At 41.8% G+C, this 144,179-nt stretch overlaps 2 protein-coding genes across 2 annotated transcripts in view; one reads left to right on the top strand and one right to left on the bottom strand.

Annotated features, from left to right (window-relative positions):
• The window catches only part of LOC139762956 (uncharacterized), a 405,421-nt gene extending 395,884 nt beyond the window's left edge, over positions 1-9,537 (bottom strand). The window contains exons 1-2 of the mRNA XM_071688281.1: positions 9,532-9,537; positions 9,355-9,452 (exon numbers count right to left, since the gene is read on the bottom strand). Of these exons, the coding sequence (XP_071544382.1) occupies positions 9,355-9,452; positions 9,532-9,537 (104 nt within the window). The remainder of the gene's footprint in view (positions 1-9,354; positions 9,453-9,531) is intronic.
• A 52,772-nt stretch (positions 9,538-62,309) lies between these two features.
• Positions 62,310-120,520, top strand: mRpS18B (mitochondrial ribosomal protein S18B). Its single transcript, XM_071688262.1, has 5 exons — positions 62,310-62,824; positions 67,300-67,459; positions 102,711-102,808; positions 107,297-107,427; positions 120,073-120,520. Exons 1-5 carry the CDS (start codon positions 62,744-62,746, stop codon positions 120,227-120,229), a joined length of 627 nt encoding a protein of 208 aa, XP_071544363.1. The 5' UTR covers positions 62,310-62,743; the 3' UTR covers positions 120,230-120,520.
• Positions 120,521-144,179: the final 23,659 nt, after the last annotated feature.

Raw genomic sequence — 144,179 nt, forward strand, 5'->3', positions numbered from 1 at the left:
TTAACCAGGGCATGTGAAGCGTCTAGTGTAAACCATGGAAAGTTCTGCGGGGCCTGGATGTGGAAATAAAGCTGTGGTTTCTGTGCATTATACATGACAGATAGAGACTGAGTGTAAACGAATGTGACCTTAGTTGCCTTTTCCAAGCGCTATCTCGCACATGTGCGAGGGGAGGAGGTGTCACGAGTGGAGAGGTGGCGACGGGAATGAATAAAGGCAACAAGTATGAGTTATGTACAAGTGTATATGTCTGTGTATGTATATACATATATGTAAACGTTGAAATGTATAGGTATGTATATGTGCATGTGTGGGTGGGTATGTATATATATTTGTATGTGGGTGGGTTGGGCCATTCATTCACCTGTTTCCTTGCGCTACCTCGCTAATGCAGGAGACAGACAAAGTATAATAAATAAATATAAATAAAAGGGGAAACAGAAGGAGTCACGTGGGAGTGTTCATCCCATTCGAAGGCTCAGATTGGGGTGTCTAAATGTGTGTGGATGTAATCAAGATGAGAAAAAAAGGAGAGAAAGGTACTATGTTTGTGGAAAGGAACCTGGATGTTTTGGCTCTGAGTGAAACGAAGCTCAAGGGTAAAGGTGAAGAGTGGTTTGGGAATATTTTGGGGGTAAAGTTGGGTTGGTGAAAGGACAACAGCAAAGGAAGGAGTAGCACTACTATTGAAACAGGAGTTGTGGGAGTATGTGACAGAGAGTAAGAAAGTAAACTCTAGATTGGGTTGGATTAAACTTAAAGTGGATGGAGAGAGATGGGTGATTACTGGTGCCTATACACCTGGGCATGAGAAAAAAGAACATGAGAGGAAAGTGTTTTAGGAGCAGCTGAGTGAGTATGTTAGTAGTTTTGATGCACGAAACTGGGTTATAGTGTTGGGTGATTTGAATGCAAAGGTGAGTAATGTGGGAGTTGAGGGAATAATTGGTGTATATGGGGTGTTCAGTGTTATAAATGGAAATGATGAAGAGCTTGTAGATTTGTGTGCTGAAAAAGGACTGGTGATTGAGAATACCTGGTTTAAAAAGAGAGAGATACATAAGTATATGTATGTAAGTAGGAGAGATGGCTAGAGAGCGTTATTGGATTATGCGTTAAATGATAGGGGCGCAAAAGAGACTTTTGGATGTTTATGTGCTGAGAGGTGCAACTGATCATTATCTTGTGGAGGCGAAGGTGAAGATTTGTGGAGGTTTTCAGAAAAGAAGAGAGAATGTTTGGGTGAAGAGAATGGTGAGAGTAAGTGAGCTTGGGAAGGAGACTTGTGTGAGGAAGTACCAGGAGAGACTGAGTACAGAATGGAAAAAGGTGAGAGCAAAGGACGCAAGGGGAGTGGGGGAAGAATGGGATGTATGTAGGGAAGCAGTGGTGGCTTGCGCAAAAGATGCTTGTGGCATGAGAAGCATGGAAGGTGATCAGATTAGAAAGGGTAGTGAGTGGTTGGATGAAGAAGTAAGATTGTAAGATTATTAGTGAAAGAGAGGAGACACGCTTTTGGACAAGTCTTGCAGGTAAATAGAGCAGGTGACTGGGAGATGTATAAAAGAAAGAGGCTGGAGGTCAAGACAAAGGTGCAAGACATGAAAAAGAAGACAAATGAGAGTTGGGGTGAAAAAATTTCTTTAAATCTTTGGGAGAAGAAAAAGATGTTTTGGAAGGAGGTAAATAAAAGGAGTAAGACAGGAGAACAAATGGGAACATCGGTGAAAGGGGATAATGGGGATGTGATAAGTAGTAGTGATGTGAGGAGGAGATGGAGTGAGTATTTTGAAGGTTTGTTGAATGTGTTAGATGATAGAGCGGCAGATAAAGGGTATTTGGTCAAGGTGGTGTGTGAAGTGAGAGGGTCAGGGGGAATGATTTGGTAAACAGAGAAGAGGTAGTGAAAGCTTTGCGGGAAGATGAAAGCTTGCAAGGCAGTGGGTTTGGATGGTATGCAGTGAAATTTATCATAAAAGGGGGTGACTGTGCTGTTGACTGGTTGGTGAGGATATTCAATTATGTATGGCTCATGGTGAAGTGCCTAAGGATTGGCGGAATGCATGCATAGTGCCATTGTACAAAGGCAAAGGGGATAAAAGTGAGTGTTCAAATTACTGAGGTATAAGTTTGTTAGTATTCCTGGGAAATTATATATGGGAGGGTATTGATTGAGAGGGTGAAGGAATGTGCAGAACATCAGATTGGGGAAGAGCAGTGTGGTTTCAGAAGTGGTAGATATGTGGTTCAGGTGTTTGCTTTGAAGAATGCATGTGAGAAATACTTAGAAAAGCAAATGGATTTGTATGTAGCATTTATGGATCTGGAGAAGGCATATGATAGAGTTTATAGAGATGCTCTGTGGAAGGTATTAAGAGTATTTGGTGTGGGAGGCAAGTTGCTGTTAGCAGTGAAAAGTTTTTATTGAGGATGTAAGGAATGTGTACGAGTAGGAAGAGAGGAAAGTGATTGGTTCTCAGTGAATGTCGGTTTGTGGCAGGGGTGCGTGATGGTTGTTTAATTTGTTTATGGATGGGGTTGTTAGGGAGGTGAATGCAAGAGTTTTGGAAAGAGGGGAAGTATGCAGTCTCTTGTGGATAAGAGCTTGAGAAGTGAGTTGGTTGTTGTTTGCTGATGATACTGTGCTCGTGGCTGATTCAGATGAGAAACTGCAGAAGCTGATGACTGAGTTTGGTAGTGTGTGAAAGAAGAAAGTTGAGAGTAAATGTGAATAAGAGCAAGGTTTTTAGGTACAGTAGGGTTGAGGGACAAGTCAATTGGGAGGTAAGTTTGAATGGAGAAAAACTGGAGGAATTGAAGTGTTTTAGATATCTGGGAGTGGATCTGGCAGCGGATGGAACCATGGAAGCGGAAGTGAGTCACAGGGTGGGGGAGGGGGCAAAAGTTCTAGGGTCCTTGAAAAATGTGTGGAAGGCGAGAACATTATGTTGGTAAGCAAAAATGGGTATGTTTGAAGGAATAGTGGTTCCAACAATGTTGTATGGTTGCGAGGTGTGGGCTATAAATAGGGTTGTGCAGAGGAGGGTGGATGTGTTGGTAATGAGATGTTTGTGGATAATATGTGGTGTGAAGTGGTTTGATCGAGCAAGTAATGAATGGGTAAGAGAAATGTGTGGTAATAAAAACACTGTGGTTGAGAGAGAAGAAGAGGGTGTATTGAAATGGTTTGGTCAAGTGGAGAGAATGAATGAGGAAAGACTGACAAAGAGGATAATGTGTCAGAGGTGGAGGGGACAAGGAGAAGTGGGAGACCAAATTGGAGGTGGAAGGATGGAGTGAAAAAGATTTTGAGCGATCAGGGCTGAACATGCTGGAGGGGCAAAGGCATGCAAGGAGTAGAGTGAATTGCAAAGATGTGGTATAACAGGGTTGACGTGATATCAATGGATTAAACTAGGGCATGTGAAGCGTCTGGGGTAAACCATGGAAGGTTGAAGGTTTTGTGGGGCCTGGATGTGGCAAGGGAGTTGTGGTTTTGTTGCATTAGACATGACAGCTAGAGACTGAGTATGAACGAATGTGGCCTTTGTTGTCTTTTCCTAGCACTACCTCGCCCGCGTGCAAGGGGGAGGGGGTTGTCATTTCATGTGTGGCATGTTGGTGACGGGAATGAATAAAGGCAGCAAGAATGAATTATGTACATGTGTATACATGTATAGGTCTGTGTATGTATATATATGTATACGTTGAAATGTATAGACATGTATATTTGCGTGTGTGGACATGTATGTATATACATGTGTATGTAGGTGGATTGGGCCATTCTTTCGTCTATTTCCTTGCGCTATCTCACTAATGCGGGAGAGAGCAACAAAGTATAATACAATAAATATAGATATATATATTCATATTTCCATTTGTTAAACTCTGTCGCTGTCTCCCACGTTAGCGAGGTAGCGCAAGGAAACAGATGAAAGAATGGCCCAACCCACCTACATACACATGTATATACATAAACACCCACACATGCACATACACATACCTATACATAGACAGACATATACATATACACACATGTACATATTCATACATGCTGCCTTCATCCATACCCACCGCCACCCTGCTACACATGAAATGACACCTCCCTTCCCCCGCATGCATGTGAGGTAGCACTAGAAAAAGAGAACAAAGGCAACATTCATTCAAACTCAGTCTCTAGCTGTAATGTGTAATGAATAAAAACGACAGCTCCCTTTCCACAGCAAGGCCCCACAAAACTTTCCATGGTTTACCCCAGACGCTTCACATGCATTGATTCAATCCACTGCCAGCATGTCCACCACAGTATACCACATCATTCCAATTCACTCTATTCCTTGCATGCCTTTCACCTTTCTGTATGCTCAGGCCCCGATCCATCAAAATCTTTTTCACTCCATCCTTCCACCTCCAATTTGGTCTCCTGCTTCTCCTTCTTCCCTCCACCTCTGACACATATATTCTCTTTGTCAATCTGCCCTCACTCATTCTCTCCATGTGTCCAAACCATTTCAATGCACCCTCTTCTGCTCACTCAACCACACTCCCTTTATTACCACACATTTCCCCCACCTTTTTACAACCCACCCGATCAAACCACCGCACACCACACACCAACCCAAAATATTTCACGCCCAACACATCCACCCTCCCTTGCACAACCCCATGTATAGCTCATGCTCGCAACCATATAACACTTGGAACAACTATTCCTTCAAACATACCCATTTTTGCTCTCCAAGATAACGTTCTCGCCTTCTACACATTCTTTAACACTCCCAGACCCTTTCTTTCCCCCCCCACCCTGTGACTCACTTCCACTTCCATGGTTCCATCCACTGCTAAGTCCACTTCCAGATATCTAAAGCACTTCAATTTCTCCTGTTTTTCTCCATTCAAACTTACCTCCCAATCAACTTGTCCCTCAACCCTACTAAACCTAATAACCTTGCACTTATTCACATTTACTCCCAACCTTCTTCATACACACACTTTAACAAACTCAGTCACCAACCTGTGCAGTTTCTCACCAAAATCAGCCACCAGCACTGAATCATCAGCGAACAACTGACTCATCCCAAGTCCTTTCATCCACAACAGACTGCATACATGCCCCTCTTTCCAAAACTCTTGCACTCACATACCCAACCACCCAATCCACAAACAAATTAAACAACAACGGAGACATAAGACACCCCAGCTGCAAAACGACATTCACTGGAAACCAATCAATTTCCTCTCTTCCCACTCATACACATGCCTTACATCTTTGGTAAAAACCTTTCTGCTTCCGGCAACTTACCTCCCACACCATATACTTTTAAAACCTTCCAAAAAGCATCTCTAGCCACCCTTTCATATGCATTTTCCAGATCCATAAATGCTACATAAAAATCCATCTGTTTTTCTAAGTATTTCTCACATACATTCTTCACATGATGGGTGATTTGAATGCAAAGGTGAGTAATGTGGCAGTTGAGGGAATAATTGGTATACATGGGGTGTTCAGTGTTGTAAATGGAAATGGTGAAGAGCTTGTAGATTTATGTGCTGAAAAAGGACTGGTGATTGGGAATACCTGGTTTAAAAAGCGAGATATACATAAGTATACGTATGTAAGAAGGAGAGATGGCCAGAAAGCGTTATTGGATTACGTGTCAATTGACAGGCGCGCAAAAGAGAGACTTTTGGATGTTAATGTGCTGAGAGGTGCAACTGGAGGGATGTCTGATCATTATCTTGTGGAGGCTAAGGTGAAGATTTGTATGGGTTTTCAGAAAAGAAGAGTGAATCTTGGGGTGAAGAGGGCGGTGAGAGTAAGTGAGCTTGGGAAGGAGACTTGTGTGAGGAACTACCAGGAGAGACTGAGTACAGAATGGAAAAAGGTGAGAACAATGGAAGTAAGGGGAGTGGGGGAGGAATGGGATGTATTTAGGGAATCAGTGATGGATTGCACAAAAGATGCTTGTGGCATGAGAAGAGTGGGAGGTGGGTTGATTAGAAAGGGTAGTGAATGGTGGGATGAAGAAGTAAGATTATTAGTGAAAGAGAAGAGAGAGGCATTTGGATGATTTTTGCAGGGAAAAAATGCAATTGAGTGGGAGATGTATAAAAAAGAGACAGGAGGTCAAGAGAAAGGTGCAAGAGGTGAAAAAGAGGGCAAATGACAGTTGGGGTGAGAGAGTATCATTAAATTTCAGGGAGAATAAAAAGAGGTTCTGGAAGGAGGTAAATAAAGTGCGTAAGACAAGGGAACAAATGGGAACTTCAGTGAAGGGCGCAAATGGGGAGATGATAACAAGTAGTGGTGATGTGAGAAGGAGATGGAGTGAGTATTTTGAAGGTTTGTTGAATGTGTTTGATGATAGAGTGGCAGATATAGGGTGTTTTGGTCAAGGTGGTGTGCAAAGTGAGAGGGTTAGGGAAAATGATTTGGTAAACAGAGAAGAGGTAGTAAAAGCTTTGCGGAAGATGAAAGCCGGCAAGGCAGCAGGTTTGGATGGTATTGCAGTGGAATTTATTAAAAAAGGGGGTGACTGTATTGTTGACTGGTTGGTAAGGTTATTTAATGTATGTATGACTCATGGTGAGGTGCCTGAGGATTGGCGGAATGTGTGCATAGTGCCATTGTACAAAGGCAAAGGGGATAAGAGTGAGTGCTCAAATTACAGAGGTATAAGTTTGTTGAGTATTCCTGGTAAATTATATGGGAGGGTATTGATTGAGAGGGTGAAGGCATGTACAGAGCATCAGATTGGGGAAGAGCAGTGTGGTTTCACAAGTGGTAGAGGATGCGTGGATCAGGTGTTTGCTTTGAAGAATGTATGTGAGAAATACTTAGAACTTAGAAAAGCAAATGGATTTGTATGTAGCATTTATGGATCTGGAGAAGGCATATGATAGAGTTGATAGAGATGCTCTGTGGAAGGTATTAAGAATATATGGTGTGGGAGGCAAGTTGTTAGAAGCAGTGAAAAGTTTTTATCGAGGATGTAAGGCATGTGTACGTGTAGGAAGAGAAGAAAGTGATTGGTTCTCAGTGAATGTAGGTTTGCGGCAGGGGTGCGTGATGTCTCCATGGTTGTTTAATTTGTTTATGGATGGGGTTGTTAGGGAGGTGAATGCAAGAGTTTTGGAAAGAGGGGCAAGTATGAAGTCTGTTGTGGATGAGAGAGCTTGGGAAGTGAGTCAGTTGTTGTTCGCTGATGATACAACGCTGGTTGCTGATTCATGTGAGAAACTGCAGGAGCTGGTGACTGAGTTTGGTAAAGTGTGTGAAAGAAGAAAGTTAAGAGTAAATGTGAATAACAGCAAGGTTATTAGGTACAGTAGGGTTGAGGGTCAAGTCAATTGGGAGGTAAGTTTGAATGGAGAAAAACTGGAGGAAGTAAAGTGTTTTAGATATCTGGGAGTGGATCTTGCAGCGGATGGAACCATGGAAGTGGAGGTGAATCATAGGGTGGGGGAGGGGCGAAAATCCTGGGAGCTTTGAAGAATGTGTGGAAGTCAAGAACATTATCTCGGAAAGCAAAAATGGGTATGTTTGAAGGAATAGTGGTTCCAACAATGTTGTATGGTTGCGAGACGTGGGCTATGGATAGTGTTGTGCGCAGGAGGGTGGATGTGCTGGAAATGAGATGTTTGAGGACAATGTATGGTGTGAGGTGGTTTGATCGAGTAAGTAATGTAAGGGTAAGAGAGATGTGTGGAAATAAAAAGAGCGTGGTTGAGAGAGCAGAAGAGGGTGTTTTGAAATGGTTTGGTCACATGGAGAGAATGAGTGAGGAAAGATTGACCAAGAGGATATATGTGTTGGAGGTGGAGAGAATGAGGAGAAGTGGGAGACCAAACTGGAGGTGGAAAGATGGAGTGAAAAAGATTTTGTGTGATCGGGGCCTGAACATGCAGGAGGGTGAAAGGAGGGCAAGGAATAGAGTGAATTGGATCGATGTGGTATACCGGGGTTGACGTGCTGTCAGTGGATTGAATCAGGGCATGTGAAGCATCTGGGGTAAACCATGGAAAGTTGTGTGGGGCCTGGATGTGGAAAGTGAGCTGTGGTTTCGGGCATTATTGCATGACAGCTAGAGGCTGAGTGTGAACGAATGGGGCCTTTGTTGTCTTTTCCTAGTGCTACCTCGCACACATGAGGGGGGAGGGGGATGGTATTCCATGTGTGGCGAGGTGGCGATGGGAATGAATAAAGGCAGACAGTGTGAATTGTGTGCATGGGTATATATGTATGTGTCTGTGTGTGTATATATATGTGTACATTGAGATGTATAGGTATGTATATTTGCGTGTGTGGATGTGTATGTACATACATTGTGTATGGGGTGGGTTGGGCCATTTCTTTCGTCTGTTTCCCTGCGCTATCTCGCAAACGCGGGAGACAGCGACAAAGCAAAATAAAATAAATAATAATTCTTCAAAGCAAACACTTGATCCACACATCCTCTATCACTTCTGAAACCAAACTGCTCTTCCCCAATCTGATGCTTTGTATATGCCTTCACCCTCTCAATCCACACCCTCCATATAACTTCCAGGAATACTTAATAAACTTATGCCTCTATAATTTGAACACTCACCTTTATCCCATTTCCCTTTGTACAATGGCACTATGCATGCATTCTGCCAACCCTTAGGCACTTAACCATGATCAATACATACAACGAATATCATTACCAACCAATCAACAACACAGGCACCCCCTTTTTTTATTCATGATGTGTAAATTACAAGCCAAATGACAGACCTATGAAATCTGAAATTTGGCATGACTCAGGTCCCATGAATTTGTGCTATGGGATTCATAACATGTTCTTTATAAAATTTTACATGTGGGTTGCCTTAATAATAATAACGAAAATAATCATCAATATTTCTTGTCATTAATAAATAAAATGCTTTAAATAAAAATGACAATACCTTGATTTATTTGTGGTTTTCTGCAAGGCATAATCAGACATTTATGTCTAATATTCACTTCCATGGCAGGTATCAAACATAATAAGGTATCCACTTTATCCTTTTTACATGATCATTATGTCTAGAACACTTGAATGAGCAACCACGAAATCAACACCACAATATCAATGCACTCCCTGGTCACAATAATATGTTTTCAAAGTTTTCCTTCACTGGTAGACTGCCATGAATGCCATTTAAGCAATACAAGAATAAGTTGGTTTAAGAAGACAAGAAAAATGAGAGACAGAGAATGAAACTGTGTGAGGAAAAAACTCAGGAAAAAATGAAGAATCTGAAGATTTTCAATTAATTAACTAACTATATCAGAGCTAACAGTGTACAAGAAACAGGTGACATAATTTACACAGATACAATACTCACCCTTTCACACGCTGAACCTCGGTTATGCCTCGTATGCCCCCCCGAGGGTTCAGCAAAATACTGAGGCATTTCAGCAATTGCAAGGGGTCTATCTTTGGCTGGAAAGAGAAATACAAAAGTTACCACTGAAAAAATGGTGCAACCTTGAAAAACAAAGACAGCAATAAATACATTTACATCCATTATGATGTATGAAGTCTGTTGGGGATGAAAGAGCTTGGGAAGTGAGTCAGTTGTTGTTCGCTGATGATACATCGCTGGTGGCTGATTCATGTGAGAAACTGCAGAAGCTGGTGACTGAGTTTGGTAAAGTGTGTGAAAGAAGAAAATTAAGAGTAAATGTGAATAACAGCAAGGTTATTAGGTACAGTAGGGTTGAGGGTCAAGTCAATTGGGAGGTAAGTTTGAATGGAGCAAAACTGGAGGAAGTAAAGTGTTTTAGATATCTGGGAGTGGATCTGGCAGCGGATGGAAACATGGAAGCGGATGTGGATCATAGGGTGGGGGAGGGGGCGAAAATCCTGGGAGCCTTGAAGAATGTGTGGAAGTCGAGAACATTATCTCGGAAAGCAAAAATGGGTATGTTTGAAGGAATAGTGGTTCCAACAATGTTGTACGGTTGCGAGGCGTGGGATATGGATAGAGTTGTGCGCAGGAGGATGGATGTGCTGGAAATGAGATGTTCGAGGACAATTGTGTGGTGTGAGGTGGTTTGATCGAGTAAGTAACATAAGGGTAAGAGAGATGTGTGGAAATAAAAAGAGCGTGGTTGAGAGAGCAGAAGAGGGTGTTTTGAAATGGTTTGGGCACATGGAGAGAATGAGTGAGGAAAGATTGACCAAAAGGATATAAGTGTCGGAGGTGGAGGAACGAGAAGTGGGAGACCAAATTGGAGGTGGAAAGATGGAGTGAAAAGATTTTGTGTGATCGGGGCCTGAACATGCAGGAGGGTGAAAGGAGGGCAAGGAATAGAGTGAATTGGATCGATGTGGTATACCGGGGTTGACGTGCTGTCAGTGGATTGAATCAGGGCATGTGAAGCGTCTGGGGTAAACCATGGAAAGCTGTGTAGGTATGTATATTTGCGTGTGTGGACGTATGTATATACATGTGTATGGGGGTGGGTTGGGCCATTTCTTTCGTCTGTTTCCTTGCGCTACCTCGCAAACGCAGGAGACAGCGGAAAAAAAAAAAAAACATCCATTATGAGATGCTGAAGTCCTGCATCTACACGAACCTCTTATCTTCATCAAAATGGTATTATCTACCTTGTGTCCACTCCCCTGCTCAAAACATTCTCTAATTCAGGTACTCTGGTCATAATATTTGTAATGCTGACACATACACAGATAGGTGAGGAAAAAAGATAAGAGTAATTATTCATTTATATTTATTTTGCTTATTTTGCTTTGTCGCTGTCTCCTGCGTTAGAGAGGTAATGCAAGGAAACAGACGAAAGAATGGCCCAACCACCCAGATACACATGTATATATGTACACGTCCACACATGCAAATATACATACCTATACATCTCAACGTATACATATATATACACACACACACAGACATATACATATATACACATGTACATAATTTATACCATCTGCCTTTATTCATTCCCATCGCCACCCCGCCACACATGAAATAGCAACCCCCTCCCTAAATGTGTGCGAGGTAGTGCTAGGAAAAGACAACAAAGGCCACATTTGTTCACAGTCTCTAGCTGTCATGTAATAATGCACCAAAACCACAGCTCCCTTTCCATGTCCAGGCCCCACGAAACTTTCCATGTTTACTCCTGACGCTTCACATGCCCTAGTTCAATCCATTGACAGCACGTGACCCCGGTATACGACATCATTCCAATTCACTCTATTCCTTGCATGCCTTTCATCCTCCTGCATGTTCAGGCCCCAATCACTCAAAATCTTTTTCACGCCATCTTTCCACCTCCAATTTGGTCTCCCACTTCTTGTTCCCACCACCTCTGACATATACATCCTCTTGGTTAATCTTTCCTCTCTCATTCTCTCCATGTCACCAAACCATTTCAAAACACCCTCTTTTGCTCTCTCAACCACACTCTTTTTATTACCACACATCTCTCTTACCCTTACATTACTTACTCGATCAAACCACCTCACACCATATATTGTCCTCAAACATCTCATTTCCAGAACATCCACCCTCCTCCTCACAACTCTATCCATACCCCTCGCCTCGCAACTATATAACATTGTTGGAACCACTATTCCTTCAAACATACCCATTTTTGCTTTCTGAGATAATGTTCTCGACTTCCACACATTCTTCAATGCTCCCAGAACTTTCGCCCCCTCCCCCACCCTATGATTCACTTCCATGGTTCCACCCGCTGCCAAATCCACTCCCAGATGGCTAAAACACCTACCTTCCTCCAGTTTTTCTCCATTCAAACTCACCTCCCAATTGACTTGTCCCTCAACCCTACTGTACCTAATATCCTTGCTCTTATTTATGTTTACTCTTAGCTTTCTTCTTTCACACACTTTACCAAACTCAGTAACCAGCTTATGCAGTTTCTCACACGAATCAGCCACCAGCGCTCTACCATCAGTGAACAACAACTGACTCACTTCCCAAGCTCTCTCATCCACAACAGACAGCATACTTGCCCCTCTTTCCAAAACTCTTGTATTCATCTCCCTAACAACCCCATCCATAAACAAATTAAATAGCCATGGAGGCATCACACACCCCTGCCGCAAACCTACATTTACTAAGAACCAATTACTTTCCTCTCTTCCTACACGTACACATGCCTTACATCCTCGATAAAAACTTTTCACCACTTCTAACAACTTGCCTCCCACAACATATATTCTTAATACCTTCCACAGAGCATCTCTATCAACTCTATCATATGCCTTCTCCAGATCCATAAATGCTACATACAAATCCATTTGCTTTTCTATGTATTTCTCACATACATTCTTCAAAGCAAACACCTGATCCACACATCCTCTATCACTTCTGAAACCCACACTGCTCTTCCCCAATCTGATGCTCTGTACATGCCTTCACCCTCTCAATTAATACCCTCCCACATAATTTCCCAGGAATACTCAACAAACTTATAACTCTGTAATTTGAGCAATCACTTATATCCCCTTTGCCTTTGTACAATGGCACTATGCACGCATTCCGCCAATCCTCATGTACCTCACCATGAGTCATACATACATTAAATAACCTTCCCAACCAGTCAACAATACAGTCACCCCCTTTTTAATAAATTCCACTGCTATACCATCCAAACCCGCTGCCCTGCTGGCTTTCATCTTCCGCAAAGCTTTTACTACCTCTTCTCTGTTTACCAAATCATTCTCCCTAACCCTCTCACTTTGCACACCACCTCGACCAAAACACCCTATATCTGCCACTCTATCATCAAACACATTCAACAAACCTTCAAAATACTCACGCCATCTCCTTCTCACATCACCAATACCTGTTATCACCTCCCCATTAGCCCCCTTCACTGAAGTTCCCATTGATTTCATTGTCTTACGCACTTTATTTACCTCCTTCCAAAACATCTTTTTATTCTCCCTAAAATTTAATGATACTCTCTCACCCCAACTTTCATTTCCCCTCTTTTTCACCTCTTGCACCTTTCTCTTGACCTCTTGCCTCTTTCTTTTATATATCTCCCATTCATTTGCATTATTTCCCTGCATAAATCATCCAAATGCCTCTCTTCTCTTTCACTAACAATCTTACTTCTTCATCTTACCACTCGCTACCCTTCCTAATCTGCCCACCTTCCACTCTTCTCATACCACAAGCATCTTTTGCACAAGCCATCACTGCATCCCTAAATACATCCCATGAAAAAATTACAATTATCCATAAACATTTTGCTAAGCTGCTCATGTAGTGTGTAGAGCTATGTTTATCATTATTTTTAACAATACTTCTATTCTCTTGTATCAAGCACACTGCAGAGGTGGCCATGAAATACTATTCACCAGGTATTCAACAGCCATTTGATTTAAAGATCCTCTTACTCCCATTTTGATTCATTCAGCTGAATTCCAGCAATTTCTCAACAGGTACAGTCCTTCCATAATGTTAAGTCATTTATTAACCATGCACAGTTTTTAAAACATTCAAGATGTTCGTTAAAAACTTCTTCATGCACCTTTCACTCTAACATGAAAACCACAGTCTGCTTCCCTTTCTAGGTTGGGGTGTTGCATAGACATAGTAATCATTTTTCATGAGCAGCTATCTTATATTTACAGGGGTTTTAATGGAATACTGCTCACATCTCATGAGGTTCTTTCTCCACATTTCTATAAACAGAAATGGATTCAGAATAGTTGTCTAATTAATTCACCTGGAATCACCTTTAAGGAACCCTCTCTCTGTTTTCCAACTATTATTTTGGCCACTGTTCACTCAAGCTGTCTTCATGTGTCCCTGCTCCCAAGGACGGGACCCAAAGCATGCATCTGGATGCTGCTTCCCACAGTTTCTGTGTGGAGACCGGGCATTTCAAAACTAGTCATTATGAAACCTCCTCCCAGTGAAACTGTGGAATTCTCTTCCCCTTTTGCTTTTCCTTCTTCCTTCAGCCTGTGCAAATAAACTTCAGTATATCAGAAATATTTGGAGCCTTTGTACCATATGGTATTAAATGGACATTTCTGTATGTTTGAAACATTACAAGTTTAGCCCACTAAGCTAAGGCCCCATCGAAAGGATTTGGAATAAAACAAAACACAGCAATCTTTTAGTTCCTGGCCTCAGTCTGGGACACTCTACATCACACCAACATCTGTCATCCATCACCCTAGTGCATTTATTCCTTACAGGTACCTCTTGATTTATGCATATTTAATTTGCTCCATTTTTTGAAGAATTCAAATGGCACACTTAAATCCTCTTTTAATTTGAGGGCTTAAGATTGGAATGATGCAATCATTCCAATCATCCCGAAATGTGGCACTGCCTGCACCATGCAAGAAACATGTTAAAGCAAAGCATGAATACCAGTCTACTGGCACAGGGTGCTACAGTATTTTGTGCTGCAGCATAATGTACATCAAATGTGTTTTACCACTTACATCATGCCATCAAAAGAGTCATTTAAGTTCTTGTAACAGTGGGGCTAAGAAGCACAAGGCCATCACTAATGAGGTTAAGATGGATATGCTCAAATGTTATGAGAGGTAAACAAACAGCTGATTTAAACTTCACCTTTAGACTTAGTCGATCTAATTTAAAGACTAGACACAATAGTGTAAAGAGGATCTATGAGAATGCTAAGAATGGAACATTAATCAGTGCATCTAAGACCTAGTATTCCCAAAGTTTGATCATGGGTCACTAGATTTATATTTTTTATATTTATTTTGCTTTGTCGCTGTCTCCCGCGTTAGCGAGGTAGCACAAGGAAACAGACGAAAGAATGGCCCAACCCGCCCACATACACATGTATATACATATACGTCCACACACGCAAATATACATACCTATACATCTCAATATACACACACATATACACACACAGACATATATACACATGTACATAATTCATAGTCTGCCTTTATTTGTTCCCATTGCCACCTCGTCACACATGGAATAACAACCCCCTCCCACTAAATGTGTGCGAGGTAGTGTTAGGAAAAGACACCAAAGGCCCCATTCATTCACACTCAGTCTCGAGCTGTCATGTAATAATGCACCGAAACCACAGCTCCCTTTCCACATCCAGGCCCCACACAACTTTCCATGGTTTACCCAACATGCTTCACATGCCCTGGTTCAGTCCATTGACAGCACGTCGACCCCGGTATACCAAATCGTTCCAATTCACTCTATTCCTTGCACGCCTTTCACCCTCCTGCATGTTCAGGCCCCGATCACACAAAATCTTTTTCACTCCATCTTTCCACCTCCAATTTGGTCTCCCACTTCTCCTCGTTCCCTCCACCTCTGACATATATCCTCATGGTCAATCTTTCCTCACTCATTCTCTCCATGTGACCAAACCATTTCAAAACACACTCTTCTGCTCTCTCAACCACACTCTTTTTATTTCCACACATCTCTCTTACCCTTACATTACTTACTCGATCAAACCACCTCACACCACATATTGTCCTCAAACATCTCATTTCCAGCACAACCACCCTCCTCCGCACAACTCTATCCATAGCCCATGCCTCGCAACCATACAACATTGTTGGAACCACTATTCCTTCAAACATACCCATTCTTGCTTTCCGAGATAATGTTCTCGACTTCCACACATTCTTCAAGGCTCCCAGAATTATCGCCACCTCCCCCAACCAATGATTCCCTTACGCTTCCATGGTTCCATCCGCTGCCTAATCCACACACACAGATATGTAAAACACTTTACTTCCTCCAGTTTTTCTCCATTCAAACTTACCTCCCAATTGACTTGACCCTCAACCCTACTGTACCTAATAACCTTGCTCTTATTCACATTTACTCTTAACTTTCTTCTTTCACACACTTTACCAAACTCAGTCACCAGCCTCTGCAGTTTCTCACATGAATCAGCCACCAGCGCTGTATTATCAGCGAACAACAACTGACTCACTTCCCAAGCTCTCTCATCCACAACAGACTTCATACTTGCCCCTCTTTCCAAAACTCTTGCATTCACCTCCCTAACAACCCCATCCATAAACAAATTAAACAACCATGGAGACATCACACACCCCTGCCGCAAACCTACATTCACTGAGAACCAATCACTTTCCTCTCTTCCTACACGTACACATGACTTACATCCTCAATAAAAACTTTTCACTGCTTCTAGCAACTTGCCTCCCACACCATATATTCTTAAAACCTTCCACAGAGCATCTCTATCAACTCTATCATATGCCTTCTCCAGATCCATATATGCTACATACAAATCCATTTGTTTTTCTAAGTATTTCTCACATACATTCTTCAAAGCAAACACCTGATCCACACATCCTCTACCACTTCTGAAACCACACTGCTCCTCCCCAATCTGATGCTCTGTACATGCCTTCACCCTCTCAATCAATACCCTCCCATATAATTTACCAGGAATAGTCAACAAACTTATAACTATGTAATTTGAGCACTCACGCTTATCCCCTTTGCCTTCGTACACTGGCACTAAGCAAGCATTCCGCCAATCCTCAGGCACCCCACCATGAATCATACATACATTAAATAACTTTACCAACCAGTCAACAATACAGTCACACTCCTTTTTTAATAAATTCCACAGCAGTACCATCCAAACCTGTTGCCTTGCCGGCTTTCATCTTCTGTAAAGCTTTTACTACCTCTTCTCTATTTACCAAATCATTTTCCCTAACCCTCTCACTTTGTACACCACCTCGACCAAAACACCCTACATCTGCCACTCTATCATCAAACACATTCAACAAACCTTCAAAATACTCACTCCACCTCCTTCTCACATCACCACTACTTGTTATCACCTCCCCATTAGCCCCCTTCACTGAAGTTCCCACATGCTCCCTTGTCTTGCGCACTTTATTTACCTCCTTCCAAAACCTCTTTTTACTCTCCCTGAAATTTAATGATACTCTCTCACCCCAACTCTCATTTGACCTCTTTTTCACCTCTTGCACCTTTCTCTTGACCTCCTTCTTTCTTTTATACCTCTCCCACTCATTTGCATTTTTTCCCTGCAAAAATCGTCCAAATACCTCTCTCTTCTCTTTCACTAATAATCTTACTTCTTCATCCCACCACTCACTACCTTTTCTAATCAACCCACCTCCCACGCTTCTCATGCCACAAGCACCTTTTGCGCAAGCCATCACTGCTTCCTTAAATACATTCCTTTCCTCCCCCCCCCCCTCCCTTTACCTCCTTTATTCTCACCTTTTTCCATTCTGTACTCAGTCTCTCCTGGTACTTCCTCACACAAGTCTCCTTCCCAAGCTCACTTACTCTCACCACTCTCTTCACCCCAACATTCTCTCTTCTTTTATGAAAACCCCCACAAATCTTCACCTTCGCCTCCACAAGATAATGATCAGACATCTCTCCAGTTGCACCTCTATGCACATTAACATCCAAAAGTCTCTCTTTCGTGCGTCTATCAATTAACACGTAATCCAATAACACTCTCTGGCCATCTCTCCTACTTACATACGTATAATTATGTATATCTCGCTTTTTAAACCAGGTATTCCCAATCACCAGTCCTTTTTCAGCACACAAATGTACAAGCTCTTCACCATTTCCATTTACAACACTGAACACCCCCCATGTAAACCAATCATTCCCTCAACTGCCACATTACTCACCTTTGCATTCAAATCACCCATCACTATAACCTGGTCTTGTGCATCAAAACCACTTACACACTCGTTTAGCTGCTCCTAAAACACTTGCCTCTCATGATCTTTCTTCGCATGCCCAGGTGCATATGGACCAATAATCACCCATCTCTCTCCATCAACGTTCAGTTTTACCCATATCAATCTAGAATTTACTTTCTTACACTCTATCACATACTCCCACAACTCCTGATTCAGGAGTAGTGCTACTCCTTCCCTTGCTCTTGTCCTCTCACTAACCCCTGACTTTACTCCCAAGACATTCCCAAACCACTCTTCCCCTTTACCCTTGAGCTCCGTTTAACACAGAGCCAAAACATCCAGGTTCCTTTCCTCAAACATACTAACTATCTCTCCTTTTTTCTCATCTTGGGTACATCCACACACATTTAGACATCCCAATCTGAGCCTTCGAGGAGGATGAGCACTCCTCGCGTGACTCCTTCTGTTTCCCCTTTTAGAAAGTTAAAATACAAGGAGGGGAGGGTTTCTGGCCCCACGCTCCCGTCCCCTTTAGTCGCCTTCTACGACACGTGAGGAATGCGTAGGAAGTATTCTTTCTCCCCTATCCACAGGGATTTATATTTATCTATTATACTTTGCCACTGTCTCCCACATTAGCGAGGTAGCGCAAGGAAACAGACGAATGAATGGCCCAAACCCACCTACATACACATGCATATACATACACGTCCAAACACACACATATGCATAACTATACATCTCAATGGATATATATATATATATTTTTTTTTTTTTTTTTTTTTTTATACTTTGTCGCTGTCTCCCGCGTCTGCGAGGTAGCGCAAGGAAACAGACGAAAGAAATGGCCCAACCCCCCCCCCCATACACATGTACATACACACGTCCACACACGCAAATATACATACCTACACAGCTTTCCATGGTTTACCCCAGACGCTTCACATGCCTTGCTTCAATCCACTGACAGCACGTCAACCCCTGTATACCACATGACTCCAATTCACTCTATTTCTTGCCCTCCTTTCACCCTCCTGCATGTTCAGGCCCCGATCACACAAAATCTTTTTCACTCCATCTTTCCACCTCCAATTTGGTCTCCCTCTTCTCCTCGTTCCCTCCACCTCCGACACATATATCCTCTTGGTCAATCTCTCCTCACTCATTCTCTCCATGTGCCCAAACCATTTCAAAACACCCTCTTCTGCTCTCTCAACCACGCTCTTTTTATTTCCACACATCTCTCTTACCCTTACGTTACTTACTCGATCAAACCACCTCACACCACACATTGTCCTCAAACATCTCATTTCCAGCACATCCATCCTCCTGCGCACATCTCTATCCATAGCCCACGCCTCGCAACCATACAACATTGTTGGAACCACTATTCCCTCAAACATACCCATTTTTGCTTTCCGATATAATGTTCTCGACTTCCACACATTTTTCAAGGCTCCCAAAATTTTCGCCCCCTCCCCCACCCTATGATCCACTTCCGCTTCCATGGTTCCATCCGCTGACAGATCCACTCCCAGATATCTAAAACACTTCACTTCCTCCAGTTTTTCTCCATTCAAACTCACCTCCCAATTGACTTGACCCTCACCCCTACTGTACCTAATAACCTTGCTCTTATTCACATTTACTCTCAACTTTCTTCTTCCACACACTTTACCAAACTCAGTCACCAGCTTCTGCAGTTTCTCACATGAATCAGCCACCAGCGCTGTATCATCAGCGAACAACAACTGACTCACTTCCCAAGCTCTCTCATCCCCAACAGACTTCATACTTGCCCCTCTTCCCAAAACTCTTGCATTCACCTCCCTAACAACCCCATCCATAAACAAATTAAACAACCATGGAGACATCACACACCCCTGCCGCAAACCTACATTCACTGAGAACCAATCACTTTCCTCTCTTCCTACACGTACACATGCCTTACATCCTCGATAAAAACTTTTCACTGCTTCTAACAACTTGCCTCCCACACCATATATTCTTAATACCTTCCACAGAGCATCTCTATCAACTATATCATATGCCTTCTCCAGATCCATAAATGCTACATACAAATCCATTTGCTTTTCTAAGTATTTCTCACATACATTCTTCAAAGCAAACACCTGATCCACACATCCTCTACCACTTCTGAAACCACATTGCTCTTCCCCAATCTGATGCTCTGTACATGCCTTCACCCTCTCAATCAATACCCTCCCATATAATTTACCAGGAATACTCAACAAACTTATACCTCTGTAATTTGAGCACTCACTCTTATCCCCTTTGCCTTTGTACAATGGCACTATGCACGCATTCCGCCAATCCTCAGGCACCTCACCATGAGTCATACATACATTAAATAACCTTACCAACCAGTCAACAATACAGTCACCCCCTTTTTTAATAAATTCCACTGCAATACCGTCCAGACCTGCTGCCTTGCCGGCTTTCATCTTCCGCAAAGCTTTTACTACCTCTTCTCTGTTTACCAAATCATTTTCCCTAACCCTCTCACTTTGCACACCACCTCGACCAAAACACCCTATATCTGCCACTCTATCATCAAACACATTCAACAAACCTTCAAAATACTCACTCCATCTCCTTCTCACATCACCACTATTTGTTATCACCTCCTCACTTGCGCCCTTCACTGAAGTACCCATTTGCTCCCTTGTCTTACGCACTTTATTTACCTCCTTCCAGAACATCTTTTTATTCCCCCCAAAATTTAATGATACTCTCTCACCCCAACTCTCATTTGCCCTTTTTTTCACCTCTTGCACCTTTCTCTTGACCTCCTGTCTCTTTCTTTTATACATCTCCCGCTCAATTGCATTTTTTCCCTGCAAAAATCATCCAAATGCCTCTCTCTTCTCTTTCACTAATACTCTTACTTCTTCATCCCACCACTCACTACCCTTTCTAATCAACCCACCTCCCACTCTTCTCATGCCACAAGCATCTTTTGCGCAATCCATCACTGATTCCCTAAATACATCCCATTCCTGCCCCACTCCCCTTACTTCCATTGTTCTCACCTTTTTCCATTCTGTACTCAGTCTCTCCTGGTACTTCCTCACACAAGTCTTCTTCCCAAGCTCACTTACTCTCACCACCCTCTTCACCCCAAGATTCACTCTTCTTTTCTGAAAACCCATACAAATCTTCACCTTAGCCTCCACAAGATAATGATCAGACATCCCTCCAGTTGCACCTCTCAGCACATTAACATCCAAAAGTCTCTCTTTCGCGCGCCTGTCAATTAACACGTAATCCAATAACGCTCTCTGGCCATCTCTCCTACTTACATAAGTATACTTATGTATATCTCGCTTTTTAAACCAGGTATTCCCAATCATCAGTCCTTTTTCAGCACATAAATCTACAAGCTCTTCACCATTTCCAACACTGAACACCCCATGTATCCCTCAACTGCCACATTACTCACCTTTGCATTCAAATCACCCATCACTATAACCCGGTCTCGTGCATCAAAACCACTAACACACTCATTCAGCTGCTCCCAAAACACTTGCCTCTCATGATCTTTCTTCTCATGCCCAGGTGCATATGCACCAGTAATCACCCATCTCTCTCCATCAACTTTCAGTTTTACCCATATTAATCGAGAATTTACTTTCTTACATTCTATCACATACTCCCACAACTCCTGTTTCAGGAGTACTACTACTCCTTCCCTTGCTCTTGTCCTTTCACTAACCCCTGACTTTGCTCCCAAGACATTCCCAAACCACTCTTCCCCTTTACCCTTGAGCTTTGTTTCACTCAGAGCCAAAACATCCAGGTTCCTTTCCTCAAACATACTACCTATCTCTCCTTTTTTCACATCTTGGTTACATCCACACACATTTAGGCACCCCAATCTGAGCCTTCGAGGAGGATGAGCACTCCCCGCGTGACTCCTTCTGTTTCCCATTTTAGAAAGTTAAAAAATACAAGGAGGGGAGGATTTCTGGCCCCCCGCTCCCGTCCCGTCTAGTCGCTTTCTACAACACGCGAGGAATGCGTGGGAAGTATTTTTTCACCCCTATCCCCAGGGATAATATACATATATATATATATACACATACACACAAATACACATACATACGCACATACACACACACACACACACACATACATATATATACATATGAAAAATGTAAGAAACAATTTAGAAAACTGAAACTTCTATATTTTTTTTTTTTTTTTTATACCTCGTCGCTGTCTCCCGCGGTTGCGAGGTAGCGCAAGGAAACAGACGAAAGAAATGGCCCAACCCCCCCCATACACATGTACATACACACGTCCACACACGCAAATATACATACCTACACAGCTTTCCATGGTTTACCCTGTACGCTTCACATGCCTTGATTCAATCCACTGACAGCACGTCAACCCCTGTATACCACATCGCTCCAATTCATTCTATTCCTTGCCCTCCTTTCACCCTCCTGCATGTTCAGGCCCCGATCACACAAAATCCTTTTCACTCCATCTTTCCACCTCCAATTTGGTCTCCCTCTTCTCCTCATTCCCTCCACCTCCGACACATATATCCTCTTGGTCAATCTTTCCTCACTCATTCTCTCCATGTGCCCAAACCATTTCAAAACACCCTCTTCTGCTCTCTCAACCACGCTCTTTTTATTTCCACACATCTCTCTTACCCTTACGTTACTCACTCGATCAAACCACCTCACACCACACATTGTCCTCAAACATCTCATTTCCAGCACATCCATCCTCCTGCGCACAACTCTATCCATAGCCCACGCCTCGCAACCATACAACATTGTTGGAACAACTATTCCTTCAAACATACCCATTTTTGCTTTCCGAGATAATGCTCTCGACTTCCACACATTCTTCAAGGCCCCCAGGATTTTCGCCCCCTCCCCCACCCTATGATCCACTTCCGCTTCCATGGTTCCATCCGCTGCCAAATCCACTCCCAGATATCTAAAACACTTCACTTCCTCCAGTTTTTCTCCATTCAAACTCACCTCCCAATTGACTTGACCCTCAACCCTACTGTACCTAATAACCTTGCTCTTATTCACATTTACTCTTAACTTTCTTCTTCCACACACTTTTCCAAACTCAGTCACCAGCTTCTGCAGTTTCTCACATGAATCAGCCACCAGCGCTGTATCATCAGCGAACAACAACTGACTCACTTCCCAAGCTCTCTCATCCCCAACAGACTTCATACTTGCCCCTCTTTCCAAAACTCTTGCATTTACCTCCCTAACAACCCCATCCATAAACAAATTAAACAACCATGGAGACATCACACACCCCTGCCGCAAACCTACATTCACTGAGAACCAATCACTTTCCTCTCTTCCTACACGTACACATCCCTTACATCCTCGATAAATTTTAGGGAGAATAAAAAGATGTTCTGGAAGGAGGTAAATAAAGTGCGTAAGACAAGGGAGCAAATGGGAACTTCAGTGAAGGGCGCAAATGGGGAGGTGATAACAAGTAGTGGTGATGTGAGAAGGAGATGGAGTGAGTATTTTGAAGGTTTGTTGAATGTGTTTGATGATAGAATGGCAGATATAGGGTGTTTTGGTCGAGGTGGTGTGCAAAGTGAGAGGGTTAGGGAAAATGATTTGGTAAACAGAGAGGAGGTAGTGAAAGCTTTGCGGAAGATGAAAGCTGGCAAGGCAGCAGGTTTGGATGGTATTGCAGTGGAATTTATCAAAAAAAGGGGGTGACTGTATTGTTGACTAGTTGGTAAGGTTATCTAATGTATGTATGACTCATGGTGAGGTGCCTGAGGATTGGCGGAATGCGTGCATAGTGCCATTGTACAAAGGCAAAGGGGATAAGAGTGAGTGCTCAAATTACAGAGGTATAAGTTTGTTAAGTATTCCTGGTAAATTATATGTGAGGGTATTGATTGAGAGGGTGAAGGCATGTACAGAGCATCAGATTGGGGAAGAGCAGTGTGGTTTCAGAAGTGGTAGAGGATGTGTGGATCAGGTGTTTGCTTTGAAGAATGTATGTGAGAAATACTTAGAAAAGCAAATGGATTTGTATGTAGCATTTATGGATCTGGAGAAGGCATATGATAGAGGTGATAGAGATGCTCTGTGGAAGGTATTAAGAATATATGGTGTGGGAGGAAAGTTGTTAGAAGCAGTGAAAAGTTTTTATCGAGGATGTAAGGCATATATATATATATTTATATTTATTTATATTTATTATACTTTGTCGCTGTCTCCCGCGTTTGCGAGGTAGCACAAGGAAACAGACGAAAGAAATGGCCCAACCCCCCCCCCCCATACACATGTATATACATACGTCCACACACGCAAATATACACACCCACACAGCTTTCCATGGTTTACCCCAGACGCTTCACATGCCCTGCTTCAATCCACTGACAGCACGTCAACCCCAGTATACCACATCGATCCAATTCACTCTATTCCTTGCCCTCCTTTCACCCTCCTGCATGTTCAGGCCCCGACCACACAAAATCTTTTTCACTCCATCTTTCCACCTCCAATTTGGTCTCCCTCTTCTCCTTGTTCCCTCCACCTCCGACACATATATTCTCTTGGTCAATCCTTCCTCACTCATCCTCTCCATGTGCCCAAACCACTTCAAAACACCCTCTTCTGCTCTCTCAACCACGCTCTTTTTATTTCCACACATCTCTCTTACCCTTACGTTACTCACTCGATCAAACCACCTCACACCACACATTGTCCTCAAACATCTCATTTCCAGCACATCCATCCTCCTGCGCACAACTCTATCCATAGCCCACGCCTCGCAACCATACAACATTGTTGGAACCACTATTCCTTCAAACATACCCATTTTTGCTTTCCGAGATAATGTTCTCGACTTCCACACATTCTTCAAGGCCCCCAGGATTTTCGCCCCCTCCCCCACCCTATGATCCACTTCCGCTTCCATGTTTCCATCCGCTGCCAGATCCACTCCCAGATATCTAAAACACTTCACTTCCTCCAGTTTTTCTCCATTCAAACTCACCTCCCAATTGACTTGACCCTCAACCCTACTGTACCTAATAACCTTGCTCTTATTCACATTTACTCTTAACTTTCTTCTTCCACACACTTTTCCAAACTCAGTCACCAGCTTCTGCAGTTTCTCACATGAATCAGCCACCAGCGCTGTATCATCAGCGAACAACAACTGACTCACTTCCCAAGCTCTCTCATCCCCAACAGACTTCATACTTGCCCCTCTTTCCAAAACTCTTGCATTTACCTCCCTAACAACCCCATCCATAAACAAATTAAACAACCATGGAGACATCACACACCCCTGCCGCAAACCTACATTCACTGAGAACCAATCACTTTCCTCTCTTCCTACACATACACATGCCTTACATCCTCGATAAAAACATTTCACTGCTTCTAACAACTTTCCTCCCACACCATATATTCTTAATACCTTCCACAGAGCATCTCTATCAACTCTATCATATGCCTTCTCCAGACCCATAAATGCTACATACAAATCCATTTGCTTTTCTAAGTATTTCTCACATACATTCTTCAAAGCAAACACCTGATCCACACATCCTCTACCACTTCTGAAACCACACTGCTCTTCCCCAATCTGATGCTCTGTACATGCCTTCACCCTCTCCATCAATACCCTCCCATATAATTTACCAGGAATACTCAACAAACTTATACCTCTGTAATTTGAGCACTCACTCTTATCCCCTTTGCCTTTGTACAATGGCACTATGCACGCATTCCGCCAATCCTCAGGCACCTCACCATGAGTCATACATACATTAAATAACCTTACCAACCAGTCAACAATACAGTCACCCCCTTTTTTAATAAATTCCACTGCAATACCATCCAAACCTGCTGCCTTGCCGGCTTTCATCATCCGCAAAGCTTTCACTACCTCTTCTCTGTTTACCAAATCATTTTCCCTGACCCTCTCACTTTGCACACCACCTCGACCAAAACACCCTATATCTGCCACTCTATCATCAAACACATTCAACAAACCTTCAAAATACTCACTCCATCTCCTTCTCACATCACCACTACTTGTTATCACCTCCCCACTTGCGCCCTTCACCGAAGTTCCCATTTGCTCCCTTGTCTTACGCACTTTATTTACCTCCTTCCAGAACATCTTTTTATTCTCCCTAAAATTTAATGATACTCTCTCACTCCAACTCTCATTTGCCCTTTTTTTCACCTCTTGCACCTTTCTCTTGACCTCCTGTCTCTTTCTTTTATACATCTCCCACTCAATTGCATTTTTTCCCTGCAAAAATCGTCCAAATGCCTCTCTCTTCTCTTTCACTAACACTCTTACTTCTTCATCCCACCACTCACTACCCTTTCTAATCAACCCACCTCCCACTCTTCTCATGCCACAAGCATCTTTTGCACAATCCATCACTGATTCCCTAAATACATCCCATTCCTCACCCACTCCCCTTACTTTCATTGTTCTCACCTTTTTCCATTCTGTACTCAGTCTCTCCTGGTACTTCCTCACACAGGTCTCCTTCTCAAGCTCACTTACTCTCACCACCCTCTTCACCCCAACATTCACTCTTCTTTTCTGAAAACCCATACAAGTCTTCACCTTAGCCTCCACAAGATAATGATCAGACATCCCTCCAGTTGCACCTCTCAGCACATTAACATCCAAAAGTCTCTCTTTCGCACGCCTGTCAATTAACACGTAATCCAATAACGCACTCTGGCCATCTCTCCTACTTACATAAGTATACTTATGTATATCTCGCTTTTTAAACCAGGTATTCCCAATCATCAGTCCTTTTTCAGCACATAAATCTACAAGCTCTTCACCATTTCCATTTACAACACCGAACACCCCATGTACACCAATTATTCCCTCAACTGCCACATTACTCACCTTTGCATTCAAATCACCCATCACTATGACCCGGTCTCGTGCATCAAAACCACTAACACACTCATTCAGCTGCTCCCAAAACACTTGCCTCTCTTGATCCTTCTTCTCATGCCCAGGTGCATATGCACCAATAATCACCCACCTCTCTCCATCAACTTTCAGTTTTACCCATATTAATCGAGAATTTACTTTCTTACACTCTATCACATACTCCCACAACTCCTGTTTCAGGAGTATTGCTACTCCTTCCCTTGCTCTTGTCCTCTCACTAACCCCTGACTTTACTCCCTAGACACTCCCAAACCACTCTTCCCCTTTACCCTTGAGCTTCGTTTCACTCAGAGCCAAAACATCCAGGTTCCTTTCCTCAAACATACTACCTATCTCTCCTTTTTTCACATCTTGGTTACATCCACACACATTTAGGCACCCCACTCTGAGCCTTCGAGGAGGATGAGCACTCCCCGCGTGACTCCTTCTTCTGTTTCCCATTTTAGAAAGTTAATACAAGGAGGGGAGGATTTTTGGCCCCCCGCTCCCGTCCCCTCTAGTCGCTTTCTACAACACGCGAGGAATACGTGGGAAGTATTCTTTCACCCCTATCCCCAGGGATAATATACATATATATATACATATACACATACACACACATACACATACATACGCACATATACACACACACACACATACATATATATACATATGAGAAATGTAAGAAACAATTTAGAAAACAAACTTCTAGCTTGAAATGAATGAAAAAAAAAATGTCACATAATGGTTCAACCTCTGGCTATGGAAAAAAGGAAATGTATAATTTATTTACACAAACGTCAACAGCAGTTCTCATCAATTTAACCACTGTATCAACAAGCTTCAATGACTAAGCTACATTTTTTCTCCAATTTCACTATTTTCCTTCACATTTTCAATTGTGTCTGAAGGTTCTACTTCAAGAGTGATTGTTTTTCCAGTAAGGGTCTTCACATCTTGGTTACATCCACACACACTTAGGCACCCCACTCTGAGCCTTCGGGGAGGATGCTTTACTTGTGGTGCTGACTTCCCTCTTTAAATTTGATCGCCGTTTCCCGCGTAGTTCACTTTCTCATAAGTTATGTAAAGTTAGTTCATCAAAATGGGCATTATCAACAGTGAGGGATGCAGCACTTATAAAGCCAGTGATAGTTTGCTGGCCGGAGTGGTAGAACACTGTAGGAAGGGCATCCTTCAGAAGCTGTACCTCTATCTGAAGCTCGCTTACAGCTGCAACATATTCCTCCAAGGATTGAGTGGCTGAGCTCCCTTCTAAGGGGTTCCTGATGTTAACAGTCTGATCAATGGTAGTCGTTCCACTCACTCTTAGTTCTGGGAAGATGACCGGCCCACTTCATACCACTAGTTAGCACTCCAGAGATCGTTCCTGTTATGGGACTGCCAAGGGTGGTGAAGACATCCACTTCCATGTAGTTTGCACGCCAACTTTCCTGTACATTCTGATCTACATCATCTAGTATATATATATATATATATATATATATATATATATATATATATATATATATATATTTTTTTTTATACTTTGTCGCTGTCTCCCCCGTTTGCGAGGTAGCGCAAGGAAACAGACGAAAGAAATGGCCCAACCCCCCCCATACACATGTATATACATACGTCCACACACGCAAATATACATACCTAAACAGCTTTCCATGGTTTACCCCAGACGCTTCACATGCCTTGATTCAATCCACTGACAGCACGTCAACCCCGGCATACCACATCGCTCCAATTCACTCTATTCCTTGCCCTCCTTTCACCCTCCTGCATGTTCAGGCCCCGATCACACAAAATCTTTTTCACTCCATCTTTCCACCTCCAATTTGGTCTCCCTCTTCTCCTCGTTCCCTCCACGTCCGACACATATATCCTCTTGGTCAATCTTTCCTCACTCATTCTCTCCATGTGCCCAAACCACTTCAAAACACCCTCTTCTGCTCTCTCAACAACGCTCTTTTTATTTCCACACATCTCTCTTACCCTTACGTTACTCACTCGATCAAACCACCTCACACCACACATTGTCCTCAAACATCTCATTTCCAGCACATCCATCCTCCTGCGCACAACTCTATCCATAGCCCACACTTCGCAACCATACAACATTGTTGGAAGCACTATTCCTTCAAACATACCCATTTTTGCTTTCCGAGATAATGTTCTCGAATTCCACACATTCTTCAAGGCTCCCAGAATTTTCGCCCCCTCACCCACCCTATGATTCACTTCCGCTTCCATGGTTCCATCCGCTGCCAGATCCACTCCCATATATCTAAAACACATTACTTCCTCCAGTTTTTCTCCATTCAAACTTACCTCCCAACTGACTTGACCCTCAACCCTACTGTACCTAATAACCTTGCTCTTATTTACATTTACACACACACACACACACACACACACACATATATATATATATATATATATATATATATATATATATATATATATATATATATATATATATATTTTTTGCTTTGTCGCTGTCTCCCGCGTTTAGGAGGTAGCGCAAGGAAACAGACGAAAGAAATGGCCCAACCCACCCCCATACACATGTATATACATGCGTCCACACACGCAAATATACATACCTACACAGCTTTCCATGATTTACCCCAGACGCTTCCCATGCCTTGATTCAATCCACTAACAGCACATCAACCCCTGTATACCACATCGCTCCAATTCACTCTATTCCTTGCCCTCCTTTCACCCTCCTGCATGTTCAGGCCCCGATCACACAAAATCTTTTTCACTCCATCTTTCCACCTCCAATTTGGTCTCCCTCTTCTCCTCGTTCCCTCCACCTCCGACACATATATCCTCTTGGTCAATCTTTCCTCACTCATTCTCTCCATGTGCCCAAACCATTTCAAAACACCCTCTTCTGCTCTCTCAACAACGCTCTTTTTATTTCCACACATCTCTCTTACCCTTACGTTACTTACTCGATCAAACCACCTCACACCACACATTGTCCTCAAACATCTCATTTCCAGCACATCCATCCTCCTGCGCACAACTCTATCCATAGCCCACGCCTCGCAACCATACAACATTGTTGGAACCACTATTCCTTCAAACATACCCATTTTTGCTTTCCGAGATAATGTTCTCGACTTCCACACATTTTTCAAGGCTCCCAAAATTTTCGCCCCCTCCCCCACCCTATGATCCACTTCCGCTTCCATGGTTCCATCCGCTGCCAGATCCACTCCCAGATATCTAAAACACTTCACTTCCTCAGTTTTTCTCCATTTTCTTCATATGTACTTTATTCATATTCATATACCTCTGCGTTGTACAGTTAGGTTCAGTAAAACGCTATCAGCTGGCTATGTGCGTCTGTTCGGAAACAACCGGTATATACCCCGTTGCTCACCATTGAGACGAAGGGTATTCAAGTACTTAGTATTTCGAATAGTTGTTTCCTATTATACAGTCCAATAGCCTAGCGGTTAGCATACCTGCCTCTTGCACAGGGGTCCCGGGTTCGATCCTGGCTGTTGGAGGTTTGCATGTTCTATGAAGGTGCGCGTTCATATGCACTTTATTCGTATTCATATACCTCCGCGTTGTACAGTTAAGTTCGGTAAAATGCTATCAGCTGGCTATGTGCGTCTGTTCAGAAACAACTGGTATAGACCCCATTGCTCACCATTGTGAGACGAAGGGTATTCGAGTACTTAGTATTTCGAATAGTTGTTTCCTATTATACAGTCCCATAGCCTAGCGGTTAGCATGCCTGCCTCTTGCACAGGGATCCCAGGTTTGATCCTGGCTGTTGGAGGTTTGTATGTTCTATGAAGGTGTGCGTTCATATGCACTTTATTCGTATTCATATACCTCTGCGTTGTACAGTTAGGTTCGGTAAAACGCTATCAGCCGGCTATGTGCGTCTGTTCGGAAACAACCGGTATAGACCCCGTTGCTCACCATTGTGAGACGAAGGGTATTTGAGTACTTAGTATTTCGAATAGTTGTTTCCTATTATACAGTCCCATAGCCTAGCGGTTAGCATGCCTGCCTCTTGCACAGGGGTCCCAGGTTCGATCCTGGCTGTTGGAGGTTTGTATGTTCTATGAAGGTGCATGTTCATATGCACTTTATTCATATTCATATACTTCCGCGTTGTACAGTTAGGTTCGGTAAAACGCTATCAGCTGGCTATGTGCATCTGTTCGGAAACAGCCGGTATAGACCCCGTTGTTCACCATTGTGAGACGAAGGGTATTCGAGTACTTAGTATTTCGAATAGTTGTTTCCTATTATACAGTCCCATAGCCTAGCGGTTAGCATGCCTGCCTCTTGCACAGGGGTCCCGGGTTCGATCCTGGCTGTTGGAGGTTTGCATGTTCTATGAAGGTGCGCGTTCATATGCACTTTATTCGTATTCATATACCTCCGCGTTGTACAGTTAGGTTCGGTAAAACGCTATCAGCTGGCTATGTGCGTCTGTTCGGAAACAACTGGTATAGACTCCGTTGCTCACCATTGTGAGATGAAGGGTATTCGAGTACTTAGTATTTCGAATAGTTGTTTCCTATTATACAGTCTCATAGCCTAGCGGTTAGCATGCCTGCCTCTTGCACAGGGATCCCGGGTTTGATCCTGGCTGTTGGAGGTTTGTATGTTCTATGAAGGTGTGCATTCATACGCACTTTATTCATATTCATATACCTCTGCGTTGTACAGTTAGGTTCGGTAAAACGATATCAGCTGGCTATGTGCGTCTGTTCGGAAACAACCGGTATAGACCCCGTTGCTCACCATTGTGAGACGAAGGGTATTTGAGTACTCAGTATTTCGAATAGTTGTTTCCTATTATACAGTCCCATAGCCTAGCGGTTAGCATGCCTGCCTCTTGCACAGGGGTCCCGGGTTCGATCCTGGCTGTTGGAGGTTTGTATGTTCTATGAAGGTGCACGTTCATATGCACTTTATTCGTTTATATATATATATATATATATATATATATATATATATATATATATATATATATATATATATATATATATATATATATTTTTTTTTTTTTTTTTATACTTTGTCGCTGTCTCCCGCGTTTGCGAGGTAGCGCAAGGAAACAGACGAAAGAAATGGCCCAACCCCCCCCATACACATGTACATACACACGTCCACACACACAAATATACATACCTACACAGCTTTCCATGGTATACCCGAGACGCTTCACATGCCCTGATTCAATCCACTGACAGCACGTCAACCCCGGTATACCACATCGATCCAATTCACTCTATTCCTTGCCCTCCTTTCACCCTCCTGCATGTTCAGGCCCCGATCACATAAAATCTTTTTCACTCCATCTTTCCACCTCCAATTTGGTCTCCCACTTCTCCTCGTTCCCTCCACCTCCGACACATATATCCTCTTGGTCAATCTTTCCTCACTCATTCTCTCCATGTGCCCAAACCATTTCAAAACACCCTCTTCTGCTCTCTCAACCACACTCTTTTCTTTTCCACACATCTCTCTTACCCTTACGTTACTTACTCGATCAAACCACCTCACACCACACATTGTCCTCAAACATCTCATTTCCAGCACATCCATCCTCCTGTGCACAACTCTATCCATAGCCCACGCCTTGCAACCATACAACATTGTTGGAACCACTATTCCTTCAAACATATCCATTTTTGTTTTCCGAGATAATGTTCTCGACTTCCACACATTCTTCAAGGCTCCCAGAATTTTTGCCCCCTCCCCAACCCTATGATCCACTTACGCTTCCATGGTTCCATCCGCTGCCAGATCCACTCCCAGATATCTAAAACACTTTACTTCCTCCAGTTTTTCTCCATTCAAACTTACCTCCCAATTGACTTGACCCTCAACCCTACTGTACCTAATAACCTTGCTCTTATTCACATTTACTCTTAACTTTCTTCTTTCACACACTTTACCAAACTCAGTCACCAGCTTCAGCAGTTTCTCACATGAATCAGCCACCAGCGCTGTATCATCAGTGAAAAACAACTGACTCACTTCCCAAGCTCTCTCATCCACAACAGACTTCATACTTGCCCCTCTTTCCAAAACTCTTGCATTCACCTTCCTAACAACCCCATCCACAAACAAATTAAACAACCATGGAGACATCACACACCCCTGCCACAAACCTACATTCACTGAGAACCAATCACTTTCCTCTCTTCCTACACGTACACATGCCTTACATCCTTGATAAAAACTTTTCACTGCTTCTAACAACTTGCCTCCCACACCATATATTCTTAATACCTTCCACAGAGCATCTCTATTTAACTCTATCATATGCCTTCTCCAGATCCATAAATGGGGGAGGAATGGGATGTATTTAGGGAATCAGTGATGGATTGTGCAAAAGATGCTTGTGGCATGAGAAGAGTGGGAGGTGGGTTGACTAGAAAGGGTAGTGAGTGGTGGGATGAAGAAGTAAGATTATCAGTGAAAGAGAAGAGAGAAGCATTTGGACGATTTTTGCAGGGAATAAATGCAATTGAGTAGGAGATGTATAAAAGAAAGAGACAGGAGGTCAAGAGAAAGGTGCAAGAGGTGAAAAAGAGGGCAAATGAGAGTTGGGGTGAGAGAGTATCATTAAATTTTAGGGAGAATAAAAAGATGTTCTGGAAGGAGGTAAATAAAGTGCGTAAGACAAGGGAGCAAATGGGAACTTCAGTGAAGGGCGCAAATGGGGAGGTGATAACAAGTAGTGGTGATGTGAGGAGATGGAGTGAGTATTTTGAAGGTTTGTTGAATGTGTTTGATGATACAGTAGCAGATATAGGGTGTTTTGGTCAAGGTGGTGTGCAAAGTGAGAGGGTTAGGGAAAATGATTTGGTAAACAGAGAAGAGGTAGTAAAAGCTTTGTGGAAGATGAAAGCCGGCAAGGCAGCAGGTTTGGATGGTATTGCAGTGGAATTTATTAAAAAAGGGGGTGACTGTATTATTGACTGGTTGGTAAGGTTATTTAATGTATGTATGACTCATGGTGAGGTGCCTGAGGATTGGCGGAATGCGTGCATAGTGCCATTGTACAAAGGCAAAGGGGATAAGAGTGTGCTCAAATTACAGAGGTATAAGTTTGTTGAGTATTCCTGGTAAATTATATGGGAGGGTATTGATTGAGAGGGTGAAGGCATGTACAGAGCATCAGATTGGGGAAGAGCAGTGTGGTTTCAGAAGTGGTAGAGGATGTGTGGATCAGGTGTTTGCTTTGAAGAATGTATGTGAGAAATAATTAGAAAAGCAAATGGATTTGTATGTTATATATATATATATATATATATATTTTTTTTTTTTTTTTTTGCTTTGTTGCTGTCTCCCGCGTTTGCGAGGTAGCGCAAGGAAACAGACGAAAGAAATGGCCCAACCCACCCCCATACACATGTATATACATACGTCCACACACGCAAATATACATACCTACACAGCTTTCCATGGTTTACCCCAGACGCTTCACATGCCCTGATTCAATCCACTGACAGCACGTCAACCCCGGTATACCACATCGATCCAATTCACTCTATTCCTTGCCCTCCTTTCACCCTCCTGCATGTTCAGGCCCCGATCACACAAAATCTTTTTCACTCCATCTTTCCACCTCCAATTTGGTCTCCCACTTCTCCTCGTTCCCTCCACCTCCGACACATATATCCTCTTGGTCAATCTTTCCTCACTAATTCTCTCTTTGTGCCCAAACCATTTCAAAACACCCTCTTCTGCTCTCTCAACCACGCTCTTTTTATTTTATCCTGTTGGTCAATCTTTCCTCACTAATTCTCTCTTTGTGCCCAAACCATTTCAAAACACCCTCTTCTGCTCTCTCAACCACGCTCTTTTTATTTCCACACACCTCTCTTACCCTTATATTACTTACTCGATCAAACCACTTCACACCACACATTGTCCTCAAACATCTCATTTCCAGCACATCCACCCTCCTCCGCACAACTCTATCCATAGCCCACACCTCACAACCATACAACATTGTTGGAACCACTATTCCTTCAAACATATCCATTTTTGCTTTCTGAGATAATGTTTTCGACTTCCAAACTTTCTTCAAGGCTCCCAGGATTTTCGCCCCCTCCCCCACCCTATGATTCACTTCAGCTTCCATGGTTCCATCCGCTGCCAGATCCACTCCCAGATATCTAAAAACTTTCCTTCCTCCAGTTTTTCTCCATTGAAACTTACCTCCCAACTGACTTGACCCTCAACCCTACTGTACCTAATAACCTTGCTCTTATTCACATTTACTCTTAACTTTCTTCTTTCACACACTTTACCAAACTCAGTCACCAGCTTCTGCAGTTTCTCATATGAATCAGCCACCAGCGCTGTATCATCAGCGAACAACAACTAACTCACTTCCCATGCTCTCTCATCCACAACAGACTTCATACTTGCCCCTCTTTCCAAAACTCTTGCATTCACCTCCCTAACAACCCCATCCATATACAAATTAAACAACCATGGAGACATCACACACCCCTGCTGCAAACCTACATTCACTGAGAACCAATCACTTTCCTCTCTTCCTACATGTACACATGCCTTACATCCTTGATAAAAACTTTTCACTGCTTCTAACAACTTGCCTCCCACACCATATATTCTTAATACCTTCCAAAGAGCATCTCTATCAAGTCTATATATATATATATATATATATATATATATATATATATACAGACATACACGTTGGAAAGGATCACAATTTTGCGCATGAGCAAGATATTCCTCTGAGACCACGGGAATAATAAAACACGAAAAGTTCCAAAAGTCCCATCGAAGAGACGAAGCTAGGACAGCCATTTGGTAAACATGTGATTGTCCAAAACATGTTTACCAAATGGCGTCCTTGCTTCGTCTCTTCGATTTATATCAACTGACTGTTATATTTCTCTCTTGTGTCTCCCCTGATGATGTGATTATTACACGAAAGTGCCCTTGGGAACTTTTCGTGTTTCATTTTCCACGTGGACTCATAGAAAGACATATACCTTTTTGCACATGTACATAATTTATATTGTCTGCCCTTATTCATTCCCGTCGTCAACCCGTCACACATGAAATGACAACTCCTTCCCCCCACATGTGCGCAAGGTAGCACTAGGAAAAGACAGCAAAGGCCATATTCGTTCACACTGTCTCTAACTGTCATGTATAATGCACCGAAACCACAGCTCCCTTTCCACATCCAGGCCCCGCAAAACTTTCCATGGTTTACCCCAAACGCTTCACATGTGCTGGTTCAATCCAGTGACAGCACATCGACCCCGGTATACCACATCGTTCCTATTCACTCTATTCCTTGCACGCCTTTCACACTCCTGTATGTTCAGGCCCCAATCACTCAAAATCTTTTTCACTCCATCTTTCCACCTCCAATTTGGTCACCCACTTATCCTCGTTCCTTCCACCTCTGACACATATATACTCTTGGTCAATCTTTCCTCACTAATTCTCTCCATGTGACCATAACCATTTCAAAACACCCTCTTCTGCTCTCTCAACCACACTCTTGTTATTACCACACATCTCTTTTACCCTTTCATTACTTACTCGATCAAACCACCTCAAACCACATACTGTCCTCAAACATCTCATTTCCAATACATCCACCCTCCTCCGCACAACTCTATCTAAAACCCATGCCTCGCAACCATATAACATTGTCGGAACCACTATTCCTTCAAGCATATCCATTTTTGCTTTCTTGAGATAATGTTCTCACCTTCCATACATTTTTCAACGCTCCCAGAACTTTTGCCCCTCCCCCACCCCATGACTCACTTCCGCTTCCATGGTTCCATCCACTGCCAAATCCACTCCCAGATATCTAAAACACTTCACTTTCTCCAGTTTTTCTCCATCCAAAATTACCTCCCAATTGACTTGTCCCTCAACCCTATTGTCCCTGTTAACCTTAATCTTATTCACATTTACTCTCATCTTTCTTCTTTCACAAACTTTACCAAACTCAGTCACCAGCTTCTGCAGTTTCTCACCCGAATCTGCCACAAGCGCTCTATCATCAGCGAACAACAACTGACTCACTTCCTGAGCTCTCTCATCCACAACAAACTGCATACTTGCCCCTCTTTCCAAAACTCTTGCATTCACCTCCTTAACAACCCCATCCATAAATAAATTGATGAACCATGGAGATATCACGTACCCCCGCTGCAAACCAACATTCACCGAGAACCAATCACTTTCCTCTCTTCCTATTCGTACACATGCCTTACATCCTTGATAAAAACATTTTCACTGCTTCTAACAACTTGCCTCCCACCTTATAAATTTTTAATACCTTCCACAGAGCATTTCTATCAACTCTTATCATATGCCTTCTCCAGATCCATATATGCTACATACAAATCCATTTGCTTTTCTAAGTATTTCTCACATACATTCTTCAAAGCAAACACCTGATCCACACATCCTCTACCACTTCTGAAACCACACTGCTCTTCCCCAATCTGATGCTCTGGACATGCCTTCACTCTCTCAATCAATACCATCCCGTGTAATTTCCCAGGAATACTCAGCAAACTAATACCTCTGTAATTTGAGCACTCACTTTTATCCCCTTTGCCTTTGTACAATGGCACTATGCAAGCATTCCACCAATCCTCACGCACCTCACCATGAGTCATACATACATTAAATAACCTTACCAACCAGTCAACAACACGGTCACACTCTTTTTTTTTTTTTTTTTTAAATTCCACTGCAATACCATCCAAACCCACTGCCTTGCTGGCTTTCATCTGCAAAGCTTTTACTACCTCTTCTCTGATTACCAAATCATTCTCTCTAACCCTCTCACTTTGCACACCACCTCAACAAAGACACCCTATATCTGCCACTTTATCATCAAACACATTCAGCAAACTTTCAAAATACTCACTCTGTCTCCTCACATCACCACTACTTGGTATCACCTCTCCATTAGCAACATTTACTGATGTTCCCATTTGTTCCCTTGTCTTACGCACTTTATTTACCTCCTTCCAAAACATATCTTTATTCTCCCTAAAATTTGATGATACTCTCTCATCCCAACTCTCATTTGCCCTCTTTTTCACCTCTTGCACCTTTCTCTTGACTCTTTCTTTTATACATCTCCCAGTCATTTGCATTATTTCCCTGCAAAAATCGTCCAAATGCTTCTCTCTTCTCTTTCACTAATAATCTTACTTCTTCATCCCACCACTCACTACCCTTTCTAATCTGCCCACCTCCCACGCTTCTCATGCCACAAGCATCTTTTGTGCATGCCATCACTGCTTCCCTAAATACATCCCATTCTTCCCTCACTCCCCTTACTTCTTCTGTTCTAACCTTTTCCCATTCTGTACTCAGTCTCTCCTGGTACTTCCTCACACAAGTCTCCTTCCCAACCTCACTTACTCTCACCACTCTCTTCACCCCAACATTCTCTCTTCTTTTATGAAAACCTCTACAAATCTTCACCTTCGACTCTGCAAGATAATGATCAGACATCCCTCCAGTTGCACCTCTCAGCACATTAACATCCAAAAGTCTCTCTTTCACGCACCTATCAATTAACATGTAATCCAATAACGCTCTCTGGCCATCTCTCCTACTTACATATTTTTTTTTTTTTTTTTTTGCTTTGTCGCTGTCTCCCGCGTTTGCGAGGTAGCGCAAGGAAACAGACGAAAGAAATGGCCCAACCCACCCCCATACACATGTATATACATACGTCCACACACGCAAATATACATACCTACACAGCCCTCAATGGTTTACCCCAGACGCTTCACATGCCCTGATTCAATCCACTGACAGCACGTCAACCCCGGTATACCACATCGCTCCAATTCACTCTATTCCTTGCCCTCCTTTCACCCTCCTGCATGTTCAGGCCCCAATCACATAAAATCTTTTTCACTCCATCTTTCCACCTCCAATTTGGTCTCCCTCTTCTCCTCGTTCCCTCCACCTCCGACACATATATCCTCTTGGTCAATCTTTCCTCACTCATTCTCTCCATGTGACCAAACCATTTCAAAACACCCTCTTCTGCTCTCTCAACCACGCTCTTTTTATTTCCACACATCTCTCTTACCCTTACGTTACTTACTCGATCAAACCACCTCACACCACACATTGTGCTCAAACATCTCATTTCCAGCACATCCATCCTCCTGCGCACAACTCTATCCATAGTCCACGCCTCGCAACCATACAACATTGTTGGAACCACTATTCCTTCAAACATACCCATTTTTGCTTTCCGAGATGATGTTCTCGACTTCCACACATTCTTCAAGGCTCCCAGAATTTTCGCCCCCTCCCCCACTCTATGATCCACTTCCGCTTCCATGGTTCCATCCGCTGCCAGATCCACTCCCAGATATCTAAACATTTCACTTCCTCCAGTTTTTCTCCATTCAAACTCACCTCCCAATTGACTTGACCCTCAACCCTACTGTACCTAATAACCTTGCTCTTATTCACATTTACTCTTAACTTTCTTCTTTCACACACTTTACCAAACTCAGTCACCAGCTTCTGCAGTTTCTCACATGAATCAGCCACCAGTGCTGTATCATCAGCAAACAACAACTGACTCACTTCCCAAGCTCTCTCATCCCCAACAGACTTCATACTTGCGCCTCTTTCCAAAACTCTTGCATTCACCTCCCTAACAACCCCATCCATAAACAAATTAAACAACCATGGAGACATCACACACCCCTGCCGCAAACCTACATTCACTGAGAACCAATCACTTTCCTCTCTTCCTACACGTGCACATGCCTTACATCCTCAATAAAAACTTTTCACTGCTTCTAACAACTTGCCTCCCACACCATATATTCTTAATACCTTCCACAGAGCATCTCTATCAACTCTATCATATGCCTTCTCCAGATCCATAAATGCTACATACAAATCCATTTGCTTTTCTAAGTATTTCTCACATACATTCTTCAAAGCAAACACCTGATCCACACATCCTCTACCACTTCTGAAACCACACTGCTCTTCCCCAATCTGATGCTCTGTACATGCCTTCACCCTCTCAATCAATACCCTCCCATATAATTTACCAGGAATACTCAACAAACTTATACCTCTGTAATTTGAGCACTCACTCTTATCCCCTTTGCCTATGTACAATGGCACTATGCAAGCATTCCGCCAATCCTCAGGCACCTCACCATGAGTCATACATACATTAAATAACCTTACCAACCAGTCAACAATACAGTCACCCCCTTTTTTAATAAATTCCACTGCAATACCATCCAAACCTGCTGCCTTGCCGGCTTTCATCTTCCGCAAAGCTTTTACTACCTCTTCTCTGTTTACCAAATCATTTTCCCTAACCCTCGCACTTTGCACACCACCTCGACCAAAACACCCTATATCTGCCACTCTATCATCAAACACATTCAACAAACCTTCAAAATACTCACTCCATCTCCTTCTCACATCACCACTACTTGTTATCACCTCCCCATTTGCGCCCTTCACTGAAGTTCCCATTTGCTCCCTTGTCTTACACACTTTATTTACCTCCTTCCAGAACATCTTTTTATTCTCCCTAAAATTTAATGATACTCTCTCACCCCAACTCTCATTTGCCCTTTTTTTCACCTCTTGCACCTTTCTCTTGACCTCCTGTCTCTTTCTTTTATACGTCTCCCACTCAATTGCATTTTTTCCCTGCAAAAATCGTCCAAATGCCTCTCTCTTCTCTTTCACTAATACTCTTACATATGTATACTTATGTATATATCTCTTTTCAAACCAGGTATTCCCAATCACCAGTCCTTTTTCAGCAAACAAATCTACAAGCTCTTCACCATTTCCAACACTGAACACCCCATGTACACCAATCATTCCCTCAACTGCCACATTACTCATCTTAGCATTCAAATCACCCATCACTATAACCCAGTCTCGTGCATCAAAACTACAAACACACTCACTCCGCTGCTCCCAAAACACTTGCCTCTCATGATCTTTCTTCTCATGCCCAGGTGCATATGCACCAATAATCACCCATCTCTCTCCATCCACTTTCAGTTTTACCTATATCAATCTAAAGCTTACTGTCTTACACTCTATCACATACGCCACCATTCCTGTTTCAGGACTAGTGCTACTCCTTCCCTTGCTCTTGTCCTCTCAACAACCCCTGAATTCACTCCCAAGATATTCCCAAACCACTCTTTCCCTTAATCCTTGAGCTTCATTTCACTCAGAGCCAAAACATCCAGGTTCCTTTCCTTAAACATACTACCTATCTCTCCTTTTTTCTCATCTTGGTTACATCCACACACATTTAGACACCCCAATCTGAGCCTTCGAAGAGGATGAGCACTCCCCGTGTGACTCCTTATTCTGTTTCCCCTTTTAAAAAAAGTTAAAATACAAGGAGGGGAGGGTTTCTAGCTCCTGCTCTCGTCCCGTTTAGTCGCCTTCTACGACATGTGAGGAATGCGTGGGAAGTAATCTTTCTCCTCTATCCCCAGAGATAAGAATGGAACATTAATCAGTGCATCTAAGACCTAGTATTCCCAAAGTTTGATCTCGGGTCACTGGAATGAACAGCAAGCAAAAAGACCAAACACCAAATCATGAAAATGTTCCTGTCATTTTGCTTGTGATAAAATACAATGCAGAATATATATGATACAATACAGTACACAAGAAATGTGATGACTGACAGTAGAGGTAAGTCCTAGTTCATTCGAGAATTTTAGGAAATGCTATACCTGACATTACATCAAGATGACTGTTCAGGCTGTTTCTGCTGACGCCATTGCAGCCAAAAATTTACCAGGAACCCTTAAGACCATTATTGAGAAAGGCATATATTCATAACATGGATGAGACCAATATATTTTGGAAGAGAATGTCTTCGAAACTTATATTTCCCAAGAAGAGAAGATTGCATCAGGATTCAAAGTTTGTTTTCTGTTTTTTACTAAATTCATTGTACAGCATGTATATCATAGAATTTTACATATCCTGTATATCCTGATAAATGTAGGCTGTAATTTTTCACTGATATAATACCTGATACTTTATCATTCATAACGAAACTCTCTTACAGAGATTATTTACATTTGAGTTATGTGACCATTTTCAAGAAAGTAACTATGTGACCATTCTAAGGAAAGTATCCATCACATAAATCAAGAGGTCCTAGCACTCTAACATACAACCTTCTCTATTCATAAACAGTTTTACACTGATCTACAACAATTTAGGGGTACAATGTCTTTTGTGCCTTTACACCTAAATCTATAATTCAAATAGAAACTTCAAAGTGAAACAAAACACAGCTTGGTCACTGCCTGCCAGCCTAAGTGCCCTCTAAGCCAACACAATACATAACTTGGTGCCCATATTCTCATGTAACTGAAGTTTTTTAATAGTCCATAGGCTTGCCAACTGGTACAAAGGCAGATTCTGAGTGTCTTCTACCCTACAGCCAAGGGAGCACAGGCTGTTGCATTGGGTTGTTAGCTGACCAAGCTGTTGAAAGCCACAGCCCAAAGGCCCACATAGCCTCCACAGCCTCGTCGGGTGGGTGCACTTTGTAGGTATTTATCCAATGCACTCAAATTTCTTTACCGTGCATACCAAAGTGTTCCTCATGTTAGGAAGAAAAATGTTGAAGAGCCTAGGGCCCCAGATGTTTAAGGTGTTCTCTCTTAGCACATAACACACCTTTGGGTTTCAGAGGTAGTATTTTACACTTTTTAGTTCATATCACTCCTTTGGATTTCAGAGACAGTATCTTACAAAGTCTTCAACATCTGTCATACCAGCAGAATGTTATTTACAAATGCATATTGGGAACCATATCTAGGATTTCCCTGGTATAGATGATGATAAACCTCTCCTATCTGCACTCCCTGAAGTAAAGCCTTAGAGATTTCAGCTGTTACTACTAATTTTGTTCATTTACTTTATTCTACCATCCAGAACTGTGCAAAATGAAGTCTCAGAACTGCTAAAACAAGTTCTGTAAGAACCATCACATATCTAGGATAATGTGACATATCCCTTGTGCCCATCACATGTTTTCTATTCATCAGAGACAAAGTTCTTCCATGCCAAATAGAGGCAGGAAAGAACTACGTGAGGATATGAAACTGAATTCCCTCTTCACAATGGTGAGGGAATCAAATGCATTCTTTGGGCCAAGTTCAGATGAACAGAGAATAGTATCCCCCTAAAACAGCACAGAGGAAAGATATACAATGTTCTTCTTATATACTGACACACAGGGACTTAAATCACATTATCTTTTTTATTTTTTTTTGCTTTGTCGCTGTCTCCCACGTTAGTGAGGTAGTGCAAGGAAACAGACAAAAGAATGGCCCAACCCACCCATATACACATGTATATACATACACGTCCACACACGCAAATATACATACCTATACATCTCAATGTATACATATACACACACTTTTTTTTTTTTGCTTTGTCGGTCTCCCGCGTTTGCGAGGTAGCGCAAGGAAACAGACGATAGAAATGGCCCAACCCACCCCCATACACATGTATATACATACGTCCACATACGCAAATATACATACCTACACAGCTTTCCATGGTTTACCCCAGACACTTCACATGCCCTGATTCAATCCACTGACAGCACGTCAACCCCGGTATACCACATCGATCCAATTCACTCTATTCCTTGCCCTCCTTTCACCCTCCTGCATGTTCAGGCCCCGATCACACAAAATCTTTTTCACTCCATCTTTCCACCTCCAATTTGGTCTCCCACTTCTCCTCGTTCCCTCCACCTCCAACACATATATCCTCTTGGTCAATCTTTCCTCACTCATTCTCTCCACGTGCCCAAACCATTTCAAAACATCCTCTTCTGCTCTCTCAACCACACTCTTTTTATTACCACACATCTCTCTTACCCTAATATTACTTACTCAATCAAACCACCTCACACCATATATTGTCCTCAAACATCTCATTTCCAGCACATCCACCCTCCTCTGCACAACTCTATCCATAGCCCATGCCTCGCAACCATATAACATTGTTAGAACCACTATTCCTTCAAACATACCCTTTTCGCTTTCCGAGATAATGATCTCGTCTTCCACACATTCTTCAAAGCTTCCAGAACTTTCGCCCCCTTCCCCACCCTATGATTCACTTCCGCTTCCATGGTTCCATCTGCTGCCAAATCCACTCCCAGATATATAAAACACTTCACTTCTTCCAGTTTTTCTCCATTCAATCACATACAACAAATAAAATCTCATTTACAAGTGGCTTGCTAAATGAGTCAATGCAGTATTTGTGGCCTTCACTGAAACACACAATAAAGACCACAGGTGAAACATTTTTAGGGTGTTTAAGATTTACATTTTCCCATTTCCAATATGCCAGTCTTGCCATAAATGCAACTTCCCTTTTACATAATCTACAAACTTTATCCAACCCTCGGATTTGTTGCTCAATTACCGAATCACATCTAACTCTCTCCCTGCCTGTGGCCATACCCGAGTCAGTGTTGATGTCCCCTTCTGCACCCACATTTGGGCTAGAGGTTTCATGATCTCAACGTTCTCCCTCTCCTTCCATACCCGAGTCAGTGTCCCTGTCTATTTCTTTAAATCATGTCTATGCTTGCCATTTCCTAACTTCCATCTGCTCTCTCTCCTGCCATATCTGAATCGTGTCTCTCTACTGTGCTCATGTCTGTGGTTGAATTTTCCCGACCTACACTTTCAACATACATTTCTACAGCGGACTTTTTCTCTGTAGCTGTGTCAGTGTTTTCTAAGTTTACTGAATCACTCTCCACCACAGCATTTCCCATTTTTGAGTTTTTGTCCGAGCATACAATCAGGGTGATATGCAACTTCTACTTGATACAGAGTGGGGGTAGTGCCTTTAAAACTTCGAATCTGCCTCAGTTTCCTGTTTAATAATTCCAAATGAAATAAGATGTGCATCTACAGTACACAGCCAGCACAAACTATCTGCTTGTAAAGCACCACAGACATCTTTTCATGTAATATTTCCAAGCGTGAATGGGTCTACAGTTCATGGCCAACACCCATCATCTGCCTGTAAAGCACTCCTGACATCTTTTATCATGTTAGGGTTTATGCTTGCAAAGCTGATGTGACAGGTTTTCCTACAAGATAAGAAAGCAATTCCCTGTTGGCTGTTTGGGGCTTTCTAGCATTTAAAGCAATTCTCAGTCATTTTTCATAAATTTTTTTCCACACCTGATCACTGTTTCCTACATTAGTGAGGCAGCACCAGGAGCAGATGAAAGGCCACATCTGCTGAAACCCATTCTCTAGCTGTCATGTGTAATACACCAAAACCACAGCACCCTATCCAACACCAGGCCCCACATACCCTTCCATGGTTTACCCAGATACTTCACATACCGTTTCAGCCTAATGACAGCACATCTACCCTGGTATACCACATCATTCCAATTCATTCCATCCCATATGTGCCTTTCATCCTCCACGTGGTTCAGGCCCCAACTGCTCAAAATCTTTTTCACTCCTGTGCCTTTCATCCTCCATGTGGTTCAGGCCCCAACTGCTCAAAATCTTTTTCACTCCATCTTTCACCTCATGTTTGGTTTCCCTTTCTCCTTGTTTCCTCTACTGACACATACATCCTCTTTGTCAACCTTTCCTTACTCATTCTTTCCCTGTGTCCAAACCATTTCAGTACACTCTTCTGCTCTCTCTACTACATTCTTCTTATTACCATACATCTCTCTTACCCTTTCATTACTTAATCAAACCACCTCACACTACATACTGTCTGCAAACATTTTCTTTCCAACATATCCACCCATCTCTACACAGTTTTATCTGCAGACTATGCCTTGCATCCATATAATATTGATGAGACTCCTATTCCATCAAACATACTCAATTTTGCCCACCCAGATAATGTTCTCTCTTTCCACATCTTCTTCAGCGTTCCCATAACCTTCACCCTAACCCCACACTATAACTCACTTCCACTTCCATTTGTTGCCATGTCCACTCCCAGGTATCTAAAGCACTTAACTTGCCAAGTTTTTCAATTCAAACTCACATCCCAAGTAAACTGTCCTTCAACCTTGCTAAACCTAATAACTTTGCTCTTCTTCACATTCACTCAACCTCCTTTCACACATTCTCTCAAACTCAGTCACCAACTTCTGCAGTTTCTCACTCAAATCTGCCACCAGTGTTGCATTATCAGAAAAGAACAACTGACTCACTGCTCAAGCTTTTTCATCCCCAACAAACTGCATACTCACCTCTCTCTCCAAGACTCTTGCATTCACTTCCCTCACCACCCAACCCATACACAAACCGAACAACCATGGTGACATCTTACATTCCTCCTGCAACCAATCCTTTGCTTAGAACCATTCACTCTTCTCTCTCCCTACTCATACACATGCCTTACATCCTTAAAAAATTCTAGCAGCTTTCCTTCCACACTGTTTATTCTTAAGACTTTCCACAAAGCATCTCTATCAACCCTTTCATATGACTTCTACAGATCCATAAATGCCAAACACAAATCCACCTATTTCTCTTAAGCATTTTTCACACATAGCTTAAAGCAAACATCTAATCCAAATATCCTCAGCCACTTTTGAAGACAGTCTGTTCCTCATCAATCTGATGAATCTGATGCTCCCTCTGTGTATGCCTTCACCACTCTCAGTCGAAACCCTCCCATACAACTTACCAAGTTTACTCACCAAACTTATACATCTGTAGTTTGAGCACTCACCTTTTATCTCCCTTGCCTTTGTACAATGGCACTACACATGCATTCCCCTAATCCTTAGGCAATCTTTAGGCACCTAACCATGATCCGTACATATGATGAAAATCCTTACCAACTAATGAACAATACAATTGCTTCCTTTCTTCAAAAATTCAACTACAATACCATCCACTCTAGCCACCTTTCCCCATTCCATCTTATTCTAGGCTATCATCACTTCTTCCTTCACCAAATCACTCTCCATCACATTAACACTTCAAATACCACCGTAATTCAAACACCTTGCATCTGCTATTATATCATCAAAACTTTTAATAGTACTCATAACTTCATCACAACATGTTATCACATCCCTTTTTGCCCTTTTCAACAACACTCCTGTTTGATGTCTTTTGCATATTATTTAGCTCCTTCCAAAAATCTTATTCTCTCTTTAGTTTGATGACACTCGCTCATTCAAACTCTTATTAGCCCTCTTTTTCAACCCCAGCACCTTCCTCTTGACCTCCTGCTGCTTTCCCTTACACATCTTTCAATCATTTGTGCTCCTTCCCTGTAACTACTGCCTAAATGCCTCTCTTGTCTTTCACCAGCACCTTCACTTCTTCAATCCCCCTTTTTATCTGCCCACCTCCCACTTTTTGCATGCCACATGCACCTCTTGCACATGCCAGCACTTACCCCCTAAACACTTCCCATTCCTCACCCACTCCCCATGCTTCATAGCCTCACCTTTTGCCATTCAACACTCAATCTCTTGGTATCTTTTCACAGAAGTCTCTTTTCCAAGCTCCCTTACTCTCACCACTCTCTTCTCACCAATATTGTTTCCAATTTTCTGAAAACCTCTAAAAATCTTGACCCTCACCTCCACAAGACAGTGGTCAGACATCTGACCAGCTACCCTTCTCAGCACATTTGCATCCAAAAGTCACTTTCACATGCCTATCAATCAAAATGCAAAAGTCTCTCCTTTACATGCCTATCAATTAAAATGCAAAAGTCTCTCTTTCACATGCCTATAAATCAAAATGCAATCTAATAATGCCCAGTAACCATTTCTCTTACTAATATATTTCATTTATTATACTATGTTGGTCTCCCACGTTAGCGAGGTAGCACAAGGAAACAGACAAAAGAATGGCCCAACCCACCCACATATATGCCCACACACACACACATATATATGCCTATACATTTCAACGTATACATACATATACATACAGAGAAATACATATATACACATATACATATTTATACTTGCTGCCCTCTGCCATTCCCATCACCACCCCACCACACATGAAATGGCACCCCCTTCACCCACGCAAATACCACATTTTAAACCAAGTATTTCCGACCACTAGTCCTTTTTTCAGCACATATCTCCATAAGCAGTTTACTTTCCATTCACCTTATTGAATATTCTAATCTGCCACATTTCCTATTTTCACATTTAAATCAACCATCACCAACACCCAGTATCTTTTACCAAAGCTGCTGAGAGACTCACTCAGCTGCTCCTAGAATGCATGTCTCTCATGATCTTCATCCATCTCTCGCCATCCACTTTAATTCTTACCACTATCAATCTAGAATTTACCTCCTTAAGCTATTATCATTATACTGTCAATATTGGTATAATTATCATTGTTATACTAAATTCATGCTCCTTAATTACACTTCAATAACTTTCTTCTTTCAAACTATTCGCCATTTCCCGCACTAGCGAGGTAGCGTTAAGAACAGAGGACTGGGCCTCTGAGGGAATATCCCCCTGGCCCCCTTCTCTGTTCCTTCTTTTGGAAAAAAAAAAAAAAAAAAAAAAAAAAAAAAAAACGAGGGGAGGATTTCCAGCCCCTGCTCCCTCCCCTTTTAGTCGCCTTCTACGACATGCAGGGAATACGTGGGAAGTATTCTTTCTCCCCTATCCCCAGGGATAACTTCAATAACTATATGAATTTATTCATTCATTGATCAATCTATGAATTTATTCATTTATTGATCAATCTATTTATAATACAGATGCTCCCTACTTACAATGGGGTTCCCTTCCGATAAACCCATTGTAAGTTGAAAACATCATGTCAAAAAACATTTAATATATTCAATACTGTACATCTAACCTACCAAACTTCATAACTTAGCCTAGCCTACCGTGAACTTTTTCAGAACACTTACGTGAACTTTTTCAGAACACTTACATTAGCCTACAGCTGGACAAAATCATCTAACACAAAGCCTATTTTATAATATTGTGTTGAGTATCCCACCGTCATAAAGTCGACCATCGTATGTTGGAGCATCTGTGCTTGATCACCATGTCTCGCGTTTGCAAGGTGTGCCAGGAAACAGCAAAGGAGGGTGGATGAGGTGGAAATGAGATGTTTGAGGACAATATGTGGTGTGAGGTGGTTTGATTAAGTAATGAAAGGGTAAGAGAGATGTGTGGTAATAAAGTGAGTGGTTGAGAGAGCAGAAGAGGGTGTATTGAAATGGTTTGGTCACATGGATAGAATGAGTGAGGAAAGATTGACAGAGAGGATATGTGTGTCAGAGGTGGAGAGAACAAGAAGTAGGAGACCGAACTGGAGGTGGAAGGATGGAGTGAAAAAGTCTCAGAGCGATCTGGGCCTGAACACACAGGAGGGTGAAAGACATGCAAGGAATAGAGTGAACTGGAACAATATGGTATACTGGGGTCGACGTGCTGTCAATGGATTGAACCAGGGTATGTGAAGCCTCTGGGGTAAACCATGGAAAGCTCTGTGGGGACTGGATGTGGGATAGGGAGCCATGGTTTCAGTGCATTACCCATGACAGCTAAAGACTGAGTGTGAACGAATGTGGCCTTTTTTCATCTGTTTCCCTGGAGCTAAATCGCTGAAGCAGGGGGTAGTAATGCTGTTTCTTGTGGGGTGGGGTGGCACCAGGAATGGAATATATAAACTTACGTTTGTCATTATGCACAGTACTCACAGATATTTACCATTATGTACAGTACTAGTTGATATTTACCATAGTACAGCACTAACAGATATTTACCCTTATGCACAGTACTTTCAAATATTTATCATTATGTACAGTACAAGCAGATATTTACCCTTATGCACAGTACTATCAAATATTTATCATTATGTACAGTACTGGCTACCATTATGTACAGTACTAGCAGATATTTACAATTATGTACAACACTAGTAGATATTTGCCATTATTTACAAAACAGGCAGACATTTACCAACTTGAACAGTACGAGCTGATATTTACCTTTATGTAGAGAACTATTTACCATTTGCACAGCACTTGCTGATGTTTACCATTATGCATAGTACTAGCAGATATTTACCACTGTGAACAGTACTTGCTGATATTTACCATTATGCACAGTATTAGGTAACATTTACCAGTCTACAGCACTAACCAATATTTACCATATGTACAATGTTACGTGATATTTACCATCACATACAATACTAGTTGATATTTATCATTATGCAAAGTAATAGCAGATAGTTGCTATTTATCATTATGCAAAGTAATAGCAGACAGTTATCATTATTTATCGTACTAGTTGATATTCATCATTATGCAAATAGCAGATATTTACATTCATGTACAGTACTATCAAATATTTACCATTATGTACAGTACTAGCTGATATTCACCATTAGTTAGTGCTAATAGATTTTTTTTTCTTTTTGCTTTGTCGCTGTCTCCCACGTTTGCGAGGTAGCGCAAGGAAACAGACGAAAGAAATGGCCCAACCCACCCCCATACACATGTATATACACACACGTCCACACACGCAAATATACATACCTATACATCTCAATGTACACATATATATACACACACAGACACATACATATATACCCATGCACACAATTTACACTGTCTGCCTTCATTCATTCCCATCGCCACCTCGCCACACATGGAATACCATCCCCCTCCCCCCTCATGTGTGCGGGGTAGCGCTAGGAAAAGACAACAAAGGCCTCATTCGTTCACACTCAGTCTCTAGCTGTCATGCAATAATGCCTGAAACCACAGCTCCCTTTCCACATCCAGGCCCCACACAGCTTTCCATGGTTTACCCCAGACACTTCACATGCCCTGATTCAATCCACTGACAGCACGTCAACCCCGGTATACCACATCGATCCAATTCACTCTATTCCTTGCCCGCCTTTCACCCTCCTGCATGTTCAGGCCCCGATCACTCAAAATCTTTTTCACTCCATCTTTCCACCTCCAATTTGGTCTCCCACTTCTCCTCATTCCCTCCATCTCCGACACATATATCCTCTTGGTCAATCATTACTCACTCATTCTCTCCATATGCCCAAACCATTTCAAAACACCCTCTTCAGCTCTCTCAACCACGCTCTTTTTATTTCCACATATCTCTCTTACCCTTACATTACTTACTCGATCAAACCACCACACACCACACATTGTCCTCAAACATCTCATTTCCAGCACATCCACCCTCCTGCACACAACTCTATCCATAGCCCACGCCTTGCAACCATACAACATTGTTGGAACCACTATTCCTTCAAACATACCCATTTTTGCTTTCCGAGATAATGTTCTCGACTTCAACACATTCTTCAAGGCTCACAGGATTTTCGCCCCCTCCCCCACCCTATGATTCACTTCCGCTTCCATGGTTCCATACGCTGCCAAATCCACTCCCAGACATCTAAAACACTTTACTTCCTCCAGTTTTTCTCCATTCAAACTTACCTCCCAATTGACTTGACCCTCAACCCTACTGTACCTAAAAACCTTGCTCTTATTCACATTTACTCTTAACTTTCTTCTTTCACACACTTTACCAAACTCAGTCACCAGCTTCTGCAGTTTCTCACATGAATCAGCCACCAGCGCTGTATCATCAGCGAACAACAACTGACTCACTTCCCAAGCTCTCTCATCCACAACAGACTGCATACTTGCCCCTCTTTCCAAAACTCTTGCATTCACCTCCCTAACAACCCCATCCATAAACAAATTAAACAACCATGGAGACATCACACACCCCTGCCGCAAACCTACATTCACTGAGAACCAATCACTTTCCTCTCTTCCTACACGTACACATGCCTTACATCCTCGATAAAAACTTTTCACTGCTTCTAACAACTTGCCACCCAAACAATATATTCTTAATACCTTCCACAGAGCATCTCTATCAACTCTATCATATGCCTTCTCCAGATCCATAAATGCTACATACAAATCCATTTGCTTTTCTAAGTATTTCTCACATACATTCTTCAAAGCAAACACCTGATCCACACATCCTCTACCACTTCTGAAACCACACTGCCCTTCCCCAATCTGATGCTCTGTACATGACTTCACCCTCTCAATCAATACCCTCCCATATAATTCACCAGGAATACTCAACAAACTTATACCTCTGTAATTTGAGCAATCACTCTTATCCCTTTGCCTTTGTACAATGGCACTATGCACGCATTCTGCCAATCCTCAGGCACCTAACCATGAGTCATACATACATTAAATAACCTTACCAACCGGTCAACAATACAGTCACCCCCTTTTTAATAAATTCCACTGCAATACCATCCAAACCTGCTGCCTTGCCGGCTTTCATCTTCAAAAAGCTTTTACTACCTCTTCTCTGTTTACCAAATAATTTTCCTCAACCATCTCACTTTGCACACCACCTCGACCAAGACACCCTATATCTGCCACTCTATCATCAAACACATTCAACAAAACTTCAAAATACTCACTCCATCTCCTTCTCACATCACCACTACTTGCTAACAGATATTTACCATTACACATAGTACTAGCTATTTACCATCATATACAGTAGTAACAAATACTTATCATTATGCACAGTACTAGCTTTTATCATCTGGCGTAAACCATGGAAAGTTCTGTGGGGCCTGGATGTGGAAAGGGAGCTGTGGTTTCGGGCATTAGTACATGACAGCTAGAGACTAAGTGTGAACGAATGGGCCTTTGTTGTCTTTTCCTAGCACTACCTCGCACACATGCGGGGGGAGGGGGTTGTTATTTCATGTGTGGTGGGGTGGCGACGGGAATGAATAAAGGCAGACAGTACGAACTACGTACACATGTATATATGTATATGTCTGTGTGTGTATATGCATACATTGATATGTATAGGTATGTATATTTGCGTGTGTGGACATGTATGTATATACATGTGTATGTGGGTGGGTTGGGCATTCTTTCGTCTGCTTTCTTGAGCTACCATGCTAACCCAGGAGACAGTGACAAAGTATTGTAAATATAAAAAATAAATACTAACATATATCTACCATCATGTACAGTACTAACATGATATCTACCATTATGTACAGTACTAACATGATATCTACCATTATGTACAGTACCAACATGATATCTACCATTATGTACAGTATTAACATGATATCTACCATTATGTACAGTACTAACATGATATCTACAATTATGTACAATACTAACATATATCTACCATAATGTACAGTACTAACATAATATCTACCATTATGTACGGTACTAACATGATATTTACAATTATGTACAGTACTAACATGATATCTACCATTATGTACAGTACTAACATGATATCTACAATTATGTACAATACTAACATATATCTACCATAATGTACAGTACTAACATAATATCTACCATTATGTACAGTACTAACATGATATCTACAATTATGTACAGTACTAACATGATATCTACCATTATGTACAGTACTAACATGATATCTACCATTATGTACAGTACTAACATGATATCTACCATTATGTACAATACTAACATGATATCTACCATTATGTACAGTACTAACATGATATCTACCATTATGTACAGTACTAACATTTTTTTTTTTTTTTTTTTTAATACCTCGTCGCTGTCTCCCGCGTTTGCGAGGTAGCGCAAGGAAACAGACGAAAGAAATGGCCCAACCCCCCCCATACACATGTACATACACACGTCCACACACGCAAATATACATACCTACACAGCTTTCCATGGTTTACCCCGGACGCTTCACATGCCTTGATTCAATCCACTGACAGCACGTCAACCCCTGTATACCACATCGCTCCAATTCACTCTATTCCTTGCCCTCCTTTCACCCTCCTGCATGTTCAGGCCCCGATCACACAAAATCCTTTTCACTCCATCTTTCCACCTCCAATTTGGTCTCCCTCTTCTCCTCGTTCCCTCCACCTCCGACACATATATCCTCTTGGTCAATCTTTCCTCACTCATTCTCTCCATGTGCCCAAACCATTTCAAAACACCCTCTTCTACTCTCTCAACCACGCTCTTTTTATTTCCACACATCTCTCTTACCCTTACGTTACTTACTCGATCAAACCACCTCACACCACACATTGTCCTCAAACATCTCATTTCCAGCACATCCATCCTCCTGCGCACAACTCTATCCATAGCCCACGCCTCGCAACCATACAACATTGTTGGAACCACTATTCCTTCAAACATACCCATTTTTGCTTTCCGGGGTAATGTTCTCGACTTCAACACATTTTTCAAGGCTCCCAAAATTTTCGCCCCCTCCCCCACCCTATGATCCACTTCCGCTTCCATGGTTCCATCCGCTGACAGATCCACTCCCAGATATCTAAAACACTTCACTTCCTCCAGTTTTTCTCCATTCAAACTCACCTCCCAATTGACTTGACCCTCAACCCTACTGTACCTAATAACCTTGCTCTTATTCACATTTACTCTTAACTTTCTTCTTCCACACACTTTACCAAACTCCGTCACCAGCTTCTGCAGTTTCTCACATGAATCCGCCACCAGCGCTGTATCATCAGCGAACAACAACTGACTCACTTCCCAAGCTCTCTCATCCCCCCCAGCCCCTCTTTCCAAGACTCTTGCATTTACCTCCCTAACAACCCCATCCATAAACAAATTAAACAACCATGGAGATATCACACACCCCTGCCGCAAACCTACATTCACTGAGAACCAATCACTTTCCTCTCTTCCTACACGTACACATGCCTTACATCCTCGATAAAAACTTTTCACTGCTTCTAACAACTTGCCTCCCACACCATATATTCTTAATACCTTAATACCTTGGGAGCCTTGAAAAATGTGTGGAAGTCGAGAACATTATCTCGGAAAGCAAAAATGGGTATGTTTGAAGGAATAGTGGTTCCAACAATGTTGTATGGTTGCGAGGCGTGGGCTATGGATAGAGATGTGCGCAGGAGGATGGATGTGCTGGAAATGAGATGTTTGAGGACAATGTGTGGTGTGAGGTGGTTTGATCGAGTAAGTAACGTAAGGGTAAGAGAGATGTGTGGAAATAAAAAGAGCGTGGTTGGGAGAGCAGAAGAGGGTGTTTTGAAGTGGTTTGGGCACATGGAGAGAATGAGTGAGGAAAGATTGACCAAGAGGATATATGTGTCGGAGGTGGAGGGAACGAGGAGAAGGGGGAGACCAAATTGGAGGTGGAAAGATGGAGTGAAAAAGATTTTGTGTGATCGGGGCCTGAACATGCAGGAGGGTGAAAGGAGGGCAAGGAATAGAGTGAATTGGAGCGATGTGGTATACAGGGGTTGACGTGCTGTCGGTGGATTGAATCAGGGCATGTGAAGCGTCTGGGGTAAACCATGGAAAGCTGTGTAGGTATGTATATTTGCGTGTGTGGACGTGTGTATGTACATGAGTATGGGGGGGGGGGGGGGTTGGGCCATTTCTTCGTTTTTTCCCTTTGCGCTACCTCAAAACGCGGGAGGACGCAAACCCCAATTTTAAAAAAAAAAAAAAAAAAAAAAAAAAATTTCCCCTTTGCATCTCTATCAATTTTAAAATTTTTACCTTTTTCTCCAATCCCAAAAAAGTACATACAAATATTTCTTTTCAATTTTTTCTTTTCCCCATTTTAAAAAAACCATACCACCTTTTAAAAACTCATTTCTAACCTTTGAAAACAACTGTTTCCCCCAAATTTGAAGTTTTAACATGAACTCAATTAATTCAATCCCCTCCCATATAATTTCCCAAATTCCCAATAAAACTTTACCTTATTTAAAATACTCTTACCCCTTTCCTTTGTACAATTCATATCACCTTTTGAAAATCCTCAGGAACCTACTTTAGTCATACAAAACTTTATATCCTTCCCAAAGTACAATACAAAAACCCCCTTTTTTAAATAAAATTACTAAAATTTAATTCCAAAAACCCTTTCTCCTTTTTGCCGGTTTTTCATTTCCAAAGCTTTACAAACCTTCTCCTTTTTACCAAATTTCAATTTTCCCCCTAAACCCCTTCTCCCCTTTGAAAATCTCAAAACCCAAAAAACCCTATATCTACAATTTGTAAATCAAAACCCCATTAAAAAACCCTTAAAATTCTCCATTATTCCTTATAAAATTCACCATATTTTAATCAACCCTTCCCATTTTACGCCCTTCCCCTTTTATTTTCCAATCCTTTTTCCCTTGTCTTAACGATATTTACCTTTTCCAGAATCTTTTTTATTTCCCCATAAAAAATGATATTTTCCCCCCCAACTCTCTTTGGTTTTTTTAAAACCTCTTCACCTTTTCTTCCCAAACCTGTTTTTTCCTTAAATTCCCTTTACTAACTTTTTTCCCCTCCAAAAAATTCGTCCAAATTCCTACCTTTTCTTTACAAAATATTTTCCCTTTTAAAACCCCCAACTACTACCATTTTAAACAGCCCAACCTTCCCATTTTTCATCAACAAGTTCTTTTGGGCCAATATAACTGTTCCCTAAATTTTTAAAATCCTTTCCCCCCCCATTATTACTTCCTTTGTTCTCCCCTTTTATTCGTCAAAAATTCTCCATTATTCCTACAAAAAGGTTCTCCTTTTTAAAAAACTAACTTATCTACCATTTTAAAAACCCAACATATTACCATTATGTACAAAAATAACATGTTTATCTACCATTATGTACATTTACTAACTGAATTTTACCGTTTTTTTCCCAGTCTAACATACCTACCTTTATGTACAGTACTAACTTTTTTTATCTCCCATTATGTACAGTACTAACATGATATTACCATTATGTAAAATCTAACAGGGATAATTTTTACCATTTTGTACTTACTAACATTTTTTCTACCATTATGTACAATACTAACATATCTACCATTATGTACAGTACTAACATGATATCTACCATTATGTACAGTACTAACATGATATCTACCATTATGTACAGTACTAACATGATATCTACAATTATGTACAATACTAACATATATCTACCATAATGTACAGTACTAACATAATATCTACCATTATGTACAATACTAACATATCTACCATTATGTACAGTACTAACATAATATCTACCATCATGTACAGTACCAACATGATATCTACCATCATATACAGTACTAACATATCTACCATTACGTACAATACTAACATGATATCTACCATTATGTACAGTAAACATGACATCTACCATTATGTACAGTACTAACATGATATCTACCATTATGTACAGTACTAACATGATATCTACCATTATGTACAATACTAACATGATATCTACCATTATGTACAGTACTAACATAATATCTACCATCATGTACAGTACCAACATGATATCTACCATTATGTACAGTACTAACATATCTACCATTATGTACAATACTAACATGATATCTACCATTATGTACAGTACTAACATGATATCTACCATTATGTACAGTACTAACATATCTACCATTATGTACAGTACTAACATATCTACCATTATGTACAATACTAACATGATATCTACCATTATGTACAGTACTAACATGATATCTACCGTTATGTACAGTACTAACATATCTACCATTATGTATAGTACTAACATGATATCTACCATTATGTACAGTATTAACATATGTACCATTATGTACAATGCTAACATATCTACCATTATGTACAGTACTAACATATCTACCATTATGTACAATGCTAACATATCTACCATTATGTACAGTACTAGCATGATATCTACCATTATGTACAGTACTAACATATCTACCATTATGTACAGTACTAACATGATATCTACCATTATGTACAGTACTAACTTTTTTTTTTTTGCCGGACTCCCGCGTTTGGAAGGCAGCGCAAGGAAAAAGACGAAAGAAATGGCCCAACCCACCCCCATACACATGTATATACATACACGTCCACACACGCAAATATACATACCTACACAGCTTTCCATGGTTTACCCCAGACACTTCACATGCCCTGATTCAATCCACTGACAGCACATCAACCCCGGTATACCACATCAATCCAATTCACTCTATTCTTTGCCCTCCTTTCACCCTCCTGCATGCTCTGGCCCCGATCACACAAAATCTTTTTCACTCCATCTTTCCACCTCCAATTTGGTCTCCCACTTTCCTCGTTCCCTCCACCTCCGACACATATATCCTCTTGGTCAATCTTTCCTCATTCATTCTCTCCATATGCCCAAACCATTTCAAAACACCCTCTTCTGCTCCCTCAACCACGCTCTTTTTATTTCCACACATCTCTCTTACCTTACGTTACTTACTAGATCAAACCACCTCACACCACACATTGTCCTCAAACATCCCATTTCCAGCACATCCACCCTCCTGCGCACAACTCTATCCATAGCCCACGCCTCGCAACCATACAACATTGTTGGAACCACTATTCCTTCAAACATACCCATTTTTGCTTTCCGAGATAATGTTCTCGACTTCCACACATTCTTCAAGGCTCCCAGAATTTTCGCCCCCTCCCCACCCTATGATCCACTTCCGCTTCCATGGTTCCATCCGCTGCCAGATCCACTTCCAGATATCTAAAACACTTCACTTCCTCCAGTTTTTCTCCATTCAAACTTACCTCCCAATTGACTTGACCCTCAACCCTACTGTACCTAATAACCTTCACATTTACTCTTAACTTTCTTCTTTCACACACTTTACCAAACTCAGTCACCAGCTTCTGCAGTTTCTCACATGAATCAGCCACCAGCGCTGTATCATCAGCGAACAACAACTGACTCACTTCCCAAGCTCTCTCATCCCCAACAGACTTCATACTTGCCCCTCTTTCCAAAACTCTTGCATTCACCTCCCTAACAACCCCATCCATAAACAAATTAAACAACCATGGAGACATCACACACCCCTGCCACAAACCTACATTCACTGAGAACCAATCACTTTCCTCTCTTCCTACACGTACACATGCCTTACATCCTCGATAAAAACTTTTCACTGCTTCTAACAATTTGCCACCCAAACCATATATTCTTAATACCTTCCACAGAGCATCTCTATCAACTCTATCATATGCCTTCTCCAGATCCATAAATGTTACATACAAATCCATTTGCTTTTCTAAGTATTTATAACATGCATTCTTGAAAGCAAACACCTGATCCACACATCCTCTACCACTTCTGAAACCACACTGCTCTTCCCCAATCTGATGCTCTGTACATGCCTTCACCCTCTCAATCAATACCCTCCCATATAATTTACTAGGAATACTCAACAAACTTATACCTCTGTAATTTGAGCACTCACTCTTATCCCCTTTGCCTTTGTACAATGGCACTATGCACGCATTCTGCCAATCCTCAGGCACCTCACCATGAGTCATACACACATTAAATAACCTTACCAACCAGTCAACAATACAGTCACCCCCTTTTTTAATATATTCCACTGCAATAAACCACATAGGTACAACTTGGTGAACCACTTAGGTTGAACTTGATAAACCACATAGGTACAACTTGGTGAACCACTTAGGTTGAACTTGATAAACCACATAGGTACAACTTGGTGAACCACTTAGGTTGAACTTGATAAACCACATAGGTACAACTTGGTGAACCACTTAGGTTGAACTTGGTGAACCACTTAGGTTGAACTTGATAAACCACATAGGTACAACTTGGTGAACCACTTAGGTTGAACTTGATAAACCACATAGGTACAACTTGGTGAACCACTTAGGTTGAACTTGATAAACCACATAGGTACAACTTGGTGAACCACTTAGGTTGAACTTGGTGAACCACTTAGGTTGAACTTGGTGAACCACTTAGGTTGAACTTGATAAACCACATAGGTACAACTTGGTGAACCACTTAGGTTGAACTTGATAAACCACATAGGTACAACTTGGTGAACCACTTAGGTTGAACTTGATAAACCACATAGGTACAACTTGGTGAACCACTTAGGTTGAACTTGATAAACCACATAGGTACAACTTGGTGAACCACTTAGGTTGAACTTGGTGAATCACCTAGTTTGAACTTGGTGAACCACTTAGGTAGAACTTAATGAACCACCTAGGTTGAACTTGGTGAATCACCTAGATTGAACTTGGTGAACCACTTAGGTTGAACTTGATAAACCACATAGGTACAACTTGGTGAACCACTTAGGTTGAACTTGGTGAATCACCTAGATTGAACTTGGTGAACCACTTAGGTTGAACTTGATAAACCACATAGGTACAACTTGGTGAACCACTTAGGTAGAACTTAATGAACCACCTAGGTTGAACTTGGTGAATCACCTAGATTGAACTTGGTGAACCACTTAGGTAGAACTTAATGAACCACCTAGGTTGAACTTGGTGAATCACCTAGATTGAACTTGGTGAACCACTTAGGTTGAACTTGATAAACCACATAGGTACAACTTGGTGAACCACTTAGGTTGAACTTGGTGAATCACCTAGATTGAACTTGGTGAACCACTTAGGTAGAACTTAATGAACCACTTAGGTTGAACTTGGTGAATCACCTAGATTGAACTTGGTGAACCACTTAGGTTGAACTTGGTGAACCACTTAGGTAGAACTTAATGAACCACCTAGGTTGAACTTGGTGAACCACTTAGGTAGAACTTAATGAACCACCTAGGTTGAACTTGGTGAATCACCTAGATTGAACTTGGTGAACCACTTAGGTTGAACTTGATAAACCACATAGGTACAACTTGGTGAACCACTTAGGTAGAACTTAATGAACCACCTAGGTTGAACTTGGTGAATCACCTAGATTGAACTTGGTGAACCACTTAGGTAGAACTTAATGAACCACCTAGGTTGAACTTGGTGAACCACTTAGGTTGAACTTGGTGAACCACTTAGGTTGAACTTGGTGAATCACCTAGATTGAACTTGGTGAACCACCTAGGTTGAACTTGGTGAACCACTTAGGTTGAACTTGATAAACCACATAGGTACAACTTGGTGAACCACTTAGGTTGAACTTGGTGAATCACCTAGATTGAACTTGGTGAACCACTTAGGTTGAACTTGGTGAACCACTTAGGTTGAACTTGGTGAACCACTTAGGTTGAACTTGGTGAATCACCTAGATTGAACTTGGTGAACCACCTAGGTTGAACTTGGTGAACCACCTAGGTTGAACTTGGTGAACCACTTAGGTTGAACTTGATAAACCACATAGGTACAACTTGGTGAACCACTTAGGTAGAACTTAATGAACCACCTAGGTTGAACTTGGTGAACCACTTAGGTTGAACTTGGTGAATCACCTAGATTGAACTTGGTGAACCACTTAGGTTGAACTTGGTGAATCACCTAGATTGAACTTGGTGAACCACTTAGGTTGAACTTGGTGAACCACTTAGGTTGAACTTGGTGAACCACTTAGGTTGAACTTGGTGAATCACCTAGATTGAACTTGGTGAACCACTTAGGTTGAACTTGGTGAATCACCTAGATTGAACTTGGTGAACCACTTAGGTTGAACTTGGTGAACCACTTAGGTTGAACTTGGTGAACCACTTAGGTTGAACTTGGTGAATCACCTAGATTGAACTTGGTGAACCACTTAGGTTGAACTTGGTGAATCACCTAGATTGAACTTGGTGAACCACTTAGGTTGAACTTGGTGAACCACCTAGGTTGAACTTGGTGAATCACCTAGATTGAACTTGGTGAACCACTTAGGTTGAACTTGATAAACCACATAGGTACAACTTGGTGAACCACTTAGGTAGAACTTAATGAACCACCTAGGTTGAACTTGGTGAATCACCTAGATTGAACTTGGTGAACCACTTAGGTTGAACTTGATAAACCACATAGGTACAACTTGGTGAACCACTTAGGTTGAACTTGGTGAACCACTTAGGTTGAACTTGATAAACCACATAGGTACAACTTGGTGAACCACTTAGGTTGAACTTGGTGAATCACCTAGATTGAACTTGGTGAACCACTTAGGTTGAACTTGATAAACCACATAGGTACAACTTGGTGAACCACTTAGGTTGAACTTGGTGAACCACTTAGGTTGAACTTGGTGAATCACCTAGATTGAACTTGGTGAACCACTTAGGTTGAACTTGGTGAACCACTTAGGTAGAACTTAATGAACCACCTAGGTTGAACTTGGTGAATCACCTAGATTGAACTTGGTGAACCACTTAGGTTGAACTTGGTGAACCACTTAGGTTGAACTTGGTGAATCACCTAGATTGAACTTGGTGAACCACTTAGGTTGAACTTGGTGAACCACTTAGGTTGAACTTGGTGAATCACCTAGATTGAACTTGGTGAACCACTTAGGTTGAACTTGGTGAACCACTTAGGTTGAACTTGGTGAACCACTTAGGTTGAACTTGATAAACCACATAGGTACAACTTGATAAACCACATAGGTACAACTTGGTGAACCACTTAGGTTGAACTTGATAAACCACATAGGTACAACTTGGTGAACCACTTAGGTAGAACTTAATGAACCACCTAGGTTGAACTTGGTGAACCACTTAGGTTGAACTTGGTAAATCACCTAGGTTGAACTTGGTGAACCAACTAGGTTGAACTTCGTTAATCGCCTAGGTAGAACGTGGTGAATCACCTAGATTGAACTTGGTGAACCACCTAGGTTGAACTTGGTGAACCACCTAGGTTGAACTTGGTGAACCACTTAGGTAGAACTTAATGAACCACCTAGGTTGAACTTCGTAAACCACTTAGGTTGAACTTGATAAACCACATAGGTACAACTTGGTGAACCACTTAGGTTGAACTTGGTGAATCACCTAGTTTGAACTTGGTAAACCACCTTGTAAGTCGAGCGTGGTGAACTACCCTACAGCGAGTGAGCTGAACCCCCCCCCCCCAGGTTCAGTTAGTATACAAACAACTTGTAACTACTGAAGATGGCTACCCTACTGCTCCGGTCGATCTTGAGGCCCACCTATACCATGAGATGTCCGCCATTAACTAAACATCTATGTAAGGTACTGTCAAGGTGTTTGAAAGCTTCATTATATCTCATTACACTTATTCATTACTTATAACTACTCTTTCCCCCCCCCCTGACCTGGCTTATGTAAGTGGTTATTTTGCCATTTAAGCTCTGGTGGGTCAAATGCCATATGACCCAACTAGTCGGTACCAGTTAGTTGAATGTTATTTTGCCGACTAGTCGGTACCGGTCAGTTGAATGTTAATTTGCCGGCTATTCGGTACCGGATAGTTGAATGTTATTTTGCCGACTAGTCGGTACCGGATAGTTGAATGTTATTTTGCCGACCAGTCGGTACCTGATAGTTAAATGTTATTTTGCCGACCAGTCGGTACCGGATAGTTGAATGTTTTTTGCCGACAAGTGTATTTTCTTATATTTCTTCATCATTATTAGATGTGACAGTAAAAGTCTAGCACCTTATTTATATTAATATTAATGTTTATTGTAAGCTCAAGGTCCTTCGGGGTTCCACTGACAAACATAATTGAAAGAACAAAGTTGAAGCAGTGGGTCTATTGAAGGAACATTTTCGCATCTGGGTCATGTAAAACCCCAGCAATATTTCATGAAAGACAAGGAAAACAATTGTTTCACCTCATTATAGTATGAAGACAAAGGTTAGACTACTTTAGCATTGCAGATGTACATCGTACATAAGATGGTGTTCAGCCCTCATGAGAGGTCAGGTGAGGCCATGGCTGTTCACACTTTATAAAGAACTGTATTTAGGTATTCATTTATATATTACTGCATTTATCATTTATAATGAACTGTATTTAGGTATTCATTTATATATTACTGTATTTATCATTTATAATGAACTGTATTTAGGTATTCATTTATATATTACTGTATTTATCATTTATAATGAACTGTATTTAGGTATTCATTTATATATTACTGTATTTATCATTTATAATGAACTGTATTTAGGTATTCATTTATATATTACTGTATTTATCATTTATAATGAACTGTATTTAGGTATTCATTTATATATTACTGTATTTATCATTTATAATGAACTGTATTTAGGTATTCATTTATATATTACTGTATTTATCATTTATAATGAACTGTATTTAGGTATTCATTTATATATTACTGTATTTATCATTTATGATGAACTGTATTTAGGTATTCATTTATATATTACTGTATTTATCATTTATAATGATCTGTATTTAGGTATTCATTTATATATTACTATATTTATCATTTTTTGTACATTTTATTATTATTATTGATATGCTTTAGAGTAGATTATTGGGCCACAAATTATTCATGCTGGTTTCACTTCAGTTAAGAAGTAATATATTGACAGTATACATAATAATTATCATGTATGCATTAGAGAACTAATGTATTGACAGTATACATAATAATTATCATGTATGCATTAGAGATTTTGAAAATAACTTGATTTAGGAACCCAAAGTCACCAATATTCCAAAGTAATGTATTTTGGATTAATGTCCCTATTACTAAGGATTTTCTTATCTCTTTAGAACAGATAATATACCCCAATCAAAAGGTCATCTTAGAGGAAAGGAAAAAAGTTCAAGAGAAAGAAAGTAGAAATTGATTAAGGTTCCCTAAGTTGATGTGAAAATTGAAAGTACACTTTTTATGCAATAAGAATGCTTTTCTAGCCTTTTGTTTGTTTTGCAAATGAATTAGTCGTTGATGAATAATTTAGCTTGTATGCAATGTCACTGATTATAGCATGCATGGCAAGACTATTTAAATGTTCCTGCCCCATAGCTGAATGGTATTAGTTCTATATCTGCTTCAGTACTTTGAAAGTGTATTTATCTGAAGCCACAGATGTGAGCTAAGCAATAAAATTCTTGAAGAAGATCCTTTGGATTGTAATCCAGATGGAGAAGATTAATTCGTCACAGAATTCATTTGGAATTTTCTTGTTGCATTTTTGCTGAAATTGTTGACCTGCAGAAAAGCTTCATCGGTCAGATTCTTGAATTGCCATAGGAACCCAAAGAAGTTACAGATAAGTCATGGTGATGCAGATCAACACATAAGATCTTCTTCTTTTCTTTTTTTCATACTATTCGCCATTTCCCGCATTAGCGAGGTAGCGTTAAGAACAGAGGACTGGGCCTTTGGGGAATATCCTCACCTGGCCCCCTTCTCTGTTCCTTCTTTTGGAAAATTAAAAAAAAATGAGAGGGGAGGATTTCCTGCCCCCCGCTCCCTTCCCTTTTAGTCGCCTTCTACGACACGCAGGGAATACGTGGGAAATATTCTTTCTCCCCTATCACCAGGGATAAACTGTATTTTACAATAATCATCTTATACGGCTACCTCAGATTCTTAACTGCATCGTGTAGTTCGTTTCTGTTATAATTCGTTTGTTCATCTTTCTGGTTTACTGTTTTTTGATAATATTTCATGCACTACCTACCGTAATAAAATTTCCGTCTTCGAGGCATATCTTTTCTCTGTAGCCTATTAACATCTACTGAATCATCTCCATCTCCTCTTTCATCGTAAAAACTGCACAATCTTTCATAATGTTCCATACTCCAAAAGTGGAATTCCATACCTGATTGTCTCCAAAAGTAGTGATTCACCTTTTTGTTACATCCTGATGAACTCAGTCCTCACATAAGATCTGATTTTATGAATTCAATAATGACTAAGAATATGTTGACCTCATAGTGCTACTCAGCATCTAATTTAGTAAATAGGTTATAACTGGGGGCTTTAAACAAGTACATGAATGGAGTGATGTGAGAGATGATAGCAACACGAGGGAAAGGGGTGTGGAGATAGAATGTGGTTGCGAGGTATGGTGGCTAGCAACATGTCTATTTCCAAATGAGTCTTTCTTATTTGCTGGGAGTGGAAAAGAGTTGCAGAAGGTGTGTCTTATGTGTGTAAGCATAGGCTATTGAAGGTAAATGAGAGTAAAAGTAAAGTAATGGAGTTTCAAGGGAAACAGAGTGAAAGACTATATTTTGCAAAAGCCCTATAAAGTGAAAGAATAAAGTTTACTTGACTGTATTATGGATGTGTAATGCACTGAAACCACAGCTCCCTATCAACTTCCAGGTCCCACAGACCTTTCCATGGTTTACCCCAGACATTTCACATTCCCTGGTTCAGTCCATTGACAGCACGTTCATCCCAATATACCACATCGTTCTAATTCACTCTGTCCATCTCTCTCTCTCTCTCTCTCTCTCTCTCTCTCTCTCTCTCTCTCTCTCTCTCTCTATCTTTTGAAGGATGATAATCTAAAGTTCCAAGTTAATGTCTTTTAGTACTTATTAAGAACAGTCTTACAGTTTAGGTTTGAGGCCAAAATATTCTAGAGTAAGTACGGTACAGACATTCTTGTCATAGCCACCTATTTGACATAGGTTCAGGTGGGAACAGGCGTCAGAGATATAGATGTATAATAGAGTGCATGACTCATTAACACATATTGCTGACAGAGTTAAAATTCTATACAGGTTTTACTCAACGATGGTGTTTTGAAAGCCATGAAACTTTTAATTCACACCATAGACACTCCATTGATGAATTTGGAATCAATGCTGTCTTTAGGACTAAAAAGTCTAAAGTTGTCTTTTCCTAGCACTACCTCGCACACATGAGGGGGTAGGGGGATGTTATTCCATGTGTGGCGAGGTGGCGATGGGAATAAATAAAGGCAGACAGTATGAATTATGTACGTGTGTATATATGTATATGTCTGTGTGTGTATATATATGTGTACATTGAGATGTATAGGTATGTATATTTGCGTGTGTGGACGTGTATGTATATACATGTGTATGGGGGTGGGTTGGGCCATTTCTTTTGTCTGTTTCCTTGCGCTACCTCGTAAACATGGGAGACAGCGATGAAGCAAAATAAAATAAATAGAATGAATCTACACTAAATCACCTCTAACTATTCTGTACCCTTTGCATAAATCGAAAGATATATGTAATTACACTTAATGATAGATTACAAGTCTAAAAGTATTATTTCATTGTGGAGTAGTTTTGAAAAATTGAGATGATGACCAAAATGTCCCTGATTGGAATGGAAGTGGTTAGAAATCTTGGGCATGTTCGCTTTGCTGTATGTGTTGCATATTGGGGATATTCTAGAATATCTGATGGAAATTGCTATTTAACTATGCTTTTTAGGTGCATCAGGATTTCTTTCTCACACATATTTGCAGTTTCTCACATTGACGAGGTATCATTGAGAACAGATGACTGAGTCTTGGAGAGAAACAGGAGGGTAGGATTTCCAGCCTTCCTATTCCCATTTCTTTTAGTTGCCTCCTACGACATGGAGAGAATACCTGGGAAGTATTCTGTCTCTCCCATCAGAATTGAATTAAATTAGAAATTAATCAAGATATTAACCCCAATAATCTGCAAGATGTATGTGAATATGAAAGTGCTCTGATTAGTTGGTTCTGCAAACTTTAAACCTTTACAGCTTGATGGTGGAAACTCATTTAGATGCACTTTGGTAACCAGTACAAGACTGCTTTGTGAGGCCACAGAAGAAGAGAAAGCAAATGAGGAGCGTGATCCCACCAAAGACCGTTCTAAAGTCATCCCAGTGGAGACAAGCATGAAGTACATGAAAAGTAAAGGTGAGGCACATATTTGAACATATATCATTATTCTTTAGCCTATAGTAGATCAGGACCATTGACAAACCAGCACATTTCCACATATTGAGCTGTTCTTGCACCCTTCATGAATATATTTCTTCATTTTACTTTCCATTCCTCATTTTCCTGCCCTCAGTCTTATACATTTGAGATGTACAAACCCTTGTAGTTGTTTATTCAAAAGTCATTTTCTTGTCAGTACCTTCATAACACTTGAGATATTTCTTGTCACACTTTATGTCACCATATCCTTCTCATGTTCACACATCTGACTCTGTCCAGTTGCTCACTGCTACCCTTATATCTCACTTTTTCCAACTCTTGACTCTAAACCATGTCCCAAAGAAATCCCTGTCACATGTTTCCATTCTCTTGCTTGTTCACATAGTTTGATTGTGAATGCTACTTGTTCCGGGTCTCTGTCTTTCTCGTTTCCATTCTTTCCTTTAACCTTCAATCTGATGTTCCTATTGAATATGTCTCCAAAGCATTTTCAGTAATTTTAATCTTAGCTATGTCTCTTCCATTCACAGAAATTTAATGTAATATATTTCGTGTAGTGAGTGGTGAAATGAGGGAGAAAAGTTGTTAATGAAAGAGGAAGTAGTGCAAATGACTGGGAGATGTATGAAAGAAAGCAGCAGAAGGTCAAGAGGAAGATGCAAGGGTAGAGAAAGAGGGCGAATGAGAGTTGGGGTGAAAGAGTATCATTAAACTTTAGGGAGAATAAAAAGATGTTTTGGAAGGAGGTAAATAATGTGCAAAAGACAAGAGATCAAATGGGAACATCGGTGAAGGGGCAAGGAGAGAAGTGATAACAGGTAGTGAAGAAGTGAGGAGATGGAATGAGTATTTTGAAGGATGAATGTGTTTGATGATAGAGTGGGAGATGTAGGGTGTTTTGGTCAGATTAGTGTGTGAAGTGAGAGTCATGGAGAATGGTTTGGTTAAGAGAGAAGAGGTGGTGAAAACCTTGTGTTAGATTAAATCTGGCAAGGAAGCTGGTTTAGATGGTATTGCAGTAGAATATATTGAGAAAAGGGGTGACTTTGTTGTTGATTGGTTGGTAAGGATATCCATTATATGTATGGATCGTGGTAAAGTGCCTCAGCATGGACATGATGCATATGTAGTGCCACTGTACAAAGGCAAAGGGGATAAAGGTTCAAACTACAGAGGCATAAGATTGTTGAGTATCTCTTGAAAATTGTATGGGAGGTTATTGATTGAGAGGGTGAAGGCATGTACAGAGCATCAGATTGGGGAGGAGCAGTGTGGTTTCAGAAAAGGTAGAGGATGTGTGGATCAGGCCTTTGCTTTGAAGAATGTGTGAGAAATATTTAGAAAAACAGACAGATTTTTATGTGGCATTTTTGTATATTTTTTTTATTTCTTTCAAACTATTTGCCATTTCCCGCGTTGGCGAGGTAGCGTTAAGAACAGAGGACTGGGCCTTTTTTGGAATATCCTCACCTGGCCCCCTCTGTTCCTGATGCAGGAAACAGCAATTATGTATTATAATGATAATAATGATGATAATAATCAGGTGTTTGCTTTTGAAATGGTTTGGTCACATGGAGAGAATGAGTGAGGAAAGATTGACCAAGAGGATATATGGGTCAGAGGTGGAGGGAACGAGGAGAAGTGGGAGACCAAATTGGAGGTGGAAAGATAGAGTGAAAAAGATTTTGTGTGATCGGGGCCTGAACATGCAGGAGGGTGAAAGGCATGCAAGGAATAGAGTGAATTGGAACGATGTGGTATACTGGGGTCGATGTGCTGTCAATGGATTGAACCAGGGCATGTGAAGCGTCTGGGGCAAACTATGGAAAGTTCTGTGGGGCCTGGATGTGGAAAGGGAGCTGTGGTTTCGGTGCATTATTACATGACAGCTAGAGACTGAGTGTGAACGAATGGGGCCTTTGTTGTCTTTTCCTAGCGCTACCTCGCACACATGAGGGGGGATGGGGTTGTTATTCCATGTGTGGCGAGGTGGCAATGGGAATGAGTAAAGGCGGACAGTATGAATTATGTACATGTGTATATATGTATATGTCTGTGTGTGTATATATATGTATACATTGAGATGTATAGGTATGTATATTTGCGTGTGTGGACATGTATGTATATACATGTGTATGTGGGTGGGTTGGGCCATTCTTTCGTCTGTTTTCTTGCACTACCTCACTGATGTGGGAGACAGCGACAAAGCAAAAGAAATATATAAAAAATTATAATAATAATGATAATAATAATAATAATAATGATAATAATAGTAATGATACTAATAATGATAATAATAATAATATTTTTTTTTATTATTATACTTTGTCGCTGTCTCCTGCGTTTGCGAGGTAGCGCAAGGAAACAGACGAAAGAAATGGCCCCCCCCCCATACACATGTATATACATACGTCCACACACGCAAATATACATACCTACACAGCTTTCCAGGGTTTACCCCAGACGCTTCACATGCCTTGATTCAATCCACTGACAGCACGTCAACCCCGGTATAGCACATCGCTCCAATTCACTCTATTCCTTGCCCTCCTTTCCCCCTCCTGCATGTTCAGGCCCCGATCACACAAAATCTTTTTCACTCCATCATTCCACCTCCAATTTGGTCTCCCTCTTCTCCTTGTTCCCTCCACCTCCGACACATATATCCTCTTGGTAAATCTTTCCTCACTCATCCTCTCCATGTGCCCAAACCACTTCAAAACACCCTCTTCTGCTCTCTCAACCACGCTCTTTTTATTTCCACACATCTCTCTTACCCTTACGTTACTCACTCGATCAAACCACCTCACACCACACATTGTCCTCAAACATCTCATTTCCAGCACATCCATCCTCCTGCGCACAACTCTATCCATAGCCCACGCCTCACAACCATACAACATTGTTGGAACCACTATTCCTTCAAACATACCCATTTTTGCTTTCCGAGATAATGTTCTCGACTTCCACACATTCTTCAAGGCCCCCAGGATTTTCGCCCCCTCCCCCACCCTATGATCCACTTCCGCTTCCATGGTTCCATCCGCTGCCAGATCCACTCCCAGATAATCTAAAACACTTCACTTCCTCCAGTTTTTCTCCATTCAAACTCACCTCCCAATTGACTTGACCCTCAACCCTACTGTACCTAATAACCTTGCTCTTATTCACATTTACTCTTAACTTTCTTCTTCCACACACTTTTCCAAACTCAGTCACCAGCTTCTGCAGTTTCTCACATGAATCAGCCACCAGCGCTGTATCATCAGCGAACAACAACTGACTCACTTCCCAAGCTCTCTCATCCCCAACAGACTTCATACTTGCCCCTCTTTCCAAAACTCTTGCATTTACCTCCCTAACAACCCCGTCCATAAACAAATTAAACAACCATGGAGACATCACACACCCCTGCCGCAAACCTACATTCACTGAGAACCAATCACTTTCCTCTCTTCCTACACGTACACATGCCTTACATCCTCGATAAAAACTTTTCACTGCTTCTAACAACTTTCCTCCCACACCATATATTCTTAATACCTTCCACAGAGCATCTCTATCAACTCTATCATATGCCTTCTCCAGATCCATAAATGCTACATACAAATCCATTTGCTTGTCTAAGTATTTCTCACATACATTCTTCAAAGCAAACACCTGATCCACACATCCTCTACCACTTCTGAAACCACACTGCTCTTCCCCAATCTGATGCTCTGTACATGCCTTCACCCTCTCAATCAATACCCTCCCATATAATTTACCAGGAATACTCAACAAACTTATACCTCTGTAATTTGAGCACTCACTCTTATCCCCTTTGCCTTTGTACAATGGCACTATGCACGCATTCCGCCAATCCTCAGGCACCTCACCATGAGTCATACATACATTAAATAACCTTACCAACCAGTCAACAATACAGTCACCCCCTTTTTTAATAAATTCCACTGCAATACCATCCAAACCTGCTGCCTTGCCGGCTTTCATCTTCCGCAAAGCTTTCACTACCTCTTCTCTGTTTACCAAATCATTTTCCCTAACCCTCTCACTTTGCACACCAAAGTGATAATAATAATGATAATAATAATAATAATAATAATAATAATAATAATAATAATAATAATGAAAATAATAATGATAATAATGATAATGAGAGAGTATCATTAAATTTTAGAGAGAATAAAAAGATGTTCTGGAAGGAGGTAAATAAAGTGCGTAAGACAAGGGAGCAAATGGGAACTTCAGTGAAGGGCGCAAATGGGGAGGTGATAACAAGTAGTGGTGATGTGAGAAGGAGATGGAGTGAGTATTTTGAAGGTTTGTTGAATGTGTTTGATGATAGAGTGGCAGATATAGGGTGTTTTGGTCGAGGTGGTGTGCAAAGTGAGAGGGTTAGGGAAAATGATTTGGTAAACAGAGAAGAGGTAGTGAAAGCTTTGCGGAAGATGAAAGCCGGCAAGGCAGCAGGTTTGGATGGTATTGCAGTGGAATTTATTAAAAAAGGGGGTGACTGATTTTTGACTGGTTGGTAAGGTTATTTAATGTATGTATGACTCATGGTGAGGTGCCTGAGGATTGGCGGAATGCGTGCATAGTGCCATTGTACAAAGGCAAAGGGGATAAGAGTGAGTGCTCAAATTACAGAGGTATAAGTTTGTTGAGTATTCCTGGCAAATTATATGGGAGGGTATTGATTGAGAGGGTGAAGGCATGTACAGAGCATCAGATTGGGGAAGAGCAGTGTGGTTTCAGAAGTGGTAGAGGATATGTGGATCAGGTGTTTGCTTTGAAGAATGTATGTGAGAAATACTTAGACAAGCAAATGGATTTGTATGTAGCATTTATGGATCTGGAGAAGGCATATGATAGAGTTGATAGAGATGCTCTGTGGAAGGTATTAAGAATATATGGTGTGGGAGGCAAGTTGTTAGAAGCAGTGAAAAGTTTTTATCGAGGATGTAAGGCATGTGTATGTGTAGGAAGAGAGGAAAGTGATTGGTTCTCAGTGAATGTAGGTTTGCGGCAGGGGTGTGTGATGTCTCCATGGTTGTTTAATTTGTTTATGGATGGGGTTGTTAGGGAGGTGAATGCAAGAGTTTTGGAAAGATGGGCAAGTATGAAGTCTGTTGGGGATGAGAGAGCTTGGGAAGTGAGTCAGTTGTTGTTCGCTGATGATACAGCGCTGGTGGCTGATTCATGTGAGAAACTACAGAAGCTGGTGACTGAGTTTGGTAAAGTGTGTGAAAGAAGAAAGTTAAGAGTAAATGTGAATAAGAGCAAGGTTATTAGGTACAGTAGGGTTGAGGGTCAAGTCAATTGGGAGGTGAGTTTGAATGGAGAAAAACTGGAGGAAGTGAAGTGTTTTAGATATCTGGGAGTGGATCTGGCAGCGGATGGAACCATGGAAGTGGAAGTGGATCATAGGGTGGGGGAGGGGGCGAAAATTCTGGGAGCCTTGAAGAATGTGTGGAAGTCGAGAACATTATCTCGGAAAGCAAAAATGGGTATGTTTGAAGGAATACTGGTTCCAACAATGTTGTATGGTTGCGAGGCGTGGACTATGGATAGAGTTGTGCGCAGGAGGATGGATGTGCTGGAAATGAGATGTTTGAGGACAATGTGTGGTGTGAGGTGGTTTGATCGAGTAAGTAACGTAAGGGTAAGAGAGATGTGTGGAAATAAAAAGAGCGTGGTTGAGAGAGCAGAAGAGGGTGTTTTGAAATGGTTTGGTCACATGGAGAGAATGAGTGAGGAAAGATTGACCAAGAGGATATATGTGTCGGAGGTGGAGGGAACGAGGAGAAGAGGGAGACCAAATTGGAGGTGGAAAGATGGGGTGAAAAAGATTTTGTGTGATCGGGGCCTGAACATGCAGGAGGGTGAAAGGAGGGCAAGGAATTGAGTGAATTGGAGCGATGTGGTATACTGGGGTTGACGTGCTGTCAGTGGATTGAATCAAGGCATGTGAAGCGTCTGGGGTAAACCATGGAAAGCTGTGTAGGTATGTATATTTGCGTGTGTGGACGTATGTATATACATGTGTATGGGGGTGGGTTGGGCCATTTCTTTCATCTGTTTCCTTGCGCTACCTCGCAAACGCGGGAGACAGCGGAAAAAAAAAAAAAAAAAAAAATAATGATAATAATGTGGAAAGGGAGCTGTGGTTTCAGTGCATTAAACATGGCAGCTAGAGACTGAGTGTGAACGAATGTGGCCTTTTGTCTTTTCCTAGTGCTACCTTGTGGGGGGGAGGGGGGATGCTGTTTCATGTGTAGCAGGGTGGCAATGGGAATGGATGAAGGCAGCAAGTATGAATATGTACATGTTTATATATATATATATATATATATATATATATATATATATATATATATATTTTTTTTTTTTCCAAAAGAAGGAACAGAGAAGGGGGCAAGGTGAGGATATTCCCTCTAAGGCCCAGTCCTCTGTTCTTAACGCTACCTCGCTAATGCGGGAAATGGCGAATAGTATGAAAGAAAGAAAAGAAGATATATATATATATATTTTTTTTTTTTTTTTTTCATACTATTCGCCATTTCCCGCGATAGCGAGGTAGCGTTAAGAACAGAGGACTGGGCCTTTGAGGGAATATCCTCACCTGGCCCCCTTCTCTGTTCCTTCTTTTGGGAAAAAAAAAAAAAAAAAAAAAAAAAAAAGCGTTGGAGGTGGGCAAATTAGAAAGGGTTGAGAGTGGTGGGATGAAGAAGTAAGATTATTAGTGAAAGAGAAGAGAGAGGCATTTGGACGATTTTTGCAGGGAAATAATGCAAATGACTAGGAGATGTGTAAAAGAAAGAGGCAGGAGATCAAGAGAAAGGTGCAAGAGGTGAAAAAGAGGGCAAATGAGAGTTGGGGTGAGAGAGTATCATTAAGTTTTAGGTAGAATAAAAAGATGTTTTGGAAGGAGGTAAATCAAGTGCGTAAGACAAGGGAACAAATGGGAACATCAGTGAAGGAGGCTAATGGGGAGGTGATAACAAGCAGTGGTGATGCGAGGAGATGAAGTGAGTATTTTGAATGTTTGTCGAATGTGTTTGATGATAGAGTGGCAGATGTAGGGTGTTTTGGCCGAGGTGGTGTGCAAAGTGAGAGGGTTAGGGAGAATGGTTTGGTAAACAGAGAAGAGGTAGTAAAGGCTTTGCGGAAGATGAAAGCCGGCAAGGCAGCAGGTTTGGATGGTATTGCAGTGAAATTTATTAAAAAGGGGGTGACTGTTTTGTTGACTAGTTGGTTAGGTAATTTAATGTATGTATGACTCATGTTGAGGTGCCTGAGGATTGGTGGAATGCTTGCATAGTGCCATTGTACAAAGGCAAAGGGGTTAAAAGTGAGTGCTCAAATTATGGAGGTATAAGTTTGTTGAGTATGCCTGGTAAATTATATGGGAGGGTATTGATTGAGAGGGTGAAGGCATGTACAGAGCATCAGATTGAGGAAAAGCAGTGTGGTTTCAGAAGTGGTAGAGGATATGTGGATCAGGTGTTTGCTTTGAAGAATGTATGTGAGGAATACTTAGAAAAGCAAATGGATTTGTATGTAGCATTTATGGATGTAGAAAGCATATGATAGAGTTGATAGAAATGCTCTGTGGAAGGTATTAAGAATATATGGTGTGGGAAGCAAGTTGTTAGAAGCAGTGAAAAGTTTTTATCGAGGATGTAAGGCATGTGTACGTGTAGGAAGAGGGAGGTGGATGCAAGAGTTTTGGAAAGAGGGGCAGTTATGCAGTCTTTTGTGGATGAGAGAGCTTTGGAAGTGAGTCAGTTGTTGTTCGCTGATGATACAGTGCTGGTGGCTGATTCTTGTGAGAAACTGCAGAAGCTGGTGACTGAGTTTGGTAAAGTGTGTGAAAGAAGAAAGCTGAGAGTAAATGTAAGAGAGATGTGTGGTAATAAAAAGAGTGTGGTTGAGAGAGCAGAAGAAGGTGTTTTGAAATGGTTTGGTCACATGGAAAGAATGAGTGAGGAAAGATTGACCTAGAGGATATATGTCAGAGGTGGAGGGAACGAGAAGTGGGAGACCAAGTTGGAGGTGGAAAGATGGAGTGAAAAAGATTTTGTGATCGGGGCCTGAACATGCAGGAGGGTGAAAGGCGTGCAAGGAATAGAGTGAATTGGAACGATGTGGAATACCGGGGTCGACGTACTGTCAGTCAATTGAACCAGGGCATGTGAAGCGTCTGGGGTAAACCATGGAAAGTTGTGTTGGGCCTGGATGTGGAAAGGGAGCTGTGGTTTCAGTTCATTATACATGACAGCTAGAGACTGAGTGTGAATGAATGTGGCCTTTGTTGTCTTTTCCTAGCGCTACCTCGCGCACATGCGGGGGGGAGGGGGTTGTTATTTCATGTGTGGTGGGGTGGCAATGGGAATGAATAAAGGCAGACAGTATGAATTATGTACATATGTATATATGTATATGTTTGTGTGTGTATGTATATGTATATGTTGAGATGTATAGGTATATATATTTGTGTGTGGATGTTTATGTATATACATGTGTGTGTGGGTGGGTTGGGCCATTCTTTCTTCTGTTTCCTTGTGCTACCGCGTTAACATGGGAGATAGCGAGAAAGCAAAATAGATAGATATAAAGATATGTCTGTGTATGTATATGTATGTATATGTTGAAATGTATAGGCACGTAAATGTGCATGTGTGGGCGTGTATTTATATACACGTGTATGTGGGTGAGTTGGGCCATTGTTTCGTCTGTTTCCTTGCACTACCTCGCTAATGCAAGAGACAGCGACAAAGTATAATAAAAAGAATAAATGGTAATATGATTTTTTTTCATGCTTGATTGCTGTTTCCCATGTTAGTGCGGTAGTGCCAAGAAACAGACGAAGAAAGACACATTCACTCACGTACACATATATCTATATGTATTATTATAATCATGCTTAATCGACATCTCTTGTGTCAGCGAGGTAGTGCAAGAAAGCAGACGAGGAATGGCCCAACCCACTTCATAAACATGTATATACATAAACGCCCATATACGCACGTATACATTTCAACTTATACATACACAGACATATACATATATACACATGTACATATTGATACTTGCTGCCTTCATGGATCTGGAAAATGCATTTGATAGGGGTGATAGAGATGCTTTGTGGAAGGTCTTAAGAGTGTATAGTGTGGGAGGTAAGCTATAAGAAGCTGTGGAAAGTGTTTATCAAGGATGTAAGGCATGTATACGAGTAGGAAGAGAGGAGAGTGACTGGTTCCCAGTGAAGGTCACTCTGCGGCAGGAGTGTGTCATGTCTCCATCATTGTTCAATTTGTTTATGGATGGAGCGGTTAGAGTGGTAAATGCAAGTTTTGGAGAGAGGGGCAAGTATGCAGTTGGTTGGGGATGAGAGGGCCTGGGAAGTCAGTTGCTGTTCACTGATGGTACATCACTAGTGGCAGATACAAGTGAGAAACTGGGGAAGTTAGTGACTGAGTTTGGAAAAGTGTGTGAAAGAAGGTTGAGAGTAAATGCGAATAACAGCAAGGTTATTAGGTCTAGCAGGGTAGAGGGACAAATTAATTGGGATGTAAGTTTGTCTGTATTCCTGGTGCTACCTTGCTGAAGGAGGGGATGGTGATGCTGTTTTTCTTTGGGGCAGGTTAGCGATGGGAATGGATGAAGGCAAGTAGGTATGAATATGTACATGTGTGTATATGTAATGTCTGTGTATGTGTGCGTATATATTGATTTGTATGTATATTTATATATGTGCATGTCGGTGTGTATGTACATATATGTGTATATGAGTGGATGGACCATTCTTCATCTGTTTCCTGGCACTACTCTCTGATGTGGGAAACAGCGATTATGTATAAAAATGAAATGTAATAAGTTTGAATAGAGAAAGGTTGGAGGAAGAGAAGTGTTTTAGATATCTGAGAATGGACTTGGTAGCGAATGAAACCATGGAAGTGGAAGTGAGTCATGGTGGGGGAGGGGGTGAATATTTTGGGAGTGATGAAGAATGTGTGGAAGGAGAGAACATTATCTCAGAGAGCAAAAATGGGTATGCTAGAAGGAACAGTATTTCCAACAATATTATATGGTTGCAAAGCATGGTCTATAGATAGGGTTGTATGAAGGAGGGCGGAGGTGTTGGAAATGAAATATTTGAGGACAGCATGTGGTGTGAGGTGGTTTGATCGGTTAAGTAATGATAGGGTAAGAGAGCTTGTAGATTTATGTGCTGAAAAAACACTGTGATTGAGAATACCTGGTTTAAAAAGAGAGATATACATATGTATACATATGGATATGTATGCATATGTAAGTAGGAGAGATGGCCAGAGAACATTATTGGATTATGTGTTAATTGATAGGTGCACGAAAGAGAGACTTTTGGATGTTAATGTGCTGAGAGTTCCAACTGGAGGGATGTCTGATCATTATCTTGTGGAGACGAAAGTGAAGATTTGTAGAGGTTTTCAGAAAAGAAGAGAGAATGTTGGGGAGAAGAGAGTGGTGAGAATAAGTGAGCTTGGGAAGGAGACTTGTGTGAGGAAGTACCAGGAGAGACTGAGCACAGAATGGAAAAAGGTGAGAACAAAGGATGTAAGGGGAGTGGGGGAGGAATGGGATGTATTTAGGGAAGCAGTGATGGCTTGCGCAAAAGATGCTTGTGGCACAAGAAGTGTGGGAGGTGGGCAGATTAGAAAGGGTAGTGAGTGGTGGGATGAAGAAGTAAGATTATTAGTGAAAGAGAAGAGAGAGGCATTTGGATGATTCTTGCAGGGAAATGATGCAAATGAGTGGGAGATGTATAAAAGAAAGAGGCAGGAGGTCAAGAGAAAGGTGCAAGAGGTGAAAAAGAGGGCAAATGAGAGTTGGGGTGAGAGAGTATCATTAAATTTTAGGGAGAATAAAAAGATGTTTTGGAAGGAGGTAAATAAAGTGCATAAGACAAGGGAACAAATGGGAACATAAGTGAAGGGGGCTAATGGGGTGGCGATAACAAGTAGTGGTGAAGTGAGAAGGAGATGGAGTGAGCATTTTGAAGGTTTGTTGAATGTGTTTGATGATAGAGTGGCAGATATAGGGTGTTTTGGTTGAGGTGGTGTGCAAAGTGGGAGGGTTAGGGAGAATGATTTGGTAAACAGAGAAGAGGTAGTAAAAGCTTTGCAGAAGATGAAAGCTGGCAAGGCAGCAGGTTTGGATGGTATTGCAGTGGAATTTATAAAAAAGGAGGTGACTGTATTGTTGACTAGTTGGTAAGGTTATTTAATGTATGTATGACTCATGGTGAGGTGCCTGAGGATTGGCAGAATGCTTGCATAGTGCCATTATACAAAGGCAAAGGGGATAAAAGTGAGTGCTCAAATTACAGAGGTATAAGTTTGTTGAGTATTCCTGGGAAATTGTATGGGAGGGTATTGATTGAAAGGGTGAAAGCATGTACAGAGCATCAGATTGGGGAAAAGCAGTGTGGTTTCAGAAGTGGTAGAGGATATGTGGATCAGGTGTTTGCTTTGAAGAATGTATGTGATAAATACTTAGAAAAGCAAATGGATTTGTATGTAGCATTTATGGATCTGGAGAAAGCATATGACAGAGTTAATAGAGATGCTTTGTGGAAGGTTTTTATCGAGGATGTAAGGCATGTGTACGTGTAGGAAGAGAGGAAAGTGATTGGTTCTCAGTGAATGTTCTTTTGCGGCATGGGTGCATGATGTCTCCATGGTTGTTTAATTTGTTTATGGATGGGGTTGTTAGGGAGGTGAATGCAAGAGTTTTTGCAAGAGGGGCAAGTATGCAGTCTTTTGTGGATGAGAGAGCTTGGGAAGTGAGTCAGTTGTTTGCTGATGACTGAGTGCTTGTGGCTGATTCATGTGAGAAACTGCAGAAGCTGGTGACTGAGTTTGGTACAGTGTGTGAAAGAAGAAAGCTTAGAGTAACTGTGAATAAGAGCAAGGTTATTAGGTACAGTAGGGTTGAGGGACAAGTCAATTGGGAGGTAAGTTTAAATGGAGAAAAACTGGAGGAAGTGAAGTGTTTTAGATATCTGGGAGTGGATTTGGCAGCAGATGGAACCATGGAAGTGGAAGTGAATCATAGAGTGGGGAGGGGGCCAAAGTTCTGGGAGCATTGAAGAATGTATGGAAGTCAAGAATATTATCTTGGAAAGCAAAAATGGGTATGTTTGAAGGAATAGTGGTTCCAACAATGATATATGGTTGTGAGGTGTGGGCTATAAATAGAGTTGTGGGGGGGAGGGTGGATGCTCTGGAAATGAGATGTTTGAGGACAATATGTGGTGTGAGGTGGTTTGATCGAGTAAGTAATGAAAGGGTGAGAGAGATGTGTGGTGGTAAAAAGAGTGTGGTTGAGAGAGCAGAAGAGGGTGTTTTGAAATGGTTTGGTCACATGGAGAGGATGAGTGAGGAAAGATTGACAAAGAACATATATGTGTCAGAGGTGGAGGGAATGAGAAGTGGGAGACCAAATTGGAGGTGGAAAGATGGAGTGAAAAAGATTTTGAGTGATCGGGGCCTGAACATGCAGGAGGGTGAAAGGCGTGCAAGGAATAGAGTGAATTGGAACGATGTGGTTTACCGGGGTCGATGTGCTGTCAATGGATTGAACCAGGGTGTGTGAAGCGTCTGGAGTAAACCATGGAAAGTTCTGTGGGGTGTGGATGTGGAAAGGGAGCTGTGGTTTCGGTGCATTATACATGACAACTAGAGACTGAGTGTGAACAAATGTGGCCTTTGTTGTGTTTTCCTAGCGCTACCTTGCACACATGAGGGGGGAGGGGGTTGTTATTTCATGTGTGGCAGGGTGGCGATGAGAATGAATAAGGGCAGACAGTATGAATTATGTACATGTGTATATATGTATATGTCTGTGTGTGTGTATATATATATGTATACGTTGAGATGTATAGGTATGTATACATTTGTGTGTGGATGTGTATGTATATACATATGTTTGTGGGTGGTTTGGGCCATTTCTTTCGTCTGTTTCCTTGCGCAACCTCACTAACATGGGAGACAGCGACAAAGTATAGTAATAAATAAATAGGGTAAGTGAGATGTGTGGAAATAAAAAGAGTGTGGTTGAGAGAGTAGAAGAAGGTGTGTTGAAATGGTATGGACATATGGAGAGAATGAGTAAGGAAAGGTTGACAAAGAGGATATATGTGTTAGAGTTGAAGGGAAAAAGGGGAAGCAAGAGATCAAATTGGAGGTGAAAAGATGGAGTGAAAAAGATTTTGAGTGAGTGGGGCTTAAATATACAGGAGGGTGAGAGGCATGCAAGGAATATAGTGAATTGGAACAATGTGGTATTTTTTGGTCAACCTGCTGTCAGTGGACTGAACCAGGGCATGTGAAACATCTCAGCTAAACCATGGAAATGTCTGTTGGGCCTGGATGTGGATAGGGAGCTGTGGTTTCGGTGCATTACACATGACCGCTAGAGACTGATTGTGAATGAATGTAGCACTGCCTCACTGAAAGGCGGGGAGGGTGTGCTGCTGCTGCTGTTTCTTGTGGGGTGGATGGCATTGGGAATGGATTGGAGGCAAGCAAGTATGAATATGTACATGTGTATATGTGTATGGGTGTATATGTGTATGGGTGTGTATGAGTGGATGGTGCCACCGCGCTAATGTGGGAAACAGCGATCAAGTATAATAATGATAACAATAATTAATTTTTCATGTAATTCCCATCCCTTTCTCATACACAACAACCTTGTTTATATATCCACTCAAAACCAGTTCTGTTAAGTTACATTTAGTCATAACATGCATGTCGTGCAGACTTTACCGGATCAGTTTGCATTCTGTTTAACTCTTTATCTGACTTTTTTTTGGGAGAAAAGCTTTCTTCACCTGCAGGATTCTCATCCTTCTATCATCTCTTCCTCTTCCATAAACTTTCTGCCTTTACCTTTAAGAGTCTGATCTACAAACAGATGATTTTAGATAAATTTTTTTTGTTTTCTTTTTCTCATACTCTTTGTTTTTCCTTTCATGTGAGATAGCCACAAGTGGTTTTTGTTTTTGATTTTACCATGTGAGCTTCTTTAAATGAAAAATACAGTTTTTAACTATTTTCACTTTCACCCTAACATTTGTTTTTTCCATTCAGTGTTTTTCTTGCACATATTTGATAGTCAGTTTCCCATCCAATGTTGATGTTGCCTTACATGACACAAGATTCTTTTATTTATTTATTTATTTATTTATTTTGCTTTGTCGCTGTCTCCCGCGTTAGCGAGGTAGCGCAAGGAAACAGAGGAAAGAATGGCCCAACCTGCCCACATACACATGTATATACATACATGTCCACAAACGCACAATATACATACCTATACATCTCAATGTACACATATATATACACACACAGACATATACATATATACACATATACATAATTCATACTGTCTGCCTTTATTTGTTCCCATCGCCACCTCGCCACACATGGAATAACAACCCCCTCCCCCCTCATGTGTGTGAGGTAGCGCTATGAAAAACACCAAAGGCCCCATTCGTTCACACTCAGTCTCTAGCTGTCATGTAATGATGCACTGAAACCACAGCTCCCTTTCCACATCCAGGCCCCACACACTTTGCATGGTTTACCCCAGACGCTTCACATGCCCTGATTCAATCCATTGACAGCACGTCGACCCCAGTATACCACATCGTTCCAATTCACTCCATTCCTTGCACGCCTTTCACTCTCCTGCATGTTCAGGCCCCGATCACTCAAAATCTTTTTCACTCCATCCTCCCACCTCCAATTTGGTCTCCCACTTCTCCTCGTTCCCTTCACGTCTGACACATATAACCTCTTGGTCAATCTTTCCCCACTCATTCTTTCCATGTGACCAAACCATTTCAAAACACCCTCTTCTGCTCTCTCAACCACACCCTTTTTATTTCCACACATCTCTCTCACCCTTACATTACTTACTCGATCAAACCACCTCACACCACATATTGTCCTCAAACATCTCATTTCCAGCACATCCACCCTCCTGCGCACCACTCTATCCATAGCCCACGCCTCGCAACCATACAACATTGTTGGAACCACTATTCCTTCAAACATACCCATTTTTGCTTTCCGAGATAATGTTCTCGACTTCCAAACATTCTTCAAGGCTCCCAGAATTTTCGCCCCCTCCCCCACCCTATGATTCACTTCCACTTCCATGGTTCCATCCGCTGCCAGATCCACTCCCAGATGTCTAAAACACTTCACTTCCTCCAGCTTTTCTCCATTCAAACTTACCTCCCAGTTGACTTGACCCTCAACTCTACTGTACCTAATAACCTTGCTCTTATTCACATTTACTCTTAACTTTCTTCTTTCACACACTTTACCAAACTCAGTCACCAGCTTCTGCAGTTTCTTACATGAATCAGCCACCAGCACTGTATCATCAGCGAACAACAACTGACTCACTTCCCAAGCTCTCTCATCCACAACAAACTGCATACTTGCCCCTCTTTCCAAAACTCTTGCATTCACCTCCCTAACAACCCCATCCATAAACAAATTAAACAACCATGGAGACATCACACACCCCTGCCGCAAACCTACATTCACTGAGAACCAATCACTTTCCTCTCTTCCTACACGTACACATGCCTTACATCCTCGATAAAAACTTTTCACTGCTTCTAACAACTTGCCTCCCACACCATATATTCTTAAAACCTTCCACAGAGCATCTCTATCAACTCTATCATATGCCATCTCCAGATGCATAAATGCTACATACAAATCCATTTGTTTTTCTAAGTATTTCTCGCATACATTCTTCAAAGCAAACACCTGATCCACACATCCTCTACCACTTCTGAAACCACACTGCTCTTCCCCAATCTGATGCTCTGTACATGCCTTCACCCTCTCAGTCAATACCCTCCCATATAATTTACCAGGAATACTCAACAAACTTATACCTCTGTAATTTGAGCACTCACTCTTATCCCCTTTGCCTTTGTACAATGGCACTATTCTTTTATTATCCTTAATTTAATATACCAGGGCACTGCATATTGTCCCTCCAGGAGGTGCTGCCATTGGATGGGGATGATTTGCACCACACCTGGAGAATAGATTGTGTCATTTTATCAAGATAGATTGTAGGTTAAGGTTGTGTGCCTTGAAAAACAAAGAATTAGAAGAAACGATCAGTGTTCTGTTGTGTCTCCTACCCTTATTCTCCTTTTTTTCAGTGATTTCCATTTTTCGACACACAACCAATGATGGCTCAACACTGTATTCCTCCACATTCTTCAGTTCTGCTCCTTCTTCTATCACACTCAATCTGCATCTATCATGACAACTTCCACAATAAATTCAGACTTGGACAGGTTATCTCAGTTTGGCAGACAAAATCTGGTTAAGTTTGAATTCCTGGCAACTTTCCTCTCTCTTACAGTTCTGTAATTCCACCTAATGAATTAATGATCCCTGGGGATAGGGGATTAAGAATACTTCCCATGCATTCCTCACATGTCGTAGAAGGCGACTAAAGGGGATGGGAGCGGGGGGCCAGAAACCCTCCCCCCCTTGTATTTTAACTTTCTAAAAGGGGAAACAGAAGAAGGAGTCATGCGAGGAGTGCTCATCTTCCTTGAAGGCTCAGATTAGGGTGTCTAAATGTGTGTGGATGTAACCAAGATGAGAAAAAAGGAGAGATAGGTAGTATGTTTGAGGAAAGGAACCTGGATGTTTTGGCTCTGAGTGAAACGAAGCTAAAGGGTAAAGGGGAAGAGTGGTTTGGGAATGTCTTGGGAGTAAAGTCGGGGTTAGTGAGAGGACAAGAGCAAGGGAAGGAGTAGCACTGCTCCTGAATCAGGAGTTGTGGGAGTATGTGATAGAGTGTAAGAAAGTAAAGTCTAGATTGATATGGGTAAAACTGAAAGTTGATGGAGAGAGATGGGTGATTATTGGTGCATATGCACCTGGGCATGAGAAGAAAGATCATGAGAGGCAAGTGTTTTGGGAGCAGCTGAATGAGTGTGTTAGTGCTTTTGATGCAAAAGACCGGGTTATAGTGAAGGGTGATTTGAATGCAAAGGTGAGTAATGTGGCAGTTGAGGGAATAATTTGTATACATGGAGTGTTCAATGTTGTAATTGGAAATGGTGAAGAGCTTGTAGATTTATGTGCTGAAAAAGGACTGGTGATTGGGAATACCTGGTTTAAAAAGCGAGATATACATAAGTATACGTATGTAAGTAGGAGAGATGGCCAGAGAGCGTTATTGGATTACGTGTTAATTGATAGACGCACGAAAGAGAGACTTTTGGATGTTAATGTGCTGAGAGGTGCAACTGGAGGGATGTCTGATCATTATCTTGTGGAAGCAAAGGTGAAGATTTGTGGGGGTTTTCAGAAAAGAAGAGAATGTTGGGGTGAAGAGAGTGGTGAGAGTAAGTGAGCTTTGGAAGGAGACTTGTGTGAGGAAGTACCAGGAGAGACTGAGTACAGAATGGAAAAAGGTGAGAGCAAAGGAGGTAAGGGGAGTGGGGGAGGAATGGGATGTATTTAGGGAAGCAGTGATGGCTTGTGCAAAAGATGCTTATGGCATGAGAAGCGTGGGAGGTGGGTTGACTAGAAAAGGTAGTGAGTGGTGGGATGAAGAAGTAAAATTATTAGTGAAAGAGAAGAGAGAGGCATTTGAACGATTTTTGCAGGGAAGAAATGCAAATGAGTGGGAGAGGGATAAAAGAAAGAGGCAGGAGGTCAAGAGAAAGGTGCAAAAGGTGAAAAAGAGGGCAAATGAGAGTTGGGGTGAGAGAGTATCATTAAATTTTAGGGAGAATAAAAAGATGTTTTCGAAGGAGGTAAATAAAGTGCGTAAGACAAGGGAGCAAATGGGAACTTCAGTGAAGGGGGCTAATGGGGAGGTGATAACAAGTAGTGGTGATGTGAGAAGGAGATGGAGTGAGTATTTTGAAGGTTTGTTGAATGTGTTTGATGATAGAGTGGCAGATGTGGGGTGTCTTGGTCAAGGTGGTGTGCAAAGTGAGAGGGTTAGGGAAAATGATTTGGTAAATAGAGAAGAGCTTTACGGAAGATGAAAGCAGGCAAAGCAGCAGGTTTGGATGGCATTGCAGTGGAATTTATTAAAAAAGGGGGTGACTGTATTGTTGACTGGTTGGTAAGGTTATTTAATGTATGTATGACTCATGGTGAGGTGCCTGAGGATTGGCGGAATGCTTGCATAGTGCCATTGTACAAAGGCAAAGGGGATAAGAGTGAGTGCTCAAATTACAGAGGTATAAGTTTGTTGAGTATTCCTGGTAAATTATATGGGAGGGTATTGATTGAGAGGGTGAAGGCATGTACAGAGCATCAGATTGGGGAAGAGCAGTGTGGTTTCAGAAGTGGTAGAGGATGTGTGGATCAGGTGTTTGCTTTGAAGAATGTATGCGAGAAATACTTAGAAAAACAAATGGATTTGTATGTAGCATTTATGGATCTGTAGAAGGCATATGATAGAGTTGATAGAGATGCTCTGTGGAAGGTATTAAGAATATATGGTGTGGGAGGCAAGTTGTTAGAAGCAGTGAAAAGTTTTTATCGAGGATGTAAGGTATGTGTACGTGTAGGAAGAGAGGAAAGTGATTGGTTCTCAGTGAATGTAGGTTTGCGGCAGGGGTGTGTGATGTCTCCATGGTTGTTTAATTTGTTTATGGATGGGGTTGTTAGGGAGGTGAATGCAAGAGTTTTGGAAAGAGGGGCAAGTATGCAGTCTGTTGGGGATGAGAGAGGTTGGGAAGTGAGTCAGTTGTCGTTCGCTGATGATACAGTGCTGGTGGCTGATTCATGTAAGAAACTGCAGAAGCTGGTGACTGAGTTTGGTAAAGTATGCGAAAGAAGAAAGTTAAGAGTAAATGTGAATAAGAGCAAGGTTATTAGGTACAGTAGGGTTGAGGGTCAAGTCAATTGGGAGGTAAGTTTGAATGGAGAAAAACTGGAGGAAGTGAAGTGTTTTAGATATCTGGGAGTGGATCTGGCAGTGGATGGAACCCTGGAAGCGGAAGTGAATCATAGGGTGGGGGAGGTGGCGAAAATTCTGGGAGCCTTGAAGAATGTGTGGAAGTCGAGAACATTATCTCGGAAAGCAAAAATGGGTATGTTTGAAGGAATAGTGGTTCCAACAATGTTGTGTGGTTGCAAGGCGTGGGCTATGGATAGAGTTGTGCGCAGGAGGGTGGATATGCTGGAAATGAGATGTTTGAGGACAATATGTGGTGTGAGGTGGTTTGATCGAGTAAGTAATGTAAGGGTGAGAGAGATGTGTGGAAATAAAAAGAGTGTGGTTGAGAGAGCAGAAGAGGGTGTTTTGAAATGGTTTGGTCACATGGAGAGAATGAGTGGGGAAAGATTGACCAAGAGGATATATGTGTCAGAGGTGGAGGGAATGAGGAGAAGTGGGAGACCAAATTTTAGGTGGAAAGATGGAGTGAAAAAGATTTTGAGTGATCGGGGCCTGAACATGCAGGAGGGTGAAAGGCGTGCAAGGAATAGAGTGAATTGGAACGATGTGGTATACTGGGGTCGACGTGCTGTCAGTGGATTGAACCAGGGCATGTGAAGCGTCTGGGGTAAACCATGGAAAGTTTTGTGGGGCCTGGATGTGGAAAGGGAGCTGTGGTTTCAGTGCATTATTACATGACAGCTAGAGACTGAGTGTGAACGAATGGGGCCTTTGGTGTTTTTCCTAGCGCTACCTCGCACACATGAGGGGGAGAGGGGGTTGTTATTCCATGTGTGGCAAGGTGGCGATGGGAACAAATAAAGGCAGACAGTATGAATTATGTACATGTGTATATATGTATATGTCTGTGTGTGTATATATATATACAAGGCATGTGATCAAGGCATGTGAAGCGTCTGGGGTAAACCATGGAAAGCTGTGTAGGTATGTATATTTGCGTGTGTGGACGTATGTATATACATGTGTATGGGGGGGGTTGGGCCATTTCTTTTGTCTGTTTCCTTGCGCTACCTCGCAAACGCGGGAGACAGCGACAAAGTATAATAAAAAAATAATAAAATAATATATATATATATGTACATTGAGATGTATAGGTATGTATATTGTGCGTGTGTGGACATGTATGTATATACATGTGTATGTGGGCGGGTTGGGCCATTCTTTCGTCTGTTTCCTTGCGCTACCTCGCTAACACGGGAGACAGCGACAAAGCAAAATAATGAATAATAATAATAATAGTTGGTATAACTGTAACATCCTTTTTATCTTAGAAATTATCAAGTCTGCCTTTAGGAAACTGAGAGTCCTGGTTAGATGTTGATATTTCTTTTCTTCCACACACTTGCTCCATTTATACAAAGGATTTGACATGTCCTTGTATGGAGTACTGCTCTCATGTCTGGGATGGTTCTAGCCCTGTGTACTTAATAGCAGTCTGACTTAAAATTCTCTAAGGCTAACTTTAAAACTTGACCTGCTTGCCCTGTGCCGCAGTGTTGGTCCACTTCTCCTCTTCTATAAGTATTACTTAGATTTTTGCCCCCACCACTATGTTAATCTCACAATACTTGGCAAGTTGGTCTGTGGCCATTGGCAGCTGAAGGGTGGGCTGTTTTGGTAGCTGTCTGTTTCCCTACACCTTGAAGCTTTGGAGCTCTCAACTCTCTCGTGTTACCTAATAACTATGCCCCGGCAATTCTTAAAGGACAAGTTTTTCACTGACTCCAAAGTTCGTAAATACTTTCCCTAGTCTCTTCTTTTTTCCCCTTCATTAACCTTGATGTAGACTTTTGTCCATGACGAGCCTGTAACATAAAGCCCTGATGATTAGGAAATCACCCTTGATACCTTTACCAGGGAAAAGGTGATGAATAAGATGCCTACCAGTCCTACTCATCAAGAAAATGTGATGATAATGAAGTGAGTCAGTTGTTGTTCGCTGATGATACAGCGCTGGTGGCTGATTCAGGTGAGAAACTGCAGAAGCTGGTGACTGAGTTTACTAAAGTGTGTGAAAGAAGAAAGCTAAGAGTAAATGTGAACAAGAGTAAGGTTATTAAGTACAGTAGGGTTGAGAGACAAGTCAATTGGGAGGTAAGTTTGAATGGAGAAAAATGAGGAAGTGAAGTGTTTTAGATATCTGGGAGTGGATTTGGCAGTGGATGGAACCATGGAAGAGGAAGTGAATCATAGGTTGGGGGAGGGGGCAAAAGTTCTGAGAGTGTTGAAAAATGTATGGAAGTCGAGAACGTTATCTTGGAAAGCAAAAATGGGTATGTTTGAAGGAATAGTAGTTCCAACAATGTTATATGATTGCGAGGTGTGGCTATAGATAGAAGTGTGCGGAGGAGAGTGGATGTGCTGGAAATGAGATGTTTGAGGATAATATTTGGTGTGAGGTGGTTTGATCAAGTAAGTAATGAAAGGATATGAGAGATGTGTGGTAATAAAAAAAAAAGTGTGGTTGAGAGAGCAGAAGAGGGTGTTTTGAAATGGTTTGGTCACATGGAAAGAATGAATGAGGAAAGATTGACCAAGAGGATATATGTGTCAGAGGTGGAGGGAATGAGAAGTGGGAGACCAAATTGGAGGTGGAAAGATGGAGTGAAATGATTCTGAGTGATCAGGGCCTGAACATGCAGGAGGGTGAAAGGCGTGCAAGGAATAGAGTGAATTGGAACGATGTGGTATACTGGGGTTTGACGTGCTGTCAGTGAACTGAACCAGGGCATGTGAAGCGTCTGGGGTAAACCATGGAAAGTTTTGTGGGGCCTGAATGTGGAAAGGGAGCTGTAGTTTTGGTGCATTATACATGACAGCTAGAGACTGAGTGTGAACGAATGTGGCCTTTGTTGTCTTTTCCTAGCACTACCTCGCACACATGTGGGTGGAGGGGGTTGTCATTTTATGTGTGGTGGGGTGGTGATGGTAATGAACAAGGTCACACAGTATGAATTATGTTATCATATTATTATTATACTTTGTTGCTGTCTTCCACGTTAGCAAGGTAGCGCTAGGAAACAGAGGAAAGAATGGCCCAACCCACCCACATACACATGTATATACATACACGTCCACACGCATATATACATACCTATACATCTCATCGTATACATATATATACACACAGAGACATATACATATATACACATGTACATAATTCATACTGTCTGCCCTTATTCATTCCCATCGCCTCCCTGCCACACATTAAATAACAACCCCTAACCCTGCATGTGCATGAGGTAGCGCTAGGAAAAGACAACAAAGGCCACATTCGTTCACACTCAGTCTCTAGCTGTCATGTATAATGTACCAAAACCACAGCTCCCTTTCCACATCCAGGCCCCACAGAACTTTCCATTGTTTATCCCAGACGCTTCACATGCCCTGGTTCAATCCATTGACAGCACGTCGACCCCGGTATACCACATCGTTCCAATTCACTCTATTCCTTGCATGCCTTTCATCCTCCTGCATGTTCAGGCCGTGATCTCTCAAAATCTTTTTCACTCCATCTTTCCATCTCCAATTGGTCTCCCACTTCTCCTCGTTCCCTCCACTTCTGACACATATATCCTCTTTGTCAATCTTTCCTCATTCATTCTCTCCATGTTACCAAACCATTTTAAAACACCCTCTTCTGCTCTCTCAACCACACTCTTTTTATTACTACACATCTCTCTTACCCTTTCATTACTTACTTGATCAAACCAACTCGCACCACATATTGTCCTCAAACTTCTCATTTCTAGCACATCCACCCTTCTCCGCACAACTCTATCTATAACCCATGCTTCACAACCATATGTCATTGTTGGAACCACTATTCCTTCAAACATACCCATTTTTGTTTTCCAAGATAACATTCTCGACTTCCACATTCTTCAACGCTCCTAGAACTTTTGCCGCCTACCCCCACCCTATGATTCACTTCCGTTTCCATGGTTCCATCCGCTGCCTAATCCACTCCCAGATATCTAAAACACTTCACTTCCTCCAGTTTTTCTCCATTCAAACTTACCTCCCAATTGACTTGTCTCTCAACCCTACTGTATGTAATAACCTTGCTCTTATTCACATTTACTCTCAGCTTTCTTCTTTCATACACTTTAGCAAACTCAGTCGCCATCTTCTGCAGTTTCTCACCCGAATCAGCCACCAGCGCTGTATCATCGGCGAACAACAACTGACTCACTTGCCAAGCTCTCTCATCCACAACAGACAGCATACTTGCCCCACTTTCCAAAACTCTTACATTCACGTCCCTAACAACCCCATCCATAAAGAAATTAAACAACCATGGAGACATCATGCACCCCTGCTGCAAACCAACATTCACTGAGAACCAATCACTTTCCTCTCTTCCTACACGTACACATGCCTTACATCCTCAATAAAAACTTTTCACTGCTTCTAACAACTTGCCTCCCAGACCATATATTCTTAATACATTCCACAGAGCATCTCTGTCAACTCTATCATATGCCTTCTCCAGATCCATAAATGCTACATACAAATTCATTTGCTTTTCTAAGTATTTCTCACATACATTCTTCAAAGCAAACACCTGATCCACACATCCTCTACCACTTCTGAAACCACACTGCTCCTCCCCAATCTGATGCTCTGTACGTGCCTTCACCCTCTCAATCAATACCATCCCATATAATTTCCCAGGAATACTCAACAAACGTATACCTCTGTAATTTAAGCACTCACTTTTATCCCCTTTGCCTGTGTACAATGGCACTATGGAAGCATTCCGCCAATCCTCAGGCACCTCACCATGAGTCATACATACATTGAATAATCTTACCAACCAGTCAGCAATAGAGTCGCCCCCTTTTTTTTTTTTACTAAATTCCACTGCAATACCATCCCAATCCGCTGCCTTGCCAGCTTTCATCTTCCGCAAAGCCTTTACTACCTCTTCTCTCTTTATCAAATAATTCTCCCTAACCCTCTCACTTTGCACACCACCTCGACCAAAACGCCCTATATCTGCCACTCTATCATCAAACACTTTCAACAAACCTTCAAAATGCTCACTCCATCTTCTCACATCACCACTACCTGTTATCACCTCCCCATTAGCCCCCTTCACTGATGTTCCCATTTGTTCCCTTGTCTTACGCACTTTATTTACCTCCTTCCAAAACATCTTTTTTTTCTCCCTAAAATTTGATGATAGTCTCTCACCCCAACTCTCATTTGCCCTCTTTTTCACCTCTTGCACCTTTCTCTCAAACTCCTGCCTCTTTCTTTTATACATCTCCCAGTCATTTGCATTACTTCCCTGCAAAAATCGTCCAAATGCCTCTCTCTTCTCTTTCACTAATAATCTTCCTTCTTCATCCCACCACTCACTACCCTTTCTAATCTGCCCAACTCCCACACTTCCCATGCCACAAACATCTTTTGCACAAGCCATCACTGCTTCCCTAAATACATCCCATTCCTCCCCTCTCCCCTTACATCCTTTGTTCTCACCTTTTTCCATTCTGTACTCAGTCTCTCCTGGTACTTCCTCACACAAGTCTCCTTCCCAAGCTCACTTACTCTCACCACTCTCTTCACCCCAACATTCTCTCTTCTTTTCTGAAAGCCTCTACAAATCTTCACTTTCGCCTCCACAAGATAATGATCAGACATCCCTCCAGTTGCACCTCTCAGCACATTTACATCCAAAAGTCTCTCTTTCGTGCATCTATCAATTAACACGTAATCCAATAACGCTCTCTGGCCATCTCTTCTATGTACATACCTATACTTATGTATATCTCTCTTTTTAAACCAGGTATTCCCAATCACCAGTCCTTTTTCAGCACATAAATCTACAAACTCTTCCCCATTTCCATTTGCAACACTGAACACCCCATGTATACCAATTATTCCCTCAACTGCCACATTACTCACCTTTGCATTCAAATCACCCATCACTATAACCCAGTCTCGTGCATCGAAACTACTAACACACTCACTCAGCTGCTCCCAAAACACTTGCCTCTCATGATCTTTCTTCTCATGCCAAGGTGCATATGCACCAATAATCACCCATCTCTCTCCATCCACTTTCAGTTTTACTTTCTTACACTCTATCACATATTCCCACCACTCCTGTTTCAGGAGTAGTGCTACTCCTTCCCTTGCTCTCGTCCTCTCACTAACTCCTGACTTTACTCCCAAGACATTCCCAAACCACTCTTCCCCTTTACCCTTGAGCTTCATTTCACTCAGAGCCAAGACATCCAGGTTCCTTTCCTCAAACATACTACCTATCTCTCCTTTTTTCTCATCTTGTTTACATCCACACACATTTAGACACCCCATTCTGAGCCTTTGAGGAGGATGAGCACTCCCTGCGCAACTCCTTCTTCTGTTTCCCCTTGTTAGAAAGTTAAAATACATGTGTATGTATGTGTATGTCTGTGTGTTGATATATATGTATACGTTGAGATGTATAGGTATGTATATATGCGTGTGTGGACGTGTATGTATATACATGTGTTTGTGGGTGGGTTGGGCAATTCTTTCGTCTGTTTCCTTGCACTACCTCGCTAACGCGGGTAGACCGACAAAGTATAGTAGAAATAGAATGAATAATGATTAATGAAGAATTGTTCATATTTCTGTACTGGATGTGATTTCAAATGGTATTTTGAACTCTCAGCAACCAGAAGTCAGCTTGGCAGTGGAATTAAGATAAGTAACTCATGGAAAAAAAAGAAATGTTCAGAAAATAAATGCATGCCACTGATCCAAATGTCATTACTTTGTCCACCTGTAAGTATTATATATGATGAATCTTATATTGTTTTTTTCATTTATTTTATTTTGTTTTGATATTGGTATTAGATTTATCATTTGGTGTACAAAATATTATAGATCATTGATTTGTTTATGGATGGGGTTGTTAGGGAAGTGAATACATGAGTTTTGGAGAGAGAAGCAAGTATGCATTCTGTTGTAGATGAGAGGCCTTGGGAAGTGAGTCAGTTGTTGTTCACTGATGATACAGTGCTGTTGGCTGATTTGGGTGAGAAACTGCCAAAGCTAGTGACTGAGTTTGGTAAAGTGTGTGAAAGAAGAAAGCTAAGGGTAAATGTGAATAAGAGCAAGGATATCAGGTTCAGTAGGATTGGGGGACAAGTCATTTGGGAGGTAAGTTTGAATGGAGAAAAACTGGAGGAAGTTAAGTGTTTTAGATATCTGGGAGTGGATTTAGCAGCGGATGGAACCATGGAAGCGGAAGTGAGTCACAGGATGGGAGAGGAGGTGAAGGTTCTCGGAGAGCAAAAATGGGTATGTTTGAAGGAATAGTGGTTCCAACAATGTTATATGGTAGCGAGGCGTGGGCTATAGATAGTGTTGTGCGGAGGAGGGTGGATGTGTTGGAAATGAGATGTTTGAGGACAATATGTGGTGTGAGGTGGTTTGATTGAGTAAGTAATGAAAAGGTAAGGGAGATGTTTGGTAATAAAAAGAGTGTGGTTTAGAGAGCAGAAGAGGGTGTATTGAAATGGTTTGGTCACATGGCCAGAATGAGTGAGGAAAGATTGACAAAGAGGATATTTTTTTTTTTTTATTATACTTTGTCGCTGTCTCCCGCGTTTGCGAGGTAGCGCAAGGAAACAGACGAAAGAAATGGCCCAACCCCCCCCCATACACATGTATATACATACGTCCACACACGCAAATATACATACCTACACAGCTTTCCATGGTTTACCCCAGGCGCTTCACATGCCTTGCTTCAATCCACTGACAGCACGTCAACCCTGGTATACCACATCGCTCCAATTCACTCTATTCCTTGCCCTCCTTTCACCCTCCTGCATGTTCAGGCCCCGATCACACAAAATCTTTTTCACTCCATCTTTCCACCTCCAATTTGGTCTCCCTCTTCTCCTCGTTCCCTCCACCTCCGACACATATATCCTCTTGGTCAATCTTTCCTCACTCATTCTCTCCATGTGCCCAAACCACTTCAAAACACCCTCTTCTGCTCTCTCAACCACGCTCTTTTTATTTCCACACATCTCTCTTACCCTTACGTTACTCACTCGATCAAACCACCTCACACCACACATTGTCCTCAAACATCTCATTTCCAGCACATCCATCCTCCTGCGCACAACTCTATCCATAGCCCACGCCTCTCAACCATACAACATTGTTGGAACCACTATTCCTTCAAACATACCAATTTTTGCTTTCCGAGATAATGTTCTCGACTTCCACACATTCTTCAAGGCCCCCAGAATATATATATATATATATATATATATATATTTTTTTTTTTTTGCCGCTGTCTCCCGCGTTTGCGAGGTAGCGCAAGGAAACAGACGAAAGAAATGGCCCAACCCACCCCCATACACATGCCTTGATTCAATCCACTGACAGCACGTCAACCCCGGTATACCACATCGCTCCAATTCACTCTATTCTTTGCCCTCCTTTCACCCTCCTGCATGTTCAGGCCCCGATCACACAAAATCTTTCACTCCATCTTTCCACCTCCAATTTGGTCTCCCTCTTCTCCTCGTTCCCTTCACCTCCGACACATATATCCTCTTGGTCAATCTTTCCTCACTCATTCTCTCCATGTGACCAAACCATTTCAAAACACCCTCTTCTGCTCTCTCAACCACGCTCTTTTTATTTCCACACATCTCTCTTACCCTTACGTTACTTACTCGATCAGACCACCTCACACCACACATTGTCCTCAAACATCTCATTTCCAGCACATCCATCCTCCTGCGCACAACTCTATCCATAGTCCACGCCTCGCAACCATACAACATTGTTGGAACCACTATTCCTTCAAACATACCCATTTTTGCTTTCCGAGATAATGTTCTCGACTTCCACACATTCTTCAAGGCCCCCAGAATATATATATATATATATATATATTTTTTTTTTTTTTGCCGCTGTCTCCCGCGTTTGCGAGGTAGCGCAAGGAAACAGACGAAAGAAATGGCCCAACCCACCCCCATACACATGCCTTGATTCAATCCACTGACAGCACGTCAACCCCGGTATACCACATCGCTCCAATTCACTCTATTCTTTGCCCTCCTTTCACCCTCCTGCATGTTCAGGCCCCGATCACACAAAATCTTTCACTCCATCTTTCCACCTCCAATTTGGTCTCCCTCTTCTCCTCGTTCCCTTCACCTCCGACACATATATCCTCTTGGTCAATCTTTCCTCACTCATTCTCTCCATGTGACCAAACCATTTCAAAACACCCTCTTCTGCTCTCTCAACCACGCTCTTTTTATTTCCACACATCTCTCTTACCCTTACGTTACTTACTCGATCAGACCACCTCACACCACACATTGTCCTCAAACATCTCATTTCCAGCACATCCATCCTCCTGCGCACAACTCTATCCATAGTCCACGCCTCGCAACCATACAACATTGTTGGAACCACTATTCCTTCAAACATACCCATTTTTGCTTTCCGAGATAATGTTCTCGACTTCCACACATTCTTCAAGGCTCCCAGAATTTTCGCCCCCTCCCCCACCCTATGATCCACTTCCGCTTCCATGGTTCCATCCGCTGCCAGATCCACTCCCAGATATCTAAAACACTTCACTTCCTCCAGTTTTTCTCCATTCAAACTCACCTCCCAATTGAATTGACCCTCAACCCTACTGTACCTAATAACCTTGCTCTTATTCATATTTACTCTTAACTTTCTTCTTTCACACACTTTACCAAACTCAGTCACCAGCTTCTGCAGTTTCTCACATGAATCAGCCACCAGCGCTGTATCATCAGCGAACAACAACTGACTCACTTCCCAAGCTCTCTCATCCCCAACAGACTTCATACTTGCCCCTCTTTCCAAAACTCTTGCATTCACCTCCCTAACAACCCCATCCATAAACAAATTAAACAACCATGGAGACATCACACACCCCTGCCGCAAACCTACATTCACTGAGAACCAATCACTTTCCTCTCTTCCTACACGTACACATGCCTTACATCCTCGATAAAAACTTTTCACTGCTTCTAACAACTTGCCTCCCACACCATATATTCTTAATACCTTCCACAGAGCATCTCTATCAACTCTATCATATGCCTTCTCCAGATCCATAAATGCTACATACAAATCCATTTGCTTTTCTAAGTATTTCTCACATACATTCTTCAAAGCAAACACCTGATCCACACATCCTCTACCACTTCTGAAACCACACTGCTCTTCCCCAATCTGATGCTCTGTACATGCCTTCACCCTCTCAATCAATACCCTCCCATATAATTTGCCAGGAATACTCAACAAACTTATACCTCTGTAATTTGAGCACTCACTCTTATCCCCTTTGCCTTTGTACAATGGCACTATGCACGCACTCCGCCAATCCTCAGGCACCTCACCATGAGTCATACACACATTAAATAACCTTACCAACCAGTCAACAATACAGTCACCCCCTTTTTTAATAAATTCCACTGCAATACCATCCAAACCTGCTGCCTTGCCGGCTTTCATCTTCCGCAAAGCTTTTACTACCTCTTCTCTATTTACCAACTCATTTTCCCTAACCCTCGCACTTTGCACACCACCTCGACCAAAACACCCTATATCTGCCACTCTATCATCAAACACATTCAACAAACCTTCAAAATACTCACTCCATCTCCTTCTCACATCACCACTACTTGTTATCACCTCCCCATTTGCACCCTTCACTGAAGTTCCCATTTGCTCCCTTGTCTTACGCACTTTATTTACCTCCTTCCAGAACATCTTTTTATTCTCCCTAAAATTTAATGATACTCTCTCACCCCAACTCTCATTTGCCCTTTTTTCACCTCTTGCACCTTTCTCTTGACCTCCTGTCTCTTTCTTTTATACGTCTCCCACTCCCATATATATATATATATATATATATATATATGTGTCAGAGGTGGAGGAACGAGAAGTGGGAGACCAAATTGGAGGTGGAAGGATGGAGTGAAAAAATTTTGAGCGATCTGGGCCTGAGCATACTGGAAGGTGAAAGGCATGCAAGGAATAGAGTGAAGTGGAATGATGTGGTATACTGAGGTCAACGTGCTGTCAGTGGATTGAACCAAGGCATGTGAAATATCTGGGGTAAACCATGGAAAGTTCTGTGGGGCCTGGATGTGGAAAGGGAGCTTTGGTTTCGGTGCCTTACACATGACATGTGGCCTTTTTTGTCTTTTCCTAGTGCTGCCTCATGCTCCAGCGGAGGGAGGGGAGTGCCATTTCATGTGCGGCATGGTGGTGATGGTAATGGATGAAGGCAGCAAGTATTGATATGTACATGTGTATATATGAGTATGTCTGTGCATGTATATGTATGTACATGTTGAAATGTATAGGTGTGTGTGGGTGTATGTATATAGATGTATGTGTGGGTGGGTTGGGGCATTCTTTCATCTGTTTCCTTAAGCTACCTCGCTAGCACGGTAGACAGGAACAAAGTATAATAAATAGAAATAAAAAAGTTCGTTTGTGAACAGGTGGTGGTAAAAACACAGTATAAAACTAAAGAGAGCTCGCAGATTGATGAAAATCGTAAACAATTTTACTATAGTGTAGTTCTTACCTCATCATGATTGCTTTGTAATAGTGAAGCTGTTATGATATTTACCTTTTGCTGTATATAGCATTATATAACAATCTTTATGAAGAAATGGATTTAAAAAAGTGTAAGATAAATAATGACAACACATATTGATAGGTTATTTTTTTTATTTTTTTTACTTTGTCGCTGTCTCCCACGTTAGCAAGGTAGCGCAAGGAAACAGATGAAAGAATGGCCCAACCCACCCACATACACATGTATATACATACACATCCACACATGAAAATATACATACCTATGCATCTCAACGTATACATATATATACTCACACAGACATATACATATATACACATGTACATAATTCATATCGCCACCCCACCACACATGAAATAACAACCCCCTCCCCCCGCCTGTGCGCAAAGTAGCGCTAGGAAAAGACAACAAAGGCCACATTCGTTCACACTCAGTCTCTAGCTGTCATGTATAATGCATTGAAACCATAGCTCTCTTTCCACATCCAGGCCCCACACAACTTTCCATGGTTTACTCCAGACGCTTCACATGCCCTGGTTCAATCCATTGACAGCACGTTGACCCTGGTATACCACATTGTTCCAATTCACTCTATTCCTTGCATGCCTTTCACCCTCCTGCATGTTCAGGCCCCAATCACTCAAAATCTTTTTCACTCCATCTTTCCACCTCCAATTAGGTCTCCCACTTCTCGTTCCCTCCACCTCTGACACATATATCCTCTTGGTCAATCTTTCCTCATTCATTCTCTCCATGTGACCAAACCATTTCAAAACACCATCTTCTGTTCTCTCAACCACACTCTTTTTATTTCCACACATCTCTCTTACCCTTCTATTACTTACTCGATCAAACCACCTCACACCACATATTGTCCTCAAACATCTCATTTCCAGCACATCCACCCTCCTCCGCACAGCTCTCTCTATAGCCCATGCCTCACAAACATATAACATTGTTGGAACCACTATTCCTTCAAACATAACCATTTTTGCTTCCCGAGATAATGTTCTTGACTTCCACACATTCTTGGACGCTCCCAGAATTTTTGCCCCCTCCCCCACCCTATGACTCACTTCCGCTTCCATGGTTCCATCCCCTACCAAATCCACTCCCAGATATCTAAAACACTTCACTTCCTCCAGTTTTTCTCCATTCAAACTTACCTCCCAATTGACTTGACCATCAACCCTACTGTACCTGATAACCTTGCTCTTATTCACATTTACTCTTAGCTTTCTTCTTTCACACACTTTACCAAACTCAGTCACCAGCTTCTGCAGTTTCTCATGCGAATCAGCCACCAGCGCTGTATCATCAGCGAACAACAACTGACTCACTTCCCAAGCTCTCCCATCCACAACAGACTGCATACTTGCCCCTCTATCCAAAACTCTTGCATTCACCTCCCTAACAACCCCATCCATAAACAAATTAAACAACCATAGAGACATCACACACCGCAGACCAACAGTCACTGAGAACCAATCACTTTCCTCTCTTCCTACAAGTACACATGCCTTACATCCTTGATAAAAACTTTTCACTGCTTCTAACAACTTGCCTCCCACACCATATATTCTTAATACCTTCCACAGAGCATCTCTATCAACTCTATCATATGCCTTCTCCAGATCCATAAATGCTACATGCAAATCCATTTGCTTTTCTAAGTATTTCTCACATACATTCTTCAAAGCAAACACTTGATCCACACATCCTCTACCACTTCTGAAACCACACTGCTCTTCCCCAATCTGATGCTCTGTACATGCCTTCACCCTCTCAATCAGTAACCTCCCATATAATTTCCCAGGAATACTCAAGAAGCTTATACCTCTGTAATTTGAGCACTCACTTTTATCCCCTTTGCCTGTGTACAATGGCACTATGAAAGCATTCCGCCAGTCCTCAGGCACCTCACCATGAGTCATACATACATTAAAAAACCTTACCAACCAGTCAACAATACAGTCACCCCCTTCTTTACTAAATTCCACTGCGATACCATCGAAGCCCACTGCCTTGCCGGCTTTCATCTTCCACAAAGCTTTTACTACCTCTTCTCTGTTTACCAAATCATTTCCCTAACCCTCTCACTTTGCACACCACCTTGACCAAAACACCCTATATCTGCCATTCTGTCATCAAACGCATTCAACAAACCTTCAAAATACTCACTCCATCTCCTTCTCACATCACCACTACTTGTTATCACCTCCCCATTAGCCCCCTTCACTGATGTTCCCATTTGTTCCCTTGTCTTACGCACTTTATTACCTGCTTCTAAAACATCTTTTTATTCCCCCTAAAACTTAATGATACTCTCTCACCCCAACTCTCATTTGCCGTCTTTTTCACCTCTTGATAGGTATCACACATTTATGTTCTGGGTCCAGCAATTCATGAAGTTAAATAATATTAACAATTTGGTGTACATAATACACAGTGTTGTCTGTATGTATGTGAAACAATGTAAGAGCAAGATCAATGTCACAAAATATTATCAAAAACATTTGCCTGGTAGCACTGTATGGTGTTAACATTAATGAAAGAAACATCACATAGTAGTCAAGTGGCTCACACATAATATTTAACTCTGACTCCTTATTTTGCTGTAAGTCATTTGTTGTACTTCGCATATGTTTTGTACTATTTTTCTTGTAAAGCACTTATATTCAGTATATATATTTTTTTAAACTGAAAAATAGCTTGACACAGTGGACTGAAAATCCAGCTTCTATGGTAATAGTGAATTGTTAATAACTGGTAGCAATGTAAAGTGACAGAACCTCTGTATTTTTCATGATAAAGATTTTTTGCAAATAGAAAAAGGGGCAGATAGTTTAAAGAAAGCTTTCTGTAACTGAATTTTGGAACAGCACTGTCAAAGAATTTGTTATGCACATATAGTGAACCTGCATTTATCCATAACTTAGTCAACCATAAAACCTAAAACAATTGCACCTTTCAATATTTCTCATGTATAAAAACCCCAAGCAATGGCACTTTTCAATTCCTGTCTGGATGAAAACCTGAAACAATGGTACCATCAGTTCCTCTTCAAATATCTGAGAAGTTACCTCTGTAGAGAACTTAGTTTAACCAGAAAACCTGAAGTGATGGCACAATTCATTATTTCCCTGCATGTATAGAAACCCTGAGCATTGGCACTGTTCAATCCCTGTGTGGATACAAACCTGAAACAGTGGCACCATTCAGTGTTTCCTTTCAAGTATCTGAGAATTTATTTCTATAGAGTACATATGATGGCTTTAGATAGGGTTTTGCAGAGGAGGATGGATGTGTTGGAAATGAAATGTTTGAGGACAATATGTGATGTGAGGTGGTTTGATCGAGTAAGTAATGAAAAGGTAAGAGAGATGTGTGGTAATAAAAAGAGTGTGGTTGAGAGAGCAGAAGAGGGTGTATTGAAATGGTTTGGTCACATGGAGAGAATGAGTGAGGAAATATTGACAAAGAGGATATATGTGTCAGAGGTGGAGGGAAGAAGGAGAAGCAGATCAACTTGGAGGTGGAAAGATGGAGTGAAAAAGATTGAGTGATCGGGGCCTGAACATACAGGAGGGTGAAAGGCGTGCAAGGAATATAGTGAAATAGATAAGTGTGTGGAAGTCGAGAACATTATCTCGGAAAGCAAAAATGGCTATGTTTGAAGGAATAGTGGTTCCAACAATGTTGTATGGTTGTGAGGCGTGGGCTATGGATAGAGTTGTGCGCTGGAGGGTGGATGTGCTGGAAATGAGATGTTTGAGGACAATGTGTGGTGTGAGGTGGTTTGATCGAGTAAGTAATGTAAGGGTAAGAGAGATGTGTGGAAATAAAAAGAGCGTGGTTGAGAGAGCAGAAGAGGGTGTTTTGAAATGGTTTGGGCACATGGAGAGAATGAGTGAGGAAAGATTGACCAAGAGGATATATGTGTCGGAGGTGGAGGGAACGAGGAGAAGTGGGAGACCAAATTGGAGGTGGAAAGATGGAGTGAAAAAGATTTTGAGTGATCGGGGCCTGAACATGCAGGATGGTGAAAGGCGGGCAAGGAATAGAGTGAATTGGATTGATGTGGTATACCGGGGTTGACGTACTGTCAGTGGATTGAATCAGGGCATGTGAAGCGTCTGGGGTAAACCATGGAAAGTTGTGTGGGGCCTGGATGTGGAAAGGGAGCTGTGGTTTCGGGCATTATTGCGTGACAGCTAGAGACTGAGTGTGAACGAATGGGGCCTTTGTTGTCTTTTCCTAGTGCTACCTCGCACACATGAGGGGGGAGGGGGATGGTATTCCATGTGTGGCGAGGTGGTGATGGAAATGAATAGGGGCAGACAGTGTGAATTGTGTGCATGGGTATATATGTATGTGTCTGTGTGTGTATATATATGTGTACATTGAGATGTATAGGTATGTATATTTGCGTGTGTGTGTGTACATTGTGTATGGGGGTGGGTTGGGCCATTTCTTTCGTCTGTTTCCTTGCGCTACCTCGCAAACGCGGGAAACAGTGACAAAGCAAAATAAAAATAAGATAAATTCTGATAACAGTTTTCACATAAATTTTTTCTTTACTCACAGCTTACCAGAGTACTTATGGCTCAGATCCAGTGTGGAAAAAGTATCGTAGAAACTTCAAGGGTGCCTTTGCTCCTCGTAAAACTAGAAAAACTTGCATTGTAAGTATTTGTTGGTAATATTCAGCTTTAGTCTTTCAAGAATATATTTATTATATGGCATTTGTCAGATCTAAAGAGTGCCAGATATAATAATATATGAAACTAAACTGTGTCCTTTGGATGTAATGGAAAATTTTTGACACCAATTTTGTATGGCAATTTTTTTTCACTGATCCAGTAAAGATCTTGATTATTTATTGTTTTTAAGCCCTCACATTGAAGTGGTTGGTGAAACAAAATTGTATTCTCTTATCAAATCGTTATACCTCACTTTTCTACAGTCTTTTGTCTGTTGCACTGTTAATTCAGATCTGCTTCATTCCTTTGTTAGAAAGGGATGTTTCCAATAGTGCCTTTGGAATTGGATGCCATTACTGCAGGTTATAGAAAAAAACGAGATAAAGTCAGATCATGTAGTGACTCAGCATTGTAGTAGCTGAGGCTTGGTTGATGACAAATAGCAACAGTAAGCAGTAGGAACAGTGGTGTAGACTTTACACAAGTATGAAAACCAGGATGAATCATGCTGGATAAAAATGTATGTATGCCTGTTATTACGGTATGCATTTATATTGGGAAATAATGGAATTTCTTGACAAGGGAGCTTTCCAGTTAATTGAATGTTAGATGATATAGCTTTTCCTGTTTTTTTTTTTTATTATACTTAGTTGCTGTCTCCCGCATTAGCAAGGTAGCACAAGGAAACTGACGAAAGAATGGCCCAACCCACCCACATACACATGTATATACATGAACGCCCTCACATGCACATATACATACCTATACATTTCAACGTATACATACATATACATACGGACATCATCCCTGGGGATAGGGGAGAAAGAATACTTCCCATGCATTCCCCGCATGTCGTAGAAGGCAACTAAAGGGGATGGGAGCAGGGGGGCTAGAAACCCTCCCCTCCTTGTATCTTAACTTTCTAAAAGAGGAAACAGGAGAAGGAGTCCTGCGGGGAGTACTCACCCTCCTCGAAGGCTCAGATTAGGGTGTCTAAATGTGTGTGGATGTAACCAAGATGAGAAAAAAGGAGAGATAGGATGTTTTGGCTCGAGTGAAATGAAGCTCAAGGGTAAAGGGGAAGAGTGGTTTGGGAATGTTTTGGGAGTAAAGTCAGGGGTTGGAGAGAGGACAAGAGCAAAGGAAGGAGTAGCACTACTCCTGAAACAAGTTGTGGGAGTATGTGATTGAGTATAAGAAAGTAAAACTGAAAGTGGATAGAGAGAGATGGGTGATTATTGGTGGCTATGCACCTGGGCATGAGAAGAAAGATCATGAGAGGCAAGTGTTTTGGGAGCAGCTGAGTGAGTGTGTTAGCAGTTTTGATGCACAAGACCTGGTTATGGTGATGGGTGATTTGAATGCAAAGGTGAGTAATGTGGCAGTTGAGGGAATAATTGGTGTACATGGGGTGTTCAGTGTTGTAAGTGGAAATGGTGAAGAGCTTGTACATTTGTGTGCTGAAAAAGGACTGGTGATTGGGAATACTTGGTTGAAAAAGAGAGATATACATAAGTATACGTATGTAAGTAAGAGAAATGGCCGGAGAGCTTTTTTGGATTATGTGTTAGTTGATAGGTACGTGAAAGAGAGACTTTTGGATGTTAATGTGCTGAGAGGTGCAATTGGAGGGATATGTGATCATTATCTTGTAGAGGGAAGGTGAAGATTTGTAGAGGTTTTCAGAAAAGAGAAAATGTTGGGGTGAAGAGAGTGGTGAGAGTAAGTGAGGTTGGGAAGGAGACTTGTGTGAGGAAGTACCAGGAGAGACTGAGTGCAGAATGGAAAAAGGTGAGAGCAAAGGATGTAAGGGGAGTGGGGGAGGAATGGGATGTATTTAGGGAAGCGGTGATGGCTTATGCAAAAGATGCTTGTGGCATGAGAAGCGTGGGAGGTGGGCAAATTAGAAAGGGTAGTGAGTGGTGGGATGAAGAAGTAAGATTATTAGTGAAAGAGAAGAGAGAGGCATTTGGACGAGTTTTGCAGGGAAATAGTGCAAATGAGTGGGAGATGTATAAAAGAAAGAGGCAAGAGGTCAAGAGAAAGGTGCAAGAGGTGAAAAAGAGGGCAAATGAGAGTTGGGGTGAGAGAGTATCATTAAATTTCAGGGAGAATAAAAAGATGTTTTGGAAGGAGGTAAATAGAGTGCATAAGACAGGAGAACAAATGGGAACATCGATGAAAGGGGCTAATGGGGAGGTTATAACAAGTAGTGGTGATGTGAGAAGGAGATAGAGTGAGTATTTTGAAGGTTTGTTGAATGTGTTAGATGATAGAGTGGCAGATATAGGGTGTTTTGGACGAGGTGGTGTGCGAAGTGAGAGGGTCAGGGAGAATAGTTTAGTAAACAGAGAAGAGGTAGTGAAAGCTTTGCGGAAGATGAAAGCTGGGAAGGCGGCGGGTTTGGATGGTATTGCAGTGGAATGTATTAAAAAAGGGGGTGACTGTGTTGTTGACTGGTTGGTGAGGATATTCACTGTATGTTTGACTCATGGTGAAGTGCCTGAGGATTGGTGGAAGTGCCATAGTGCCATTGTACAAAGGCAAAGGGGATAAAGGTGAGTGTTCAAATTACAGAGGTACATATATACACATGTACATATTCATACTTGCTGCCTTCATCCATTCGCATCCCCACCTGGCCACTCATGAAAAACAGCAACCTCCCACCACGTGTGCATGCGAGAGGTAGGACTAGGAAAAGACAACAAAGGCCACATTCATTCACACTCAGTCTTTAGCTGTCATGTGTAATGCACTGAAACCACAGTTCCCTTTCCATGTCCAGGCTCCACAAAACTTTCCGTGGTTTACCCCAGACGCTTCACATGCCCTGGTTTAATCCATTGACAGCACGTCGACCCCGGTATACCACATCCTTCCAATTCACTCTATTCCTTGCACGCCTTTCACCCTCCTGTATGTTCAGGGTCCGATTGCTCAAAATCTTTTTCACTCCATCCTTCCACCTCCAATTTGGTCTCCCACTTCCTCGTTCCCTCCACCTCTGACACATATATCCTCTTTGTGAATCTTTCCTCACTCATTCTCTCCATGTGACCAACCATTTCAATACACCCTCTTCTGCTCTCTCAACCACACTCTTTTTATTACCACACATCTCTTACCATTTCATTACTTACCTGATCAAACCACCTCACACCACATATTGTCCTCAAACATTTCATTTCCAACACATCCACCCTCTTCCGCACAACCCTGTCTATAGCCCATGCCTCACAATCATACAACATTGTTGGAACTGCTATTCCTTCAAACATACCCATTTTTGCTCTCTGAGATAACGTTCTCATCTTCCATATGTTCTTCATCGCTCTCAGAACCTTTGTCCCCTCCCCACCCTGTGACTCACTTCTGCTTCCATGGTTCCATCTGCTGCTAAATCCACTCCCAGATATGTAAAACACTTCACTCCCTCCAGTTTTTCTCCATTCAAACTTACCTCCCAATTAACTTGTCTCTCAACCCTACCAACCTCTCAGCTTTCTTCTTTCACACACTTTACCAAACTCAGTCACCAACTTCTGGGGTTTCTCACCCGAATCGGCCACCAGTGCTGTATCATCAGCGAACAATGACTGATTCACTTCCTAAGCCCTCTCATCCACAACAGACTGCATACTTGCCCGTCTTTCCAAAACTTTTGCGTTCACCTCCCTAACAACCCCATCCATAAACAAATTGAGCAACCATGTAGACATCACGCACCCCTGCCGCAAACTGACACACTGGAAACCAATCACCTTCCTCTTCCTACTCGTACACATGCCTTACATCCTTGATAAAAACTTTTCACTGCTTCTAGCAACTTACCTACCACACCATATACTCTTAATACCTTCTGCAAAGTATCTCTATAAACTCTATCATATACCGTCTGTAGATCCATGAATGCTACGTACAAATTCATCTGTTTTTCTTTCTCACATACTTTCTTCAATGCAAACATCTGATTCACACATCCCCTACCATTTTTGAAACCACACTGCTCTTCCCCAATCTGATGCTTTGTACATGCTTTGACCCTCTGGATTAATACCCTCCCATATGATTTCCCAGGAATACTCAACAAACTTATACCTCTGTAATTTGAACACTCATCTTTATCCCCTTTGCCTTTGTACAATGGCACTATGCATGCATTCTGCCAATCCTTTTCGTGTTCTTAGTAGAGGATTTACTTTGGTACAAAACGGTGTGTTTATTTTATTAAGAGTTTTTTATGACCTCTTTTGAATTAATTTCCTCAGTTGATGTTCCCATTTGTTCTCTTGTCTCATGCACATTATATACTCCCTTCTAAAACATCTTTTTATTCTCCCTGAAGATTAATGGTACTCTCTCACCTTAACTCTCATTTTTCTGTTTCGTTTTTTAGAACATACATATTGATGTTATTCATAAACTAAGTCTTTGAGACAATGTTAATAATGTGTTGCAATTTTACAGCGTGCAAATATGATTGCTACTGGTAACCCATGTCCAATTTGTCGTGATGAATACCTTGTTTTACATCATCGGAATGTTGATTTGCTTAAGCAGTTTATCTCCCCTCACAATGGAGAAGTTCTTCCCTATGGGTAAGTATATTTTGTTTTATGTACTGTATGAGTGTTTTGTAAAATAATAACATGTTAATATTTGGGAATGGTAAATGAAACATTGAAGTTTTAGGAAAGGTAGATGGTGATGAGTTAAACTGAAGGTACCTTGTTTGAGTTCTCTAAATATGTTTTTTGTATTTTCAATGAAGTAGTGGGAGAGATGCATGGGAGTGTACAGCCAAAACAAAAACAAAACAAGAAAAAATTAAAAGACATGCGATATTCAAAACTCATGCCAAATTTTTCACTGTGGCCGGTTTGGTCTGGTTACACTGCAACATATTGTGTTGTTGAATTTCTGAAATACTATGTGATTTTGAAGAAATAAAGGAAAACAAAGTTTTTAATCACCAGAATGGCAGTGCCTGTTGACTGAGAGAGTCTTTCAAGTGGTTTAGGTGTTGCCACAGGAAAGATATCACTTCTAGATTTCAAAGTAAAGTGCAAGAAAAGAGCAGCTATGAAAAGTGTGAAGTGATATTGCACCTCTTAAATGTAAACTTGAATGCCTGTGGCATACAGGACAAGACAATGCCTTTTTCAATAGGTACTTTTCAGTAATTATAAATGTGAAGCCATCAGGAAAGCAGTATGGTGAGTACATTTTTTAAATAACCATATAGGAAGAAAAAATGTAGAATGAAAACATAAGAGAGGAAACCTTAGATTGAGCACCTTCAACATACATAGTGGTTCATGGGCCTAGGATTCTGGATAGATAAACAAAGAGGAGAAATGAAACATGATAATGAGGAAGTAAAAGGAATATAGTTGATTGCCCGGCACACAACACCGTGCCAGAAAGCATATGGAAAACAGCAAACAATCACTAGCACCACCAAACACCAGTTGGTGTGTGCACTAATCACTGTCGTTAGGAAGCACTGGGGATGTCAAGGTCTTCCACTGTATCAGCATTTCAAGGACTTTTGGAGATAAGTGGATTGGAGGGTTATAAGTCTATGTTTTTAGGAATATTTTGTTGGTTAGTTTCCAATTGTTTGGTATTCTCTTGTAGAAGCCAAAGTGATTGAATATAGATGTGAGGACTTGGATGGCAGTGGGACAAGGGTTGGATTTCTGATAATTTGTTCAGGCCTGAGTTTTAAGTTATTGGAGTATCACATGTACTAGTTGTGAAAGGTGGGTTTATGGTGCTTATGTAGTTGAATTTGTAGCATTGCAGGTGAAGGAAAAGATTAATCTTGCTGCAAATCCAAATATTGTTGATACTTTGGTAAAGGAATATGCATGTTTGGCATGTCTGGCAAATCATACCGGGATACTGTAGATTTTAGTACCTAAAAATGCTCAGCATGGTTAACCTTTTCTTTTTATTATTATTTTGCTTTGTTGCTGTCTCCCGCGTTAGTGAGGTAGTGCAAGAAAACAGACGAAAGAATGGCCCAACCCACCCACATACACATGTATATACATACACGTTCACACATGCAAATATACATACCTATACATCTCAACATATACATATATATACACACAGACATACATATATACTTTTTTTTTTTTTTTATACTTTGTCGCTGTCTCCCGCGTTTGCGAGGTAGCGCAAGGAAACAGACGAAAGAAATGGCCCAACCCCCCCCCATACACATGTACATACACACGTCCACACACGCAAATATACATACCTACACAGCTTTCCATGGTTTACCCCAGACGCCTCACATGCCCTGATTCACTCCACCGACAGCACGTCAACCCCTGCACACCACATCGCTCCAATTCACTCCATTCCTCGCCCTCCCCCCACCCTCCTGCATGTTCATGCCCCGATCACACAAAATCTTTTTCACTCCATCCCTCCACCTCCAATTCGGTCTCCCTCCTCTCCTCGTTCCCTCCACCTCCGACACATATATCCTCTTGGTCAATCTTTCCTCACTCATTCTCTCCATGTGCCCAAACCATTTCAAAACACCCTCTTCTGCTCTCTCAACCACGCTCTTTTTATTTCCACACATCTCTCTTACCCTTACGTTACTTACTCGATCAAACCACCTCACACCACACATTGTCCTCAAACATCTCATTTCCAGCACATCCATCCTCCTGCGCACAACTCTATCCATAGCCCACGCCTCGCAACCATACAACATTGTTGGAACCACTATTCCTTCAAACATACCCATTTTTGCTTTCCGAGATAATGTTCTCGACTTCCACACATTTTTCAAGGCTCCCAAAATTTTCGCCCCCTCCCCCACCCTATGATCCACTTCCGCTTCCATGGTTCCATCCGCTGACAGATCCACTCCCAGATATCTAAAACACTTCACTTCCTCCAGTTTTTCTCCATTCAAACTCACCTCCCAATTGACTTGACCCTCAACCCTACTGTACCTAATAACCTTGCTCTTATTCACATTTACTCTTAACTTTCTTCTTCCACACACTTTACCAAACTCAGTCACCAGCTTCTGCAGTTTCTCACATGAATCAGCCACCAGCACTGTATCATCAGCGAACAACAACTGACTCACTTCCCAAGCTCTCTCATCCCCAACAGACTTCATTCTTGCCCCTCTTTCCAGGACTCTTGCATTTACCTCCCTAACAACCCCATCCATAAACAAATTAAACAACCATGGAGACATCACACACCCCTGCCGCAAACCTACATTCACTGAGAACCAATCACTTTCCTCTCTTCCTACACGTACACATGCCTTACATCCTCGATAAAAACTTTTCACTGCTTCTAACAACTTGCCTCCCACACCATATATTCTTAATACCTTCCACAGAGCATCTCTATCAACTCTATCATATGCCTTCTCCAGATCCATAAATGCTACATACAAATCCATTTGCTTTTCTAAGTATTTCTCACATACATTCTTCAAAGCAAACACCTGATCCACACATCCTCTACCACTTCTGAAACCGCACTGCTCTTCCCCAATCTGATGCTCTGTACATGCCTTCACCCTCTCAATCAATACCCTCCCATATAATTTACCAGGAATACTCAACAAACTTATACCTCTGTAATTTGAGCACTCACTCTTATCCCCTTTGCCTTTGTACAATGGCACTATGCACGCATTCCGCCAATCCTCAGGCACCTCACCATGAGTCATACATACATTAAATAACCTTACCAACCAGTCAACAATACAGTCACCCCCTTTTTTAATAAATTCCACTGCAATACCATCCAAACCTGCTGCCTTGCCGGCTTTCATCTTCCGCAAAGCTTTTACTACCTCTTCTCTGTTTACCAAATCATTTTCCCTAACCCTCTCACTTTGCACACCACCTCGACCAAAACACCCTATATCTGCCACTCTGTCATCAGACACATTCAACAAACCTTCAAAATACTCATTCCATCTCCTTCTCACATCACCACTACTTGTTATCACCTCCCCATTTACGCCCTTCACTGAAGTTCCCATTTGCTCCCTTGTCTTACGCACCCTATTTACCTCCTTCCAGAACATCTTTTTTATTCTCCCTAAAATTTACTGATAGTCTCTCACCCCAACTCTCATTTGCCCTTTTTTTCACCTCTTGCACCTTTCTCTTGACCTCCTGTCTCTTTCTTTTATACTTCTCCCACTCAATTGCATTTTTTCCCTGCAAAAATCGTCCAAATGCCTCTCTCTTCTCTTTCACTAATACTCTTACTTCTTCATCCCACCACTCACTACCCTTTCTAAACAGCCCACCTCCCACTCTTCTCATGCCACAAGCATCTTTTGCGCAATCCATCACTGATTCCCTAAATACATCCCATTCCTCCCCCACTCCCCTTACTTCCATTGTTCTCACCTTTTTCCATTCTGTACACATGTACATAATTCATACTGTCTGCCTTTATTCATTCCCATCCCCACCCTGCCACACATGACATAACAACCCCCTCCCCCCTCATGTGTGCGAGTTAGCGCTAGGAAGACAACAAAGGCCCCATTCGTTCACACTAAGTCTCTAGCTGTAATGTAATAATGCACCGAAACCACAGCTCCCTTTCCACATCCAGGCCCCACACAACTTTCCATGGTTTACCCCAGACGCTTCACATGCCCTGGTTCAATCCATTGACAACATGCCGACCCTGGTATACCACATTGTTCCAGTTCACTCTATTCCTTGCATGCCTTTCACCCTCCTGCATGTTCAGGCCCTGATCACTCAAAATCTTTTTCATTCTGTCTTTCCACTTCCAATTTGGTCTCCCACTTCTCCTCGTTCCCTCCACCTCTGACACATATATCCTCTTGGTCAATCTTTCCTCACTCATTCTCTCCATGTGACCAAACCATTTCAAAACACCTTCTTCTGCTCTCTCAACCACACTCTTTTTATTACCACACATCTCTCTTACCCTATTATTACTTGCTCGATCAAACCACCTCACACCACATATTGTCCTCAAACATCTCATTTCCAGCACATCCACCCTCCTCTGCACAACTCTATCCATAGCCCATGCCTCGCAACCATACAACATCGTTGGAACAACTATTCCTTCAAACATACCCATTTTTGCTTTCTGAGATAATGTTCTCGACTTCCAAACATTCTTCAAGGCTCCCAGAATTATCGCCCCCTCCCCCGCCCTATGATTCACTTCCGCTTCTATGGTTCCATCCGCTGCCAAATCCACTCCCAGATACCTAAAACACTTACTTCCTCCAGTTTTTCTCCATTCAAACTTACCTCCCAATTGACTTGACCCTCAACCCTACTGTACATAATAACCTTGTTCTTATTCATATTTGCTCTCAACTTTCTTCTTTCACACACTTACCAAACTCAGTCACCAGCTTCTGGTGATATTTTTTGCCCTCCCTGGTTGTGGAAAAGAAGTTTTTCTATCAATGGGTGTACAGAAAACATATAAACCATAGTTTTGTTTATACAACTTAAGGCACCTCTCCGCTCTTATCTGAGGCTTTTGCAATATTTTTTCATGTGTAGAAAAAGTTTCAAAAATTAATCAGAGCCTTAGGACTTTTATCATTATAATTGATAGGCACGCAAAAGAGAGACTTTTGGATGTTAATGTGCTGAGAGGTGCAAATGGAGGGATGTCTGATCATTATCTTGTGGAGGCAAAGGTTAGGATTTGTAGAGGTTTTCAGAAAAGAAGAGAGAATGTTGGGGTGAAGAGAGTGGTGAGAGTAAGTGAGGTTGGGAAGGAGACCTGTGTGAGGAAGTACCAAGAGTACAGAATGGAAAAAGGTGAGAACAAAGGACATAAGGGGAGTGGGGGAGGAATGGGATGTATTTAGGGAAGCAGTGATGGCTTGCGCAAGGGATGCTTGTGGCATGAGAAGCGTGGGAGGTGGGTAGATTAGAAAGGGTTGTGAGTGGTGGGATGAAGTAAGATTATTAGTGAAAGAGAAGAGAGAGGCATTTGGACGATTTTTGCAGGGAAATAATGCAGTTGACTGGGAGATATATCAAAGAAAGAGGGAGAAGGTCAAGAGAAAGGTGCAAAAGGCGAAAAAGAGGGCAAATGAGAGTTGGGGTGAGAGATTATCATTGAATTTTAGGGAGAATAAAAAGATGTTTTGAAAGGAGGTAAATAAAGTGCGTAAGACAAGGGAACAAATGGGAACATCAGTGAAGGGGGCTGATGGGGAGGTGATAACAAGTAGTGGTGATGTGAGAAGGAGATGGAGTGAGTATTTTGAAGGTTTATTGAATGTGTTTGATGATAAGAGTGGCAGATATAGGGTGTTTTGGTCGAGGTGGTGTGGAAAGTGAAAGGGTTAGGGAGAGTGATTTGGTAAACAGAGAAGAGGTAGTAAAAGCTTTGTGGAATGTGAAAGCCGGCAGGCAGCAGGTTTGGATGGTATTGCAGTGGACTTTATTAAAAAAGGTGGTGACTGTATTGTTGACTGGTTGATGAGGTTATATAATATATGTATGACTCATGGTGAGGTGCCTGAGGATTGGCGGAATGCTTGCATAGTGCCATTGTACAAAGGCAAAGGGGATAAAAGTGAGTGCTTAAATTACAGAGGTATACATTTGTTGAGTATTCCTGGGAAATTATACGGGAGGGTATTGATTGAGAGGGTGAAGGCATGTACAGAGCATCAGATTGGGGAAGAGCAGTGTGGTTTCAGAAATGGTAGAGGATGTGTGGATCAAGTGTTGGCTTTAAAGAATGTATGTGAGAAATACTTAGAAAAGCAAGTGGATTTGTATGTAGCATTTATGGATCTGTAGAAGGCATATGATAGAGTTGATAGAGATGCTCTGTGGAAGGTATTAAGAATATATGGTGTGGGAGGCAAGTTGTTAGAAGCAGTGAAAAGTTTTTATCGAGGATGTAAGGCATGTGTACGAGTAGGAAGAGAGGAAAGTGATTGGTTGTCAGTGAATGTTGGTTTGTGGCAGGGGTGTGTGATGGTTGATCAATTTGTTTTTGGATGGGGTTGTTAGGGAGGTGAATGCAAGAGGTTTGGAAAGAGGGGTAAGTATGCAGTCTATTGTGGATAAGATAGCTTGGGAAGTGAGTCAGTTGTTGTTCGCTGATGATACAGCGCTGGTGGCTGATTCACGTGAGAAACTGCAGAAGCTGGTGACTGAGTTTGGTAAAGTATGTGAAAGAAGAAAGCTGAGAGTAAATGTGAATAAGAGCAAGGTTATTAGGTACAGTAGGGTTGAGGGACAAGTCATTTGGGAGGTAAGTTTGAATTGAGAAAAACTGGAGGAAGCGAAGTGTTGTAGATATCTGGGAGTGGATTTGGCAGCGGATGGAACCCTGGAAGCGGAAGTGAATCATAGGGTGGGGCTGGGGCGAAAGTTCTGGGAGCGTTGAAGAATGTGTGGAAGTCGAGAACATTATCTTGGAAAGCAAAAATGGGTATGGTATATGGTTGCGATGCTTGGGCTATAGATTGAGTTGTGCGGAGGAGGGTGGATGTGCTGGAAATAAGATGTTTGAGAACAATATTTTGTGTGAGGTGGTTTGATCGAGTAAGTAATAATAGGGTGAGAGAGATGTGTGGTAATAAAAAGAGTGTGGTTGAGAGAGCAGAAGAGGGTGTTTTGAAATGGTTTGGTCACATGGAGAGAATGAATGAGGAAAGATTGACCAAGAGGATATATGTTTCAGAGGTGGAGGGAAGGAGGAGAAGTGGGAGACCACATTGGAGGTGGAAAGATGGAGTGAAAAAGATTTTGAGTGATCGGGGCCTGAACATGCAGGGGGTGAAAGGCGTGCAAGGAATAGAGTGAATTGGGACGATGTGGTATACTGGGGTTGACGTGCTGTCAATGGATTGAACCAGGGCATGTGAAGCGTTTGGGGTAAACCATGGAAAGTTTTGTGGGGCCTGGATGTGGAGAGGGAGCTGTGGTTTTGGTGCATTATACATGACAGCTAGAGACTGAGTGTGAACGAATGTGGGCTTTGTTGTCTTTTCACGTATTTCATGTGTGGTGGGGTGGTGATGGGAATGAATAAAGGCAGACAGTATGAATTTTGTACATGTGCTTATATGTCTGTGTGTGTATATATATGTATACGTTGTGATGTGTAGGTATGTATATTTGCGTGTGTGGACGTTTATGTATATACATGTGTATGTGGGTGGGGTGGGCCATTCTTTCATCTGTTTCCTTGCGCTACCTCGCTAATGCTGGAGACAGCGACAAAGTAAAAAAAAAGAAAAACAGAACAGTGATGAAAGAAAAGAAGAAAAAGAATAATTTTCCAAGTAAAGTCACGTACAGCACAAGTGAACCTGGTGAAACATTGTTTGTGTACCCTTTGAGTTTATCCTACAGTTCTGCTATGGAAGCCAGGAGCATCTTCAGGCATACTGGGATTTTTTTTTCCCCAGTACATATTCACCATTTTCCACATTAGCGAGGTAGCATTAAGAACAGAGGACTGAGCCTCAGAGGGAATATCCTCACTTGGCCCCCTTCTCTGTTCCCTTTTTTAGAAAATTACAAATGGGAGGGGAGGATTTCCAGCCCCTAACCCTCTCCCCTTTTAGTTGCCTTCTACAACATGATACAGGGAGTACGTGGGAAGTATTGTATCTCCCCTATCCCCAGGGATAACTGAGAGATATTTTTTGTAATCATTTTTGTTATGAATAAGAGCAGTGTGGTTTCAGAAGTGGTAGAGGATGTGTGGATCAGGTGTTTGCTTTGAAGAATGTATGTGAGAAATACTTAGAAAAGCAAATGGATTTGTATGTAGCATTTATGGATCTGGAGAAGGCATATGATAGAGTTGATAGAGATGCTCTGTGGAAGGTATTAAGAATATATGGTGTGGGAGGAAAGTTGTTAGAAGCAGTGAAAAGTTTTTATCGAGGATGTAAGGCATGTGTACGTGTAGGAAGAGAGGAAAGTGATTGGTTCTCAGTGAATGTAGGTTTGCGGCAGGGGTGTGTGATGTCTCCATGGTTGTTTAATTTGTTTATGGATGGGGTTGTTAGGGAGGTAAATGCAAGAGTTTTGGAAAGAGGGGCAAGTATGAAGTCTGTTGGGGATGAGAGAGCTTGGGAAGTGAGTCAGTTGTTGTTCACTGATGATACAGCGCTGGTGGCTGATTCATGTGAGAAACTGCAGAAGCTGGTGACTGAGTTTGGAAAAGTGTGTGGAAGAAGAAAGTTAAGAGTAAATGTGAATAAGAGCAAGGTTATTAGGTACAGTAGGGTTGAGGGTCAAGTCAATTGGGAGGTGAGTTTGAATGGAGAAAAACTGGAGGAAGTGAAGTGTTTTAGATATCTGGGAGTGGATCTGGCAGCGGATGGAACCATGGAAGCGGAAGTGGATCATAGGGTGGGGGAGGGGGCGAAAATTCTGGGGGCCTTGAAGAATGTGTGGAAGCCGAGAACATTATCTCGGAAAGCAAAAATGGGTATGTTTGAAGGAATAGTGGTTCCAACAATGTTGTATGGTTGCGAGGCGTGGGCTATGGATAGAGTTGTGCGCAGGAGGATGGATGTGCTGGAAATGAGATGTTTGAGGACAATGTGTGGTGTGAGGTGGTTTGATCGAGTGAGTAACATAAGTTTAAGAGAGATGTGTGGAAATAAAAAGAGCATGGTTGAGAGAGCAGAAGAGGGTGTTTTGAAGTGGTTTGGGCACATGGAGAGAATGAGTGATCGGGGCCTGAACATGCAGGAGGGTGAAAGGAGGGCAAGGAATAGAGTGAATTGGAGCGATGTGGTATACTGTGCTGTCAGTGGATTGAATCAAGGCGTGTGAAGCGTCTGGGGTAAACCATGGAAAGCTGTATAGGTATGTATATTTGCGTGTGTGGACGTATGTATATACATGTGTATGGGGGGGGGGGTTGGGCCATTTCTTTCGTCTGTTTCCTTGCGCTACCTCGCAAACGCGGGAGACAGTGACAAAGTATATAAAAAAAAAAAAAAAGACTACTAATGGTTTCCATCAGTAATATCTGCTGTATTATCTGGTAAGAGTGACAGCTTTAGAAATCATGACTGTATTATTACATAAAGTAAATTCTAGATTGATGTGGGTAAAGCTGAAAGTGGATGGAGAGAGATGGGCAATTATTGATGTTTATGCACCTGTTCATGACAAGAAAGATCATGAGAGGCAAGTGTTTTGGGAGCAGATAAGTGACACGAGACCAGGTATGAGGATGGTTGATTTAAATGTGAAGGTGAATAATGTGGCAGTATAGTGTACATGGGGTGTTCAGTGTTGTGAATGAAGGTGGTAAGGAGCTCATGGATTTATGTGCTGAAAAAGGACTGATGATTAGGAATGCCTGGTTTGGGGAGAGGGATATGCATAAGTGTACATGTGTGAGAGGGAAAGGTGGTTAAGGGTATTGTTAGATTATGTGTTAATTGATAGGCCTGTAAAAGAGACTTTTGGATGTTAGTGTGCTGAGAGGGGCAGCTGGAGAGATGTCTGATCACTTTCTTGTGGAGTTAAGGGTGAGGATTTGTAGTGGTTTTCAGGAAGAAGGAGAGGATGTAGGGGGTAGAGAGTGGTAAGAGTAAGTGTAAGTGAGCTTGGAAAGGAGACTTTTGTGAGAGATGGGAGAGATTGGCTGTGGAATGGCAAAGAGTAGGAGTGGGTGAGGAGTGGGATGAACTTGGGGAAGCGGTGATGGCATGTGCAAGGGATGCATGTGGCATTTTTTGGGGGTGGGGCAGATTGGAGGGGGTGATGGGTAGTGGGATGAAGTAGGGTTATTGGTGAAAGAGAGAAGAAAGGCATTTGGATGATATGTACAGGGAAGGAGTGCAAATGTCTGGGGAATGTATAAAGTAGATCGGTAGGAGATCAAGAGGAAGGTGTAAGGATTTAAAAAGAGGGCAAATGAGAGTTGGGGTGAGAGAATATCGTTAAACTTTAGGGAGATTGAAAAGATGTTTTGGAAGGAGGTAAATAACGTATACGACAAGAGAACCAATTGGTGAAGAACATTGGTGAAGGGGCAAGTGGGGAAGTGATAACAGGTAGTGATGAAGTGAGGAGGTGGATTGAGTATTTTGAGGGCTTGTTAGATGTGTTTGATGATAGAGTGGCAGATATGGGGTGTTTTGGTTGGGGTGGTGTGTGGGGTTTGAGGGTCAGGGACAGTGGTTTGGGTAAGAGGGATGAGGTGGTGTAAGCTTTGCTGAGGATGAGATCTGATGGGGCAGCGGGTTTGGTTGGTGTGAGGAGGTGACTGTGTTGTTGACTAGTTGGTGAGGGTATTCATTGTATGAGTGGATCATGATGAGGTGCCTGAGGATAGGCAGAATGCATTCATAGTGCCATTGCACAAAGGCAAAGGGGGTAAAGGTGAGTGTTCAAAACTACAAAAGGTTCCTGGGAAATTGTATGGGAAGGTATTGATTGAGAGGGTGAAGGCATGTGCAGGGCAGTGTAGTTTCAGAAGTGGTAGAGTGTGTGAATCAGGAGTTTGCTTTGAAGAATGTGTGTGAGAAACACTTAGAGGAGCAGATGGATTTGTATGTGGCATTTATAGATCTGGATAAGGCATATGACAACAGTGATAGAGATGCTTTGTGGAAGGTCCTAAGAATATTTGGTGTGGAAGGTGAGCTGCTGAAAGCAGTGAATAGTTTTTACCGGGGGTGTGGGGCATGTGTACGAGTGGGAGGAGGGGAGAGTGGTTGGATCCCAGTGAAGGTTGGTCTGCAGCAGGGGTGTGTGATGTCCCTGTGGTTGTTTAGTTTGTTTATGGATGGGGCAGCTGGGGAGGTAAATGCAAGTTTTGCAGAGAGGGGCGAGTATGCAGTCTGTTGGGGATGAGAGGGCCTGGGAAATGAGTTGAACGTTGTTCGCCAATGATACAGCTCTGGTGGCTGATTCGAGTGAGAAATTGCTGAAGTTGGTGACTGAGAGTGAATGTGAATGTGAATAAGAGCAAGATTATTAGGTTCAGTAGGGTTGTGGGACAAGTAAATTGGGATGTAAATTTGAATGGAGAAAAATCGGAGGAGGTGAATGTTTTTGATATCTGGGAGTGGACTTATCAGTGAATGGAACCATGGAAGTGAGTCACAAGGTGGGGAAGGTTCTGGGAGTGATGAAGAATGTGTGGAAGGAGAGAATGTTATCTCGGAGCAAAAATGGGTATGTTTGAAGGAACAGTAGTTCCAACAATATTATATGGTTGTGAGGCATGGGCTATAGATAGGGTTGTCCCAGTTGGTTCACTTTCCCTCTTACATAGGAATTACTTTGATTTTTGCTCCCGAGAACTGGTTGCTTGTGTGCTCTTAGCCCTAGCTAGACCATGCAATACTCAGCAAACTGCTGCATCACATGATTATTGTGGGGCCATCAGCAAATTAAGGGTGGACCGTTTTGGGACCAGCTTCTTTTCCTACGTGTCGAAGTTCTGGCACTCTCTACCCTATCATGACACATTTCAAAAGACAGGTTTTTCATTTTCTCAAAAATACCTTTCCCTGTCTTTTCTTTTTGTTTCATAATTCTCCATATTTCAAGGAAGGCCCGGCCTTGATGTGAACTTTTGTCTGTGACCCGGGGAAGAGAGAGAGAGAGAGAGAGAGAGAGAGAGAGAGAGAGAGAGAGAGAGAGAGAGAGAGAGAGACTGAATTGGATATGTTTGCTGTATCAGCCATATTTCCTTTATTTTTCTTTACATGTGATTTATTTTTAATCCATTAATTAGTCATGAACCTAGTAAAGGAAAATATGTAGGAAGGTATATAAAGAACACAGTTTACCATACCACTCACTAGGTAAGATGTATTTTGAACTGAAACAGCCACTTCCCTCTTGAAAGGTAAAATTTCTAAATTGTGCATTCTTGTACCACCCATATTTCCTTTATAGTAACTTTATTAACATTGCACTCTATGTAATTCATTATCAGTTTATGACTTATTCAAAAGCCTATCAAAGGGAATTGTGTATGATGACATGTTGAAATTATAATTTACTTTATTCACGAACTGAAAGTCGAAAGTTATGAAAAAAAAAGCAATGGAAACAAAGTGCTATATCCTGCCCCTATTGAGTGACTTTTTCCCATCTCAACGATTTTTCTTGGATTTATTGTTTGCAGTGCCACCATTATATGCTTTTTTTTTTATTTGCACCATGTAAGATATATTTTCTTCCCTAAAGTTTTTCATGAATCTTTTTTTACAGAAAAACAAATGTCTGTCAGAAACGCCATAGGGAGCTCACAGTGGCTGTGGAGAGAGCTCGTGACATGGGTCTTCTAACTTTTGATGTACCCTTCCGAGAATATGACTACTCTGAGTACTACAGCCCCGAAGAAAATGCTGGAAAATCAGCTGCTTGAAAACCTGTTAGGAGTAATAGCTGTTTTCTTAAAATTACTGCAAGACAGAATTGTGTTAAATCATGTATATAGTTTGGTGTTAGAGTTGGATAGGAAAAAATTTTGAATGTATAACCAAATCAAGATGTCTGTAAAGAACTAGAAATTTATTAATATGATGTGATTGGGAAATTTAAGCACTTCATATTACTTGTGAACATTTTTCTGCTAATGTTTGTAAGAGAGTGAAGTAGTATTAAAGTTGTAACAATAAATTTGACAACCCAAGTGGGTTACGTTTTGATAAAATTCTCTTTGATATTTTATTTCTTACATTATTCTCTTGGCAGATGAAGTAACAGGATATTAAGGTACTTTTAGGTGACGGAGTCCAAACATACCCATTGGAAAAGGGTTAGTTATAAGAGCTGAGTGTATAATATACAAACTTTCATTAAATCTGTAGACCCAAATTACACTTTTAATGATGTGAAAACTGATAATAAGAGCATTAGAGATGGATAATTTGTTATTATTGTTGAATTTAGATGACAGAAATTTGTAATGAACAAGATTCTGTTGTAGGAGATTTTTAACATACCAGTGTCTAAATAGAGCGCATCCCTTTCCTCTAGCTTTGGGTCTGGATTCTACCTAAATTTGTTTAATGATATCCTAGTCCAATTGCTCAAGCAATCTACTCATGATGAGAATATATTGGATTAAGTTCTAACTATAAATGAGGATCTTGTTAATAATGCTGAAAGTTGGAGAAACTTTGGATGCAAATGATCACCAAAAAATTACTTTGAAGGTCACGTTCAACATTGCATGTAATGTGGTCAACATGATAGTCACAAGAAAAATATCCAACATTAAAAGTTTGTATGTAGCATTTATGGGTCTGGAGAAGGCATAAGACAGGGTTGATAGAAATGCTTTGTGGAAGGTTTTAAGAGTATATGGTGTAGGAGGTAAGTTGTTAGAAGCAGTGTAAAGTTTTTACCAAGGATATAAGGCATGTGTACAAGTAGGAAGAGAGGAAGTGATTGGTTCTCAGTGAATGTTGGTTTGCAGCAGGGATGTGTGATGTCTCCATGGTTGTTTGATTTATTTATGAATGGGGTTGTTAGGGAGGTGAATGGAAGACTTTTGGAGAGAGGGGCAAGAATGCCATCTGTTGTGGATGAGAGAGCTTGGGAAGTGAGACAGTTGTTGCTCACTAATGATACAGCTCTGACAGCTGATTCTGATGAGAAACTGCAGAAGTTGGTGACTGAGTTTGGTAAAGTGTGTGAAAGAAGAAAGTTGAGAGTAAATCTGATGTTATTAGGTTCAGTAGGATGAGAAACAAGTTAATTGGGAGGTAAGTTTGAATGGAGAAAAACTGGAGGAAGTGAAGTGTTTTAGATATCTGGGAGTGGATTTAACAGCGGATGGAACCATGGAAGCGGAAGTGAGCACAGGGTGGGGGAGGGGGTGAAGGTTCTGGGAGTGTTGAAGATTATGTGCAAGGCGAGAACGTTATCTCAGAGAGCAAAAATGGGTATTTTTGAAGGAACATTGGTTTCAAAAATGTTATATGGTTGTGAGGCATGGGCTATAGATAAGGTTGTTCGGAGGAGGGTGGATGTGTTGGAAATGAGATGTTTGAGGACAGTATGTTGTGTGAGGTGGTTTGATCGAGTAAGTAATGAAAGGTTTAGGAAGATATGTGGTAATAAAAAGAGTGTGGTTGAGAAAGCAGAAGAGGGTGCTTTGAAATAGCTTCATCACATAGAGAGAATGAGTGAAGAAAGATTGACAGGGAGGATATTTGTGTCAGAGGTGGAAGGAACAAGAAGTGGGAGACCAAACTGGAGGGGGAAGGATGGAGAGAAAAAGATTTTGAGCGATCGGGGCCTGAACATACAGGAGGGTGAAAGGTGTGCAAGGAATAGAGTGAATTGGAACAATGTGGTATACTGGGTTCGACATGCTGTCAATGGATTGAACCAGGGTATGTGAAGTGTCTGGGGTAAACCATGGAAATTTTGTGGGGCCTGGATGTAGAAAGGGAGCTGTGGTTTCAGTGCATTACACATGACAGCTAAAGACTGAGTGTGAACGAATGTGGCCTTTGTTGTCGTTTCCTAGTGCTACCTCGCGCATGCGTGGGGGGAGGGGGATGCTGTTTCATGTATGGCGGGGTGGCGATGGGAATGGATGAAGGCAGCAAGTATGAATATGTACATGTGTATATGTGTGTGTATACATTGAAATGTATAGGTATGTATATGTGCGTGTCTGAGTGTTTATGTATATGCATGTGTATGTTGGTGGGTTGGACCATTCTTTCGTCTGTTTCCTTGCGCTACCTCGATAACGCGTGAGACAGCAACTAAGTATGATAAATGAAAATAGATATATAAGGAAGTGAAGTGTTTTAGATATCTGGGAGTGGACTTAGCAGCGGATGGAACCATGGAAGTGGAAGTGAGTCACAGGGTGGGGGAGGGAGCAAAGTTTCTGGGAGCATTGAAGAATGTGTAGAAGGCGAGAACGTTATCTGAGAGCGCAAAAATGGGTACGTTTGAAGGAATAGTAGTTTCAACAATGTTATATGGTTGCAAGTCATGGGCTATGAATAGGGTTATGCGGAGGAAGGTGGATGTGTCGGAAATGAAATGTTTTAGGACAATATGTGGCATGAGATGGCTTGATTAAGTAAGCAATGAAAGGGTAAGAGAGATGTGTGGTAATTAAAAAGATTGTGGTTGAGAGAGGTGTGTTGAAATGGTTTGGTTACGTGGACAGAATGAATGAGGAAAGATTGACCAAGAGGATATATGTGTCAGAGGTGGAGGGATCAAGGAGAAATGGGAGACCCAATAGGAGATGGAATGGTGGAGTGAAAAAGATTTTGAGTGATTGGGGCCTGAACATACAGGAAGATGAAAGACATGCAAGGAATAGAATGAATTGGAACATTGTGGTATACCAGGGTCAACATGCTATCAATGGATGGAACTAGGGCATGTGAAGCATCTCAGGTATACCATGGAAAGGTCTATGGGGCCTGGATGTGGATAGGGAGCTGTGGTTTCGGTACATTATACATGACAGCTGTCCCTGGGGATAGGGGAGAAAGAATACTTCCCACGCATTCCCCACGTGTTGTAGAAGGCGACTAAAGGGGATGGGAGCGGGGGCTAGAAACCCTTCCCTTCTTGTATTTTAATTTTCTAAAAGAGGAAACAGAAGAAGGAGTCATGCGGGGAGTGCTCATCCTCCTCAAAGGCTCAGATTGGGGTGTCTAAATGTGCGTGAATGTAACCAAGATGAGAAAAAAGGAGAGATAGGTAGTATGTTTGAGGAAAGGAACCTGGATGTTTTGGCTCCGTGTGAAACAAAGCTCAAGGGTAAAGGGGAAGAGTGATTTGGGAATATTTTGGGAGTAAAGTCAGGGGTTGGTGAAAGGACAAGAGCAAAGGAAGGAGTAGCACGACTGAAACAGGAGTTGTGGGAGTATGTGATAGAGTGTAAGAAAATAAACTCTAGATTGATAAGGGGAAAACTGAAAGTGGATGGAGAGAGATGGGTGATTATTGGTGCCTATGCACCTGGGCATCAGAAGAAAGATCATGAGAGGCAAGTGTTTTGGGAGTAGCTGGGTGAGTGTGTTAGCAGTTTTGATGGGTGATTTGAATGCAAAGGTGAGTGATGTGGCAGTTGAGGGAATGATTGGTGTACATGGGGTGTTCAGTGTTGTAAATGGAAATGGTGAAGAGCTTGTAGATTTGTGTACTGAAAAAGGACAGGTAATTGGGAATGCCTGGTTTGAAAAGAGAGATATACATAAGTATACGTATGGAAGTAGGAGAGATGGCCAGAGAGAGTTATTGGATTAATTGTTAAGTGTTAGTTGATAGGCGCATGAAAGAGAGACTTTTGGATGTTAATGTGCTTAGAGGTGCAGTTGGAGTGATGTCTGATCATTATCTTGTGGAGGCGAAGGTGAAGATTTGTAGAGGTTTTCAGAAAAGAAGAGAGAATGTTGGGGTGAAGAGAGAGGTGAGAGTAAGTGAGGTTGGGAGGAGACTTTTGTGAGGAAGTACCAGGAGAGACTGAGTGCAGAATGGAAAAAGGTGAGAGCAAAGGACACAAGGGGAGTTGGGGAGGAATGGGATGTATTTAGGGAAGCAGAGATGGCTTGTGCAAAAGATGCCTGTGGCATAAGAAGCGTGGGAGGTGGGCAGATTAGATAGGGTAGAGTGGTGGGATGATGAAGTAAGATTATTAGTGAAAGAGAAGAAAGAGGCATTTGGACGATTTTTGCAGGGAAACAGTGCAAATGAGTGGGAGATGTATAAAAGAAAGAGGCAGGAGGGCAAGAGAAAGATGCAAGAGGGCAAATGAGAGTTGGGATGAGAGAGTATCATTAGATTTTAGGGAGAATAAAAGGAAGTTTTGGAAGGAAGTATTTAAAGTGCATAAGACAAGAGAACAAATGGGAACATCGGTGAAAGGGGCTAATAGGGAGGTGATAACAAGTAGTGGTGATGTGAGAAGGAGATGGAGTGAGCATTTTGAAGGTTTGTTGAATGGGTTTGATGATAGAGTGGCAGATATAGGGTGTTTTGGTCGAAGTGGTGTGCAAAGTGAGAGGGTTAGGGAGAATGATTTGGTAAACAGAGAAGAGGTAGTGAATGCTTTTGCTGAAAATGAAAGCTGGCAAGGCGGTGGGTTTGGATGGTATTGCAGTGGAATTTATTAAAAAAGGGGTAACTGTGTTGTTGACTGGTTTATAAGGATATTTAATGTATGTATGGCTCATGGTGAAGTGCCTGAGGATTGGTAGAATCCATGCATAGTGCCATTGTACAAAGGCAAAGGGGATAAAGGTGAATGTTCAAATTACAGAGGTATAAGTTTGTTGAGTATTCCTGGTAAATTATATGGGAGGGTATTGATTGAGAAAGTGAAGGCATGTACAGAGCATCAGATTGGGGAAGAGCAGTGTGGTTTCAAAAGTGTTAGAGGATGTGTGGATCAGGTGTTGCTTTCAAGAATGTATGTGAGAAATACTTAGAAAAACAAATGTATTTATATGTAGCTTTTATGGATCTGGAGAAGGCATTTGATAGAGTTAATAAAGATGCTCTGTGGAAGGTACTAAGAATATATGGTGTGGGATGCAAGTTGCTGGTAGCAGTGAAAAGTTTTTATGGAGGATGTAAGGCATGTGTATGAGTAGGAAGAGAGGAAAGTGATTGGTTCTCAGTGGATGTCGGTTTGTGGCTGGGGTGCTTGATGTCTCCATGGCTGTTTAATTTGTTTATGGATGCTGTTCTTAGGTAAATGCAAGAGTTTTGGAGAGAGAAGCAAGTATGCTGTATGTTGTGGATGAGAGGGCTTGGGAAGTGAGTCAGTTGTTGTTTGCTGATGATACAGTGCTGGTGGCTGATTTGCGTGAGAAACTGCAGAAGCTGGTGACTGAGTTTGGTAAAGTATGTGAAAGAAGAAAGCTGAGAGTAAATGTGAATAAGAGCAAGGTTATTAGGTACAGTAGGGTTGAGGAACAAGTCAATTGGGAGGTAAGTTTAAATGAAGAAAAACTGGAGGAAGTGAAGTGTTTTAGATATCTGGGAGTTGATTTCGTAGTGGATGGAACCTTGGAATCGGAAGTGATTCACAGGATGAGAGAGGGGGCGAAAGTTCTGGGAGTGTTGAAAGATATGTGGAAGGCGAGAACAGTATCTCGGAAAGCATAAATGGGTATGTTTGAAGGAATAGTTGTTCTAACAATGCTATATGGTTGCGAGGTGTGGGCTATAGATAGAGTTGTATGGAGAAGGGTGGATGTGCTGGAAATGAGATGTTTGAGGACAATATGTGGAGTGAGGTGGTTTGATAGAGTAAGTAATGAAAGGGTAAGAGAGAGATATGTGGTAATAAAAAGAATGTGGTTGAGAGAGCAGATGAGGATGTTTTGAAATGGTTTGGTCACATGGGGAGAATGAGTGAGGAAAGATTGACAAAGAGGATATATGTGTCAGAGGTGGAGGGAATGAGAAGTGGGAGACCATATTGGATGTTGAAGGATGGAGTGAAAAAGATTTTGAGCAATCAGGGCCTGAACATACAGGAGGGTGAAAGGCATGCAAGGGATAGAGTGAATTGGAATGATGTGGTATACTGGGGTCGACGTGCTGTCAATGGATTGAACCAGGGCATGTGAAGCGTCTGCGGTAAACCATGGAAAATTTTGTGGGGCCTGAATGTAGAAAGGGAGCTGTGGTTTCTGTGCATTATACATGATTGCTAGAGACTGAGTTTGAATGAATGTGGCCTTTGTGGTCTTTTCATCACGTGCATGTGGGGGAAGGGGGTTATCATTTCATGTGTGGCACGGTGGCAACTGGAATATATAAAGGGTCCAAGTATGAATTATGCACTTGTATATGTATATGTTTGTGTATGTATATATATGTATGCTTTAGAATGTATAGGTATGTATATGTGCATGTGTGGACATGAATGTATATAAATGTATATGTGGGTGGGTTGGGCCATTCTTTCGTCTGTTTCCTTGCGCTACTTCGCTAACATGTGAGACAGTGACAAATTGTAATGAAATAAATAAAATTTATATATATATATATTTATATTTTTTTTATTATACTTTGTCGCTGTCTCCCGCGTTTGCGAGGTAGCGCAAGGAAACAGACGAAAGAAATGGCCCAACCCCGCCCCATACACATGTATATACATACGTCCACACACGTAAATATGCATACCTACACAGCTTTCCATGGTTTACCCCAGACGCTTCACAGTCAGTTGTTGTTCGCTGATGATACAGCGCTGGTGGCTGATTCATGTGAGAAGCTGCAGAAGCTGGTGACTGAGTTTGGTAAAGTGTGTGGAAGAAGAAAGTTAAGAGTAAATGTGAATAAGAGCAAGGTTATTAGGTACAGTAGGGTGGGTTGGGCCATTCTTTCGTCTGTTTCCTTGCGCTACTTCGCTAACATGTGAGACAGTGACAAATTGTAATGAAATAAATAATATTTATATATATATATATTTATATTTTTTTTTATTATACTTTGTCGCTGTCTCCCGCGTTTGCGAGGTAGCGCAAGGAAACAGACGAAAGAAAAGGCCCAACCCCCCCCATACACATGTATATACATACGTCCACACACGCAAATATACATACCTACACAGCTTTCTATGGTTTACCCCAGACGCTTCACATGCCTTGATTCAATCCACTGACAGCACGTCAACCCCGGTATACCACATCGCTCCAATTCACTCTATTCCTTGCCCTCCTTTCACCCTCCTGCATGTTCAGGCCCCGATCACACAAAATCTTTTTCACTCCATCTCTCCACCTCCAATTTGGTCTCCCTCTTCTCCTCGTTCCCTCCACCTCCGACACATATATCCTCTTGGTCAATCTTTCCTCACTCATTCTCTCCATGTGCCCAAACCACTTCAAAACACCCTCTTCTGCTCTCTCAACCACGCTCTTTTTATTTCCACACATCTCTCTTACCCTTATGTTACTCACTCGATCAAACCACCTCACACCACACATTGTCCTCAAACATCTCATTTCCAGCACATGCATCCTCCTGCGCACAACTCTATCCATAGCCCACGCCTCGCAACCATACAACATTGTTGGAACCACTATTCCTTCAAACATACCCATTTTTGCTTTCCGAGATACTGTTCTTGACTTCCACACATTCTTCAAGGCCCCCAGAATTTTCCCTCCCTCCCCCACCCTATGATCCACTTCCGCTTCCATGGTTCCATCCGCTGCCAGATCCACTCCCAGATATCTAAAACACTTCACTTCCTCCAGTTTTTCTCCATTCAAACTCACCTCCCAATTGACTTGACCCTCAACCCTACTGTACCTAATAACCTTGCTCTTATTCACATTTACTCTTAACTTTCTTCTTCCACACACTTTACCAAACTCAGTCACCAGCTTCTGCAGTTTCTCACATGAATCAGCCACCAGCGCTGTATCATCAGCGAACAACAACTGACTCACTTCCCAAGCTCTCTCATCCCCAACTGACTTCATACTTGCCCCTCTTTCCAAAACTCTTGCATTTACCTCCATAACAACCCCATCCATAAACAAATTAAACAACCATGGAGACATCACACACCCCTGCCGCAAACCTACATTCACTGAGAACCAATCACTTTCTTCCTACACGTACACATGCCTTACATCCTCGATAAAAACTTTTCACTGTTTCTAACAACTTTCCTCCCACACCATATATTCTTAATACCTTCCACAGAGCATCTCTATCAACTCTATCATATTCCTTCTCCAGATCCATAAATGCTACATACAAATCCATTTGCTTTTCTAAGTATTTCTCACATACATTCTTCAAAGCAAACACCTGATCTACACATCCTCTACCACTTCTGAAACCATATATATATATATATGTATATATATATATATATATGTATATGTATATATATATATATATATATATATATATATATATATATATATATATATATATATATATATAAATATATATATATAAATATATATATATAAATATATATATATATTTTTTTTTTTTTTTTTTTTAATACTTTGTCGCTGTCTCCCGCGTTTGCGAGGTAGCGCAAGGAAACAGACGAAAGAAATGGCCCAACCCCCCCCCATACACATGTACATACACACGTCCACACACGCAAATATACATACCTACACAGCTTTCCATGGTTTACCCCAGACGCTTCACATGCCTTGATTCAATCCACTGACAGCACGTCAACCCCTGTATACCACATCGCTCCAATTCACTCTATTCCTTGCCCTCCTTTCACCCTCCTACATGTTCAGGCCCCGATCACACAAAATCTTTTTCACTCCATCTTTCCACCTCCAATTTGGTCTCCCTCTTCTCCTCGTTCCCTCCACCTCCGACACATATATCCTCTTGGTCAATCTTTCCTCACTCATTCTCTCCATGTGCCCAAACCATTTCAAAACACCCTCTTCTGCTCTCTCAACCACGCTCTTTTTATTTCCACACATCTCTCTTACCCTTACGTTACTTACTCGATCAAACCACCTCACACCACACATTTTCCTCAAACATCTCATTTCCAGCACATCCATCCTCCGTCGCACATCTCTATCCATAGCCCACGCCTCGCAACCATACAACATTGTTGGAACCACTATTCCTTCAAACATACCCATTTTTGCTTTCCGAGATAATGTTCTCGACTTCCACACATTTTTCAAGGCTCCCAAAATTTTCGCCCCCTCCCCCACCCTATGATCCACTTCCGCTTCCATGGTTCCATCCGCTGACAGATCCACTCCCAGATATCTAAAACACTTCACTTCCTCCAGTTTTTCTCCATTCAAACTCACCTCCCAATTGACTTGAACCTCACCCCTACTGTACCTAATAACCTTGCTCTTATTCACATTTACTCTTAACTTTCTTCTTCCACACACTTTACCAAACTCAGTCACCAGCTTCTGCAGTTTCTCACAAGAATCAGCCACCAGCGCTGTATCATCAGCGAACAACAACTGACTCACTTCCCAAGCTCTCTCATCCCCAACAGACTTCATACTTGCCCCTCTTTCCAGGACTCTTGCATTTACCTCCCTAACAACCCCATCCATAAACAAATTAAACAACCATGGAGACATCACACACCCCTGTCGCAAACCTACATTCACTGAGAACCAATCACTTTCCTCTCTTCCTACACGTACACATGCCTTACATCCTCGATAAAAACTTTTCACTGCTTCTAACAACTTGCCTCCCACACCATATATTCTTAATACCTTCCACAGAGCATCTCTATCAACTCTATCATATGCCTTCTCCAGATCCATAAATGCTACATACAAATCCATTTGCTTTTCTAAGTATTTCTCACATACATTCTTCAAAGCAAACACCTGATCCACACATCCTCTACCACTTCTGAAACCGCACTGCTCTTCCCCAATCCGATGCTCTGTACATGCCTTCACCCTCTCAATCAATACCCTCCCATATAATTTACCAGGAATACTCAACAAACTTATACCTCTGTAATTTGAGCACTCACTCTTATCCCCTTTGCCTTTGTACAATGGCACTATGCACGCATTCCGCCAATCCTCAGGCACCTCACCATGAGTCATACATACATTAAATAACCTTACCAACCAGTCAACAATACAGTCACCCCCTTTTTTAATAAATTCCACTGCAATACCATCCAAACCTGCTGCCTTGCCGGCTTTCATCTTCCGCAAAGCTTTTACTACCTCTTCTCTGTTTACCAAATCATTTTCCCTAACCCTCTCACTATGCACACCACCTCGACCAAAACACCCTATATCTGCCACTCTGTCATCAGACACATTCAACAAACCTTCAAAATACTCATTCCATCTCCTTCTCACATCACCGCTACTTGTTATCGCCTCCCCATTTACGCCCTTCACTGAAGTTCCCATTTGCTCCCTTGTCTTACGCACCCTATTTACCTCCTTCCAGAACATCTTTTTATTCTCCCTAAAATTTACTGATAGTCTCTCACCCCAACTCTCATTTGCCCTTTTTTTCACCTCTTGCACCTTTCTCTTGACCTCCTGTCTCTTTCTTTTATACTTCTCCCACTCAATATATATATATATATATATATATATATATATATATATATATATATATATATATATATATATATTTTTTTTTTTTTTTTTTTTTTTTTTTTTTTTATACTTTGTCGCTGTCTCCCGCGTTTGCGAGGTAGCGCAAGGAAACAGACGAAAGAAATGGCCCAACCCCCCCCCCCATACACATGTACATACGTCCACACACGCAAATATACATACCTACACAGCTTTCCATGGTTTACCCCGGACGCTTCACATGCCTTGATTCAATCCACTGACAGCACGTCAACCCCTGTATACCACATCGCTCCAATTCACTCTATTCCTTGCCCTCCTTTCACCCTCCTGCATGTTCAGGCCCCGATCACACAAAATCTTTTTCACTCCATCTTTCCACCTCCAATTTGGTCTCCCTCTTCTCCTCGTTCCCTCCACCTCCGACACATATATCCTCTTGGTCAATCTTTCCTCACTCATTCTCTCCATGTGCCCAAACCATTTCAAAACACCCTCTTCTGCTCTCTCAACCACGCTCTTTTTATTTCCACACATCTCTCTTACCCTTACGTTACTCACTCGCTCAAACCACCTCACACCACACATTGTCCTCAAACATCTCATTTCCAGCACATCCATCCTCCTGCGCACATCTCTATCCATAGCCCACGCCTCGCAACCATACAACATTGTTGGAACCACTATTCCTTCAAACATACCCATTTTTGCTTTCCGAGATAATGTTCTCGACTTCCACACATTTTTCAAGGCTCCCAAAATTTTCGCCCCCTCCCCCACCCTATGATCCACTTCCGCTTCCATGGTTCCATCCGCTGACAGATCCACTCCCAGATATCTACCAGGAGAGACTGTGTACAGAATGGAAAAAGGTGAGAACAATGGAAGTAAGGGGAGTGGGGGAGGAATGGGATGTATTTAGGGAATCAGTGATGGATTGCGCAAAAGATGCTTGTGGCATGAGAAGAGTGGGAGGTGGGCTGTTTAGAAAGGGTAGTGAGTGGTGGGATGAAGAAGTAAGAGTATTAGTGAAAGAGAAGAGAGAGGCATTTGGACGATTTTTGCAGGGAAAAAATGCAATTGAGTGGGAGAAGTATAAAAGAAAGAGACAGGAGGTCAAGAGAAAGGTGCAAGAGGTGAAAAAAAGGGCAAATGAGAGTTGGGGTGAGAGACTATCAGTAAATTTTAGGGAGAATAAAAAGATGTTCTGGAAGGAGGTAAATAGGGTGCGTAAGACAAGGGAGCAAATGGGAACTTCAGTGAAGGGCGTAAATGGGGAGGTGATAACAAGTAGCGGTGATGTGAGAAGGAGATGGAATGAGTATTTTGAAGGTTTGTTGAATATATATATATATATATATATATTTTTTTTTTTTTATACTTTGTCGCTGTCTCCCGCGTTTGCGAGGTAGCGCAAGGAAACAGACGAAAGAAATGGCCCAACCCCCCCCCATACACATGTATATACATACGTCCACACACGCAGATATACATACCTACACAGCTTTCCATAGTTTACCCCAGACGCTTCACATGCCCTGATTCAATCCACTGACAGCACGTCAACCCCGGTATACCACATCAATCCAATTCACTCTTATCTTGCACTCCTTTCACCCTCCTGCATGTTCAGGCCCCGATCACACAAAATCTTTTTCACTCCATCTTTCCACCTCCAATTTGGTCTCCCACTTCTCCTCGTTCCCTCTACCTCCGACACATATATCCTCTTGGTCAATCTTTCCTCACTCATTCTCTCCATGTGCCCAAACCATTTCAAAACACCCTCTTCTGCTCTCTCAACCACGCTCTTTTTATTTCCACACATCTCTCTTACCCTTACGTTACTTACTCGATCAAACCACCTCACACCACACATTGTCCTCAAACATCTCATTTCCAGCACATCCACCCTCCTGCGCACAACTCTATCCATAGCCCACACCTCGCAACCATACAACATTGTTGGAACCACTATTCCTTCAAACATAGCCATTTTTGCTTTCCGAGATAATGTTTTCGACTACCACTCATTCTTCAAGGCTCCCAGAATTTTCACCCCCTCCCTCACCCTATGATCCACTTCCGCTTCCATGGTTCCATCCGCTGCCAGATCCACTCCCAGATATCTAAAACACTTTACTTCCTCCAGTTTTTCTCCATTCAAACTTACCTCCCAATTGACTTGACCCTCAACCCTTCTGTACCTAATTACCTTGCTCTTATTCACATTTACTCTTAACTTTCTTCTTTCACACACTTTACCAAACTCAGTCACCAGCTTCTGCAGTTTCTCACATGAATAAGCCACCAGCGCTGTATCATCAGCGAACAACAACTGACTCACATCCCAAGCTCTCTCATCCCCAACAGACTTCATGCTTGCCCCTCTTTCCAAAACTCTTGCATTCACCTCCCTAACAACCCCATCCATAAACAAATTAAACAACCATGGAGAAATCACACACCCCTGCCGCAAACCTACATTCACTGAGAACCAATCACTTTCCTCTCTTCTTACATGTACACATGCCTTACATCCTCGATAAAAACTTTTCACTGCTTCTAACAACTTGCCTCCCACACCATATATTCTTAATACCTTCCACAGAGCATCTCTATCAACTCTATCATATGCCTTCTCCAGATCCATAAATGCTACTTACAAATCCATTTGCTTTTCTAAGTATTTCTCACATACATTCTTCAAAGCAAACACCTGACCCACACATCCTCTACCACTTCTGAAACCACACTGCTCTTCCCCAATCTGATGCTCTGTACATGCCTTCACCCTTTCAATCAATACTCTCCCATATAATTTACCAGGAATGCTCAACAAACTTATACCTCTGTAATTTGAGCACTCACTCTTATCCCCTTTGCCTTTGTACAGTGGCACTCTGCACGCATTCCGCCAATCCTCAGGCACCTCACCATGAGTCATACATACATTGAATAACCTTACCAACCAGTCAATAATACAGTCACCCCCTTTTTTAATAAATTCCACTGCAATACCATCCAAACCTGCTGCCTTGCCGGCTTTCATCTTCCGCAAAGCTTTTACTACCTCTTCTCTGTTTACCAAATAATTTTCCCTAACCCTTTTACTTTGCACACCACCTTGACCAAAACACCCTATATCTGCCACTCTATCATCAAACACATTCAACAAACCTTCAAAATACTCACTCCATCTCCTTCTCACATCACCACTACTTGTTATCACCTCCCCATTTGCGCCCTTCACTGAAGTTCCCATTTGCTCCCTTGTCTTACGCTCTTTATTTACCTCCTTCGAGAACATCTTTTTATTCTTCCTAAAATTTAATGATACTCTCTCACCCCAACTCTCATTTGCCCTCTTTTTCACCTCTTGCACCTTCCTCTTGACCTCCTGTCTCTTTCTTTTATACGTCTCCCACTCAGTTGCATTTTTTCCTTGCAAAAATCGTCCAAATGCCTCTCTCTTCTCTTTCAATAATAATCTTACTTCTTCATCCCACCACTCACTACCCTTTCTAATCAACCCACCTCCCACTCTTCTCATGCCACAAGCATCTTTTGCGCAATCCATCACTGCTTCCCTAAATACATCCCATTCCTCCCCTCTCCCCTTACATCCTTTGTTCTCACCTTTTTCCATTCTGTACTCAGTCTCTCCTGGTACTTCCTCACACAAGTCTCCTTCCCAAGCTCACTCACTCTCACCACCCTCTTCACCCCAACATTCACTCTTCTTTTCTGAAAACTCATACAAATCTTCACCTTAACCTCCACAAGATAATGATCAGACATCCCTCCAGTTGCACCTCTCAGCACATTAACATCCAAAAGTCTCTCTTTCGCACTCCTCTCAATTAACAGGTAATCCAATAACGCTCTCTGGCCATCTCTCCTACTTACATACGTATACTTATGTATATCTCGCTTTTTAAACCAGGTATTCCCAATCACCAGTCCTTTTTCAGCACATAAATCTACAAGCTCTTGACCACTTCCATTTACAACACTGAACACCCCATGTATACCAATTATTCCCTCAACTGCCACACTACTCACCTTTGCATTCAAATCACCCATCACTATAACCCGGTCTCGTGTATCAAAACCACTAACACACTCATTCAGCTGCTCCCAAAACACTTGCCTCTCATGATCTTTCTTCTCATGCCCAGGTGCATATGCACCAATAATCACCCATCTCTCTCCATCAACTTTCAGTTTTACCCATATTAATCAAGAATTTACTTTCTTACATTCTATCACATACTCCCACAACTCCTGTCTCAGGAGTACTGCTACTCCTTCCCTTACTCTTGTCCTCTCACTAACCCCTGACTTTACTCCCAAGACATTCCCAAACCACTCTTCCCCTTTACCCTTGAGCTTCGTTTCACTCAGAGCCAAAACATCCAGGTTCCTTTCCTCAAACATACTACCTATCTCGCCTTTTTTCACATCTTGGTTACATCCACACACATTTAGACACCCCAGTCTGAGCCTTCGAGGAGGATGAGCACTCCCCGTGTGACTCCTTCTTCTGTTTCCCATTTTAGAAAGTTAAAAAATACAAGTAGGGGAGGATTTCTGGCCCCCCACTCCCATCCCCTCTAAAGGAAACAGACGAAAGAATGGCCCAACCCGCCCACATACACATTTATATACATACACGTCCACACACGCATATATACATACCTATACATCGCAATGTACACATATATATACACACACAGACATGTACATATATACACATGTACATAATTCATACTGTCTGCCTTTATTTGTTCCCATCGCCACCTCGCCACACATGGAATAACAACCCCCTCCCCCCTCATGTGTGCGAGGTAGCGCTAGGAAAGACACCAAAGGCCCCATTCATTCACACTCAGTCTCCAGCTGTCATATAATAATGCACCGAAACCACAGCTCCCTTTCCACATCCAGGCCCCACACACTTTGCATGGTTTACCCCAAACGCTTCACATGCCCTGGTTCAATCCATTGACAGCACGTCGACCCTGGTATACCACATCGTTCCAATTCACTCTATTCCTTGCACGCCTTTCACCCTCCTGCATGTTCTGGCCCCGATCACTCAAAATCTTTTTCACTCCATCTTTCCACCTCCAGTTTGGTCTCCCACTTCTCCTCGTTCCCCACTCATTCTCTCCATTTGACCAAACCATTTGAAAATGCCCTCTTCTGCTCTTTCAACCACACTCTTTTTATTTCCACACATCTCTCTCACCCTTACATTACTTACTCGATCAAACCACCTCACACCACATATTGTCCTCAAACATCTCATTTCCAGCACATCCACCCTCATGCGCACAACTCTATCCATAGCCCACGCCTCGTAACCATACAACATTGTTGAAACCACTATTCCTTCAAACATACCCATTTTTGCTTTCCGAGATAATGTTCTCTACTTCCAAACATTCTTCAAGGCTCCCAGAATTTTCGCCTCCTCCCCCACCCTATGATTCACTTCCGCTTCCATGGTTCCATCCACTGCCAGATCCACTCCCAGATATCTAAAACACTTTACTTCCTCCAGTTTTTCTCCATTCAAACTTACCTCCCAATTGACTTGACCCTCAACCCTACTGTACATAATAACCTTGCTCTTATTCACATTTACTCTTAACTTTCTTCTTTCACACACTGTACCAAACTCAGTCACCAGCTTTTGCAGTTTCGTACATGAATCAGCCACCAGCGCTGTATCATCAGCGAACAACAACTGACTCACTTCCCAAGCTCTTTTAACCACAACAGACTGCACACTTGCCCCTCTTTCCAAAACTCTTACATTCATCTCACTAACAACCCCTTACATAAACAAATTAAACAACCATGGAGACATCACACACACCCCTGCCACAAATCTACATTCACTGAGAACCAATCACTTTCCTCTCTTCCTACACGTACACATGCCTTACATCCTCGATAAAAACTTTTCACTGCTTCTAACAACTTGCCTCCCACACCACATATTCTTAAAACCTTCCACAGAGCATTTCTATCAACTCTATCATATGCCTTCTCCAGATCCATAAATGCTACATACAAATCCATTTGTTTTTCTAAGTATTTCTCACATACATTCTTCAAAGCAAACACCTGATTCACATATCCTCTACCACTTCTGAAACCATACTGCTCTTCCCCAATCTGATGCCCTGTACACGCCTTCACCCTCTTAATCAATACCCTCCCATATAATTTACCAGGAATGCTCAACAAACTTATACCTCTGTAATTTGAGCACTCACTCTTATCCCCTTTGCCTTTGTACAATGGCACCTTGCAAGCATTCCGCCAATCCTCAGGCACCTCCATGAATCATACATACATTAAATAACCTTACCAACCAGTCAACAATGCATTCACCCCCTTTTTTAATAAATTCCACTGCAATACCATCCAAACCTGCTGCTTTGCCGGCTTTCATCTTCCGTAAAGCTACCAAATCATTTTCCCTAACCCTCTCACTTTGCACACCACCTCGACCAAAACACCCTATATAAATATATATATATATATATATATATATATATATATATATATATATATATATATATATGTTCTGGAAGGAGGTAGATAAAGTGCGTAAGACAAGGGAGCAAATGGGAACTTCAGTGAAGGGCGCAAATGGGGAGGTGATAACAAGTAGTGGTGATGTGAGAAGGAGATGGAGTGAGTATTTTGAAGGTTTGTTGAATGTGTTTGATGATAGAGTGGCAGATATAGGGTGTTTTGGTCGAGGTGGTGTGCATAGTGAGAGGGTTAGGGAAAATGATTTGGTAAACAGAGAGGAAGATGAAAGCCAGCAAGGCAGCAGGTTTGGATGGTATTCCAGTGGAATTTATTAAAAAAGGGGGTGACTGTATTATTGACTGGTTGGTAAGGTTATTTAATGTATGTATGACTCATGGTGAAGTGTCTGAGGATTGGCGGAATGCGTGCATAGTGCCATTGTACAAAGGCAAAGGGGATAAGAGTGAGTGCTCAAATTACTGAGGTATAAGTTTGTTGAGTATTCCTGGTAAATTATATGGGAGGGTATTGATTGAGAGGGTGAAGGCATGTACAGAGCATCAGACTGGGGAAGAGCTGTGTGGTTTCAGAAGTGGTAGAGGATGTGTGGATCAGGTGTTTGCTTTGAAGAATGTATGTGAGAAATACTTAGAAAAGCAAATGGATTTGTATGTAGCATTTATGGATCTGGAGAAGGCATATGATAGAGTTGATAGAGATGCTCTGTGGAAGGTATTAAGAATATATGGTGTGGGAGGAAAGTTGTTAGAAGCAGTGAAAAGTTTTTATCGAGGATGTAATGCATGTGCACGTGTAGGAAGAGAGGAAAGTGATTGGTTCTCAGTGAATGTAGGTTTGCGGCAGGGGTGTGTGATGTCTCCATGGTTGTTTAATTTGTTTATGGATGGGGTTAGGGAGGTGAATGCAAGAGTTTTGGAAAGAGGGGCAAGTATGAAGTCTGTTATGGATGAGAGAGCTTGGGAAGTGAGTCAGTTGTTGTTCGCTGATGATACAGCGCTGTTGGCTGATTCATGTGAGAAACTGCAGAAGCTGGTGACTGAGTTTGGTAAAGTGTGTGAAAGAAGAAAGTTAAGAGTAAATGTGAATAAGAGCAAGGTTATTAGGTACAGTAGGATTGAGGGTCAAGTCAACTGGGAGGTAAGTTTGAATGGAGAAAAACTGGAGGAAGTAAAGTGTTTTAGATATCTGGGAGTGGATCTGGCAGCAGATGGAACCATGGAAGCGGAAGTGGATCATAGGGTGGGGGAGGGGGCGAAAATCCTGGGAGCCTTGAAGAATGTGTGGAAGTCGAGAACATTATCTCGGAAAGCAAAAATGGGTATGTTTGAAGGAATAGTGGTTCCAAAAATGTTGTATGGTTGCGAGGCGTGAGCTATGGATAGAGTTGTGCGCAGGAGGATGGATGTGCTGGAAATGAGATGTTTGAGGACAATGTATGGTGTGAGGTGGTTTGATCGAGTAAGTAACGTAAGGGTAAGAGAGATGTGTGGAAATAAAAAGAGCTTGTTTGAGAGAGCAGAGGGTGTTTTGAAATGGTTTGGGCATATGGAGAGAATGAGTGAGGAAAGATTGACCGAGAGGATATGTGTCAGAGGTGGAGGGAACGAGGAGAAGTGGGACACCAAATTGGAGGTGGAAAGATGAAGTGAAAAAGATTTTGTGTGATTGGGGCCTGAACATGCAGGAGGGTGAAAGGAGGGCAAGGAATAGAGTGAATTGGATCGATGTGGTATACCGTGGATGACGTGCTGTCAGTGGATTGAATCAGGGCATGTGAAGTGTCTGGGGTAAACCATGGAAAGCTGTGTAGGTATGTATATTTGCATGTGTGGACGTATGTATATACATGTGTATGGCGGTGGGTTGGGCCATTTCGTTCGTCTGTTTCCTTGTGCTACCTCGCAAACGCGGGAGACAGCGACAGAGCAAAAAAAAAAAAAAATATATATATATATATATATTTTTCTTTTTCTTTCAAACTATTCGCCATTTCCCGCGTTAGCGAGGTAGCGTTAAGAACAGAGGACTGGGCCTTGGAGGGAATATCCTCACCTGGCCCCCTTCTCTGTTCCTTGTTTTGGAAAATTAAAAAAAAAACGAGAGGGGAAGATTTCCAGCCCCCCACTCCCTCCCTTTTAGTCGCCTTCTACGACACGCAGGGAATACGTGGGAAGTATTCTTTCTCCCCTATCCCCAGGGATAATATATATATATATATTTATTTATTTTGCTTTGTCGCTGTCTCCCGCATTTGCGAGGTAGCGCAAGAAATCAGATGAAAGAAATGGCCCAACCCACCCCTATACACATGTATATACATACACGTCCCCAAACGCAAATATATATACCCATACATCTCAATGTACACATATATATACACAGACAGACATCTACATATATACACATGCACACAATTTCCACTGTCTGATTTTATTCATTCCCATCGCCACCTCGCCACACATGGAATAACATCCCCCTCCCCCCTCATGTGTGCGAGGTAGCGCTAGGAAAAGATAACAAAGGCCCCATTCGTTCACACTCAGTCTCTAGCTGTCATGCAATAATGCCCGAAACCACAGCTCCCTTTCCACATCCAGGCCCCACAGAACTTTCCATGGTTTACCCCAGATGCTTCACATGCCCTGATTCAATCCATTGACAGCACGTCAACCCCGGTATACCACATCGAACCAATTCACTCTATCCCTTGCCAGCCTTTCACCCTCCTGCATGTTCAGGCCCCGATCACACAAAATCTTTTTCACTCCATCTTTCCACCTCCAATTTGGTCTCCCACTTCTCCTCGTTCCCTCCACCTCCGACACATATATCCTCTTGGTCAATCTTTCCTCACTCATTCTCTCCATGTGCCCAAAACATTTCAAAACACCCTCTCTGCTCTCTCAACCACGCTCTTCTTATTTCGACACATCTCTCTTACCCGTACATTACTTACTCAATCAAACTACCTCACACCACATATTGTTCTCAAACATCTCATTTCTAGTACATCCACCCTCCTGCACACAAGTCTATCCATAGCCCACGCCTCGCAACCATACAACATTGTTGGAACCACTATTCCTTCAAACATACCCATTTTTGCTTTCCGAGATAATGTTCTCGACTTCCACACATTCTTCAAGGCTCCCAGAATTTTCACCCCCTCCCCCACCCTATGATTCACTTCTGCTTCCATGGTTCCATCCGCTGCCAGATCCACTCCCAGATATCTAAAACACTTTACTTCCTCCAGTTTTTCTCCATTCAAACTTACTTCCCAATTGACTTGACCCTCAACCCTACTGTACCTAATAACCTTGCTCTTATTCAAATTTACTCTTACCTTTCTTCTTTCACACACTTTAACAAACTCAGTCACCAGCTTCTGCAGTTTCTCACATAAATCCGCCACCAGCGCTGTATCATCAGCGAACAACAACTGACTCACTTCTCAAGCTCTCTCATACCAACAGACTGCATACTTGCCCCTCTTTCCAAAACTCTTGCGTTCGCCTCCCTAACAAACCCATCCACAAACAAATTAAAGAACCATGGAGACATCACACACCCCTGCCGCAAACCTACGTTCACTGAGAACCAATCACTTTCGTCTCTTCCTACACGTACACATGCATTACATCCTCGATAAAAACTTTTCACTGCTTCTACCAACTTGCCTCCCACACCATATATTCTCAATACCTTCCACAGAGCATTTCTATCAACTCTATCATATGCCTTCTTCCGATCCATAAATGCTACATACAAATCCATTTGTTTTTCTAAGTATTTCTCACATACATTCTTCAAAGCAAGCACCTGATCCACACATCTTCTACCACTTCTGAAACTACCCTGCTCTTCCCCAATCTGATGCTCTGTACATGCCTTCACCCTCTCAATCAATACCCTCCCATATAATTTACCAGGAATACTCAACAAACTTATACCTCTGTAATTTGAGCACTCAATCTTATCCCCTTTGCCATTGTACGATGGCACTAGGCAAGCATTCCGCCAATCCTCAGACACCTCACCATGAATCATACATACATTAAATAACCTTACCAACCAGTCAACAATACAGTCACCCCCTTTTTTAATAAATTCCATTGCAATACCATCCAAACCTGCTGCCTTGCCGGCTTTCATCTTCATATATATTTATTTATTTATTTATTTATTTTTCTTTGTCGCTATCTCCCGCGTTAGCGAGGTAGCGCAAGGAAACAGACGAAAGAATGGCCCAACCCACCCATACACACCTGTATATACATACACGTCCACACACACAAATATACATACCTATACATCTCAGTATATACATATATATACACACACAGACATATACATATATACACGTACAAAATTCATACTGTCTGCCTTTATCTATTCCCATCGCTACCTCGCCAAACATGGAATATCAACCCCCTCCCCCCTCATGTGTGCGAGGTAGCGCTAGGAAAGGACTACAAAGGCCCCATTCGCTCACACTCAGTCTCTAGCTGTCATGTAATAATGCACCGAAACCACAGCTCCCTTTCCACATCCAGGCCCCACAGAACTTTCCATGGTTTACCCCAGACACTTCACATGCCCTGGTTCAATCCATTGACAGCACGTCGACTCTGGTATACCACATCGTTTCAATTCACTCTATTCCTTATATGCCTTTCACCTTCCTGCATGTTCAGGCCCCAATCACTCAAAATCTTTTTCACTCCATCTTTCCACCTCCAATTTGGTCTCCCACTTCTCCTCGTTCCCTCCACCTCTGATACATATATCCTCTTGGTCAATCTTTCCTCACTCATTCTCTCCATGTGATTAAACCATTTCAAAACACCCTCTTCTGCTCTCTCAACCACGCTCTTTTTATTTCCACACATCTCTCTTACCCTTACGTTACTTACTCGATCAAACCACCTCACACCACATATTGTCCTCAAACATCTCATTTCTAGCACATCCACCCTCCTGCGCACAACTCTATCCATAGCCCACGCCTTGCAACCATACAACATTGTTGGAACCACTATTCCTTGAAACATACCCATTTGGTTTCCGAGATAATGTTCTCGACTTCCACACATTCTTCAAGGCTCCCAGAATTTTCACCCCCTCCCCCACCCGATGATTCACTTCTGCTTCCATGGTTCCATCCGCTGCCAGATCCACTCCCAGATATCTAAAACACTTTACTTCCTCCAGTTTCTCTCCATTCAAACTTACCTCGCAGTTGACTTGACCCTCAACCCTACTGTTCCTAATAACCTTGCTCTTATTCACATTTACTCTCAACTTTCTTCTTTCACACACTTTACCAAACTCAGTCACCAGCTTCTGCAGTTTCTCACATGAATCAGCCACCAGCGCTGTATCATCAGCGAACAACAACTGACTCGTTTCCCAAGCTCTATTATCCACAACAGATTGTACACTTGCCCCTCTTTCCAAAACTCTTGCATTTACCTCCCTAACAACCTTATCCATAAACAAATTAAACAACCATGGAAACATCACACACCCATGCTGCAAACCTACATTCACTGAGAACCAATCACTTTCCTCTCTTCCTACACGTACACATGCCTTACATCTTCGATAAAAAGTTTTAACTGCTTCTAACAACTTGCCTCCCACACCATATATTCTTAATACCTTCCACAGAGCATCTCTATCAACTCTATCATATGCCTTCTCCAGATCCATAAATGCTACATACAAATCCATTTGCTTTTCGAAGTATTTCTCACATACATTCTTCAAAGCAAACACCTGATCCACACATCCTCTACCTTTTCTGAAACCACACTGCTCTTCCCCAATCTGATGCTCTGTACATGCCTTCACCCTCTCAATCAATACCCTCCCATATAATTTCCCAGAAATACTCAACAAACTTATACCTCTGTAATTTGAGCACTCACCTTTATCCCCTTTGCCTTTGTACAATGGCACTATGCACGCATTCCGCCAATCCTCAGGCACCTAACCATGACTCATACATACATTGAATAACCTTATCAACTAGTCAACAATACAGTCACCCACTTTTTTAATAAATTCCTCTGCAATACCATCCAAACCTTCTTTAGGATATATATATCTCTATATACCTGGGGATAGGGGAGAAAAAATACTTCCCACGCATTCCTAACGTGTCGTAGAAGGCGACTAAAGGGGATGGGAGCGGGGGGCTAGAAACCCCCCCCCCTTCTTGTATTTTGACTTTCTAAAAGGGGAAACAGAAGAAGGAGTCACCCAGGGAGTGCTCATCCTCCTCGAAGGCTCAGATTTGGGTGTCTAAATGTGTGTGGATGTAACCAAGATGAGGAAAAAGGAGAGATAGGTAGTATGTTTGAGGAAAGGAACCTGGATGTTTTGGCTCTGAGTGAAACGAAGCTCAAGGGTAAAGGGGAAGAGTGGTTTGGGAATGTCTGGGGAGTAAAGTCAGGGGTTAGTGAGAGGACAAGAGCAAGGGAAGGAGTAGCAATACTCCTGAAGCAGGAGTTGTGGGAGTGTGTGATAGAGTGTAAGAAAGTAAACTCTAGATTGATATGGGTAAAACTGAAAGTTGATGGAGAGAGATGGGTGGTATTGGTGCATATGCACCTGGGCATGAGAAGAAAGATCATGAGAGGCAAGTGTTTTGGGAGCAGCTGAATGAGTGTGTTAGTGGTTTTGATGCGCGAGACTGGGTTATAG

The sequence above is a fragment of the Panulirus ornatus genome, chromosome 45 (assembly GCF_036320965.1).
Source record: "Panulirus ornatus isolate Po-2019 chromosome 45, ASM3632096v1, whole genome shotgun sequence".
NCBI classification, from domain to species: domain Eukaryota; kingdom Metazoa; phylum Arthropoda; class Malacostraca; order Decapoda; family Palinuridae; genus Panulirus; species Panulirus ornatus.

What these genes read in the sequence shown, in the direction of transcription:
- mRpS18B (XM_071688262.1), top strand. Translation starts at nt 62,744, where the DNA reads ATGGCTACCCTACTGCTCCGGTCGATCTTGAGGCCCACCTATACCATG. An exon ending in TAACTAAACATCTATGTAAG is followed by an intron (nt 62,825 to 67,299) that starts GTACTGTCAAGG and finishes AAACCTTTACAG; the next exon opens with CTTGATGGTGGAAACTCATT. An exon ending in GGAGAAGTTCTTCCCTATGG is followed by an intron (nt 107,428 to 120,072) that starts GTAAGTATATTT and finishes CTTTTTTTACAG; the next exon opens with AAAAACAAATGTCTGTCAGA.